The sequence below is a fragment of the Microcaecilia unicolor genome, chromosome 8 (genome assembly GCF_901765095.1).
Source record: "Microcaecilia unicolor chromosome 8, aMicUni1.1, whole genome shotgun sequence".
NCBI classification, from domain to species: Eukaryota; Metazoa; Chordata; class Amphibia; order Gymnophiona; family Siphonopidae; genus Microcaecilia; species Microcaecilia unicolor.
This window is the reverse complement of record NC_044038.1, coordinates 225,964,339-226,103,972: the sequence shown is the minus strand read 5'-3', so window position 1 is coordinate 226,103,972 and position 139,634 is coordinate 225,964,339. Positions and strand designations below refer to the sequence as shown.

Genomic DNA, 139,634 nt, shown 5'->3' with positions numbered 1-139,634 from the left:
ACATATTATATATACAGCTGCTCGATTTTGTCTTAACCATATAAGAAATCTTAATAATTATTGTAAGATCAGCATAAAATTGGATTACATTCAGGCAACTTATTTTAAAGGCCTCATCACCTACTGGGACAAGCTTGGTCCTCTGCACAAACAGGTTTCCACTTTTCTCGTCGCTACTTTTCAGCCCCTACTGACTCTGATTTGGGAGATCTTCTGTGCCTCTTGCACATTAGGCCTGCATCCCACACAGGCTGCCTTTGGTGTGGGATTGGTGAAAAGCATGGCCTGGTTTGGGCCCTCAAGGATTGGAAAGGAGTACCACTTACAAAGTTGTTGTTTTTTTTTTTTTTCTGAGGCAGAAGCTAACTGAATCCCTGATTTATATATATATAAAATGTTGGGGAGGGTTACAGAAAAAAAAAGAAGCTAATAGCAAACAGGAAATGCTGAATTTTGTTTGATTGTGGTTATCAGATATGGACTTATATTTAACTAGTGGAACCATGCCCGTTTCCTCAACAATGAAACGGGCCCTAGGAAGGCTGTCATGTAAGCTTTTTTTTTTCTCTCTCTCTCTCCCCTGTCCTCCCCTTGATAAGGAAGTGGTGTTCTTCAGGGCCTTTGCAACGTTTGCTTTAGGTAGGGTGGTGCAGTGTGCACTTCTGACTTTGTGTCTAGTTTCCCTGCTTACTTTTGCTAAAGGTCCAGGTTAGTGTTAGTGCAGTGTGCACTGGTGACTGTGTGTTTAGCTTTCCTGCTTTTCCCTCTTGGTTTTGGAAGCATTTCTGTGTCTAGGGCTTTGGAAGCTCTGCTGTTTGGTGCTTTAGGAGCACGGTTGGGTCTGGTGCTTTGGTAGCACTTTTTGGATTATGTGTTTAGCTTCCCTGCTTTTTCCTTGTGGCTCCCCTGCTTTCCCTTTTGGTGCTGTGAGGGGCACTCTTGTTTAGTGCCTAGGGGCACTCCTGTTAGTATAGGGCTTAGGAAGTCCTTTTGTTAGTTTACCATTAGGAACACTTCTGCTGGTTTAGGGCTTGGGAGCACTTAGGTCAGTTTAGGATTTTGGAGTACTTCTGCTTCCAGTCCTGGTCCCTGTGTCATCCGGTATCTGGTAAGTCCTGCTGGCCACTCAAACCCAAGGGCTCAACCCTTGGGGGGCAGGGCTAAGTGCAGGTGAAGCTGTACGGACCAGTCCAGTGTGCTCAGGTACGGTGTGTGTTCCAGTCTGGTGCGCTCCAGTCCAGTGTGTTCCGGTCCAGTGTGTGTTGCAGTCCTGTGTCCTCCAGTCCGGGGGATTCCAGTCCAGTGTTGCAGTCCAGTGTCCTCCAGTCCGGGGGATTCCAGTCCGTGTGTTGCGGCTCGCTGGGCGGTGCCTGCAGTCCCTGCCAGTGCCGGTATGCTTGCCCAGCATTGGTTGGTGGGTTTTGCCTGCTGCTGTCGCTCGTCAGCAGCCCAAGGGCTCACGTTTGCTCCAGAGCCCGGCCCCGCGGGCTCTGAACCTGAGAACCTGACACCTCCTGACTTCAGCTCGCCTCCAACGTTCCCTTCCTTCTCACTGTTCCGCCCTCTGACGTCATTATGTATTGACGCGAGAGTGGGACAGTGAGGGGGAATGGATCGCTGGAGGCTGGCTGACGTCAGGAGATGTTACGAACCCAGGCAGCCAGACACGGAACGTTGGAGGTGCAAATTATTATATAGGATATGCGAGTCCTGAATCAATAAGATCCAGTATTTTAAGAACCTTCAGCTTCTTGTCAAATTTCATATTATGCATTGGGATTAGAGAATAACACAGGGACAAAGTTTGTCCCTGTGGACTCTGTCCTCATCTTCACAATCTAATTTTTATTTTTTATTCTGTACAACTATTTATAAATCACAAATAGAAAAAAATAACAAGCAACTGAACTAGCCCTCCCCCCCACCCTCCAACCCCAACAATATCAGACTACTACTCCCAAGGAACCTTAATCCACCCTGTTAAAATGTCCAAGGGACAAAATAAACCCACTCTATATGCCTTATGCAGCACTGTTATGATTTTCTTATCTGTGGATGAATAAGTCATCAACAATCTCAGGATTCAGTCTAATTCATCCATCTTCCACAGTCCTTCCAAAAATAGAAAATGTCTTGTCAAAATATGTGTTGGTAGCAGGAATGCACAGGATCCCCCTGTACATCTTTTGTCAGTTTTGGCTAGCACTTTTTTATTCTCAAAAAAAATCAAAACATTTATGTTCGAGTAATGCAGATAACTGTCCAATTCATTAACAGTAGCCTTCAAAGGAGGCATTGTTCTATAAAAATCACTCCTTAAACTGCTGATACACTTTTTTTTCATTCTTTTGGGGGGGGGGAGGGAGGGCTCTTCCACAGATGTGATATTTTCTGGGAATGTGGATTATGGAGGATCCCGAGCTGTTGATATTAATGGACTCGAGCCTTCCATTTCAATCTGGTTTTAGTACAACCTTCTCAAAAGATGTGGTTGCCTCTGTTTTTACATTATCTGGGAAGATAATTGAATTGTCTTTCAGAAGTGTGTGTCGAAGAAAACCACTGTGTAGTGAATGAACAGAAAAATAAGTATTTAAAGTGTTTGGAAATGCTCCTTGATGTTAGCAGCAATAGATTAATCTGTTGCAGTAATGGTAAGATGCTTGAACAACTGGGCAGGTGATGGAAGGATGTTGCAGATGATAGGAGTGTGAGCAGTCTGCCACATCAATGGCAGATAAGACACATGCTGTCATTTTAAGGTGCTTCATTTAAATCCAAAAGCAGCTTCTGCAGTTGAATTTGGTTGCCAGTTGTCTTCTAAGGTGGATTAAGTTTTTACATATGGATACTAGTATTACCGGTACAGATTGTGTTCCATCTAGTTGGAACAGCCTGATAAAGGTAGTCGTAGGGGTTCCTTTTACTAAGGTGCACTGAACAATGGCTGCACTAGTATAGATGCGTGTTTCGGATGCGCACAGATCCATTTTTCAGTGTGCCTGTAAAAAAAAATTTTTTTTTTTTTTGCCAAAAATGGATGTGCGGCAAAATAAATGGTGTTTTAAGTTTAGGGTTATCAGCCGAGTATTTTATCATGGTTTTAGAACATAATTATTATCGTTTTGCTTTTAATTGTTTTTATTATTTATATTTGTTCTAATTGTTATATAACTGTTTGTTTTGTAGCCCCTGATGCAGCCCAGTTGGGCGAAACACTGTTAGAAATGAAACCTACAGGTTAAGGTTGACAGTTCTATTTTCTATTCTCTCCCTCCCCCCCACCGCCTCACCTGGGACCTTTGCTTCCCTAAACCACTGCCTGGCAAAATGAAGGCCATTTGCAGGCTGGTACATCACCTGTTTCCAAGTCACCTGTAATTTGAATCATATCACCTCTCTCCTTCCCAATAGTACTGCTCAGTTCAGACAGCTTCTGATGAGTGAACTGTCCACTGCCAGCAGAAAGAAGGGAGAGAAACTGGTTCCAAGCAAGAGAACCAGCTGCAATTCAAGTTATGGACTGGGCATGTCTCACTGACCCCCCTTTTTTTTGCTACTTGGCCATGCTGACCCTCATTAACTGGATGTTGCTTTGCTTTTGCTTGCTCTGATGGAAGGATAAAATGGAGCTAATACTGTTTGGGATGCTGCACTTAATGTTACTGTGATGAGTCACTCTCCCATGCTACTACTTTTGGAGGTGAGGAGAGAGTTGGAAAAGGGTTACAGAGGTTCCATGGGAAGAGAGGTAGAGGCTGCAAAGTCTAAGGGTACAGAGAGGCAGCTGCTGAAGTTGGCAAAGGAAGAGACAGGAGGCTGTTGGGTGGAAGATAGGAAAGATGAGATAGGAAGACAGCTGTTGTAGGAAGGCGATTGTTAGGGCTCAGGAGGGGAGAGGAGGACATTGTGCCAGAGCTGTTCTAACAGAGGGGAGAAGGTGCACAAGACTGAACGTCCACCTAATACCCTCAAACTATCATCTAGATCCGAGACTATGCAGGTGACTATATATAGTGGCTCATTTTCAAAGCACTTAGACTTGCAAAGTTCCATAGATTACTATGGAACTTTGTAAGTCTAAGTGCTTCGAAAATACATAAGTTACTTGGTCAGAGCCACCTACAATAGGGTGAATTGTATTTTTTTTAATTATAGTAATAATATATGTAATGGCACATATATGTAAATATCTTTGCACATGCAAATCGTATATGCAAATTCCATGAAAATGTTTGCCATCCACTTTGGAGGCACACGGAGTTGGCTACCTTACTACCATATTCAATGCATTGAACTATCACTAAGCAAATGTATCAGTTCTTCTATTAATGGCTTTTTAACATGTTTTTTTTAATTGATTCCATTGATTTTATCACACACTTGAAAACAGATGCCTTGCTTGATATTTTTATCTAACAAAAACAGTTCTGAAGATAAAGGTTTGTATATGCATTGGTCACTTTGATCATGTATCCTGGGAGGTGGATAATGTCAGATAAACGAAATGATCTGAGCGAGAAATCTGGACAAATTCCCCTGGCCCTCTGCATTCTGTAGTATTTGAGTTGCTGCAGGCTATGAGATGAATCTGTTCTTTCTCTGTCAGATGGCTTCCTTTCTGCTCTTTGCTTTTCTGCTAGGGGGGCTCCAGGTGGAATCTGCTCCAATGGCTGATGAGATTGTTGACCTCCCAGGAATGGACAGGAAGCCGACCTTCCGACAGTATTCGGGATACCTGCATGTATCTGAGAACATTTACTTGCATTACTGGTGAGTAGTATTCTCCTCGCTTATAGTTCTCCGTAGGCTCAGTTGCTAATGACATGGGGGGGGAAACATGATCGCAGACAAAGTACACATTTCACAAGGTGCTGAGTTTACTATTTTCTGACTTTCATCACACATTTTCCCTATCATCAAGCCGATCAATCCATAGACTGGTGGGTTGTGTCCATCTACCAGCAGGTGGAGATAGAGAGCAATCTTTTGCCTCCCTATATGTGGTCATGTGCTGCCGGAAATTCCCCAGTATGTTCTCTATCTCAGCAGGTGTGTGGTCACACAGCAGCAGCTCCGGCTAGGTCTCCAAGCCTAATTGTTTAGGTTTTGTTGAGTACCTGGGGTTGAGGGCTCTTCGTGAGCAAGTGCAAACCTGGTGGTGCCAGGTCCCTCCTTTTCTCCCCCCTCCCGCTGGCTCCGTTAAACAAAAAAAACAAAAAAAAAATTTTAACGTTCAAAAAGGACGTTCATTTGCAGCTGCTCACTGGAACAAGTCGTCGCTGCTCGGAGCAAGAAGCAGGTAATTTTTACCTTTTACTAGCGGGCAGGGGGTTCCCCAAATGGTCTCCACGTGGCTATGACCTCGGATGGCAAGGGCGCGAAAAGATGCTCTCCGGAATGCGTTCGCGCGCCTAGTGGGGAAGCGGGGGGATCGAAGGTAGAGTCGCCCTTTTTGGGCGCCCTTTCGGAACCGGGAGAGTTCACCGGTTTTTCCTCCGGCGCAGTGGCCTTTCCCGCCTTAGGCGCCCATCCCCCGCTGGCCGCCCTCCCGGTCGTGACCGGCCACGCAGCTCGGTCGGCTTCTTCTTGGGCCGCCCTCGAGATGGGAGACGTTAACAACTTGGTCGCCCTGGGATCGGGCGACAGTAAGAAGTCGGCGAAATTAAAACACCCTTCTTCCCGCGCGGCTCCTTCTCGGAGTTTTGCGCCGGACGCCATTTTGAACGTGCAACACGCCTCTCCCCCGCTACTGGGAGCGCAGATGGAGGGCACCTCTAGGGCCGCGGAACGGGCTGCAGAAATACACAGACTGGGGGATTTCTCCCCTGAGTTCATTTTGCTGCTGCATCAAGCCTTTCTTATGCAGAACACTGCCCCTGCCCACCCCTCTGATCGGGGTGATGAGGCCTCTATGCTTAAGCGCCCTCGGGTGGATCTTCCACCCTTGGGGGACTCGGTCTCCTCTGATGTGGATGACGGCAGCATGTCTGAGTTCTCCCAGAGATCCTTAGCGGAATCGATGGAAGAGACTGATCCTCGCTGGGATGGAGCGGACGACCCCTCTGCAGCGCGGCTTTTTCACTCAGAGGATTTGCCCAACCTGCTTGTGCAGGCCATGAGCATTTTGAAGATTGCCTCTCCGGAGGAAGGCTCTCTCTCAGCCTCTACTGGCTCCGCCATTATGCTGGGAATGAAGCGCTCGCCTAGAACCTTCCACGTTCATGAAGCCATGCAGACCTTAATTTCAGCGCAATGGGATGCCCCTGAGGCGAGCCTGAAAGTAGCCAGGGCTATGTCCCATCTGTACCCCTTTCCTGAGGGGGAACGTGAAGCATTTGTCTGGTCCACGGTAGATTCCTTAATCACTGCCGTGACTAAGAAAACGGCGCTGCCGGTGGAAGGTGGCACTGCCCTGAAGGATGCCCAAGACAGGAGAATGGAGGCAGCCTTAAAGTCGTCCTTTGAGGCGGCCGCTCTGAGTTTGCAAGCCTCGGTTTGCGGCTCCTACGTGGCTAGGGCGTGCCTGACTGTTTTGCAGCGGGCTTCCCCCTCGGACCCATCCTGGAGGGCGGAATGGCAGACCCTGGAGTCGGGTTTGGCCTACTTGGCAGACTTGCTGTATGATGTTTTGAGAGCCTCGGCCAAGGGCATGGCTCAGACAGTCTCTGCGCGGCGGTGGCTCTGGCTTAAGCTCTGGTCTGCTGACCATGCCTCTAAATCTCGCCTAGCCAAGTTGCCTTTTAAAGGCAAGCTGCTCTTTGGGGATGAGCTGGACAAGATCGTGACGGAGCTCGGCACGTCCAAGGGCAAGAGGTTGCCGGAGGTCAGGACTCAGGCCGGCAGTGCCCGTCCTGGTTCCTCTAAGGGCCGATTCCAGGAAGCCCGTCGGTATCGCCCGGGCAAGGCGGCCTCTGCCTCCGGTTCCTTCAAACGGAACTTCTCCCCCAAGCAGCATTCCTTTCGTAGGGACCGCCGTCCCGGAGGTTCGTCCTCCGGCCCGCCCAGGGTCGCGTACCCAATGACGGGGACCTGGTCCATGGCCCAGTGCAGATAGGAAGAAGGTTGTCCTCGTTTCTGGGCGAGTGGACCAGGGTAACTTCAGACGCTTGAGTTCTGGAAGTCATCAGAGACAGCTACAAGCTAGAGTTCTGCCGACCCCTAAGAGACGGGTTTGTAAACTCTCCTTGCAAGTCTCAGGTCAAAGCAGCTGCCGTGCAGCAGACTTTGAGCAACCTGATCCACCTGGGCGCGGTGGTCCCGGTGCCAGTAGATCAGCTTGGCAAGGGGCGCTACTCCATTTACTTTGTGGTGCCAAAGAAAGAAGGATCTGCTCGGCCTATTCTCGACCTCAAGGGAGTCAATCAGGCCTTGAAAGTTCGGCACTTCTGGATGGAGACCCTCCGCTCCGTAATAGCTGCGGTGAAAAAGGGAGAATTCCTGGCCTCCCTGGACATCAAGGAAGCTTACCTACATATTCCCATCTGGCCGCCTCATCAGCGCTTTCTGCGCTTTGCAGTGCTGGGCCGACACTTCCAGTTCAGAGCCCTCCCATTCGGGTTGGCTACGGCTCCGCGGACCTTCTCCAAAGTAATGGTGGTCATCGCGGCCTTCCTCCGCAAGGAGGGAGTGCAAGTCCATCCCTATCTGGACGACTGGCTGATCCGAGCCCCTTCCTATGCGGAGTGCGGGAGAGCTACAGACAGAGTCATTGCTCTTCTGAGCTCCCTGGGATGGATCATCAACTGGGAGAAAAGCCAGCTGCGTCCGACTCAGTCCCTGGAGTATCTGGGAGTTCGATTCGACACCCAAGTGGGCAGAGTGTTCCTGCCGGACAACCGGAGCGTCAAGCTTCAGACCCAGGTGGGCCAGTTCCTAGCCTCTTCGGGCTTGGGACTATGTGCAGCTGTTGGGCTCCATGACGGCCACGATGGAGGTAGTGCCCTGGGCCAGGGCTCATATGAGACCACTACAGCACTCTCTTCTGCGGCGGTGGACTCCAGTCTCGGAGGATTACGCCGTATGCCTTCCTTTGGATCCAGCGGTGCGAAGCACTGAGCTGGTGGCTGAGGCCAGGCAAGATGTCCGCAGGAATGCCTCTTATGACCCCGGAGTGGGTTGTCGTCACGATGGACACCTGCTTGACGGGCTGGGGAGCCCACTGCCTGGGACGGACAGCGCAGGGGCTCTGGTCTCCTGCAGAGTCGAAATGGTCCATCAACCTCCTGGAGCTCCGAGCCATTCGGTTGGCGCTTCTAGAGTTTCTCCCGGTACTGATGCTGAGGCCTGTACGGGTCCTGTCGGACAATGCCACGGCTATGGCCTATGTCAATCGCCAGGGAGGTACCAGGAGCGCCCCTCTAGCCAAGGAGGCCATGAAGCTATGCCTGTGGGCGGAAGCGAATCTGGAACAGCTGTCGGCGGCCCACATTGCGGGAGTCATGAATGTCAAGGCGGACTTTCTCAGTCGCCATACCTTGGATCCCAGAGAGTGGCAACTGTCTGCTCGGGCGTTCTTGGACATCACGAAACGCTGGGGCCGGCCGAGCCTGGAACTGATGGCGTCCTCGGCCAATTGCCAAGTGCCGCGTTTTTTCAGCAGAGGACGGGACCCTCGATCTCTGGGAGTCGATGCTCTTCTCCAGCAGTGGCCGGCACAGGAGCTTCTCTACGTGTTCCCGCCCTGGCCCATGATGGGCAGGGTGCTAGGCCAGGTGGCAAAGCATCCGGGCAGGGTGATCCTGGTAGGTCCGGATTGGCCCAGACGTCCCTGGTATGCGGACTTAGTCAGACTCTCGGTGGACGGCCCTCTGCGGCTGCCAGCGGAGCGGGGCCTCTTACATCAGGGTCCCGTGGTGATGGAGGATCCCTCCCCCTTTGGTCTTACGGCCTGGCTCTTGAGCGGAAGTGGCTGAGGAAGAAGGGCTTCTCAGACAAGGTCATCGCCACTATGCTGAGAGCGAGGAAGCGCTCTACTTCCACCACTTACACCAGGGTTTGGCGTACCTTTGCGTCGTGGTGCGAGGCAGGCTCTATATCGCCCTTCACTGCTCCAATATCTTCAGTGTTGGCGTTCCTGCACGAGGGGCTGGAGAAAAGCCTGTCGCTCAGTTCGCTGAAAGTCCAGGTGGCGGCTCTAGCTTGCTTCAGGGGTCGTCTGAAGGGGGCTTCCCTGGCTTCACAGCCAGATGTGGTACGCTTTCTCAAAGGAGTTAATCACCTGCGCCCCCCTCTGCACTCGATAGTGCCTATGTGGAATCTCAATCTGGTACTACGGATCTTGCAGAAGCTGCCCTTCGAGCCTTTGCCAAGGGCATCGCTGAAGGACCTGACATTGAAAGCAGTCTTCCTGGTGGCTATCACTTCAGCCAGAAGAGTTTCCGAGCTCCAGGCGCTCTCGTGTAGAGAACCATTCCTGCGATTCACTGAGGCAGGAGTATCGATTCGCCCAGTGCCTTCCTTCCTGCCCAAGATTGTTTCTCGATTCCATGTGAATCAGCAGCTTTACCTACCCTCCTTTCGTAGGGAGGATTACCCAGAGGAGTACCCTGCGCTCAAATACCTGGATGTTAGACGGGTCATCATCAGATACTTGGAAGTGACCAATGATTTCCGGAAGTCAGATCATCTGTTCGTGCTGTTCGCAGGCCCTCGTAAGGGTCTGCAGGCATCTAAGCCTACAGTGGCACGTTGGGTCAAGGAGACGATCGCGTCACCTTATGTGGCGGCGGGGAAGATTCCGCCTACTCAGCTGAAGGCACACTCTACTAGAGCACAAGCAGCCTCGATGGCGGAGTCCAGATCTGTCTCCTTGGAAGAGATTTGCAGAGCGGCTACTTGGTCGTCGTCTCATACCTTCTCACGACATTACCACTTGGATGTGGCTGCTCGGGCCGAGGCCCAGTTTGGGGCTTCAGTGTTGTGTTCAGGGATTTCCATGTCCCGCCCTGGGTGAGTACTGCTTCGGTACATCCTACCAGTCTATGGATTGATCGGCTTGATGATAGGGAAGGTAAAATTATGTATCATACCTGATAATTTTCTTTCCCTTAATCATAGCCGATCAATCCATAGCCCCTCCCAGATATCTGTATTGTTTGTGTTCTGGTTATATTTCAGGTTCAAGTTCAGTCTTCATTTCCTGTTCACAAGTTGAGATGATTTTGTGTTACAGTGAGCTGCTGCTTCCTCTCCCCCCGTTTCGGCAGTGGCTGGAGTGATAACTAAATTATGCCGGCGCTCCCTCCCGCTTCGGCGGTGTTAGGGTCAGTCAGCTCCTCCCGCGGTTGCGGTTGCAGGATAAGCCAGATCCCCCCGCATCGGCGGGGTGGTGTCCCTCCCCCGCTCCACGGGGATGAGCTGGACGGATTCCCCTCCCCCACTTGTGTGGGGATGAGCTGGGTTAATTCCCCTCCCCCGTTTCGGCGGTGGTGAGCTGGGCAGAGTGTCCCTTTGTGGGTGTAATTCTCTAAGTGCTGAGTCCTGCGGATGGAGCTTTGATATCGACATACTGGGGAATTTCCAGCAGCACTTGACCACATATAGGGAGGCAAAAGATTGCTCTCTATCTCCACCTGCTGGTAGATGGACACAACCCACCAGGCTATGGCTTGATCGGCTATGATTAAGGGAAAGAAAATTATCACGGATGATACATAATTTTACCTTCCTCCTGAAATTTGTTTTGTTTTATCTTTGCTGATGTCATCTGTCTTTTGGCAGTTTGATAGTTATGTTCTTTGGGTCCAGCTCCCACTCACCTGTTTTCCTAGCTGCATAATACACAACTTGGGTGATCGAGGTCTCATAGTCTCAGACTGTCTTCTCTACAACATCCACAACATTCAGAATTAAGAGATTAACCTCATCTATTGTGCTTATACGTCGACTATGTAACTCCTTTATTGACTTCTTAAAGATGGGTTCCAAGCACACACACACAGATTTAAGGACTTCTCCTCATATTCTAATCTAAGGAGCTTTTTGCCTCCTATAATTGTATCACTGTCCTTGATCCTTCATTGTCTGTAGGCTCAGGTTTTACTGTGTAGTAGTTAAAAGGTGATAGGAACCTGTTTTCCATATGATAAGCTTGAAGAGGAGGTTCATTCCAGTTTGGGGAATGTATTTGATGTTCTTCAAACTACAGTTATGACACTGTTAGAGTGATCTATGACACACCCATAGTACCAAGTGTATAGAATTATGCGGGGTTTTTTTTTAATTAAAAAACAAAATCCAAAGAGGGAAACCCAGCAGTTATCATAATCCAGGATCAATATCTATGGAACTATCTTCTTTCTTATTCCACAGTGCATCCAGATGTGAAAAGCCAACAGAGGCCTTTGTTTCATCATTAGGGTTCTTCAGTTGACTTGACATTTTCTTCACAATGGGCAAGAGGTAAAAAACAGATACAGCGGGATCCTCGGGATCTTCCCGGATTCCATCAAAAAACTTTTAAATCTTCATTTTTTTTTAGGCAGTTGTTTACATAGGATCATTTTACATGTATCCTCCGAATTTTTTGTTTTTGTTTTCTCTGTTTATGGTATTAAACGCTGCAGATTACTGATTATTCTCCCTGACCCTCCTATTTGCGCTGAATCTCGTCCACCTTAAAAGGGGCGAGCCCCCGTGCTGGTGTAAATTTGACTGGTTCCTCTCCAGAGGATGGTATCGTGACGTCACAGGGGGCGTGGTAAATTTGACTGGTTCCTCTCCAGAGAAGGGTCGAGCCCCCGTGCTGCCGTATCAATAAAGGGACTGAACGGGAATATTGGTTTCCTTCTCCTCCTGCAGCTATAAATTCTGTTTGTCTCCTTCAGTTTTCTCCTCCCTTTACAAGCAGGAACTTGTATCTAAATGACTAATTTGTACAGCTTTGTAAAGAAATGCTGTAAATAGAATCTGTAACTTTTACTTGTGCATTTGGGCAACTTCATCTAAACAGTCTTATAGTTTTACTAGTAAAAAAGGCCCGTTTCTGGAACGAATGAAACGGGCGCTAGCAAGGTTTTCCTGGGAGTGTGTATGTTTGAGAGAGAGAGCCAGAGTGAATGTGCTGGTGTGTGACAGAGTGAGACTGTCTGTGTGACAGTGTGTATGTGAGAATGAGAGTGCATGATAGGGCCCCCTCCCCTGTTCCTAATGCCCCTCACCCCGTTCCCTCCCCTCCTTTTCCTCCTCCTTCCCACACTTTGGGTTCCTTAAGGCTTTCAAAAGTCTATGTACCCCCGTGGCCCTAACGCCCAGTATCCGGATACCCCACCGCTTTCCTCCTCACCCCTCCCCCAAGATGTAATACTTTCACGTCCTTCATTTTTTTTTAAGTGTCCTCTCTACCCTGTGTACAAATCCCTGGCATTCAGATTGTGTTCCTCTCGTAAATTTTCATTTCTTTAATTCATTCAGAACTTGCCCCCCCCCCCCCCTGAACACTTTTGGTTCCTTCAGTCTTTTAAAACTGTCCTATGTACCCTGTGTGCTAATGGCCAGCATTGAGATTGTTTTCCTGTCCCAAATTTGCATGTCTTTCAGTCATTCACAACACCCCCCCCCCCCCCCCTTCTCCAGTTTAACACTTTCGTTTCCTTCAGTCTTTTAAAACTCTCCTATCTACCCTGTTTCCTAATGGCCAGCATTCAGATTGTTTTCCTTTCCCAAATGTTCATGTCTTTCAGTCGTTCAGAACTCCCCCATTTAACACTTTCGGTTCCTTCAGTCTTTTAAAACTCTCCTATCAACCCTGTGTCCTAATGGCCAGCACTCAGATTGTTTTGCTTTGCCAAATTGTCTGTCACTGAGGTCACTGAGGTCAGTGTGTGCCTGCCTAGCAGACCACTTCCGGCAGGCACGGTCCCAGGCACATCCTGTTGGAGGTGAGAATTATTATATAGGATTACACCATGTAATATATGCAGTACAGAGAAAAGAAGAGTTCAGAATTATTCCTCTTCCTGTTTTGCAAGATAGCTTGAAATTCTTTCCATTCCTGTAAGTTTCTGCATTTCTTTGGTAACACATACCATAGCACAGAGGTTTCTTGAATCAAGAATTGTATAGTAATTCTGGATCTTGAAAGCCCACAGAAGTCTCCCCTTATAGTCAATGGCGTACCAAGGGGGGGGGGGGTGGTCCGCCCCGGGTGCACGCTGCTGGGGGTGTGCCGCGCGCCTCTCGGCTCTTCGTTTTCATGCTCCCTTTGCCCCGGAACAGGTTACTTCCTGTTCCGGGTCAGAGGGAGCATGAAAACGAAGAGCCGGCAGGCGCGCGGCACACCCCCCCCCCCCCAGCAGCGTGCATCCGGGGGGGTTCTTTCATCGGGGGTTCTTTCGCCGGGAGGGGCATCGCGCTGTTCCGGGGGGGCGCTGCACCCGGGGGCCGGAGCGCATCGGCAATCCGCCCCGGGTGTCAGCCCCCCTAGGAACGCCACTGCTTATAGTTATATCCCATCAGCAATTTCTTGCTTCAGTGTTGGAGAAGTTAAGGATGGCTTGCCTTGATTTTGAATACTTTTGACTCAAGGTCTTTCACGAACTGCATACATGGCTGAAAGGAACTTAGCTGATTGATTTTCTGTTCTATGAAGTTTTGGTGAAAGATACCGACCAAAAATGACAGATATGGAATGGAAGAATGACATGGGAGACCTGTGTAGTGTGAGTCATATGTCTGATAGATCTCCAAGGACAGTATTGTGTATCTGCAGTGTTGCACTGGGTACTATACATGAGTTGTGGTCTCATTGTAAGCCACATTGAGCCTGCAAATAGGTGGGAAAATGTGGGATACAAATGCAATAAATAAATAATGCTTTCTCTCCATTTACACAGGAGCTACACTTCTAATAATTTTGCTTCCCCCTTCCCCCAATAAAGTACTTTTGTGTGGTTACGTGGGATACAGTGTGTGTTGGGTCTGGGATGGAGTGTGTGTGGTGGGGGCAGGAGCACATCAGTAAATTCTTTTGCTGTGGTTTACCATGGCAAGATTTTGTGTTTTCTGCATTGTGACCTTTAGGTGGACTTTTGCTTGTTTTGTTGCAGTATTTGACATTTAAAAAGAATCATGAAAAAAAAAATATATATATATATGTGTGTGTGTGTGTCTGTGTTTAAAATTCCTGTTTCCTCAATAATTATGGAGTGCTGGATATAGGGCTGCAAGGACAGACTCAACTGACTGGGTTTAATTCTGTATGCAGATGGGATAAGAGAAAAAGCCAATGCAGACTCGGTCGTGCTCTGTGGTTGGTAAAATCCTTAGTAGCCTCTCCTCCTGCCCTCCCTCCTTTCCCCCTGATACACACATATCTCTGCCATGCTACACCAGACACCAGAAGCAGTCCTGAATCTATGGGCCAGGTCTGCCACCTTCTGCAGAACTAGAGGACAAAATAATATAGGCAGCAAAAAAAAAAAAAAAAAGTAATGGTTCACACATACAGTCTGTTTGAAAGAGAATGAAGGAGGCCTTAAAAAACCCACACACACGCACTGGCACCGCTAACGTAATAACAGTGTTGAAAATTTCATGCTGTTAGTATTATACTAACTTCTTTCTGACCATGCTTAATAAGAGCAATCAATTTAGCTTAAAATATGAAATGGAATTTTGAAACCAGGGGTGAGAAACTTTCTCAGTTTTGCTCCAGCACATAAAGATCTTCTTGGTTTTGCTCTGTTGCATTTCTTATTGCAAACACTGGAATGAGCTGCTGCTAACACTTCCCTACTGCTAGGCTGATGACTAGGACCTCCACATGTAGCTAACTACAGCCCCACGGTCACAAACTATTTCACAGAAAATAATTCAGCAACTCTGGCTTTTACTGTTTTCTGTGGTTTTTTTTCTGGGCTCATTAGGTGTCACAACAGAATTAAATCAATCTACACAAAACACATCGGGCAATTCTAGAACTGGGCATCAAAGTTAGGGGCCTAGACCGACGCAGCACACTGAGCACAAATTCTCCAATGGCATCTGGGTGCCCAGATTCCTTTATTGAAGTGATTCCCAACCTGGCCCTGGAGACAGATTTTCAGGATATCCACAATGATTATTCATGAGAGAGATTTGCATACACTGCTTCAACTGCATGCAAATCTCTCTCATGAATAATCATTGTGGATTTTCTGAAAACCCGACCCACTTATTCCATGTCAATGCACATTTTAGAGCTTTTCCTACATAAGCACACAACTCTGGAACACATTACTAAAAGCCTTGAAAATGACGCACGGTCTGGAACACATTACCAAAAGCCTTGAAAATGACGCACAAACTTCTGGAAATCAGTAAAAACTAGCCTATTCAAAAAGGCGTACCCTGCCGATCCAACCTAATGCCTGATCTCTGTGACACAACAAAATTCAACTACGTAATGGACATAACTCAATTCCTCCGCTGCACGTTTCCCTAAATGTGACTTTGCTACATGAACTTTATCCTGCCATAATATCACTTTGTATTTGTTCTCTCCGGAGCCGGCAAACGCCTTCTGGTACTATGTAAGCCACATTGAGCTTACAAATATGTTGGAAAATGTGGAATACAAATGCAACAAATAAATAAATAAATAACTTACAGCATTTTCTAAGTTATATGTGTAAATGGGAACCCCATCTATATAACCTTCATCTAACCTCCAGCTTCTATATAAGTGGCCAAAAGTTAGGCGCCAAATATTGAGAATGAATCCCAGATCCACATGCAAAATTAATAATTGAGCTGCAATTATTTAATAATTGGAGTTAACAAACACTTAATTGGCACTAATTATGATTTGTGTGTGTATCTGGCTGTGTGCTATCCTATATGACGACACAAAGTTATTCAAAGTTGTTAAATCACAAGAGGATTGTGAAAAATTACAAGAGGACCTTACGAGACTGGGTGCCTAAATGGCAGATGATGTTTAACGTGAGCAAGTGCAAAGTGATGCATGTGGGAAAGAGGAACCCGACCTATAGCTAAGTAATGCAAGGTTAAACGTTAGGAGTCACCGACCAAGAAAGGGATCTCGGCGTCGTTGTTGATGATACATTGAAATCCTCTGCTCAGTGTGCTGCAGCAGCTAAGAAAGCAAATAGAATGTTAGGTATTCTTAGGAAAGGAATGGAAAAGAAAAGTGAGGACGTTATAATGCCTTTGTATCGGTCCATGGTGTAATTGACTGGAGTGGATATGAGCCTATCTAGTCCTTTGGTAAGTCCCCCTCCTAAATCAGCCAAGCAACTGGAAATACATGCAAAACGGTAAGCTTTGAGCACTGGCCCCTGAATTCCCTGGAGGGGCACAGTCCCACAATCTCAAATAAGCTTTTGGTGGTTACATGCAGAAAGTAACACAGGGCAGGGTTCAACAGGTGGGGGGGGGGGGGGGAAGAGGGGTTGGTGGTTGGGAGGTGAGGATAGTGGAGGGCAGACTTATACGGTCTGTGCCAGAGCCGGTGATGGGAAGCGGGAAGTACTGCTGGGCAGACTTGTACGGTCTGTGCCCTGAATAAGGCAGGTACAAATCAAGGTAAGGTATACACATATGTTTGTCTTGTTGGGCAGACTGGATGGACCGTACAGGTCTTTTTCTGACGTCATCTACTATGTTAGCACTGTTGGCGTGTCTTCCAGCACGTGGATTTAGGCAAGAGGTTAAAAATGGATACAGCGGGTTCCTCGGGGTCTTCCCAGATTTCATAAAAAAACTTTTAAAACTTCATTTTTTTTGGCAGTCCTTTAGATATGGGCATTTTACATCTGTTCGCCGAATTTTTTTTTGTTTTCTCTGTTGATTGTAGTTAACGCTGGAGATTATTGATTATCCACCCTGACCCTCCCATCCCATTTGCGCACAATCTCGTCCACCTTAAAAGGGGCGAGCCCCCGTAAATTTGACTGGTTCCTCTCCAGAGGACGGTAACGTCACGTCACAGGGGGCGTGACATAGCAGGATCTGTTTTCTCGGGGGTTGGATAAAAAAAGGGGTGAGCCCACCTGCTGCCGTGAATTTTACTGGTTCCTCTCTGCAGGAAGGTAATGTCACGTCACAGAGGGCGGGACTTAGCAGGATCTGTTTTTCTCTGAGGTTGAATAAAGCCAGTAGGCGAAGCTTGCCTAGACTACACTGAGCATGCTGCCGTTTTAGTTCACCAAAACAATAGCAATTGACAACAGTAGCAAAAGATTATTAGAAATAATGGACTGGTTATGCTTATGCGTGGTCCATCTGTATAAACCTAATCCAGTTGGATACAGATGGCCAAATTTCATAGAGCTCCTGTTTCCTGATTGGTTCATCTTAATTGTTGTTGGAATCTGCCTTGGGAAGCCTGGTGTTATAAAGATGGAATAAAATACTCTCCTTTAATTGGGGCACATGGAATCACATCTTCATCTCATCTGTCATGTAGATGTTGACATTTTAGATATACGAATGGATTATTCTATTTTAAGGCATATTTCAGGGACAAGTGGTTTTATAACTCAAAAGAAAAATCAATATTTTATTTCATGCAGATCTCTTTTGCTTAAATATAACTAAATGAGCTAGAAGCCCCTAATGCACTCCATAGGTTTTCTTATGTTCTGTTCTTGTCATGACTTATACTGTGCCAAAACAGAAATCTCTTATCTCTATCTGTTCGATAATTGTGAACAGTATTCACCCTAAAAGGTTGTTATGTGGCTGTACAGGAGGAATTGTGATATTGAATAAAGCGAAAGATACATACCTGTAGCAGGTATTCTCCAAGGACAGTAGGCTGATTGTTCTCACATGTGGGTGACGTCCACGGCAGCCCCCTCCAACCGGAAGAGTTTCCCTAGCAAACTTCAAAAGTCTTGCGGGAGGTCCCGCATGCGGGGCACGCCCACTGCGCATGCGCGGCCGTCTTCCCGCCTGTGCGTGACCGCTCCCACTCAGTTGAGTGAATAGCAAAATTAGAGGAAGAAGTACAACTCCAAAGGGGAGGAGGGAGGGTTGGTGAGAACAATCAGCCTGCTGTCCTTGGAGAATACCTGCTACAGGTATGTATCTTTCGCTTTCTCCGAGGACAAGCAGGCTGCTTGTTCTCACATGTGGGGTATGCCTAGCACCCAGGCTCACTCAAAACAACAAACATGGTCAACTGGGCCTCGCAACAGCAAGGACATAACAATAATTGACTTACGAAGAACAACTAACTGAGAGTGCAGCCTGAACAGGATAAAACAGAGCCTAGGAGGGTGGAGTTGGCTTCTAAACCCCCGAACAGATTCTGCCCAAACCGACTGTCGCGTCTGGTATCCTGCTGGAGGCAGTAATGAGATGTGAATGCCGGCCCTCTGATCCCAAATACACCAGGGTCCAGCTCTATTTCGCCTTCCTGAGCCAAATTATCAAGGATCCAGGTAGATGTGGCTCTTCAGGTCGAAAATACACCTGGATCCTGCAGTTTGCGGCCCTTCTGATCAAAAATAGACCTGGATCTAGCTGAATGCCGGCCTTCTGCTCCCAAATACAGCAGGATCCAGCTCTATTTCACCCTTCTGAGAGAAATAAACAAGGATCCAGGTGTTTGTGGCCCTTGAGGTGGAAAATAGAGCTGGATCCTGCAGTAAGCGACCCTGGACATCAAAATTAGACCTGGATCTAGCTGAATGCCGGCCTTCTGGTCCCAAGTACAGCAGGATCCAGCTCTATTTCGCCCTTCTGAGTGAAATAAACAAGGATCCCAGTGATTGTGGCCCTTGAGGTTGGAAATAGAGCTGGATCCTGCAGTAAGCGACCATGGACATCAAAAATAGACCTGGATCTAGCTGAATGCCGGCCTTCTGGTCCCAAATACAGCAGGATCCAGCTCTATTTCGCCCTTCTGAGTGAAATAAACAAGGATCCAGGTGTTTGTGGCCCTTGAGGTCGAAAATAGAGCTGGATCCTGCAGTAAGTGACCCTGGACATCAAAATTAGACCTGGATCTAGCTGAATGCCGGCCTTCTGGTCCCAAATACAGCAGGATCCAGCTCTATTTCACCCTTCTGAGCGAAATAAACAAGGATCCAAGTGTTTGTGGCCCTTGAGGTGGAAAATAGAGCTGGATCTTGCAGATTGCGGCCCTTCTGATCAAAAATAGACCTGGATCGAGCTGAATGCCGGCCTTCTGGTCCCACATACAGCAGGATCCAGCTCTATTTCGCCCTTCTGAGTGAAATAAACAAGGATCCAGGTGTTTGTGGCCCTTGAGGTAGAAAATAGAGCTGGATCCTGCAGTAAGTGACCCTGGACATCAAAATTAGACCTGGACCTAGCTGAATGCCGGCCTTCTGGTCCCAAATACAGCAGGATCCAGCTCTATTTCACCCTTCTGAGTGAAATAAACAAGGATCCAAGTGTTTGTGGCCCTTGAGGTGGAAAATAGAGCTGGATCCTGCAGTTTGTGGCCCTTCTGATCAAAAATAGACCTGGATCGAGCTGAATGCCAGCCTTCTGGTCCCAAATACAGCAGGATCCAGCTTTATTTCGCCCTTCTGAGCGAAATAAACAAGGATCCCAGTGATTGTGGCCCTTGAGGTTGAAAATAGAGCTGGATCCTGCAGTAAGCGACCCTGGACATCAAAAATAGACCTGGATCTAGCTGAATACCGGCCTTCTGATCCCAAATACAGCAGGATCCAGCTCTATTTCACCCTTCTGAGTGAAATAAACAAGGATCCAGGTGTTTGTGGCCCTTGAGGTCGAAAATAGAGCTGGATCCTGCAGTAAGCGACCCTGGACATCAAAAATAGACCTGGATCTAGCTGAATGCCGGCCTTCTGGTCCCAAATACAGCAGGATCCAGCTCTATTTCACCCTTCTGAGTGAAATAAACAAGGATCCAGGTGTTTGTGGCCCTTGAGGTGGAAAATAGAGCTGGATCCTGCAGATTGCGGCCCTTCTGATCAAAAATAGACCTGGATCGAGCTGAATGCCGGCCTTCTGGTCCTAAATACAGCAGGATCCAGCTCTATTTCGCCCTTCTGAGTGAAATAAACAAGGATCCAGGTGTTTGTGGCCCTTGAGGTAGAAAATAGAGCTGGATCCTGCAGTAAGTGACCCTGGACATCAAAATTAGACCTGGACCTAGCTGAATGCCGGCCTTCTGGTCCCAAATACAGCAGGATCCAGCTCTATTTCACCCTTCTGAGCGAAATAAACAAGGATCCAAGTGTTTGTGGCCCTTGAGGTGGAAAATAGAGCTGGATCCTGCAGTTTGCGACCCTTCTGATCAAAAATAGACCTGGATCGAGCTGAATGCCAGCCTTCTGGTCCCAAATACAGCAGGATCCAGCTCTATTTTGCCCTTCTGAGCGAAATAAACAAGGATCCCAGTGATTGTGGCCCTTGAGGTTGAAAATAGAGCTGGATCCTGCAGTAAGCGACCCTGGACATCAAAAATAGACCTGGATCTAGCTGAATACCGGCCTTCTGGTCCCAAATACAGCAGGATCCAGCTCTATTTCACCCTTCTGAGTGAAATAAACAAGGATCCAGGTGTTTGTGGCCCTTGAGGTGGAACATAGAGCTGGATCCTGCAGTAAGCGACCCTGGACATCAAAAATAGACCTGGATCTAGCTGAATGCCGGCCTTCTGGTCCCAAATACAGCAGGATCCAGCTCTATTTCACCCTTCTGATGAGAAACAGAGCTGAGTCTAGGTGTATGCTGCCCCTCAGACAATGAATACAGCTGGATTTAGGTGTGAGCAGCCCTTCCAGAAAATTTACACATATGCAAACAGAGTATCTGCTGTGTCTAGCAGGTACAGTAGTTTTTAATGCTGTTTTGCTGATTTAAAAATTTTATGTTATATGTTCATAGGAGAAGCTTTAAAATAAAATACAATTTTGTCAAATTTAAAAAAATGACACACATAGGCATTAAATCTTTTGCAAGTATTTTTATAGAGCACTCTCTTTATTGTCATCATAAAGAAAAAGGCAGGCATAGCCGCATTGAGCCTGCCATGAGTGGGAAAGCGCGGGGTACAAATGTAACAAAAAATAAAAATTAAAAAATTAAAAAATCTAGCGCTACAATGTAAACCACAATGCAGCACTGGAAATAACAAAGCAGCTTCTGCAGTACTGACAAATATATTTTAAAAATAACCCTCCCCCCTTCACAGACCCTTGAAAATTCCACCAGCCCCCTACAACTCCTCTTAGATCTTCTTCCCTCCCCCTCCCCATCCCCTTACAGGAGAGAAGGCAAATCTACTTTGCTATTGTTTTTGACAAATGGAGGTGGCTGCTGCAGGGGAACCGGCTTCAACTTCATAGTCATACCGTCTCATGTGGACCTTATAGAACCTCAAGGAGATAGCCATAAGAGTTTTAATTTTGGCCCAGTATAAGTCATCATAAGAACAAAATATAACCAAAGGATTGCATAAGGAGCTTATAGCCCATGTGGTTATGCTAGATCCAGGTCTATTTTCCACCTCAAGGGCCACAAACACCTGGATCCTTGCCTATTTTTGTCAGAAGGGCGAAAGAGAGCATGATCCTGCTGTATTTGTGATCAGAGAGCCGGCATTCAGCTAGATCCTGGTGTATTTTTGATGTCCAGGGTCGCATACTGCAGGATCCAGCTCTATTTTCCACCTCAAGGGCCACAAACACCTGGATCCTTGTTTATTTCACTCAGAAGGGTGAAATAGAGCTGGATCCTGCTGTATTTGGGACCAGAAGGCTGGCATTCAGCTCGATGCAGGTCTATTTTTGATCAGAAGGGCCGCAAACTGCAGGATCCAGCTCTATTTTCGACCTCAAGGGCCACAATCACTGGGATCCTTGTTTATTTCACTCAGAAAGGTGAAATAGAACTGGATCCTGCTGTATTTGGGACCAGAAGACCAGCATTCAGCTAGATCCAGGTCTATTTTTGATGTCCAGGGTCGCTTACTGCAGGATCCAGCTCTATTTTCCACCTCAAGGGCCACAATCACTGGGATCCTTGTTTATTTTGCTCAGAAGGGCGAAATAGAGCTGGATCCTGCTGTATTTGGGACCAGAAGGCCAGTATTCAGCTAGATCCAGGTCTATTTTTGATGTCCAGGGTCGCTTACTGCAGGATCCAGCTCTATTTTTTACTTCAAGGGCCACAATCACTGGGATCCTTGTTTATTTCGCTCAGAAGGGCAAAATAGAGCTGGATCCTGCTGTATTTGGGACCAGAAGGCCAGCATTCAGCTAGATCCAGGTCTATTTTTGATGTCCAGGGTCGCTTACTGCAGGATCCAGCTCTATTTTCGACCTCAAGGGCCACAATCACTGGGATCCTTGTTTATTTCGCTCAGAAGGGCAAAATAGAGCTGGATCCTGCTGTATTTGGGACCAGAAGGCCGGCATTCAGCTTGATCCAGGTCTATTTTTGATGTCCAGGGTCGCTTACTGCAGGATCCAGCTCTATTTTCGACCTCAAGGGCCACAAACACCTGGATCCTTGTTTATTTCGCTCAGAAGGGTAGTGTGGTAGCCGTGTTAGTCCACTCTTAAGGTTATCAATAGAAATCAAACAAAATAAAACATGGAAAAGAAAATAAGATGATACCTTTTTTATTGGACATAACTTAATACATTTCTTGATTAGCTTTCGAAGGTTGCCCTTCTTCGTCAGATCGGAAATAAGCAAACGTGCTAGTTGACAATCCTGCTGTATTTGGGACCAGAAGGCCGGCATTCAGCTAGATCCAGGTCTATTTTTGATGTCCAGGGTCGCTTACTGCAGGATCCCGCTCTATTTTCGACCTCAAGGGCCACAATCACTGGGATCCTTGTTTATTTTGCTCAGAAGGGCGAAATAGAGCTGGATCCTGCTGTATTTGGGACCAGAAGGCTGGCAATTCTGCTTGATCCAGGTCTATTTTTGATCAGAAGGGCCGCAAACTGAAGAATCCAGCTCTATTTTTGATCTCAAGGGCCACAAACACTGGGATCCTTGTTTATTTGGCTCAGGAGGTCATACGTGGATCCGGGAAGATCCTGAGGATCGCGCAGATCTGGCTTTTACCCCGTCCCAAGTTTCTGCTGTTTCTACCAGGTACAGTAATTTTTAATGCTGTTTTGCTGATTTAAAAATGTTATGTTATATGTTCATAGGAGAAGCTTTAAAATAAAATACAATTTTGTCAAATTTAAAAAAATGACACACATAGGCATTAAATCTTTTGCAAGTATTTTTATAGAGCACTCTCTTTATTGTCATCATAAAGAAAAAGGCAGGCATAGCTGCATTGAGCCTGCCATGAGTGGGAAAGCGCGGGGTACAAATGTAACAAAAAATAAAAATTAAAAAATCTAGCGCTGCAATGTAAACCACAATGCAGCACTGGAAATAACAAAGCAGCTTCTGCAGTACTGACAAATATATTTTAAAAATAACCCTCCCCCCTTCACAGACCCTTGAAAATTCCACCAGCCCCCTACAACTCCTCTTAGATCTTCTTCCCTCCCCTCCCCATCCCCTTACAGGAGAGAAGGCAAATCTACTTTGCTATTGTTTTTGACAAATGGAGATGGCTGCTGCAGGGGGACCGGCTTCAACTTCATAGTCATACCGTCTCATGTGGACCAGATAAACTCATCCCATGTCCCCTTATAGAACCTCAAGGAGATAGCCATAAGAGTTTTAATTTTGGCCCAGTATAAGTCATCATAAGAACAAAATATAAGAAAACCAAAGGATTGCATAAGGAGCTTATAGCCCATGTGGTTATGCTAGATCCAGGTCTATTTTCCACCTCAAGGGCCACAAACACCTGGATCCTTGCCTATTTTTGTCAGAAGGGCGAAAGAGAGCATGATCCTGCTGTATTTGTGATCAGAGAGCCGGCATTCAGCTAGATCCTGGTGTATTTTTGATGTCCAGGGTCGCATACTGCAGGATCCAGCTCTATTTTCCACCTCAAGGGCCACAAACACCTGGATCCTTGTTTATTTCACTCAGAAGGGCGAAACAGAGCTGGATCCTGCTGTATTTGGGACCAGAAGGTAAAATTATGTATCATACCTGATAATTTTCTTTCCATTAATCATAGCTGATCAATCCATAGACTGGTGGGTTTTGTCCATCTACCAGCAGGTGGAGATAGAGAGCAAACTTTTGCCTACCTATATGTGGTCATGTGCTGCCGGAAACTCCTCAGTATGTCGATATCAAAGCTCCATCCGCAGGACTCAGCACTTAGAGAATTACACCCACAAAGGGACACTCTGCCCAGCTCACCACCGCCGAAACGGGGGAGGGGAATTAACCCAGCTCATCCCCACACAAGTGGGGGAGGGGAATCCGTCCAGCTCATCCCCGCGGATCTGGCTTATCCTGCAACCGCAACCGCAGGAGGAGCTGACTGACCCTAACACCGCCGAAGCGGGAGGGGTACAAAGCTGCCCTACAGCCGCACGAAGCGGGAGGGAGCGCCGGCAGAATTTATGTCTCAATCCAGCCCCGTAAAACGGAGGGGAGAGGAATGCAGCAGCTCACTGTAACACAAACTCGTCTCAACTCTTGAAGAATCCAATTGAAAAAACTTGAACACGAAGTCCTCCTGAACAGGAACTGAAGACTAAACTTGAACCTGAAATGCAACCAGAATATAAACAGTACAGATATCTGGGAGGGGCTATGGATTGATCAGCTATGATTAATGGAAAGAAAATTATCAGGTATGATACATAATTTTACCTTCCATATCATCATGCTGATCAATCCATAGACTGGTGGGATGTACCGAAGCAGTACTCACCCAGGGCGGGACATTGAAATCCCTGACCGCAACACCGAAGCTCCAAACCGGGCCTCCGCCCGAGCAGCCACAGTCAAGCGGTAATGCCTGGAGAAGGTATGGGCCGATGCCCAAGTTGCCGCCTTGCATATCTCTTCCAAGGAGACGGACCCGGCCTCTGCCATCGAGGCCGCCTGAGCTCTAGTGGAGTGAGCCTTCAGCTGAATAGGCGGCACCTTCCCCGCGGCCACATAAGCCGCTGCAATGGCTTCCTTGACCCATCTTGCCACTGTAGGCTTAGCAGCCTGCAGACCCTTACGAGGACCTGCAAACAGGACAAACAGATGATCCGATTTCCGGAAATCATTGGTCACTTCCAAGTATCTGATGATGACTCGTCTCACATCCAGAAATTTGAGAGCAGAGTATTCCTCTGGGTAGTCCTCCCTACGAAAGGAAGGGAGACAGAGCTGCTGATTCACATGGAAGCGAGAAACAATCTTGGGCAGGAAGGAAGGCACTGTGCGAATAGTCACTCCTGCCTCAGTGAACTGCAGAAAAGGCTCTCGACATGAGAGTGCCTGGAGCTCGGAAACTCTTCTGGCTGAAGTGATAGCCACCAAAAAGACTGCTTTCAACGTCAGGTCTTTCAGAGATGCCCTCGACAAGGGTTCAAAAGGCGGCATCTGCAAGGCTCTTAGCACCAGGTTGAGATTCCACGCAGGCACCACTGAGTGCAGAGGAGGGCGCAGGTGATTAACTCCCTTGAGAAAACGTACCACATCTGGCTGCGAAGCCAGGGACGCACCCTTCAGGCGGCCCCTGAAGCAAGCCAGAGCCGCTACCTGGACTTTAAGGGAACTGAGCGACAGGCCTTTCTCCAGACCTTTTTGCAGGAACGCCAGCACTGAAGAAATTGGAGCAGTGAAGGGAGAAAGTGAGCCTGCTTCGCACCACGCTGCAAAGGTACGCCAAACCCTGGCGTAAGCAGTAGAAGTAGAGCGCTTCCTCGCTCTCAGCATAGTGGCGATGACCTTGTCTGAGAAGCCCTTCTTCTTCAGATGCTGCCGCTCAATAGCCAGGCCGTAAGACCAAAGGGGGAGGGATCCTCCATCACCACGGGACCCTGATGCAACAGGCCCTGCTCCACTGGCAGCCACAGAGGGTCGTCCACTGAGAGCCTGATCAAGTCCGCATACCAGGGACGTCTGGGCCAGTCCGGACCCACCAGGATTATTCGGCCCGGATACTTTGCCACCCGGTCTAGTACCCTGCCCAACATGGGCCAGGGCGGGAACACATAGAGAAGCTCCTGTGTCGGCCACTGTTGGAGAAGAGCATCTACTCCCAGAGATCGAGGGTCCCGTCCTCTGCTGAAAAAGCGCGGCACTTGGCAATTGGCCGATGACGCCATCAGATCTAGGCTCGGCTGGCCCCAGCGCTTCGTGATGTCCAAGAACGCCTGAGCCGATAACTGCCACTCTCCAGGATCCAAGGTATGGCAACTGAGAAAGTCCGCCTTGACATTCATGACTCCGGCAATGTGGGCCGCTGACAGCTGTTCCAGGTTCGCTTCCGCCCACTGGCATAGATTCATGGCTTCCTTGGCTAGAGGGGCGCTCTTGGTACCTCCCTGGCGGTTGACATAGGCCACAGCCGTGGCATTGTCCGACAGGACCCGTACTGGCTTCAACGCCAGTACCGGGAGGAACTCCAAAAGCGCCAACCGAATGGCTCTGAGTTCCAGGAGGTTGATAGACCACTTTGCCTCTGCAGGAGACCAGAGCCCCTGCGCTGTCCTTCCCAAGCAGTGGGCTCCCCAGCCCATCAAGGAGGCGTCCGTCGTGACGACAATCCACTCCGGGGTCACAAGAGGCATCCCTGCAGACAACTTGTCCAGCTCAGCGCCTTGCGCACTGCTGGGTCCAAGGGAAGGCGCACAGCATAATCCTCCGACACTGGAGTCCAGCGCTGCAGCAGAGAGTGTTGTAGTGGTCTCATATGAGCCCTGGCCCAGGGCACTACTTCCATCGTGGCCGTCATAGAGGCCAACCGCTGCACATAGTCCCAAGCCCGAAGAGGAGAGGCTACTAGGAACTGGTCCACCTGAGCCTGAAGTTTGACAATCCGATTGTCCGGCAGGAACACTCTGCCCACTTGGGTGTCGAATCGAACTCCCAGATACTCCAGGGACTGAGTCGGGCGCAGCTGGCTTTTCTCCCAGTTGATGATCCACCCCAGGGAGCTCAAAAGAGCAATCACCCGGTCCACAGCTTTGCCGCACTCTGCATAAGAGGGGGCTCGGATCAACCAGTCGTCCAGATAAGGATGGACTTGTACTCCTTCCTTTCGCAGGAAGGCCACGATGACCACCATTACTTTGGAGAAGGTCCGCGGAGCAGTAGCCAACCCGAACGGGAGGGCTCTGAACTGGAAGTGTCGGCCCAGGACTGCAAAACGCAGAAAGCGTTGATGAGGAGGCCAGATGGGAATATGCAAGTACGCTTCCTTGATGTCCAAGGATGCCAGGAACTCCCCTGCCTTCACTGCCGCTATAACAGAGCGGAGAGTCTCCATGCGAAAGTGCCGAACTTTCAAGGCCCGATTGACCCCTTTGAGGTCGAGGATAGGCCGTACAGAACCTCCTTTCTTTGGTACCACAAAGTAAATGGAGTAACGTCCCTTGCCAAGCTGATTTTCTGGCACCGGAATGACCGCACCCAGGCGGATCAGATTGTCCAAGGTCTGCTGCACTGCCACAGCTTTGACCGGAGACTTGCAGGGAGAGAGTACAAACCCGTCTCTTAAGGGTCGGCAGAACTGTAGCTTGTAGCCGTCTCTGATGACTTCCAGCACCCAAGCGTCTGAAGTTACCCTGGTCCACTCACCCAGAAACGAGGACAGGCGTCCTCCAATCTGCACTGGGCCATGGACCAGGACCCCGTCATTGGGTACGAGACCCTGGGGGAGGACTGGAGGGTGCACCTCCGGGACGGCGGTCTCTGCAAAAGGAATGCTGCTTGGGGGAGAAGTTCCTCTTGAAGGAAGAGGGGGCAGAGGAGCCCGACTTGCCCGGGCGGTACCGACGGGCTTCCTGAAACCGTCCTCTGGAGATATCGGGGCGAGCACTGGCCCGAGCCCTGACCTCTGGTAACCTCTTGCCCTTAGACGTGCCGAGATCGGTCACAATTTTGTCCAGCTTGACCCCAAAGAGCAGCTTGCCTTTAAAAGGCAACTTAGCCAGGCGGGACTTAGAGGCGTGGTCCGCAGACCAATGTTTCAGCCAAAGCCACCGCCGCGCAGAGACTGTCTGAGCCATACCTTTAGCCGAGGCTCTCAAGACATCATACAGTAAGTCTGCCAAATAAGCCAAGCCCGATTCCAGGGCCGGCCAATCAGCCCTCAAGGAAGGATCCGAGGGGGAAGCCCGCTGCACAATCGTCAGGCACGCCCTGGCCACATAGGAGTCGCAAACTGAGGCCTTCAAACTTAAGGCAGCCGCCTTGAAGGACGACCTTAAGGCCGCCTCCAATCTTCTGTCTTGGGCGTCCTTTAGGGCCGTGCCACCTTCCACCGGCAACGCCGTTTTCTTAGTCACTGCAGTGATTAAAGAATCCACGGTAGGCCAAAGAAAGGCCTCACGTTCACTTTCAGGCAAAGGATAGAGGCGGGACATAGCCCTAGCCACTTTAAGGCTCGCTTCCGGGACATCCCATTGAGCCGAAATTAAGGTGTGCATGGCATCATGCACGTGGAAGGTTCTAGGCGGGCGGTTCGTCCCCAGCATAATGGCGGAGCCAACAGGGGCTGAGGGAGAGACGTCCTCTGGAGAGGAAATCTTCAAAATGCTCATGGCCTGCACTAACAGGTTGGGCAAATCCTCTGAGCGAAAGATCCGCGCTGCAGAGGGGTCATCCGCTCCATCCGAGTGGGAATCCGTCTCCTCCAAGGAATCCCCAAAGAACCGTTGGGAGAACTCAGATACGCTGCCCTCATCTACATCAGAGGAAATAGAGTCCTCTAAAGCCTGGGAATCCACCCGAGGGCGTTTACTTCTGGGGGCCTCAACCCCTTTATCGGACAAGGGAGAAGGGGCAGCGTTTTGGATAAGGAAGGCCTGATGCAGCAGCAAAATAAACTCAGGGGAGAAACCCCCCAGACTGTGCACTTCAGCCGCCTGGGCCACAGCCCTAGACGCACCCTCAACCGGCGCTCGCAAGAGCGGGGGAGAAACATGCTGCGCATCCAAGATGGCGTCCGGCGCGACACTCTGCGAAGGAGCCGCGCGGGAAGAACGCCGCTTAACTTTAGCTGCTTTTTTGCCGTCGCCCAAATCAAGGGTGGCCATGGCATTAATGTCTCCCAGCTCAAGGGCGGCCCAAGAAGAAGCCGTCCGAGCAGAGTGGCCGGCCAAGATGGCGGAGGCGAGCAGCGGGGGATGGGCGTTTATGGCGGGAAAAACCGCCACACCGGAGGAAGACCCGGGACACTGACCGGCCTCCGAACTGACACCCAACAAGGGCGAATCAGACTTTACCCCCGCATCCCCGCTAGAAGCGCACACACGGTCCGGGGAGCGATTCTTCGCGCTCTCGCCCTCCGACGCCATAGGCCACGTGGAGATCGATCGGGGAACCCCCTGCCCGCTATAAAAAGTTAAAAATTACCTGCTTCTCGCTCCGAGCTGTAACGACCTGGTGTCCCAGTGAGTAGCTGCAATAAACGTTTAAATAAATGTCGAAATAAACACCCTTAAGGACGTCCACAATTTTTTTTTTTTTTAACGGAGCCAGCGGGAGGGGGGAGAAAAGGAGGGACCTGGCGCCACCAGGTTTGCACTTGCTCAAGAAGAGCCCTCAACCCCAGGTACTCAACTAAACCTAAAAATTAGGCTTGGAGACCTACCCAGAGCTGCTGCTGTGTGTGACCACCACCTGCTGAGATAGAGAACATACTGAGGAGTTTCCGGCAGCACATGACCACATATAGGGAGGCAAAAGGATTGCTCTCTATCTCCACCTGCTGGTAGATGGACACAACCCACTAGTCTATGGATTGATCAGCATGATGATATGGAAGGCCGGCATTCAGCTAGATCCAGGTCTATTTTTGATGTCCAGGGTCGCTTACTGCAGGATCCAGCTCTATTTTCGACCTCAAGGGCCACAATCACTGGGATCCTTGTTTATTTCGCTCAGAAGGGCGAAATAGAGCTGGATCCTTCTGTATTTGGGACCAGAAGGCTGGCATTCAGCTCGATCCAGGTCTATTTTTGATCAGAAGGGCCGCAAACTGCAGGATCCAGCTCTATTTTCGATCTCAAGGGCCACAAACACTGGGATCCTTGTTTATTTGGCTCAGGAGGTCATACGTGGATCCGGGAAGATCCTGAGGATCCCGCAGATCTGGCTTTTACCCCATCCCGAGTTTCTGTTTTTTCTACCAGGTGCTTTAATTTTTAATGCTGTTTTACTGATTTCAAAGTTTATGTATTATGATCATATTGGAAGTTTTCAAATACATTAAATTTCTGTCATGGAATACAATATTTCACACCCATAGGCATAAACATTTGCAAGTATTTTTAAAGAGAACTATCTTTATTGTCATCATAAATAAAAAAAAAATAAAAAAAACAGGCATCTAGGCTCCAATAAAAACCGCAATACAGCATTGGAAATAACAAAACAGCTTCTGGAGCACTGACAAATACATTTTGAAAAAGCCCTACCCCCTTCACAGACCCTCAAAAATTCCACCAGCCCCCACCGCTCCTCTTAGATCTTCTCCCCCCCCCCCCCCCCCATCCCCTATCAAGAGATAATGCAAATCTACTTTGCTATTGTTTTTGAGAAACAGAGATAAGTGCTTCAGGGGGAATGGTCTTCAACTCTATTGTCATACCTCATACCGTCTCCTGTGAACTAAGATAAACTCATGCCATGTCCCTTCATTTACTACTACTACTACTTATCATTGCTATAGCGCTACTAGACGTATGCAGCGCTGTACAGTTGAGCATGAAGAGACAGTCCCTGCTCGACATATCTTGCAAGCTAATCACCTCAAGAAGGATAAAAGTTTTCAGTTTTGGCATAGTATAAATCACCACAAGAACTAAATATAAGAAAATCGATGGACTGCATTAGGGGCTGGTTTATAGCCCACATAGTTAAGTAAAAAAAAAAAAAAATAGAGCTGCAGGAAAAAAAAATTATTTTGACTTATAAAACCACTTGACCCTGAAACATGTTGAAAAACAGAATAATTCATTTGTTTATCTAAAAGGTAAACGTCTACAAAACAGATGAACATGTGATTGCACGTGCCCCAATGAAAGGAAAGTTTAATTCTACTTCACAAGATATCCTCACTGAAATCTGGTCATCTGTATTGTATAGGACAGTGAAGAAAAATGACTACAAACCAGGAGCGTATCTGGACTTCGGTGGAAGGGGGGGCCAGAGCCAGAGTGAGGGGGCACATTTTAGCCCCCCCCCCCCGGCGCCACCGACCCTCCCCCCCGCCGATGACTCTCTCCACCCCCTCCCGCCGCCGACCCTCCCCCGCCGCCGTTGCCTACCTTTGCTGGCGGGGGACCCTAACCCCCGCCAGCCGAGGTCCTTCCGTTGCAATGCTGGCGGGGGAACCCAACCCCCACCAGCCGAGGTCCTTCCGTTGCAAAGCTGGCGGGGAAACCCAACCCCCACCAGCCGAGGTCCTTCTGTTGCAAAGCTGGCAGGGGACCCCACCAGCCGAGGTCCCCTCTTCCGTTGCAGCAAAGCCTCCTTCAGTTTCAAATTCTGAGTCTGACATCCTGCACGTTGTATGTGCAGGACGTCAGACTCAGAACAGGAAGCTTTGCTGCAACGGAAGAGAGGACCTCGGCTGGCGGGGGTTGGGGTCCCCCGCCAGCAAAGATAGGCGACTGCGGATTGGCGGCGGGAGGGGGGGTGGAGAGGGTCATCGGCAGGGGGGTCCAGGGCCAAATCTATGGGGGCCCAGGCCCCCGTGGCCCCACACAGATACGCCCCTGCTACAAACTACAGAGTTTATAATTTCTGATTCTACCAGTTGCAATAATTTTGGAAGCTTTTTACTGATGATATGCAATTATGTATTTTCTCCTCCACCTTGTTAGGCTTACCTATCCAACTGAAACTGCTTTAGCCTTGTTACAGTCAGTTGGACCAACAATAAAGGACGACAACGTGGATCCAGCAACTCATTGGTTTCCTTGATTTGAGTGTATGGGAATGACAGCGCAGGGGAGTGGAAACAGAGATTAACCAAATGGCTTACAGTGGACTAGGCTCACTTCCCCTCCAGTCTATTAAACTCCTTGTATAGTGTTGACAAAGAAACAAGGAGAACCCGGAAAGAGAGGAAATAGAGAAACGCAGCAATGGGTTACGACTGGTGATCGCTGCATACAATAAGAAGCAGGCGGCCGTCAAAACAAAGAAGCGCCCCACTCTTAAGGTAGTACTTAATAGATCCGGAAGATCCCGAGGATCCCGCAGATCTGGCTTTGACACCGTCCCTTCACAATGGTAACTATTGCTGACACGGTGTAAAAACCGGATACAGCGGGATCCTCGGGATCTTCCCGGATTCGATCACAAACCTTTTAAAAGTTCATTTTTTTTGGCAGTCGTTTAGATACGGACGTTTTACATGTATTCGACGACTTTCCCCGCAGATCTGGCTTTTACACCGTCCCACTATTGCTGCAGTCATTCTCTCCACAGGGTTCTCACATCTGATTGCACAGTGGAATATGAAAAAAGAACATTTTCTAAGATCAGATTTTGTTATAAAAAGTTTGCAATTTGTCCTTGAAATATAAATATATATTTAAAAATAAGATTTTGAAGAGTTTTTTTTAGACCTAAAGTCTGTAATGACCTGTTCCTTGCCAAATCCAGAGGCCACTACTCCATCCTCATCCTCCTTGATCTATCCGCCGCTTTTGACACTGTGAATCATGACTTACTTCTTGCCACACTGTCCTCATTTGGGTTCCAGGGCTCTGTCCTCTCCTGGTTCTCCTCCTATCTCTCCCACCGCACCTTCAGAGTTCACTCTCATGGATCTTCCTCCACCCCTATCCCCCTATCTGTTGGTGTTCCCCAGGGATCGGTCCTTGGACCCCTTCTCTTCTCAATCTACACCTCTTCCCTGGGCGCCCTGATCTCATCTCATGGTTTCCAGTATCATCTCTATGCTGATGACACCCAGCTATATCTGTCCACACCAGACATCACCGCAGAGATCCAGGCAAAGGTATCAGCCTGCCTATCCGACATTGCTGCCTGGATGTCCAACCGCCACCTGAAACTGAACATGTCCAAGACCGAGCTCATCGTCTTTCCACCAAACCCACGTCTCCTCTTCCTCCACTTTCTATCTCAGTTGATAACACCCTCATCCTCCCCGTCTCATCTGCCCGCAACCTCGGAGTCGTCTTTGACTCCTCCCTCTCCTTCTCTGCGCATATCCAGCAGACGGCCAAGACCTGCCGCTTCTTCCTCTTTAACGTCAGCAAAATTCGCCCTTTCCTCTCTGACACACCACCCGAACTCTCGTCCATGCTCTCATTACCTCTCTCCTTGACTACTGCAACTTACTCCTCACTGGCCTCCCACTTAGCCATCTATCCCCCCTTCAATCTGTCCAGAACTCTGTGGCACGTCTCATATTCCGCCAAAACCGATTTACTCATATCACCCCTCTCCTCAGGTCACTTCACTGGCTTCCAATCAGATACCGCATTCAATTCAAGCTTCTCCTTCTTACCTACAAATGCACTCAGTCTGTTGCCCCTCACTACCCCTCCTCCCTCATCTCCCCCTATGTTCCTGCCCGTAACCTCCGTTCACAGGACAAATCCCTCCTCTCTGTACCCTTCTCCAACACTAGGCTCCGCTCATTCTGCCTCGCCTCACCCTATGCTTGGAACAACCTTCCTGAGCCCAAGTCTTTGCTTAAAACCCACCTCTTCAATGCTGCATTCTGCACCTAACTCTTCCGTTCACTAAACCCAGACTGCCCCAATTTGTACAGCACTGCGTAACCCTAGTAGCGCTTTAGAAATGTTAAGTAGTAGTAGTAGTAGTATTTGGTGGTGCTTTCTGAGATCGAGCACGCGCGCTATAGTACTAACCAAAGAGGTTTGATTGCGAACGGGAGGCGGCATGACATCAAAGCGTTGAAGCAACTTAGGTCCGTCTGTTCTTTCCCGTCTCTTCAGTCCAGACCTCTTTCGGGCCACGCCACAACGGCGCCATCAAGCACGCGCACTATAGTACAGTACACCAAAGTGGTTTGATTGCGAACGGGAGGCGGCATGATGTCAATGCGTTGAAGCCACTTAGGTCCATCTGTTCTTTCCCGTCTCTTCAGTCCAGACCTCTTTCAGGCCACGCCACAACGGCGCCATCGAGCACGCGCGCTATAGTACAGTACACCAAAGTGGTTTGATTGCGAACGGGAGGCGGCATGACGTCAATGCGTTGAAGCCACTTAGGTCCGTCTGTTCTCTCCCGTCTTCAGTCCAGACCTCTTTCGGGCCACGCCACAACGGCGCCATCGAGCACGCGCGCTATAGTACAACAGTACACCAAAGAGGTTTGATTGCGAACGGGAGGCGGCATGACATCAAAGCGTTGAAGCAACTTAGGTCCGTCTGTTCTTTCCCGTCTCTTCAGTCCAGACCTCTTTCGGGCCACGCCACAACGGCGCCATCGAGCACGCGCGCTATAGTACAGTACACCAAAGTGGTTTGATTGCGAACAGGAGGCGGCATGACGTCAATGCGTTGAAGCCACTTAGGTCCGTCTGTTCTTTCCCGTCTCTTCAGTCCAGACCTCTTTCGGGCCACGCCACAACGGCGCCATCGAGCACGCGCGCTATAGTACAGTACACCAAAGTGGTTTGATTGCGAACGGGAGGCGGCATGACGTCAATGCGTTGAAGCCACTTAGGTCCGTCTGTTCTTTCCCGTCTCTTCAGTCCAGACTAGAGAGTTGCACGGGGACAGAAATCCTACCCATCCCTGCCCGTCCCTGCTGGAATCTTACCCGTCCCCACCCATCCCCGCTGGAATCTTACCCGTCCCCACCCATCCCCGCAAAAATTTAAACCATCCCAACCTGTCCCCGCAAGAATTTAACCCATCCCCACCCATCCCCGTAAGAATTTAATAGTACATAAAAGAAAGTTCCAGTCAGCTCCCTTTCTGGATTTGAGCCACAACACTGTAGGCAAGGACGGACCGGAAGTTGAAACTTGGAACACTCTGGTGCGCACATGTAAGATTTGTCTCTGATTCATTGGGATTGTGTGCTGAGAGGCCGCCACATGCACGCGCCAGTAGGTCAGGTGACATCTGATTCTCGTGCCTGTGTCAGAGCTGAGGTCTGTGCACCAGCCTGGGAGCAAAGAGGATTAATAGTAACATAGTAAGTGACAGCAAATAGACCTGAACGGTCCATCCACTCTGCCCAATAGTCACACTCATGATCAATTCATCATTAAATCAACGAGTGTGATATTATATACTTGATTATGGTCTTTCTTTCGTGTTTCTAGAACAAAGACCACAGGATTCTATCTGGCCCCATCCTTATGTTCCAACTGCTGGAGTTGCCATTGAAGCCCACTCCAGCCTATTCATGTTCTCATTTGTGGGACACAGACCGTAAAAGTCTGTCCAGCACTGTCCTCATGTTCCAGCCACTGAAGTTGCTGTCTAAGCCCTTTCCAGCCCATCCTACACCAGATTGCCATGTATGAGACACAGAACATACAAGTCTGCCAGGTATCAGCTCTAGTTCATCACAGCCAGAGTCGCCATCTAAGTGTCACTTGACATATCCACACACATGCAGCCATTTAAGGTTAGCTTTTATATAACTTCCATTTTCTAATTAGAGATCCTCTGTGTTCATCCCACGCCTTTTTGAATTCCGTCATCATTTGTGACTCTACCACCTCCTTAATGGAAGACTTTCCACATTTATGCTGTTAAATCAAGGAAGAAGAGGAGGAGGAGACAGCACTCAAATAAATTGGTATTCGGTAGATGAGAGGCTGGTGCAGGTGCAGCTTACACTTCCACGGGAAGCCCACAGAACTGGTTCCATCCCCGCGGGAACTGCCTCCGTCCCCGCGGGAACCCCGCAGAACTGCTTCCATCCCCGCGGGAACCCTGCAGGAACTGCCTCCGCGAAGCCGTGCAGCTCTCTAGTCCAGACCTCTTTCAGGCCACGCCACAACGGCGCCATCGAGCACGCGCGCTATAGTACAGTACACCAAAGTGGTTTGATTGCGAACGGGAGGCGGCATGACGTCAATGCGTTGAAGCCACTTAGGTCCGTCTGTTCTCTCCCGTCTTCAGTCCAGACCTCTTTCGGGCCACGCCACAACGGCGCCATCGAGCACGCGCGCTATAGTACAACAGTACACCAAAGAGGTTTGATTGCGAACGGGAGGCGGCATGACGTCAATGCGTTGAAGCCACTTAGGTTCGTTTGTTTTCCCCTTCCCCGCGCAGCCGCCGTTCTGCCTAGTGCGTACTACACTCAAAACAAACCTATGAGCTCAGCTGGTGCATCCACGTTGTCGTTCCTGTTGGTAGCATTTTTTATTTAATCTCACTTAGATTTTCAAACATGCCGGTTTGTGCAGCATATGGATGTACGCAGAGGAAGTATAATAACGGAATAACTTTTTGGACGTACGTACAGTAGTAATTTGTTATTAATCCTAACCAGTGTGTTATTTGGAGGGGCTGGTTATAGGGACACCCTAGTACGTGTTATATTGGTGAAGAAACATTGTTTTGTGGAACGCAGTGGTATATTATAAAAATGCACTTAATATTATTACTTGTTTGTACAAAAATGAGCACAAAATAATAGCCTTTATTACTGCTGCTTCCACCAACTACAGTAATTTTTGAAGCCGTTTTAGTGATACTCAGTTTTGAGTTCATGTAATTTAGGTTTACATATGGGTCGCTTTCAAATAAGTAAAAATTTAAAAAAAAATTGTCCTTCATCGTTGAAGGCACTGCCTGTCCAACTATGGAACAGCTTTGGACCTTTTACAGATGGATATATCAGTGTTGCTTTCAATAGCGTTTCCTAGTGTGACTGTCAGCAAGCTAAGCTTACTACTGCCTTCAACCCATATAAGGAGCTGCATAACCTTCTCCGCTTCTCAGTCTAACCTCCTTGGCCGTTCGTTTTTGGATGCGCATGCGCAATCCTTGTGAAACACATTCACCCTCCTTTGTGCTTTTGTAATGACGAGAAAAGGTGGGGCGGGGCCTCGTTCCTTAGACCTTGACTTTTTTTTGTAAGAAGTCATGTGATAAATTGTCGTTGTGTCGCGCGGTGGGTCATGTGAGTCGCTTGCTGAAGACAAGAAGAAGCTGTTGGAATTGGAATTGGAAAAGTGATAAGAGGTTAGTGTGTGTTGGGTGATTATAATCAAGGGTGTCGGTGGCTGTTACTTGCATGTGTTTTTCACAGTGTTGGATTGGGTGGGGTGAAAATAGATGCAAACTACAGGGATAGGGTAAGATGAGACCAAGATATGAGTTTCGGACCTGGGGGGGGGGGGGGGGGCAACAGGGTTTGATTCTCACTGCTGCCTGATGGGCGGTAGTGGGTTGAGATCCTGGGGAACCGGATTTCAGTTCTCTCTGCAGCTCCGTGTGACCCTGGACAAGTCACTTAACCCCTGCGTTGCTCCAGTTACAACAGTAGTACAATCTACTACTTAGATTGTGAGCTCACTAGGGGCAAATTCATTACCTCTAAAATAAAGCTGTAAATCTGCTTAGGTCTAAGATACTTTCAAATGAATGGCATTTGAATGAATGAAGGATAGAGAGGCTTTGGATCTTAGATCTTCAATATCTGCTTCTTAGTAATAAAGATAATAGGGCTATTGGTGTATGGATTGTGTGGGAGTAAATAAAACTGTGCTGCAAGAATTTCCCTGTCGATTAAAAAAACAAACAAACAATACTTAGTAGAGGGATAAGAGCTCATATTAGTTTTGCATTTATCCATGGAATTCTTCTCCAGCAGATTAAGAGGGGAAAACACAGATTTACTAAAAGGTCTTCTCTTATCCAGAGCAGTTTCTTCCTGCTCCTATGGACTACAGAGTTGAAATCTGGTGTCTCATAGGGTGAGCTTTTATTAGTAATTACCGCAGGGTTTTCCAGTTGTATATGCCCCTTTCTACTACTTTAGTCCAGACTTTGTAATGGCAGTTCTTCACCAAGTTTTATGCATTAGGGCTTCTTCTAGTACCCTAAAATCATGGGCTGTGTATTTGGTCATATGTGTTGTTATTGTTCAGTAACTAGGACCTCCTCCTAGGGCTGGGAGTCCTGCTTCTACTACTACTACTATTAAACATTTCTATAGCGCTACTAGACTTACGCAGCGCTGTACAAATTAACATGAAAAGACAGTTCCTGCTCAACAGAGCTTACAATCTAAATTGGACAGACGAACAGACAGCTAGGGCTGGGGAAATTGCAGTGGTAGGGGTGATAAGTGAGGGTGTTGCGTAAGAGAGTCATGGTTAGGAGTCGAAAGCAGTAGCAAAGAGGTGGGCTTTAAGCCTAGACTTGAAGACAGCCAGAGACTGAGCCTGATGTACAGGCTCAGGGAGTCTTCTGCATCATTCTCAACCCTGGCCAGCAAGGGATTAGGACAGTGCCCCTGGTCATCTACTGGAGGCATACCAGGGTCATGGGATAGGAGGAAAAGTCCTATTGTGGATTAAAAACTGGTTGACGCTAGCGGGGATAACCCTACTACTAGCGGGGATAACCCTACTTGATACCTTTAAGAAATACCTAATAGAAATTCTTCATTTCTCTCCTGAGGGTATACCCCCGCTAAACAAAATATATTATATTCCTAAGAACAGAGAAGGAATGCAAGGTCCTGAAGAAGGTAACTTGAACTTACAAAATATTTCTGATATTTTGGAACAATCTACAGAAATTATAACCAACAGAGTCACAGTGATTATATCCCTGGTATTTGAGCAAGATTACAACGCCATTTTAAAGTTTTACTTCAGAAATATGAATGCTCATTTTCATGGTTCCAAAATATGGATTTACCCAGATATCACCAAAGCTACACAACAAAAAAGGAAATTATTTCTGACGTTAAAACAAAAGACTATAGATATAGGAGCTTCCTTTTTCCTTGCTTACCCATGCAAATGTGTGGTGAAATTGGGACAAACTAAATACATCTTTTTTACACCGGAACAACTGAAATTGTTTGTAGAGACGAAACAAGTGAAATGAAAATAACTGGAGGATATGTAGCCTGAATTCCTATATTTTTATTTCGTAAATTGCTTATATAATCTTCTCTAATTCTTTTTTTTTCTCCCCCTTTTGCCTTAATTGAGGTCTAAGAAAGGTTATAATTTTCATAATTCTACATTTTATAATTTTCTTAATTATTCCATTTTTGTTAAATATTCTTAATGAAAATTAGGATAATGTGAAATTTTCTGGGATAATATGATATTGATTTCTACCTGAATTTCTGTACAAGGTTTATCCTTGAATGTATAAAAATTTAAAATTATAAATAAAGAAATAAAAAAAAAAAAAAAAAACTGGTTGACGGATAGGAAACAGAGAGTGGGGTTAAATGGGCAGTATTCACAATGGAGAAGGGTAGTTAGTGGGGTTCCTCAGGGGTCTGTGCTAGGACCGCTGCTTTTTAATATATTTATAAATGATTTAGAGATGGGAGTAACTAGCGAGGTAATTAAATTTGCTGATGACACAAAGTTATTCAAAGTTGTTAACTCGCCACAGGTTTGTGAAAAATTACAGAAGGACCTTACGAGGCTGGGCGGCTAGATGGCAGATGACGTTTAATGTGAGCAAGTGCAAGGTGATGCATGTGGGAAAAAAGAACCCGAATTATAGCTACGTCATGCAAGGTTCCACGTTAGGAGTTACGGACCAAGAAAGGGATCTGGGTGTCGTCGTCGATAATACACTGAAACCTTCTGCTCAGAGTGCTGCTGCGGCTAGGAAAGCGAATAGAATGTTGGGTATTACTAGTGAAGAAAAGGATGCTGCCACTTTTGTAGAGAAGGCTAGACGAATTTCATATTTAATATAAACAGTGTATTTACAATTTTTCTGCATAGCTCAAAGGGCTATTGCAGGAAGCATTTTTTGATAAGCAAATATACAAGCCAGAATGAATGATTAAAACAAAGCAATGTAAAGCAAAGAAATCAGAATGCTATATGCAGAGAGAGAAATCTATATACAGACAAAGACAAATTCAAAATGCTTGCTACCTCTTTGTTCCAATCTGATTTTATATCGTTCTTCTTTGGCATCTGACCAATTCTCTCATACAACATTCCTGTGCAAGTCTCTGAATACCACAAACTGTTAATCATGGGCAGAACATATGCTGCATCTGGTTCCCATTATTCCACAGACTTTCTGGAGCCTGCCTTTGGCTGATGTGGGCCTCATCATGTCCCAGGAGATTTTAGTGTTGAAACAGCTAGCTCTGCATGTTCTTTTGAAGCATTCCACTCCAATTTTTTATGCTTTTATTCAACATTTTTATGCTTTTATTCAACATCCTCCCTTTGAGGACTGATATTCCAGGCCTCAACACATCTGTTTCAGCTCCAGTCTGTTTTCTTACCTCCTTTCTAAATCTCCTACCCCCTTGTTTGTGGCATTCAGTTTCTGCACGCTTTTTCAATATTTTTGGCTGACATATTAAAGTTCTATTTATTCTGAATTTCAGTTATCATTGTTATTTTAAAAACATCCTGGCACATCTTTGCAAACATGCTAATACATGTTGCATTAAACAGATTCAATTGTACTAGGGTACAAAATTTATATCTCTTGAGGTATATAATTTATAGGACAGTGAGCTTCATTAAAGGGAAGTGCACTGTCATTCATTCTTACTTTTCATTAGCTGATGTGGCATTAAAAATTACACAAATTAAAAGCATAACATTCATTGAATCAGTTGTTACAACATTCTGCGTGTAAGTGCACTTTATCAGGGGAATGTGTTCAGTTGTCATACTATTAATCAGACACCAACATGATGTCTGTGGGTACTTGTCCATAAGCAAGGCTTGCTTATAAATAGTCTCATTTGTCCAATGAAGGTTTTCATCATCTCTTACACAGGTATTATTGGGATCACAGTCATGGTTTTATCATTGTAGTCCCATATATCATAGCTGGCAAGGACAAGGATGATGTCAGTCAGTGGGCACATATGATACAATCAGTCAAATTCAACATCTTGGCCACTGTAACAAGTCTATTCTCATATGTGTTCATTGTCCATTAACAAACAACAACAGTCCAATACCATCATGTTTATTCTTTGTCCATTTCAGTATTATTGATTCGTCGAATATCTGATAAATGTATCCAGGAAGTATGACCTTCCAGACGGGCAGCAGTCTGAGTAAGGGCCGTGATAGCAAAAGGCCCTACATACACAGGATCTTTCCATGTTTTATGTGTAAAGTTCTTTCGCAGTACTAGATCACCTACTTTAAAAGCACAAACATCATTAGTAGTCCCTGCCTGTGATGCTACATTTGTTCGGATCATATCACTTGTCAGGTTCAACATAGGTTGTAGCTTTTGCCAGTACTGAGCTGTGCTATCAGTACTTGCTGTCTGCATCGGGAAGAAATGACGTCCTGTCTGAATTTGGAATGGGGACAATTTTGTACGCCCATTAGGTTGGGCCCGTATTGTCATTAATGCTAATGGCAATACATCAAGCCATGTATATAATTTTCCCACCATTTCTTTATTGAGAGATTTTAATAAGACGCACAATCTGTTGAATCAGGTTATCAATTTTTAAAGTCCAAAATCTTTGCTCAAATTGTTGCCTCATTGTTTCCTTATTCCAATGCATGGTTGCATGCCACTCAGCCAATACCTTAATCGCCTGGCTCATTGGCATGCAAGGTAATCCTTCTTCTGCATTAAACCATTCACTTCCCAATTTCATACATCCTCTCTTCAACCATTTTTCACTTTCCTGTCCCTCTGGCTGCCACATTTCAATCTTATCTACATTCGTAAGTGGCCCTTCCTGTGTCTGTCTAGTATTATACAAAATCTTTTCACTTTGCTTAACCACCTCCGTTGCTGCTGCATCAGCCATTGCATTACCTAGTGCCTCAAAGGTTGGCTTTTCAGTGTGGGCCGGGGTCCACACAACTGCAGTTTTTCTACCTTTACGTTCCCTTCTTGCCAAAATTTCAAACAGCAATTTCCAATATGTGTAATGTTGTAAATTTTTACCTGCACTGGTTATCATCCCCCTACGCTGCCATTTTAATATATGATACTGTAGTGAACTTGCAACGTAACCACTATCAGTATATATAGTGACATTTTGAGTCATATCAGTGTGTTGTAAGGCCGTAATAACGGCTAAAAGTTCAGCATGCTGTGCAGTATGGTCAGGAGGGGTTTTATATTGTACTTGCATTATCTTTCTTAGATTCTCATCTACCTGCACGCAGGCAAAGCCTGCAACAGTCCTTTCACAAGCTCCATCTGTAAACCATATTAACCCATCAGATAAGGGTTCAAAAGTAAGACAGTGAAATGTAGGGATTTCTATAGTATCGATCTCACCCTCTTGATCGACAGGAAAAAGCAGATCTATCTTATTTCTCTGTTCTTTAGTTAATGGTATTATTCTTATATCTTGTCCTAAAAGTACTGCTTGATATTTTCCAAATCTAGTGGCTGTCAATGCTGTTTGGCTAGGGCTCAACAGCGTTTTAATCGTGTGGTTGGTATGTATTACAATAGGAACAAAAGGCATTTGTGCTCTCCATTTGCCTATTGCTGCCACAATAGCTGTCAGTAACTTTGGTATTTCTTTCATTCCCTTCTCCACATGATTAAAAGAGCCTGACAAAAAAGCTACTGGTGCATTTACTTCATTGTTTTGATTAATCATAGCTGCCCAACTATTTCCCATGTCTTTTACCCATAGATGCACAGGTGATTGGATATCTATTACTGCTAACGGTCCTGGAGATAACAAATCCCTCACAATCTTAGCCAATACCATCTTATCCTGTTCTTCCAATACAATTAGTGTATTCTTTGGTGTGGCTGCGGGCAGTTTCAAATGTTTATACAGTCTCATTACTTTTTGTGTATAATTTGGTATCCATTGTCTGCAGTAATTTAACATTCCCAAAACAGCATGTAACTGGGTAACTGTTTGCGGTACCGGAGTCTCATTTAAAATAGATATAACCTCCGGTATAATGACCTTATGTTCTGCTGAAACATTTTGTCCTAAAAAGGTGACAGTAGACTGAGCTATAACACATTTTTCCCTGTTACATTTATATCCTAACTCTCCTAATAACAAAAATAATTTTGTAGTCCAATCTAGGCATTCTGCTTCAGTCTCAGCAGACAGTAGAATATCATCTACATAGACAAACAATGACACCGTGTCAGGCAAGTGACTCCTGAAATCCTTTAAATCCATCATTAGTTGTTTTGAGAATACCGATGGACTATCAGTAAAGCCTTGAGGCATCCTAGTCCACCTGTATGCCTCATTCTGTACTATAAATGACGTCAAATCCCTAGACTCTGGATGAAGAGGTATTGAAAAGAATGCATTAGACAAGTCAATAACAGTGTTATATGCATATATATTCTGGGTATGCAAAAGTGTAGCAGGATTTGCACAAATCGGAAATTGATTTTTTGTAACCTCATTTAGCTCTCTTAAATCATGTACTATCCTTACATTGTTTTCCCCTTTCGGGACAGGAAACAATGAGGTATTATACGGGGATACTGAAGGTTCAATAATACCACATTTCAATAATTTACCAATGTGTTCTAGGGTTTTGGATACTAATTTAGGTCGTATGGGGTAAGGGTCTTGCTTCGGCCCCTTTGCCCCTTCTATTAATTCTATCTTATGGGGTTTTGCATTTATGGCTAGTCCATATGGTGAATCACTTGTACTCCAAATATGTTGTGGTAATTCTTCCATAACCCTTACTTTATTTTCATTATTCAACTGTTGAACCATGGTGAGCAAACTTGGTATTTCTTTATTTCCAAAATCTAAACACAATCCTAATTGAGACAATAAGTCTCTACCACACAAATTTACTGGGCAATCAGGTGCCACTAAAAAGGGTACCACAGCCTCCCTTGAACCGTGCGGTTGGCATTCCAAGCGCACCAGAGTCGGTTCCGTTAGCCTTTTTCTTTGTTCTATCCCCGTAAATCCCACTGTTGTTCTATACTGATTTGAAAGCTTAACTCCCAGTGGTTTTGCACACAACACAGAGGTACTCGCCCCTGTATCTATCAAAAATCTCACAGGAGTTCCATATTTGCCAATTGTCAATGTAATAAAGGGTTCCCTTGTGTCTAACCTGAAAATCATTCCCTCTTCCTGACACGGGTTTGCTTCCAGTCAATAGCATTGGTCTGGAATATTCTGCCAAGTTGGAAAAGCATTTACAGTGCCTTGTCTCTGTACTGTAGCCCCTGGTCCCTGTGATTGCATCGCCGGCTGCTGTATTGCAGTCTGCGGGGCACTCACAGGCATCCCTACTACTTGTGGCATCAATCCTTGCTGCGTCTGCATTTGTACTTGGGGCATTCCTGCATTCTGATAACATTCTGAAGCATAGTGACCAAATTGCTGACAAATCATATTGTTCAGATGTTATTAAAGATTTTAAATCACCTCTTCTATTAAACCTACACACAGAACTAGCTAGGACTGTGACTAATTCAAGACAGATGATCTCTTAACACTGCAGGAATCTCACTTAAAAAAGAGTCAAACAAAGTTAAATTGCAAAGACATTCCACATAGAGAACTAGAAACAGAATAACACATATTTTAAAATAAACAGTGATCAGAATTCCCTATAAGACAAAGAACTTATTTAAATCTAATCTAAAACAATCTTTTAAAAGGAACAAAAAAAAATTTCAGTTCTTTCAGACCTTTCTAACCGTTAGCTTAGCAACAGCCAGACACCGAGAAATCAAAAACAGATGACATTCCTCAACCTTCAGGCTGAACAAAAGGTTGCTTTTCCCGCTCTTGCTGTATTTTTTCAAACGATCCATACTGAGACCAGCTCAAAAAAGAATCTTTTGCATCATACCATTTCTCATGTATTTTTTCAATCTGTTTTTTTTCTAATGGGAATAATTCTATGACATGCTGCAAAGGGGAGCATTTTTTTGAACTATCTAAATCTAAATACATAGCATATACAGGAGGCTTTTCTTTCTTATCTGCCCCTTTCCCTTTCATTGTATTCTGACTATTACAATTTCTCCTATAAAGCCACAATCTACAAAAATATACTACTGCACCTAAACCAAGAAAATATACAAAACAGAAAACTACAAAGCTAAACAAATATACATAAGTCCACAATGTAAGCTTACTCACGCGTCTTCTTATTTCTCTTTAGCAAGCTCAGGAGTCGTAGCCTGTATGTTCACGTCAGTAGGTTGATCACGTCCACTTCAGTGGTACACAGTAATCAGGCGTAAACAACGCTTGCTCTCTCAAAATCCTGTAAAAAACTTCATTAACAACACACACTTAATTTGTTCTTCGTCTCGCCTTCTCTTTTCCGTTTGCGGCCTACTCCTGGCTGGCTCGCCACTTTGAAGAAAAGGATGCCGCCACTTTTGTAGAGAAGGCTAGACGAATTTCATATTTAATATAAACAGTGTATTTACAATTTTTCTGCATAGCTCAAAGGGCTATTGCAGGAAGCATTTTTTGATAAGCAATATACAAGCCAGAATGAATGATTAAAACAAAGCAATGTAAAGCAAAGAAATCAGAATGCTATATGCAGAGAGAGAAATCTATATACAGACAAAGACAAATTCAAAATGCTTGCTACCTCTTTGTTCCAATCTGATTTTATATCGTTCTTCTTTGGCATCTGACCAATTCTCTCATACAACATTCCTGTGCAAGTCTCTGAATACCACAAACTGTTAATCATGGGCAGAACATATGCTGCATCTGGTTCCCATTATTCCACAGACTTTCTGGAGCCTGCCTTTGGCTGATGTGGGCCTCATCATGTCCCAGGAGATTTTAGTGTTGAAACAGCTAGCTCTGCATGTTCTTTTGAAGCATTCCACTCCAATTTTTTATGCTTTTATTCAACATTTTTATGCTTTTATTCAACACTAGGAAAGGTATGGAAAACAGGTGTGAGGATGTTATAATGCCGTTATATCGCTCCATGGTGCGACCGCACCTTGAGTATTGTGTTCAATTCTGGTCGCTGCATCTCAAGAAAGATATAGTGGAATTGGAAAAGGTGCAGCAAAGGGCGACTAAAATGATAGCGGGGATGGGACGACTTCCCTATGAAGAAAGACTAAGGAGGCTAGGGCTTTTCAGCTTGGAGAAGAAACGGCTGAGGGGAGACATGATAGAGGTATTTAAAATAATGAGTGGAGTGGAACAGGTGGATGTGAAGCGTCTGTTCACACTTTCCAAAAATACTAGGACTAGGGGGCATGCGATGAAACTACAGTGTAGTAAATTTAAAACAAATCAGAGAAAATGTTTCTTCACCCAATGCGTAATTAAACTCTGGAATTTGTTGCCGGAGAACGTGGTGAAGGCGGTTAGCTTGGCAGAGTTTAAAAAGGGGTTAGACGGTTTCCTAAAGGACAAGTCCATAAACCGCTACTAAATGGACTTGGGAAAAATCCACAGTTCCAGGAATAACGTGTATAGAATGTTTGTACGTTTGGGAAGCTTGCCAGGTGCCCTTGGCTTGGATTAGGCGCTGTCGTGGACAGGATGCTGGGCTCGATGGACCCTTGGTCTTTTCCCAGTGTGGCATTACTTATGTACCTTGCCAGTTATGAGTATGTAGAAGATAGTGTATGGGCATCTCTAGTGCTTATTTATTAGGGATATCCTGAAAACCCAGATAGATAGGTTTACCTTCAGCCAATTATTAGGAAACAATGATGAAGAGCTGACCTGAGAGCTAAACCCGGGGGGGGGGGGGGGAAGCCCTACAATAATGTCATGTTAAGTCTGGTCTTTATGTATAGAAAAGTCCTGCATTAGAATTCACTAAGCCCAGATTTTACCGCATCTTTAAAAGAGCCCCTTATTTTGTAAGGTTGACCTAATTTCTTTTGAAGGGGGGGGGGGGGCTACACTTCCTCATCCAGTCTGCATTGTTTGTGGGATCATTTGTATTCATGTCTTATTTTCTGATCCTTTTGAAATGTTTTCACACTATTACTTGGATCCTTGGGACTGAGGGGTCTAACTAAAGAGCATGTGCCTTCACCCATGTTTTCCCTCGATAGTGCAACAACAAAATATAGCATTTTTGGAATACGTTCCAAACACTGTGGGAATAAAGGTCACTAAACATTTGCAGTTTGCTGATAGGAAATCACAGCACTATACAGAGGAGATGATCCCTTCTCCTTGGATTTTATCTAGTTGCGACACAGAAGAGACTAATAGTAGTCAATTGTAAATTTACGACACGAGTGAGAGCAGCATCTTTAGTGACTAAAACCTGGCTAGTATTTTAGAACAGTTCACGTTTTCGAGTACATTGTGGCCAATGTCATATGGTTGTTCTATTAAACAGGTCTACTGAGCTGATGCTATTACTGTACACCTTTTTAAGCCATACACAGCTTCTTCTTTTTTTGCAATCATTCTAGCACAACAACATTTTGGAAATAAATTCAACATGGAGGTTAAACAATGTCTCTTTACAAATAGAATCACTTTTCAGATACTGATTAGAGTGGTATCAAATTTAGCTTGGAGGAAAACCAGTGAAAATAACAGTTTGAATATGGGCTAAATTTGGATTGGTGGTGTTAAGATCCTGGAGACGTGGCCCAATGCCCTGTGGGAGAGGCATGTAGTGTCCTAGATTTCATAACTATTAGTAGGAAATCATTCCACGGATGTGCTGTACATGCATTCCTCCTCCCCTTGGACCTGTTGGGCTCACTCTTGTTGATGGCAATGTGAAATCAAGTCATGTGAGTTTCTTAATGACTATGTACAGCAATACAATGCCTAGTATCTGAACTGTGTAGTTTGCTACTGGTTGCTATGTGTACTGCCACCTTATGGTGGAGCAAAGTAATACATGTTGTCTTGGGTGGCACCCTGTGGCTTTAATTTTTAATATCATACTTTTTATATCTAACTTTTGGATGTTACTTGTCGAATTTGTATTTTAGTTTACAGTTCTGTTCACGTGCCATGCTCTGCATGCTTCCCCACTTATTCCTCCGCTCACAGCTGAAATTGGGTGGCGGAGCAGGTTGGGGGGGGAAGAGGGGTTGGTGGTTGGGAGGCTAGGATAGGGGAGGGCAGACTTATACGGTCTGTACCAGAGCCGGTGATGGGAGACGGGACTGGTGGTTGGGAGGCGGGAAATACTACTGGGCAGACTTATACGGTCTGTGCCCTGAAAAAGACAGGTACAAATTCAAGATATGAGTTTATCTTGGGCAGACTAGATGGACCATGCAGGTCTTTTTCTGCCGTCATCTACTATGTTACTATGTTATGTTACGCCAAGCCCCCTCCCTACCCATCTTCAAATCCTTGCTCAAAGCCCACCTCTTCAATGTTGCTTTCGGCACCTAACCTTTATACCTTTCAGGACTGCCCCTATTTGACTGACTGTACATTTCGTCCTTTAGATTGTAAGCTCCTTTGAGCAGGGACTGTCCTTCTATGTTAAATTGTACAGCGCCTCATAACCCTAGTAGCGCTTTAGAAATGTCAAGTAGTAGTAGTTCTTTGGTTCTGCATGCAGTGTCTTAGATTTCTTAGCTATTAGTAGGAATGTCAGAACAAATTACATAACCACGACAAATTAAGAGTCCAAGATGGCTGCCATGGTTGAAGACGTGTGACCTCTCTCTGCGTTTTAGACTTTACATTATTTTTAAAACACCATGGGAGTCACTCCGCCCAACCTGCTCATACAGCTAAGCAGATATAGATAACGCAGTTTATGACTAATCCCTACTTTCCCTTTCAGATGGTCTCCTTGCTCTTCTGTGCCCTTCTGTTGGGCGGGCTCCAGGTGGAGTCTGCCCCTAGTGCAGATGAGATTCTCTTCCTGCCCGGACTGACCAAGCAGCCCATGTTCCACCAGTACTCTGGGTATTTGAATGTATCAGAGCACAAACACTTGCATTACTGGTCAGTGATTTTCTTCTTTTCATGAACATGCTTTTTAATGAAGTGGGGATTTAATCGGGATAATTGGGGTGCATTTTCACAGGTATGCATTTAAGTTGCATTATTTAAGATGATGGCATTTCCCTTGCCGGGATGCTTTTAGTGGCTTCCTATTTTATGTAAGAAATGTTTCCTTCTGACCTTGTAGAACTTGAGATTTTGAAACTAAATATGAAATGTATAAAGAGAGCACGATTAGATTGCTCTGGCAAAATGCAAGGCCAGACTGATCATCAGCATCTGGCATACTGTAACAGGCAATGGTGCGTTGAAGAGTAACTTTAGAACTGACTGCATGTAGTCTGTACTTGTTTCCGTGTAAAGTTCTCAGTAGTTCACTGGGCAGTTAGGTAATTCTGCCTATCTAGAGTGTCACTGTATATCCTGGTTTCATTGCATGCAAGTGGTACTTTCAGGGTTAACTTTTGCAACCTCCTAGGTGTTGGCTGGAAGAGATTTGTTATGTGTGGGACTGGGGGTCATACTCTTAGCTGCTTCCATTGGGCAAAGTCTTGATATTGGTAACGTTGGCAGTAATTCTTTGCAAGCTCTGATGGTATTCTCCTTTCGTTGCACTTCCGTTGTGCTGAAACACACATGGTGGTGTACTGCCTTTTCACTTTCCAGAGTGTGCGTAAGTCAGACCTCTTTGTGGTGCTTAACCAACACGCCAAATGAGACTGACAAGTGGGAGTCTTTCCTGACTCTTCATTGCTAAGGGAGAAGGCCAGTGGAGTTCTATTACTCTGCTAGATCGTGTGAATATTCGAATAGAATGCATGCTTTGGTTTAATAGCAGGATAACTGGGTTATTCTATTGTGATGAAAGAGGTGGTGTATATTTGAGGGTGGAATATCATTTTTAAATGTTTCTGTGGTTTGCACAGTTTATGTATTCAGCCAGATCAATATTTTTACAAGTTGGAGAAAATATTTATTCACACAGTGTGTAATTAAAACTCTGGATTTTGTTGCCAGAGAATGTGGTAAAAGCAGTTAGCTTAGCGGGGTTTAAAAAAGGTTTGGATAACTTCCTAAAAGAAAAGTCTATAAGCCGTTATTAGGATGGCATTGGGGAAAATCAACTGCTTATTTCTGGGATAAGCAGCATAAAAAATGTATCGTACTGTTTAGGGATCTTGCCATGTACTTGTAACCTGGATTGGTCACTATTGGAAACAGGATGCTGGGCTTGATGGACTTTGGTCTGTCCCAGTACGTCAACTCTTATGTCCTTATAATGTGGAAGGATCACACCAACCCTTCATGATACAGAACAATGTGTCGTGAGGGTCCAGGAGGTTGTTTTGTGACTTTTAGGAGATGAGGCTAACCAGGAACTAAGGGGTCCTTCTACTAAGCTGTAGTAAAAAGTGGCAGCTTTTCCTGTGGTGCTAAGGCCATTTTTATTGCAGCCGTAAAAATGGCCTTTTTCTGTGTTAATGGCCATGTGCTAAATGTTGCCATTAGCACGCAACCAAATTAGCTTTTTCTGCACTTACCACCACCCGTTTTGTAGGGCTTTCACACTATTCCTGCACTAACCGTTTAGCACCTGGTAATATAGCTGTGCTAGCTGATTTACACTGGAATGCCCAGTCTGCACCCCCTCCCCCAACACACTCCCTCAGAATTAAAAATAGTTAGTGCCTGCGTGTTGAGCACTTACCACAGGATGCCTGAGTGCGTCCCGTGGTTACACGTGCATTTAGTGCCTAATGCAGCTTAGTGAAAGGACCCCCCAAGAGCTTTAAATGCCTTAAATAAGGACCCAGATGCCTGATGAAATGTATTCTGACTGGCTGTTGAAAGTAATCACAAGCACATGGTACTTTTAACCCTGTTACTATTGTAAACCACTTAGCTATTTTACTTGAAACTTTAATCTCTCCAGCGTGGCTCCCTTCCACATGCTTTCCATTGTAACCATTGCAGTCTCTGGCTCCTGTTCTGTTTCTGTGCAGGAGTGGTAAGTGGCAGGTCTGGTTCTAGTAGTTAGAAATGATGACTAGTACAGAATGTTTCACCCCCTTCTTCTTTCTTCAGGTTTGTGGAGTCTCAAGTTGATCCTAGCACTTCCCCTGTGGTTCTGTGGCTGAACGGGGGACCTGGCTGCAGCTCCTTAGATGGTCTTCTGACAGAGCATGGCCCTTTCTTGGTGAGGAATTCTTCATGCCCGACTTCCAGTCTAAGCTGCTCTGCAGTGTCCTGAAATGCTGTTTTCTTGTCATCAAGCAGATAAAGCCATTACGTATGGGTTGTGTCCATCAACCAGCAGGGGGAGATAGAGAGCACTCAACTTTTCACAGTGCCTCATGGCCAGCCAGCTCCACTGCCTCTTCAGTATTCTCTATCTCCCCAAGCAGGGTGGCTGCAGCTTCTTCGAGCTCCATCAAAAATCTGCCTGGGGGTGGCTCCTGGCTTGCCAGTTGTTAGCCGGGGTGTTAGAGGCTATAGCAGCTTCACTTTGAAGGCACATAGGTCAGCCCTTTCCCTGCCTTACCCATGCCCCCGTGGATGTGGACATATTAGCTTGCTTTTCCCTGTCCTTTCCCACTCAGTGGATGCAGGCACATTGGTTCGCCTTTCCCTGCCTTTCCCACTCATCTGAGCCTCCGGAGTTCTTATTACCTCTGCTTTCCTCACAGCGTTTAAAAAAAAAAAAAAATGGAACAGAGGTTTTCCTTTGATTCTACTATGGGACTGGAGCTGTGATACTCAGTCCGGTGAGGTAAGGGTGTTTTCTAACTCCGGGGTGGGCCCCCGATCGGGGCGTTTTTGGTGCGAAACCGCCATTTTGAATTTTCCCGCCGTTTTCGGCAGTGGCTGCAGAGAATGTAAAGCGCTGTTCCCGGTGTGGCAAGCGCAAATCAGCAGCGGGACTCTGTAAATCATGCTGTACAAGTATAAGAGCCGCCCCGAGCATGGCGAGCGATGATTCTTCCCGCTCAGAGCTGACGCCATTTTGAATTCTCCGCATGACATGGCCTCCGTAGAGACGGAGAGCCCTGAGCCCGGGGGGGGGGGGGGGGGGGGGGGGGGGGACCTTGAATTGAGGCTATTCAGGGAACGGCTAGCCCCGGACGGGATCTGGGTGCCCAGGGCGAGTTTTTCTCCCCTGATTTTGTGTTGTTATTGCATAAAGCATACATGCTGAAAGAGCTCTCCCTCAAGGGTCGTCTGAGGCCTCTTCTATTGTCCCCCTCCCCCCCCCCCCCCCCCCCCCCCCCGGTGGATTCTGGCCTGGGACTTGCCCGCTTAGGCTATTTTCCCTGATAATTGGCATAAAGAAAAGCGTAGAAGGGCTAATTCCCCTTCAGATTGTGATGCACCTTCTTCTCCCCCCCCCCCCCCCCGTGGTCGGGCTGTGATGATTCGGAGAGTTCTGGCAGGCCTTCGTGGTCTGAGGAGCCAGAGTCAGGTGCAGAATTACCACAGGATCTGGATGATCCCTCCGCGGCGAGAAGTTTCCACCGTGATGAGCTGCCAGCGCTTATTTCAGATGCCCAACAGGTCCTTTCTGTTGAAGAGCCTGAGAGTGGCACGGCCTCCTCTGTGAATCCTAGGATGGCTAGTACCAAAAAGCCTGCTCGAGCCTTTCCTTTGCATGACTCCATCCAAGAGCTTAATTCCGCTCAGTGGGCTGACCCCGAGGGACCTTTGAAAGTTTCCAGGGCTATAGGGCAATTATACCCTCTGCGTGAGGAGCATTTGGCTCGCTTTGCAAGGCCTAAAGTAGATGCCATAGTCACTGCGGTGACAAAGAGAACTACCCTCCCTGTGGAAGGAGGAGTTGCCCTGAAGGATATACAAGACCGTAGGCTGGAAGCAGCACTTAAACGGTCCTTTGAAATTGCAGGTCTTACAGTTCGGGCGTCTGCATGCAGTTGTTATGCTGCTAGAGCCTGCCTGGCGTGGTTGCAACAGGCAGTGGAACAGCCCGGAGATGGAGCGGAGCCCTTCTCGAATGTGGCTCCGCGGCTGGAGTCGGCCTTGTCCTTTTTGGCTGATGCCCTTTATGATATTGTCAGAGCTTCGGCTAAACAAATGTCAGTAGCAGTGGCGGCTCGCCATCTTATTTGGCTACGACATTGGGCAGCGGACATGGCCTCTAAGCAAAGGTTGGTGAAGTTGCCCTTTCAAGGCCTTCTCCTATTTGGTGAGGAGTTGGAAAAAAAAATTGTTAAAGGCCTGGGAGATCCTAAACCCCAGCGCTTGCCCGAAGATAGGCCAAGGCCTTCCTCCAAGGGCCAGGCGGTCCACTCCTCTTATAGACCTCGCTTCCGTGAAGCTTGAAGGTACCGCCCGGGGCGTTCTGCTGGGTTCACTTCTCGTGCCCGTTTTTCAGCAGAGGAGCTCCTTTCGCTCGGACAAGCGTTCCGCAGCCACCGGCTCTAGGCCTGGAGTTCAGGGGCGACCCTCTCAATGATGGTGCGCCGGCCCCCTCCTCGCTTCCTATCATCGGAGGACATCTTTCCCTCTTTGCCGAGGAGTGGGCCAATATTTCCTCAGATCAGTGGGTTCTGGACCTGATCAGAGATGGCTACAGAATAGAATTCAACGCCCAGTAAGAGACGTGTTTGTGGAGTCCCAATGCGGTTCTGCCGCCAAACGGGCGGCGGTAGCAGAGACTTTGCAAGGTCTGATTCAGTTAGGGGCCGTGTCCCCGGTACCTCCCGCCGAACACGGCTACGGCCGATACGCCATCTACTTTGTGGTGCTGCGAAAAGGTGGGTCTTTTCGCCCTATTCTGGACTTAAAAGAATTAAACAAGTCCCTGAGAGTGCGGCATTTCCACATGGAAACCCTGCGCTCCGTCATTGCTGGGGTACAGCCAGGAGAGTTTCTCACGTCTCTAGACCTGAAAGAAGCTTACTTGCACATACCAATTGGCCCCCACACCAGAAGTTTCTGAGGTTTGCGTTGTTGGGAAAACATTTCCAGGTCCGGGCCTTGCCTTTTTGGCCTCGCCACAGCTCCCCGAACCTTTTCGAAGGTAATGATGGTAGTAGCTGCTTTGCTCAGGCGAGAAGGTATCAGGGTTCACCCATACCTAGACGACTGGCTCATCAGAGCAGACTCTGTAACAGAGAGCTATCAAGCTACAGCCATAGTGGTCTCAGTACTTCAATCTCTAGGCTGGGTCGTTAATATGGCCAAAAGTCACCTGACCCCCCTCACAATCTCTAGAATATTTGGGGGCCAGGTTCGACACCGACTCGGGCTATGTATACCTACCCGAGCTAAGGCGGTGCAAGCTTCAGAATCAGGTCCGTCTGCTCCTGAGGATGCCCCGCTCGCGAGCTTGGGACATTGTCCAGCTGCTGGGATGGATGACAGCCACATTGGACGTGGTGCCCTGGGCGAGAGTGCATCTGAGACCTCTACAGTATTCCCTACTTCAAAGATGGTCTCCAGTTTCTCAGGATTATCAATGCAGATTTTCTTGGCTCCCTGCGGCCCGACTCAGCATGGAGTGGCGGCTCTCAGACAGCATGCTGCGGCGAGGAATGCCACTGGTGCTCCCCGATTGGTGTCTAGTAGTGACAGATGCCAGCTTGAAGGGCTGGGGCACACATTGCAAGGGGAAGCATGCCCAGGGTCTATGGACACCCGAGGAGTCGGAGTGGTCCATCAACCGCCTGGAGTTGAAAGCGGTGTTTCAGGCGCTTCAGGCCTTTCAAGTGACCCTGGAAGGATTGACTGTCAGAGTGATGTCGGACAACACGACAGCAGTGGCCTACATAAATCGACAAGACGGCACTCAATGCAGAGCACTGGCTGCGCAGGCCGAACAGATTTGCCACTGGGCCGAGCTGCATCTTCAGTTTCTGTGGGCAGCTTACATTGCAGGTCAGAGCAACGTGCAAGCCGATTATCTAAGCAGGCATCAGATCGATCCAGCAGAATGGGAACTAGCAGACGAAGTATTCCTGCAGATATGTGCCAAATGGGGCAGGCCCGTGATGGATCTTATGGCGACAAGTTCAAATGCCAAAGTCCCGTGCTTCTTCAGCAGACGGAGAGATCTTCGCTCGGAAGGGTTGGATGCCTTGACTCAGCCCTGGCCTCCGGGCCTACTATATGTGTTCACTCCGTGGCCCTTGATAGGGTGCGTGCTCCTGCGGATTCGGCTGCACCCAGGAGAAGTGGTCCTCATCACCCCAGATTGGCCCAGGAGGCCTTGGTATGCGGACCTCCGACAGATGCTAGTGGAGGCTCCCCTTCCTTTACCTCTGGTATCGAACCTGTTGTCACAGGGCCCGGTAGCCATGGAGGACGCTTGCTGCTTTGGTCTTATGGCATGGCGATTGAGAGGGCGCAATTGAGGGACAAAGGCTATTCAAACACAGTCATTTCCACTCTCCTGCAGGCCCGCAAGCGTTCCACTTCCGTGGCTTATGCCAGGATTTGGCGCCAGTTTGAGTCTTGGTGTGCTTCAAAAGCGATCACACCCATGCGGGCTCCTGTCTCGCCGATTCTGGACTTTTTGCAGGATGGTGTACACAAAGGCTTGGCCTATAATTCCCTGCGGGTGCAAGTGGCAGCGTTGGCCTCCCTTCGTGGTAAGGTTGAAGGCGTGTCTTTAGCTGATCATCCAGATGTGACATGGTTTCTTAGTGGGGTGCTTCAGCTCCAGCCTTCCGTGCGAGCACCCTGTCCAGCTTGGAACCTGGGGCTAGTTTTGAAGGCCCTGCAGGCGTCTCCTTTTGAGCCGCTTCGGCGAGCATCGGAGAAAGATTTGACACTAAAGGCTGTTTTTCTTGTGGCCATTACTTCGGCGAGACTGGTGTCAGAGCTCCAGGCGCTGTCCTGTAGAGACCCATTTCTGCAATTCTCAGAGTCCGGGGTCCCGGTTCGGACCGTGCCTTCCTTCATACCTAAGGTGGTTTCAGCGTTTCACCTAAACCAGCCTATTTTCTTGCCCTCCTTTGATAAGGAGGAGTTTCCAGAATCTTTTGGGCAGTTGCACCTGTTGGATGTGCGCAGGACTCTGCTGCAGTATCTGTGAGTTAGTATCTCTTTCAGGATCTATGATCATCTGTTTGTTTTTGCTATCAGGTCCTTGCAGAGGGTCTCCAGCGTCTAAAGCCACTATTGCCCGCTGGCTCAAAGAAACTATCTTTTCAGCTTATCTGCTTGCCAGCCGGCCTCCGCCTGTAGCCTTTAAGGCGCATTCTACCAGAGCGATTTCTTCCTCTTGGGCTGAAACTGGAGCACTCTCTCGTCAAGAGATATGCAGTGCAGCAACATGGGCTTCTAAGCTCTCTTTTGCCTGACATTACAGGCTGGATGTGGCTGCTAGGAGGGATGCGCGTTTTGGAGCACAAGTGCTAGCGCGTGGTGTGACTTGTTCCCACCCTATATAGGGATTGCTTTGTTACATCCCATACGTAATGGCTTCATCTGCTTGATGACAAGGAAGGGAAAATTAGGTTCTTACCTTGGTAATTTTCTTTCCTTTAGTCATAGCAGATGAAGCCATGAGCCCTCCCTGTATGATTGTCTGTATACTGTGAATCTGTTTCAGGTTCTGTTCTTGTTTCCTGAAGTTCCTTCCTTGGGAGAAAGTTGGAAAATAGTCTTCAGGATTCATGTTCACTTATAGGAGGATGAGTCCATTTCCTCCAGTTTGTTTTGGAGGATTAATTTATTCCCTCCAGGAGATTGCGTGTATCCCCTCCAGTTATACAATAAGGAGGACGAGTTTATTCCCTCCAGGAGGATGTGTTCATTCTCTCCTTTGAGTTCATGCCCTTGTTAAGGGGCCATTGTTCACTGTGAGGAAAGTTCATGTTATTCCCATTGCGGTTTGCCATACTGCTTTGGAAGCTTCAAATACTGAAGAGGCAGTGGAGCTGGCTGGCCATGAGGCACTGTGAAAAGTGGAGTGCTCTCTATCTCCCCCTGCTGGTTGATGGACACAACCCATACGTAATGGCTTCATCTTCTATGACTAAAGGAAAGAAAATTACCAAGGTAAGAACCTAATTTTCCCTTCTGTAAGGTTCTTACGGAGACAGGCCGTCATTGCCATCTCGTCCAAGAGATGGAAGGGAAATGGCCAAGCACTCACCTTTCATCGATCCCGTGATAGCATGTGTGTTTGAATACTGTTTTGGCCCTATAGGTTGAAAGGATTTTGAAATCCCGTATAGGATATGTTCTGTATGAACAGTGTTGTGCCACTTAAAGAATTTTCCACCCTGAATCTTTTTCAGTTTTTTAACGTGACTATAACCGTGACTCTCTTCACTTCCAGATTCAGCCAGATGGTAGCTCTCTGGAGTACAATCCCTATTCCTGGAACATGGTACGTCAAGATCTCGTCTTCCTTCCCTCCCTTACCGAACATGTGGGAATGATATAAAGACGGAGGAGGAGTAGGCTAGTGGTTAGTTCAGCGGACTTTGATCCTAGGGAACTGGGTTCGATTCCCACTGCAACTCCTTGTGACTGTGGGCAAGTCACTTAACCCTCCATTGCCCCAGGTACAAAATAAGTACCTGACCATATGTAAACCGCTTTGAATATAGTTGCAAAATACCACAGAAGTCCCATTTCCCTTTCTTCACTGTGCCATATTTTATTTACAAAATCATATATCCCCATATCCTGTGTGGTGAACAATGAAACAAACATGATTGAAACCCGTCCAGTTTGTTTTTCCCCTGCCCCCTCTTTCCTATTCATTTTGTAGTTCCGCTTAACCCATTTGTTTCCGGTTAGTGCCATTTGTCTTCCCCCAGTTTGTACGTCACCCAGATGGTATGTTCTGTTGGGCAGGATAGAAAGTCTTGAATAAACTTGAAACTTAAGGGCCTGTTTACTAAGATGCACTAGTGTTTTTAGCGCGTGCCAATGCGAGAGAAACCCATGTGGGTGTCCCTAGCATTAGCGCACACTAAAAACAGCTTGCCTACAGCATGGCTTAGTAAACAGGGCACAAACATCGGACAAAGTAACAAGTCATAAAATAAAGAAAATATTAGGGGAGGCTGTTGTAGGTTACTTTCCTGTGTTGCTTAGTATCTTTGTGGCATCTGGAAATGTTTTACTTTTCTGTCCACAGGTTGCAAATGTTCTTTATCTGGAGTCTCCTGCAGGGGTTGGATTTTCCTACTCGGATGACAAGAACTATGTGACTAATGATACAGAGGTCAGATGATCAGTACTAACACTGAATACAGCTAAAAGTCATCTTTTTGAGACAGTTATGGGAAGACTAAAGTTTGGGGCTATATTCTGATTTACAAGGAATCTTTCATGCAGATAGGGTCCTGATATGGTGGGACATCTGCAGTAGACATTCTAAATACATTAATTAGTAAAATGGTAAATTAATGGGAGCAGAGTGGTTCTCCAGTCTAGACTCTCTGGGGCCCTTTTACCGTAAGCGCCCAACACGTGCCAAAATGGAGTTACCGCCCAGTTACTGTGTGGCGGTAATTTCATTTTTGGCACATGGCTGAAAAATAATTTTTATTTTCGGATGCACATCAAGTGGCATTTGACGCACGTAGGTCATTACTGCCTGGATACCGCGTGAGACTTTACCGCTAGGTCAATGGCTGGCGATAAGGTCGAAGACCCAAAATGGACTTGTGGCAATTTTGATTTGTCCACACGTCCATTTTTGGCAAAAATACAAGGCCTTTTTTTACAGGCGCGCTGGAAAACGGGTTGGTGTGCACCCAAAACCTGCACCTACAGTACCACAAGCCATTTTTCAACTCACCTTAGTAAAAGAACCCCTCTGTTTTTCTGTCACTTGAGTACATGTAGCTATAAGTTTCCCATGCTTTAAAAACACTAAAGTCTGCCTCCATTTTTTGAGGACACAACCTAGATCCTGTCGGTGCTTTCAGATCTGTTCCAAGCCTGTCCAAATTTAATGTTGGCGTAAAGAAAAACCTGAACTACTAGGCAATTTCATGTCTTGCCTGTGATTTCCAAGACAAGCTCTCTTCCATGTGTCTATCCGTACAGCTGATTGATTCTTTCCTATTTTTAATGGAGTTCCTTTCTTAAATTTGTGTGTTGTTTTATTGTAAACTGCTTTGACCTTCTTTTAGCTAAGCAGTATATCAAGCTTTTAAATAAATTTAAGAAAGGAGCTCCTTTTAAAAATAGGGGAGAATCAATCTTGCAATCCACAGAGCACATGAGACAAGAGGAGGGAGGGATAACCAAGATGTAGAACCAATTCAAAATGTTTATTCTTGCCCATATCTTACAATTCGTGATGGTCTAGGGATGTAGTTGAGGGTAGGAGCGATGCCCCTAATTATAGCAGCCATTTTGAGAGTGGTCCTGAATACACCACTAGGGATAGTGGGGTGGGAGGGGGGGGGGGGGCAAATAATGCAGTTGTGTGCAAGATCATAACATTTTATATGGTAAATTGATTGCTCCAAATAAGAACTGTTGATGCAAAAATTTTAGCAGGAGTTCAGTCTAAATTTGGGATGATAAATTCATTAGGAATCAGCTGTCAATCCCCAGTGTGGTGCAGAGTCAGCCATGTAAAAGCACCTTCGCTTTCAGTTTGCTTTCATTAGCTGTGGTCTGTGCGTGGAGGCTATTTTTTGCTTGGTGGTAAGATACGGTCTTTCATCATTTTTAAATTATATTTTGACTTTGGGTACTGTGGGTTTAGCAGAGGGATGCAGATTGCAAGCTCTGACAGTTCCCAGTGGCTCTCACTGGAGGTTTTGGCTTTGGACAAAAGCTTTCAGACCAGTGGCGTAGCCAGAAGGCAATTTTTGGGTGGGCCAACAGGTTGGATGGGTGGGCACTAGAGTTGCCAACTTTTTTGAAAAAGAAAAAAACAACAAACCTGATGCACCCATGCTCTGTCCCTACCCCACTCCCCATAACTTCAATGAGGGTTGCAGTGCAGGCTTCAGTGGCTGCAGGCCAATTTAGCTAAGGGAAGTACAATAGACTGCACTATTCAGCCCCACTGAGCCATGGTCCTCCAACACATATATGGTATTGAAGACAAACACATTCTGCATCCAGAGAACCTCCTGGCCCTCCACCAACAATGGATACAGAGCACAGCAAGGACAATTCTCCATAAAACTCATCATATAAAGAAATTTTGTTTTCTAGTGTAATCTCAATTACAGACATATTATAAATTAACTTTAAAAAAATCTATAAAACAAAAGTCACTCAGAACCTAGAGCAAATCTACCATGCCAACACTAACTTCCAAAAACAAAGATCCTACCTATGAAAAAGAAGTGCCCTAAATATTATAGTAGGGCCCTACAATACAAATACATTTATCAGGAAAGCTGAACAAGCCAAATTACTACAGAATGCTACATGGAAACTTCATGCTAACAGAATACCTCAGTCACACAACCAAGACACAAATGCCAAATACAGAATAAGTGACCACAAACTCTAGAAATATAAATTAAATGGAAACTCCAAGAAACTAGACCTTGCATGTAGTACAACACCAGAGAAACAAGAAAGAAAGGCACTTGCTCCTGTGCAAAATATAAAGATGGCACATGCCAGGGATGGTGTTAGGGGTTGGTTCCTTGGCCAGAGAAAGCCTGCATGCTGGAAGCTGAAGGCGCAGCCTGGTAATGGACTTTGGGGTCCTTTCCTAGATTTCTGTCCTGGACCCCAGCCATGTTTACCATCAACTTTGGCAAGATGTACATTCCAAATCCAACATATTATATTCACAACATTGAAAATAAAATATTTTTTTTATACCTTTTTGTTGTCTGGTCATTTTTTCTCAAATCATATTGGTCCCAGTCTCTGGTTTCTGCTTCCCTCTGTCTTCTCTTAACTCACTTGCCAGGGTCTCCTATTTGACATTTCTTCTTTCTTCATGTCCATCATCCATCTCCCATCTCTGTTTTCCTATATTTCCTTGTCCAGTATCTCCCCTGTGTTCATATCCCCTCATCCATCATCATTCCTCTGTGCACCTATGCACCCCATGCCCAGCATATCCCTTCTGCGTTCCTATTCTCCCCCTTGTCTGGTATCTCTCCCCCCCCTCTATGTCCATATACCCCCCTCTCCAGTGTCCAGCATTTTATCTCTATTCCATACCCTGTCCCCTTCCCCCCCTTGGTCAGGCATTACCCCTCCGTGCCCATGTGCTATCCCCATACAGCATCTCACATTTGTGTCCCTGTCCCCATGCTCCCACCTAATGCCCATCATCTCCCTTCTGTATCTGTATACTTCCCTATGTCCCCTTTCTCCCTCCTCCACACCAATGTGTCCCTCTCCTCTCTGATCCCACCCCCCCAACCAGCTTCTCTTCCTCTCTTTCCTTCCCCTTATGCATCTGGCTCTTTCTCCCTGCATCTCTCTCCCTTCCCTCTGCATATCATCATCTGCATATCCAGCACCTCTCCTTCCGCTCCCCCCCCCCCCCCCCCCCCCCACATGTCCAGCATCTCTCTCCCTTTCATCCAGCCCCATACATGTCCAGAACCTCTCCCCTTCACTTCAACCCTCTGCATATCCAGCACTTCTCCCCTTTCCCTCCACCCCCTGCATATCCAGCACCTCTCCCCTTCCTTCCACCCCCCCTATATATCCAAAACCTCTCCCCTTCCCTCCAAACTCCCCTCTGCAAATTCCAAAACCTCTCCCCTTCCTTCCAACTTCCCCTCTGCAAATCCAAAACCTCTTCCCTTCCCTCCAACCTCCCCTCTCCAAATCCCAAAACCTCTCCCCTTCCTTCCAACCTCCCCTCTGCAAATCCAAAATCTCTCCCCTTCCCTCCAACCTCCCCTCTGCAAATCCCCAAACCTCTCTCCCTTCCCTCCAACCCTCTGCCCCTGGCAAGTCCAGCACCCTTCTGTTCCCTCCCCTCCCTGCCTCCCCTTACTTCTGGGCCAGCACGCAGCACCCCACTGACTTCCTCACCCCTCTCCCACCCTTGCCGCAGAGCTTCATTTAATGTTGTCGGCGCTGCCATTACAGTTTCCCACCCCCGCGGCGGCGCTTTACACTTTACCTAACAGCCAACGCTACAGATGCAGCGCTGACGTCCGAGTCCGACGTCCTGCTCCGGGGCCTTCCACGCTGATGTAACTTCCTGTTACGGAGGCGAGACGCGGAAGGCCCCGGAGCAGGACGTCGGACTCGGACGTCAGCGCTGCATCTGTAGCGTTGGCTGTTAGGTAAAGTGTAAAGCGCCACCGCGGGGGTGGGAAACTGTAACAGCAGCGCCGACAACATTAAATGAAGCGCTGCGGCAGGGGCGAGAGACGGTCAAGATAAGGATCTGCTTCTGGGCGGGCGGGCCTGAGGCTAAACTGGGTGGGCCTGGGCCCATCCAGGCCCACCCGTAGCTACGCCCCTGTTTCAGACAGTTTTGGTCAGCCTCTAATTACTTCCACCCTCTTAATAACAATTTTGAATGCGAGGCATCCCAAACTGAACCATGGCTTTGTGATGCTCACCTGTCTGTCCATCAGGAGGCCTAGTACATTTAATGGTTTTATTTATTCTCCCAGGTTGCCTTGAATAATTACCTGGCCTTGAAGGAATTCTTTCGCCTCTTCCCAGAATACAGCAAGAATGACTTTTTCATCACTGGCGAGAGCTATGGAGGGGTCTACGTCCCGACCCTTGCTGAAATAGTGATTCAGGATTCCAGCATCAACTTAAAGGTAAGAGTTCACCACAGGATCCAGGAAGGTGCAGTAAAGATCCTATAGGAAATCTGTAGTAGAGTAAAAAGCTCCTCCCCCCCCCTCCTCCCCCATTCTCCCATGGACCTTCTTAACTTAGCTGATGGTGTCCAAAGATGTTTTCTGTGGTGTCACTGGGAAATTGGATGTTGAATTTCAGGGAATCGCTGTTGGAAATGGCTTGGCAAGCTATGAAGGCAATCAGAATTCCTTGATATACTTTGCTTACTACCATGGACTCCTGGGGGTCAGGTAAGTGCACATTAATAGGAATATTAGACTGGTAGTGTGCTTTATACAGTTCCTGCTAGGAAACGAATTGGCAATATGGTATGAATTTGTGAAGACAAATTCTAAACAGCAGGTGGTATACCTGTGTTTAACTTTGTTGAAACCCATCAGAAGGATGAGGACTTCACAGCACTAATTTGTCTCTCTCACTTTGCCTGTGTTTTTGGCCTTTTCTGCCTGAGGCAAAGCATACTAAATGCCTTGGCATGAAGTGAAAATCTACATTGCGTTGATTTCAGGTTCCCCAGAAGGGTGTCATGCTCTTCAATCCACAAGCATAATTTGAACTTGGCTAACTGAGTTCTTTGTTTACTTCTATGGGGCCCATGTGTTCTTTTTGTCTGTGTACTTTTCTTGCCATTTAGATTTTCTGCCTTTTTTTTTTTTTCCCCCTTCAAGGCTTTGGTCAAATCTGCAAACTTTCTGTTGTCCCAAAGGACAGTGCAGCTTCTATGACAATCCCAATGTGAACTGCACAGAGAGTGTGAGTATGATTACCCAGAATGTCTGCTGGCTTCTCCTACATCCCTGTGCAGGCCTCTGCAGTCTAGAAAAGTAGTAGAAAATCTCTATCCTGCTCTTCTCGTGTCCTCCGTGCACTATACCCCCCCACTCAAGGATAGTATCCCATAAAGATTCTTAGCAACCCAGAAATCTATCTGATTTGCTTTTGGTTCATCTCTTCCCCCTTTTCCCTCCCTCCACGGCAGACTTGAGAATCTTCCTAATGTGTTGCTAGGTTAGGAACAGGGTTAAGGGTCAACCCATTAGATGACAGTGTATAGTTCTGCCAGAAGGACAGTATGTAACATTGGTTTTCCGTGGATACTAGGTTAAGACACTCTAGATTAGCTCTCCTAGAGCCCAGGCTTTCCAGAAGGACAGTATGTAACACTAGGAAAAAATGCCCGTTTCTGAGGGCAATGAAACGGGCGCTAGCAAGGGGCCCCCTCCCTCCGTCCCTCCGAGCTACTTGCCTTGTTAGTTCGCTGTGGCGTTTCGGTTTCGGGCCTCGAGTGTCATAGCTCCGCCCTCGAAGTCATGACGTTTTGACGCGAGGGCGGTGCAGACACTCCAGGGCACACCGGATATCTCGGGCACCTCAACTTCCGTGGAGGCTTCAGAACGTTGGGGTTGCCTTTTATATAGAGAGATTGGTTTTCCGTGGATACTAGGTTAAGACACTCTAGATTAGCTCTCCTAGAGCCCAGGCTTTCCAGATCTTTCTGAGCATGTGCTAGCTACCCCACCACCACAGTGCCCATCCCATTCCGCTTCGGTGCAGTCTACAGATGGCTCCATCTGAGAAGAGGTGGAGAGGTTTATGTGGCTGAATTACCTTACTCTCCACAGAAGACCCTGAGTTCAGGTAAGTAACCTCATTTCCTCCATGGACAAGCAAGATGAGTTAACCATGCACTGGTGACTCCCCAGCAGAAGGCACTGGAGGAGTTGTGTGTTTGCCCTTTACAACCCATGTAGTATTGTGGTAGGATGAAGCTGCATAGCAGAGGTAAATTTCAGGGATACTTGAGGCCTGTGATGGGGACCTTAAGGTGGCTAGATAGCATATTAAGGCATTGCTTGGGACAAGGAAAGCAACACAGCACAATCCACCACAGTAACATTCAGAAAGGATCCATGTTAATCAGGCTACTGAGATCAAAGTGTGCAGAGTAATTGCAACATGGAAGGAGCAGATTGTGAGGTCGCAGGATGAAGGACCATGTGGTCCAGAGGGGCTGTTGGTCTGGCAGGCGGAGAGGGATTGTACTGTACAGTCAATAAGGGTAGTAGTGACAGTCAATGGCCTGGGCATGTGGCCTTTGTACATGGAGAATCCTGATGTGTTGGGCTTGTTTCAGGAATTCTGTTAATATTTATTTATTTACTAGTAAAAAAGGCCCATTTCTGTCAGAAATGAAATGGGTGCTAGCAAGGTTTTCCTCGGAATGTGTTTGAGAGAGAGAGAGTGTGTGTGTGTGAGAGATGTAGAGTGTGATAGAGAGTGTGTCAGAGACAGTGTATGTAATAGACAGTGAGTGTGTGCCCCTTCCTTTATGGTATGAGGCCACCCATGTCCAGCGACCCTGCTCTCTCACCTGCTCCTCCTTCATCCACCCAGGTTGTGTAACGAAATCTTCGGGGCAGGCAGGAAAGATCCACGTTCCTGCCTGCCCGCTGCTGGCGCAGACGCTCCCCCGTTGCCAGATCACTGTTGAAAATGGCCGCCGAGACTTATGCTTAAGTCTTGGAGGCCACCCTTGTAAGTATCGGCAGCCATTTTGAACAGCTATCCGGCAGCGGGCAGGCAGGACCGGGGATCTTTCCTGCCTGCCCGAAGAATTCGTTACTCAACATGGGTGGATGAAGGATGGGCAGGTGAGAGAGCAGGTTCGCTGGACATGGGTGGCTGGGGGGGGGGGAGGGGGGGAGGGTCGCTGGACATAGGTGGCTGCAGAGGGAGAGGAGGGTCGCCGCTGGACATGGGTGGCTGCAGGGGGGCAGGGGAGAGGAGGGTCGTTGTTTGATGCTCACACTTGCTCCACTCCCTGCCACTTGGAATCGGCTGTTAGTGACGTCAGCCTGGCTACGGAGCCTAGCTCAAGAAGGAGGCACGGACACAGGCAGTTCCCGATTAGAACGTTGGTGGTGAGAATTATTATATAGGATTTGTGACATTTGCATCCCACATTTTCTCACTTATTTGTAGGCTCAATGTGGCTTACATAGTACCGGAGAGGCGTTTGCAGACTCTGGTGTGAACAAATAACAAAGTGATGTTGTGGTAAGATAAAATTCATGTGGCACAGCCACATTAGGGCATCGTATAACGGAAGAGTTGTGTTATGTCCATTACATACTTTAGTTTGGTTGTGTTGCAGATATCAGGCATTTATGTTGGATCGACAGGGTATGCCATTTTAAACAGGTTAGTTTTTAATGTTTTCTGGAAGTTTAGGTGGTCGTACGTGGTTTTCAAGGCTCTTAGTAATGCGTTCCACAGTTGTGTGCTAATGTAGGAAAAACTGGATGCGTAGGTTGATTTGTATTTCAGTCCTTTGCAGCTTGGGTAGTGCAGATTTAGGTACGTTCGTGTTGATTCGGATGTGTTTTTCTAGTTGGTAGGTCGATCAAGTCTGTCATGTATCCCAGGAGTGAAGAGAAGGACATAGATATTAAAAAGGGAAGAGGAGAGAAAAAGAAAACACAGTAAATAGTAACTAGTTGCTGTGTGTCACCAGCTCACACTGGACGGAGCTGATCTGAGAATACAAGGCTAAATGAGTTTGGAGGGCAGCTTTGAATTTTTCAAGCTGACTTTGCATAAAGGGATGGCGGCAGTGTATTCCATAACAATGCAGAATGTTGTGTAGTTATATTCTGAGCTTATGGGGGGGGGGGGGGGGCTGATCACGGGTGGACACTGGCGCTGAGTAAGGTGCTGTCCAAGGAGTAGCTGCTAAAAGGCTCAACAAGAGTCTTTAACTCCACTGAGCATCCAAGGTGAATATGGCCCTCTTTGGAAAAGTGGTTCTGGGTTTCATTGACCCGGTTGTGTTTGGGGAGTACTGGTGCCACCAGGTAGAATGGTGCTCAGCTGATCCAGGTGCTTTGGATCCTATTTTGTCGATCGGCACAGGCAAGCAGCAGTGTAGGGTACTGGCCTAACACAGTGTGGAGGAATTTGCAAGGCAGATAAATGGAGCCTTCAGTACATGGAATGATGGAGGATAGCTGGATTGAACAGGGCCGTGACTCTCGCCATACAAGTTGGCGTCAATTATTCCCGATATTGTTTGTAGGCAATTGCACTACACTTGGCCTTCTAACCGTTATCGCAACGATATATTAAATGCAGAAATTTCCTAAGGCTCAGCATTCTTCATTTCTAGCTTAGCGCATTTAGTGTGCTGGTGACACCCACCCAACAGTTCTGCCATGCCCAGTCATTGAAGGCGTTAACTCTGTAGAGTCTACTCCCACTTCTCAGGCTGGGAAAAGTGCAGGGGTAGGTAGTACAGTTCCTATAGGGAGCCCAGCCATTGGGCAAAAGCAACACTTACTAGCCAAGCACGTATTAGGATCTGAAGGAAACTGGAATGTATTGCTATTAGCCAAAGGGCTGTCGATGTAGTGACTAGGCCAGTGCTTTTCCTACCTCTCCTGGAAACATAGCTATCTGGTGAAATTTTCAGGATTATCACAATTATACATATTTCCATACAGTGATCACCAATATTTGTAAATCTCATGTATATTGTGGTAATCCTGAGAATTTGACCTGATAGGTGACTCCAGGAGAGAGGTATGAAAAGCACCAGACAGGGCTATAAAGGGTCAGATTAGTGCTTAAAGTTGGGTTTTTGTTTTTTTTTTTTTGTTTTTTTGGGGGGCGAAGAGGGGTTGTTTTGCTTTTTTAATATAGTTGACTGTATGCTGCATGTGTCTGTGAATCCTTTTTGTTTGTGATGTGTGGTTTTTCTTGGAAGACCACACAGAGGTGGAAGAATTTTTCAATTCTAACTTTTTTTTTTTCTTGGTTCTGTCTCTTCCTCCCCCCCCCCCCCCCCCCCCCCCCCCGCCTTCTCCAAATCAGGTCACTGAAGCAATGAATATTATATATAACTTGGGACTAAATATTTACAATTTGTATGCTCCATGCGCAGGAGGAGCACCTGGAGAGATCTGGTAGGTAACTAAATGGTGCAGTGCGAGTGCTGAGGCATTTTTACTAGCAGTAAATCTGAGGTGGTTGGTTTTTAGTCATGGCGTGCACAAAAGAAACGCGCTTGGGCAGACTTACCCAAGTATGATCTGTGCCCTCGCTGGCATGATCAAGGCCAGCAGTGCCAATTTTCTATTTGGCCCACACAACCAGTTGAGCATAAGGCAAGTACTACTACTACTATTTAGCATTTCTATAGCGCTACAAGGCATACGCAGCGCTGCACAAACATAGAAGAAAGACAGTCCCTGCTCAAAGAGCTTACAATCTAATAGACAAAAAATAAATAAAGTAAGCAAATCAATTAATGTGAACGGGAAGGAAGAGAGGAGGGTAGGTGGAGGCGAGTGGTTACGAGTCAAAAGCAATGTTAAAGAGGTGGGCTTTCAGTCTAGATTTAAAGGTGGCCAAGGATTGGGCAAGACGTAGGCCAAGTAGCAGCTCTTAAGAGCTTATAGCATATTTTATTTCTAAAAACTTGCTTCTCCATCTTGCTCTGAAATCGACACCTAAGCTGTTAAAACAATTAAACTTTAGCCATCCCATAGATTTGAGCCAAAATAAGAAGTGATGACCAGACCTTCTCTCTTGCAGTAAACTGTGGGTTCAGTTATTAATTCCTGAGATACACCAGTAGGGCAGTGATAGTTTTGTGGAGTGTGCACACGTATGGGTGCTTTCTGAGAAAAAAAAATGTCACAAAACCGTAGTGAAACAGGAACAAGTTCCTAAACTGAGAAATGGAAACAACTTGAGCCTTAGTGTCTGACTCCTCTTGTGGCCTTTTAAAAGGAGCTATGCAAGAAAATGCAATTTCAAATTTGAGCCTGCAATTAGTCTGTAATTGTAAATCTCTTTTTTTTTTTTTTACATTTTAGGTATGAAGAAGAGCAGACTGTCATCCATCACTTTGGAATCCCTTTCCCCAAGCTCCCGACCCATATCCAGTGGGGAAAGGTATGCACTCGAGTTGCCTTTTTCATGTGGGCCCTGCGTAGCAAACTTCTGTGCTGGCTATTGCAATGCCCTAATTTGCAAAACAAGCACTGACTTTCCCTTTCCACAAGTCTAGGGGATTTGGATTTAGGTCAGTAGTTTTAAATTACATTCAGATATATAGGCTTTTCTCTGTCATCGCGGCCCCCCCCCCCCCCCACCCCCAAAGTCTCAGTCTTGGGTAAATCACTTAACCCTCTATTGCCTGAAGCTCACAAGGAGGGGTAGTGGGACTTTGAACCCTCATTTCCCTGGTTCTCAGTCCACTAATTGAACTAGGTTGCTGCACTTGATTACGCTAAAACCTGGGACTTTCTTTCCATTTTAACACAGCGTTGGGCAAGAAGCTGCACCAAGTTGCACAGTCGGTTTTTTGTAACACTTCTGCAGTATCACTAACTGTCCAAGACTTTTAACATCTTTCTAAATGATACTGATTTAATGGAGGATGAAGTATTTTGTGTGACACATGTGCAAGATCATGGCACTTCCATTAGAGAATAATTAATGTGATCCGTGAGCTATCCTGCCTCCATTTTGAGATGGTTCAGATCTGAAGCTGTCGCTATAACCTCGACAGTAGTGTAAATGTGTGTAGTATGTGTGTGTATTCAAATCGTAAGCACGGGAGAGGCTGACTAAGATCCACAAATAAAAGGTATGCAAAACTGTGTAGATCGCACACAGATAATTTTTATTTATTTTATTTTATTGCATTTGTATCCCACATTTTCCCACCTATTTGCGGGCTCAGTGTGGCTTACAATACATTGTAATGATGGAAGTACAATTTGTTACAACACAATTATGGTTACATTTTGAGGAGTTAAGTTAGAACAAGGTCCAGGTATCGTTAAGGGGAGTAAAACAATGGAGAAAAACGATTGAACACTAAAGGGCAACAGAACATATTGCCTGACGTAACCACATTTCACCCAACCCTGGTCTGCAACTGGGGTAAAACTAACACATTAAAATCAACACGTGTATCAACAAACTGTTTTTCTATTAAAAGAAGAAACATAATTTTATTTAAAAAAATTATTAAACACAAGTGGAATAATACATAATTTTTTTTTTTTATTTGTACCCCGCACTTTTTCCCACTCATGGCAGGCTCAATGCGGCAGGCAATGGAGGGTGTTCCCCAGGACCAAAGTCCACCACCCTAACCACTAGGCCACTCCTCCACTTTGTGTTTAATTTTTTAAATGTTATGTTTCTCTTAATACATATCTCTTGTTGATACACACATTGCTTTTCATTTGTTAGCTTTACTCCTGTTGCAGCCCAGGGTTGGGTGAAATGTGGCCACGTCGGGCAATAAAGACTTGGAAAGTGGTGTAGGCCTTAATGGTTAGAGCAGTGTCCTGAGGAACCAGGTTTGATTTCCCACTGCATCTCCTTGAGACTCTGCTCAAATCACTTAGCCCTCCATTGCCTCAGGTACAAAATAAGTACCTGTATTTTCTACGTAAACCCCTTTGATTGTAACCACAGAAAAGGGGCTATATCGAATCCCATCCCCTTTTGTGTACTATTATCTTGTGTGTGATTTACACACTTTTCTAATGCATATTCAAAGTTCATTCGCATGGGAGGTGATAGTGTGAGATGCACATGTTCTTGGCATTACTTTTCACCACCCACAGAAGCTGCTGCATCTGGTAAAAACCCAGAAGAAAGTGCGACTGGATCCACCTTGCATTAACAGCACAGCCTCAAGAATCTTCTTGAATAACCCTTATGTGAGGAAAGCCTTGAATATACCTCCTGAGGTCCCAGAGTGGGAGATCTGCAGGTAAGGGCTGTTGAAAGAGGGCAAGAGAACTCTTTGGTGCTGTGTCCAGATGAATTTTGATAGCTACCCAAGTTATCCCAGCCCAGTCAGCAGAGTAAGGTTATTAACTGTTCAGTTTTGGTCAGGCTCAAGTTTTTGAGAAACTGATGGATGAGAGTTTTTTTTTTTTTATATAAACATGGTCTTCCAGATGGTTCCTTGTTATCTGGTCTTGAGGTTGCAAATGTAAGGAAACAGTATGTTGTCCATCCCTGCTCTGTGTATTTTTACTTAGTGGAGATTGGGTGGCAACATCGGTAATTGGGAAGCAAAGCCAATGCTGGGCAGACTTCTATGGTCTGTGACCTGAAAATGGCAAGGACAAATCAAGGTCAAGTATACATATAAAGTTATCACATACCAAGTGTATTATGTTGTTGGGCAGACTGGATGGACCATACAAGTCTTTATATGCCATCATCTACTATGTTACTACGTCACTATGAGGCGTATTTTCAAAGCACTTAGACTTACAAAGTTCCATGGAGGCATATTTTCAAAAGTACTTAGCCTCCCAAAGTTCCATAGAAACCTATGGAACTTAGCCTCCCAAAGTGCTTTGAAAATATGCCTCTATGTCTTTTTGGGGCTAGGTAAGGCAGTTCTTCATTTCGGAACAGAAACCGATTGAGTGCAGATCTCCAGTGGGGCCTGCCAACATAGTAAATGACGGCAGGTAAAGACTGCATGGTCTGTCCAACAGTCACATTCGCATGTCAACCTATAAAACTAGATATAAAACTTTTTTCACAGTTCTGAAGTGTACGAACATTACGGACGTGTAGTGACAGACGTGACCAAACAGTATCTGAAGCTGCTGAGCGCCTTGGTGAGTTCCCAGTAGGATTATAACTGGTTGAAGGAGAAGGTTAACAGCTGACTGGCTTTTCACACTGGAAACCTCCCCCCCCACTCCCCCCCCTGTGAAGGTCATGTTGGCACGTTAGATAATATCTAAAACACGGGGGGGGGGGGGGGGGATATGTATAGATATATACACACACACCTGATGGGAGGTGCTGTTTTTCCTCTAAAGATTTCACACTTCTGAAGCTCCAGATTATCTTCCATTACTAGATCTGTTTAGATATGTCGTCACTTTTTTATTCTCTGGAGCCAGAAACTTTGAATGTACTAACCATCTTTGGGAGAAGAGTGATCAACATTTTATTTTCCTGCTGACAAATCTCTCTTGTTTGTTTGGATTTTGCTCACACCTTTTTCAGTAGTAGCTCAAGGTGATTTACATTCAGGTACACTAACTCCATCCACTGAGTTACAGCAAGAACAGCAGTTTAAATTGGGACAAGCAAACCTGGCTCACACTGACATGTGCAGGTCATTGGGAAACTGTCAGCTTCTGTTTACTGGTGGAGACTTGGGGCTAGGTTAAGTGTGCTAATGCTATTAACACATCCCATTAAAGAGGATCCCTTGTAGAAAATGGGACCTGTGAGAACAAAGGATAACCAGATGAGAAGTGGGAACTGAGGGGGGTGTTTTTAGCGCGCGTTAAAAATAGGCAAACGCTAAAGACGCCAATGCATTCCTACGGAGCGTCTTTAACATTTAGCGCGTGCCTATTTTTAACGCACGCTAAAAACGCCAGCGCGCCCAAGTAAAAGACCCCCTGAATTAAGCTATTCAAAACTGACCAAGGACTCTCAATATTTATTTATTTAATACATTTATACCCCACATTTTCCCACTAGTTGCAGGCTCAATGTGGCTACAGTACAGAAAAGTACAATTAAACAATGTAAGAGTAAGGCAATGGACAAATAGGTATCATTTAAACAACAAAGATATCAAAGGATAATACAAGGTAATAGAGGCCATGAATCTTGCTGAAATCAGGGATAAGTAGGTTATGTTGAGTCTGGAGAGTAGGCCTTCTTCAACAGGATGGTCTTCTTTGTGGGTGGAGAGTTAGAGGCAGGGCCGGTCAAACCCGGTAAGCGGGGTAAGCGCCGCAGGGAGGCGTCAGCCTTCAAGGGCGCCGTGCTGCCATACCGCGCCGCCCTTGGTGCTTTAAATCTTTAATTTACCTCCGTTCCAGCAGCCGCGTCATTTGAAAGTCCTGCCCCGTCTCTAGCCTTCCCTCCCTTCGTGAGTTCGTTCCGCAGTCCCGCCTTCTGACGTCATTTCCTCGAGGGCGGGACTGCGGAACAAACTCACGAAGGGAGGGGAGACGGGGCAAGGCTTTCAAATGACGCGGCTGCTGGAACGGAGGTAAATTAAAGATTTAAAGCACCAAGGGCGGCGGGGGATGGGGGCGAAGGAGAATCGCTGGACAGGGGCAGGGTGGGAGAAGAGAAGGAGATGCTGGGGGGGCAGGGGCGCGCGGGTGACAACTCATAGTCTGCAGGGGAGCGCCAGAGACCCTAGGACCGGCCCTGGTTAGAGGAGTAGGGAGGGGTGAGTGGGAAGGATTGAGTGGGGGAAGGTGGGAGGGAGGGTTCTATAACTAACAAAAACTTAAAACTGTTTAAAAATTTGTAGGTTTCATGGATACTTGTTGCGGCATTGACTATTGTATTGCTGGATTTTTGCTTATGATGATCCAGAGGGTTGGTATATGTTTAGCACTATTTTATGCTTTATTTATGTTGATGTTTGGATTGATATGTATTTATGTTAATACTCAATAAAGACCTTTATAAATTAAAAAAAAACCAGGATCGTCTTCAATAATTTTCTAAAATTTAGATAGTTCTGAGTTGATTTTATGGATGTGGGTAGAGCATTCCAAAGTTGTGTGCCTATGAAGGAGAAGTTGGAGGCGTAGGTAGATTTGTATTTAAGGCCACTACAGTCTGGATAATGTAAATTTAGGTAGGTTCGGGTGACACTGGAACTATTTCTGAGTGGTAAGTCAACCAGATCTAGCATGTATTCGGGAACTTCACCATAAATGATCCTGTGAATCAAGGTATAAACCTTGAATATAATGCGTTCTTTGATGGGAAGCCAATGTAATTTTTCTCGAAGGGGCTTGGCAGATTCAAATTTAGATTTTCCAAAGATCAATCTCGCCGCTGTGTTCTGGGCCGTCTGAAGTTTCTTGACCTAGATGATCTTTGCAACCTGCATGGAATCCGTTACAATAGTCCAAATGGCTCAATACCATTGATTGTATGAAGTTGCGGGAAACATCTCGAGGGGAAAAAAAAGGTTTTATGCGTTTTAAGTCTCCACATCAAGTAAAACATTTTTTTTGTGGTGGAGTTTATTTGGGTTTCCAGGGTTAGGTGCCGATCAATTGTAACTCCCAGAAGTTTTAAGCTGTCCAAAATGGGTAAGGAATAGTTGGGAGCTTTTTAAAGTGGTAGGGTGCAGTTAAAACTTTTTTTTATTTGACGGTGACTTGACACGGTACCGTGTTTCGGCATGGGAGTGTTTGTTAAAATATTTGTCGTACACAAACTTTTTCTCAGATCTTAGTGGCGTCCATAAGCGACACAATTCTTTTTATCCATCAACGATCTTTTATCAAGACCAGCAAAGCTCCTGTTTTAAAGACACACCATTGAAAATACTTGTGTCTATTGAATATTTTTTATCAAGACTTTCTATGCTCCTATTTTAAAGACAAATTATTGAAAACATTTGCATACGATGAATATTTTAACAAAGACTTCTGAGACAGGCAGGCATGTGCCGAAACATAGTACCGTGTCGAGTCACTTTCAAATAAAAGTTTCAGCTGCTTATTGTGAGTTCTTGGTCTGTTTTGAACAGCCTGATTCAGTTCCCACTTGTCTGGTTGTGATTTATCATGTGGGACTTCGTTGTTCTTTCCTCTTTTGTGGTTTCTCTGTAACAAAGGATAAAACATTTTGCATGACAACACGTGCAAAATCATGGTATTTCAATTAGAGAAATGTTAAGTAGTAGAGGGAAACGGAGTCGGACTGATCATAAAGCTGTCAATATAATAAACATATGGACTCATTTTCAAAGCACTTGGGCTTATGAAGTTCCATAGGTTTCTGTGGGGCTCATTTTCAAAGTACTTTGTAAATCTAAGTACTACTACTACTACTATTTAGCATTTCTATAGCGCTACAAGGCATACGCAGCGCTGCACAAACATAGAAGAAAGACAGTCCCTGCTCAAAGAGCTTACAATCTAATAGACAAAAAATAAATAAAGTAAGCAAATCAAATCAATTAATGTGGACGGGAAGGAAGAGAGGAGGGTAGGTGGAGGTGAGTGGTTACGAGTCAAAAGCAATGTTAAAGAGGTGGGCTTTCAGTCTAGATTTAAAGGTGGCCAAGGATGGGGCAAGACGTAGGGGCTCAGGAAGTTTATTCCAGGCGTAGGGTGCAGCGAGACAGAAGGCGCGAAGTCTGGAGTTGGCAGTAGTGGAGAAGGGAACAGATGATAAGGATTTATCCATGGAGCGGAGTGCACGGGAAGGGGTGTAGGGAAGGACGAGTGTGGAGAGATACTGGGGAGCAGCAGAGTGAGTACTTTGAAAATACACCTCACAGTGTGTATGGTAGTATACTCTTAACAAATCCAGCCCTTAATTTGAATAGGAGCTGAATTAACTGATTGACAAGAGCAGGCCATCTTTTTTGTCTGCAACAGCAATGGGGTTTGTTCAGGTAGATTTATCTGAAGTCTGCACTGAGCCTGCTGTGCTTAATGCTCTGACCTGTAGAAATAGACTAAGCTACCTGTTTAGTCCCAATCTCGCCCTTGCATAAAATGAGATTGGAGGGAATAAGGAGCAGTAGAGGACACCGTAGTATGACTTCAATCAGTCGTCACTAGATTAAGTGACCAGGAAGGTAAATGTAAAGAGAGCATAAGACAGTCCTGGGCTGGAAAAATGGAGAGCTGCTTAAGGCCTTGGGTAATTGTACAGCGCTGCGTAACCCTAGTAGCGCTTTAGAAATGTTAAGTAGTAGTAGTAGTAGTACCTCTTGGTCACTCAAAGTATTTCTTGAGTTGTAGGCTTGAATAAGTGGTGAGGTTTTGTTTTTGGTCTGTGGTGTTCAGTATTCATAATATCAGAATGGCTACTACACTATTTCAGTTTATTAATCACACCAAGTAATTTCTCTTGGTTTTTTTTTTTTTTGGGGGGGGGGGGGCTTTTTCAGCAGGCTTCTGGGACTTGTTTTGGGTCGGGTGGGATGGCATCCTGTATTAAATACAGTACAACGCCAATTATCCGGACTACCCTCTGCAGGGGGTGGTCTGGATAATCATAAATCCGGATCGTTGGAAAAAACTTTGGAATATTAAAGTAGCTCACCAGAAGGATATGGCACTGTCTGGAGCTGGATAGAAAGACGGCCCGGCGAAGCTCCACTGAGCAGCTCAATCCTCATATTGATGCCACACATGGCAAGCAGGCAGTGGGCTTCTTTCTATCCACCTCCAGACGGTTCTGCATCCTTCTGGTGAGCAATTTTAATTTTTCAACTATCTGTGGGAAATGGAGACTAGTGGGTGGTGCTGATCTGGATGATCGGCATTCAGGTAATCGGGTGTTTTTACTGTGCTCTTGTATGTATGAGTGAATTTTCTTCCCTATCATAGTATTATAGTTCCTTTCCTTGCCATATTAGTCTGTAAACTGCTTGGTCCTACATGTCAGGTGGCATAGCAAATCCTGAATAAATAAATGAGATGTTAAACAATCTGCCCCTTGGGGGGTTGTCTTTCTCCTCAGACATACCGAATCTTGGTATATAATGGAGATGTGGACATGGCCTGTAACTTTCTTGGAGATCAGTGGTTTGTAGATGCATTACAGCAGAAGGTAAGAAGGATTCAGACTTTGAAATGTGCTGTTTTTTTCATCTGCCCAGTTATTTTGGGTTTTAAGTGAATTGCAGGAACTGTGGGTTTTTTTTTTTTTTAAACTTTTTTTTCATATAATAAACAGGTATAAGGAAATGCCTTCAAAGAACAACCATCCAATAACACAGTCCCACAGCCAGTTCATGTCACACCTTTACCTGGTTGTACCTCCAGTAGGGCACCTTTATTGACTGATACTTATATCCCACATAATCCAAATTCCAATTATTCAGTTCTATATGGCTTACGATAACAAGATAATAATATCATACAATATATTATTTCCAGCAAAATGAAGAACAGTATCAATATAGGAACTTTACAGATTAATGAGTTTAAGTGTGGAGGAGTGGCCTAGTGGTTAGGGTGGTGGACTTTGGTCCTGGGGAACTGAGGAACTGAGTTTGATTCCCACTTCAGGCACAGGCAGCTCCTTGTGACTCTGGGCAAGTCACTTAACCCTCCATTGCCCCATGTAAGCCGCATTGAGCCTGCCATGAGTGGGAAAGCGCAGGGTACAAATGTACCAAAAATAAAATAGATACTATTGGAGATTCTACATGGAATGTTGCTACTATTGGAGATTCTACATGGAATGTTGCTACTATTGGAGATTCTGCATGGAATGTTGCTACTATTGGAGATTCTACATGGAATGTTGCTATTCCACTAGCAACATTCCATGTAGAAGGCTGCGTAGGCTTCTGTTTCTGTGAGTCTGACGTCCTGCACATACGTGCAGGACGTCAGACTCACAGAAGCAGAAGCCTGCGCGGCCACATTGGTGATCTGCAAGGGCCGACTTCTACATGGAATGTTGCTAGTGGAATAGCATCTCAAATAGTAGCAACAGTGAAGGAGTGGCCTAGTGGTTAGGTTGGTGGACTTTGGTCCTGGGGAACTGAGGAACTGAGTTCGATTCCCGGCACAGGCAGCTCCTTGTGACTCTGGGCAAGTCACTTAACCCTCCATTGCCCCATGTAAGCCGCATTGAGCCTGCCATGAGTGGGAAAGCGCGGGATACAAATGTAACAAAAATAAAATAAATATAGGAACTTTACAGATTGAGTTTAAGTAGATCATAATGTTTTTCTATTCAGTGAGTTGTACAATTAGTGCAAGAAGTTTTGAAAAAGGAAGCCCTTTAGAAAATTTAAGGAATTGGTAAAGCACCTTTATCTCATTTGGCATGGAATTCCACCATTTTGAACCTAAGTGAGGAAAAATGCCTGTACAATGAGTCAGGGTCTTGAAATCCCTGTAACTGGTTCCTATTTCTGCTTCCCCACTACCCCCAATAATAACTGCTGCCTCCAGCCCCAACTGAAAATGTTGCAGGTCCGCTGTCCATAGATTGCAGAGTGAAGCAACACAAAAACCTGCAAATCAGCTACAGTGTCTGGCAGTGGAGGGATTTTGTGTTGCTGAGGTGACACTAGAATTTGAATATATATTTGTTTTGTTTGGCAAGTGAGATACCTGGGACTGATGTGTTGCATACAACTTTTTGATATGGGATAGGTAAATTCATACTAAACTTACAATTGAAAAATTTAAATATTTAGACTTGCTTGTTCAGCTGTGAATTTTAGTGTTCGGTGTGTCACATGCAGGAGTGTTGTCTGTCAGGTGTGTCACATCAGAAGAAAGGTTGAGAACTACTGACCTAGACAGATAAGTGTAACGAGTTAGAAAATAAAGGGACTAATTTTAGAGTTTTTGTGTACAAGTCAACAGTACGCAAATAGACTCAGCTAGGGTAGGAGTGAATAATTCCTCCAGGATACTCGCTAGGGCCTCACAAACAACACCTTTATTAATTATTACATTTGTCCCCCGCGCTTTCTCACTCTAAGCAGGTTCAATACGGCTTATATAGGAATAGGGATTACAGAGTATTTATTTGTTGCATTTGTATCCCACATTGATGGTGAAAATATAAGTTAAGTATAGCAGAATAACCAAAGAGATAAGTAGGTAGAGAAGGGCAAGGGTAAAGGGAGTAGGAGGGATATAAGCAAGGGTAGGTAAGCGTTGGAGGAGGGGGGTGGGATACGGGATAAGCATAAAGAATTTAGGTGGGGGGAGAAGTAGTGTAGGTCATTGTCTCCTGGATATGTGTTGGGTAATAGAGTTCATAGGATTAGTTTGGGCCATTAGCATAGGCTTGCTTGAACAGATGGGTGTTTAGTGATTTCCGGAAGGGTAGATAATCACTGGATGGGTCTGGGGAGGGCATTCCAGAGTTAGCTACCTAAGAAAGAGAAATTGGATCCATAATAGGATCCTGTTATGACCTATTAAAGTGGCTAATTTATTTATTTATTTATTACATTTGTACCCCGCGCTTTCCCACTCATCGCAGGCTCAATGCGGCTTACATAGTAACAAGAGAATACAATCAATAGTAACAGAATCAACAAAGGGGTATGTGATAGGACAAATGAACAAGGAGTAAATGGGATAGAAGAGATATGAGAGAAAGGATAGGGATAGGTAAGGCGGTGGAGCGATTAAGGAGAGGATGGGAAGAGCATGGAGGGTAAGAAGGTTGAACCTTTTCAGACGGCCCTTTTTAAATCAAGGCTTCTGTGTTGTCTTCTGATCCAGCTGCAGGTGACCCGCAGAGCTTGGCTCTACAATGATGGGAACAGTGAACAGGTTGGAGGGTTTGTGAAGGAATTCTCCAATATTGCTTTCCTGACCATCAAGGTAAGTGTTTATATGCTTTTTCTTTTTTTTCTTTTTTGCCAGTGTGGTCTGGAGCGATTCGTTCTACAAACTAAACTACTCTCTTCTAACATCTTTTGTGAGAAGATACCAGTCTCAACTATCTGACCTTCGCTAATTCAACCATCCTGCATATCTGACAGTCTCCCCCCCCCCCCCCCCCCCCCCCCGGTGATGTCATCGCATTGCCGTTAAGAAGTGCGCAGGTTCTCTTCCCGTTTTCCGGCTTCACACGCTACAGGGAAGCCATGTTTGATCGATTGCTGGTTAGTGTTAATAAACAATATTTTAACTACAGATACCCTAGGCCTGTTCTCTATGCATAAAGTTTAATAGTTTATAAGATTTGATCCTACCACCTTTCTCACAAAATCAAAGTGGTTTACAGTAAAATTTAAAAGAATAGAGAAAAAGTGCCATAAAATGATAGAGCGTCCGCTACTAGACCGAACATTCAGCCTCTTGGAAAAGACAGAAGTCTATCGGTAATGCCCATATTGCATTCTTTCCCTTAAACCAGTCCAAGTACTCATAAAAGCTTTCTGAAAAGAATTTTCAATTTCCCCTTGAATCCTTTCAACGAAGTCTCCAAGCGCAATTCCTCAGGCAAAAGATTCCATTGAACAGGCGTCTGCCAAAAAAAGCCCTACTCCTAGTAACCGTCTGGCGTGCACATATGTTATTTAGAATTGTGAGCTGATTAGCCACCCCCGACCTCAACACCCAACTGTAACAAAGACTTCAACAAGGGGGGAAATCCCCTCGTATAAGACCTGATGCACAAATGTTAAAATCGTATACGTTGCCCCATATTCAACTGGCAACCAATGGAATTGTTTATATAATGGAGTCGCATGTTCTCTACAACCCCCACCCCATCCCTTATAGCACAGTTTTGCAGTGTCCTCAATTGCTGTAACAAATATTGAGGCAATCCATAGTCCAATCTAGATAGTACAAACGAACGCAATAAAACATGCAAGGAGACTGGATCAAAAAAATACCCTTGATGCTCTAAGCGTTCACAAGGTAGCAAACACAAAAGCTGGGGGACAATAAAGCCACATTAAAAAAAAAAAACCGTGGCCCATTAACCCTAACCACTAATATTTCTGTGTATGCTTAAAGGGCATGTTTGTTTGTTTTTTTTACCTTTTTAAACCTGATTGAAATATAACTGCCAAGCCCCCCCCCCCCCCCCCCCCTTACCTCTGCTCCCTCTGCGAGTCTCAGCATTTTTTAAGGGGTTACCATTGTTTTCCATATTATCCGACAACAGCTCGGTCCCATTTATGTCGGATAACCAAGACTGTTCAGTAGATGTAAAGAATGTTGCAGTAGTTTTCCAGGATAATACAGATCTTTGGTTTATTATGACAAATGAAACACTTAAGTTTTTATTTTATTTTATTTATCATTTTACTTAATTACATTCACATTTATCACATAAATGTAAGGAAATACAGAAATATAAAAAGGAAAACATTTTCTCCCAACAATATATATTTACATAATTGTCCACAATTGGAAGATCCAAGATCAGGAAAACAATCTTAAAGAAAATAAGAAACTCAAAATGGTTACACTTCACATTTTCCGAGGGAGGAAGGTTAATCGGTTATTGCAGCCGGTACAGTGGTAACTGAAGGAAGTTGCTGCAGAGGATTCTTCATCTGTTTCCACAAACTCTTATAATTTCTTAGGTTCAAACAAATAAGTAATAAGGAAATAAAACACTTACAAGGGAATCGCGCTAGGAAGGTCCCACCTAGGGCAATGATTCCTGGCTTAAAAGCCAAGACCTCACACCTCCCAGTCTGCGATTCCCTTGATGTGTCAGGAAATATATGCATCTTTGAACCCAAAAAACTATCAACCATGTATCGGAAATACAATTTCAAAACATTGTTCCTATCTAAATCAAAGACGAAAGTCACTAATAATATAACTCTATCGATAACTTCTGAATTTTCCAAAATGTCGGTTAAACTTACATCTCTTTTCTCTGATAAAGAAGATTTTAAAGGAAATATTTTAGTCACCAAAAGGTGGCTATCAGAAGGTATTAGCAAAGTATCAGAGAAATATTTCTTCAAGAATTCAGTAGCTAATATATAGGATATTATAGGTAAATTTATCATTCTCAAGTTATTTTCCCTTAATTGGTTCTCCAGAAATTCCAATTTTTACAAGAAAGATAACTATTCTTCATTACCAAATTGTCTGATTTTCATAGAGAAGCCATAAAGTCTCTATTTTTATATCTTGGACTTCCACTTTGTTAGATAAGTATTAATATAAATTCTTTAACTTAGTGAAAAATTTTAAACATCTGAAGAAGAGAGTTATTCACATTCTGCTGCAGTTCCTATAGTACGTCCATTATGACATTATTGGCTTCACCAAATCCAATTTCTCCACAGACACCACTCCAGACTCACAGAAACAGAAGCCTGCGCAGCCTTCTACATGGAATAGCAACATTCCATGTAGAATCTCCAATAGTAGCAACATTCCATGTAGAATCTCCAATAGTAACAACAGAATCTCAATAGTAGCAACATTCCATGTAGAATCGCCAATAGTATCTATTTTATTTTTGTTACATTTGTACCCTGCGCTTTCCCACTCATGGCAGGCTCAATGCGGCTTACATGGGGCAATGGAGGGTTAAGTGACTTGCCCAGAGTCACAAATATTTATTTTGTAGTTCTTATTGGTTTATTGTACATTGTTCTGATTTTTGTTTGAAGAGTGGTGATACCAAGTTTTTATTAAACTAAACTAACTCTCCTTTCACAGGGAGCTGGTCACATGGTACCAACTGATAATCCCAGAGCTGCCTTGACCATGTTCACCCGTTTCCTGAAGAAGCAGCCATTCTAAAGAGCGTAGATGCTGAGACAGTGCTGGAGACCATGATTACCAGGCTGCCTCTCCAGTTCTGCTTAAATTTCATCTCCTCTTCAGCTTGTTGGGGGTCACTCAACTCACCACCTGCAGTCTGAGAAGTGTACTTCCAACAGAGGTCCAATACAGCCATGCTGTGTAAAACAGAATGAGACAAGATTGTCGAAACACTGGTCAAGGCCGAGGAACCTTTAACCCTATTTACATTTTTCATCATTTTTGATGGAGGTATACAGAATTCGTAACAGAGTGGATTGGTTTCAGCTGCTACACTGTACTGTATTCATGATGCTTCTGCAGGGGAATACACGATGCAGCTGTTACTCAGTCTGAATTAAAATACGGGTACCAAAATAGAAAAAAAAGAGATGCCAGGCTTCATTTGAAGTGGAAGCAGGGACCTCTGAGCTGAGAACGCACATGCTGAAGTCTGGGGTTGTTGTCTGTATAAACATATCTGATTTTAGGAATACAATATAGTGAAGAGAACTTTAATGATAGTTTGGGCCTAAATGGAATTCAGAAGCCATGACTCTAGGTGGGTTAAGGATGTAGTAGTATCTGTGTAGGTCAGGGGATGGAGGATTAAGGGGGCTTGTGGGAAAGGGATCCTAGTTGGGAATTGTTGGGATAGAATCTTCAGCCCTCATTTGCTTTCCTGAACAGTTAAACAGGCCATCGCTTTAACTAACATACAGAAATGCAGTGCATTTAAAATGTTGTGTGTGGCTCACTCCAATCTTGAAATACAAAGGAGGCAATTTTCCTCTTGAAGTGTTTTACTGCATGCTTGCTTTGAGGTGTAGCTTCCTGCTAGGCACTTCAACTGCATGTTCAAGTGAAATGAATAACCCGAGCTCCATGATCTGTGTGACACTGTTTCTAACCTTGAACTTACAGAGGGCACACACACACCAATGCTTGCATCCAGGATGCTGAGTGCACAAGCGATATAAAAATAACCTTTTGCTGCTGAGCTCTGCTTCCATGAAGGAAGATTGAAACAGGCTTCTGCTTTTTATTTTGAGCAGGGAAAAATAATTTGCCTTGAATGGTGAAATTTCTTTAATTTTAAAAATTACGGGATCTCAATAAAAGAGGTGCAAAATCAATTTGTGGCTTTTGGTTTTTATTTTTTTTGCTCTGTGACTGCAGTTTTATTGACCTGCCTCTAGTATCAGGACTTCCTTTCCACCATCTTGAATACAGTGGTCAGACAGCATGGGATTCCTCTGTCCAGTTCAACTGTCTTTGGGATCCAGAACTGCTGTATATGGATAGTAGCTGTAGCCAGGATGCTCATTGCAGCATTATGCTGCTTAATTTGTTAAAATCCTTTATTTTTATGGAACTTATTTTTTTTTAATGGAGGCCTCCTGGTGCAGTCAGTTCGCTTGCCTGCTGTGCACATACCCTGGGATTTCTGTCAAGTAACCAGCCTCTGGCCACCTCGGCCATCTGTTCACTTTTGGTTGGTAAAGAGTACCCAGCCTTAGCTGGAGGCTAAAGATATTTGGAGAAACCACCCTGCTAAGTCTGCCAAGAGACCAGTCACACAAGTGGCAGTCCCCTCTAAGTTATTTTCAACTTGCTTACAGCCACTTGTACTAAGGTAGACATCTAGGAGGAAAAGATTGTAGAGCTAAGCAGTTGGTGTGGATGGGAATGTTGAACGTTGAGTCATGCGTTTGATATACTGCCTTCTGTGGTACAACCAACGCTGTTTACGTATTATTATATACTAGTAAAAAAGGCCCGTTTCCGAAACCAATGAAACGGGCGCTAGCATGTGGTTTTTTTTGTGTGTGTGGGTTGTGGCCCTCAAGGATTGGAAAGGAAGTAGCACTAACTGAATTTTTTATCAGACCTGATAGACCTACCACCCAGGAATGCCAAAAGATCATCCCGCACATTCCTTAACCTGCACTTTCCTAACTGCTAAGGTCTATAATACAAACTAATGCACGCGTCAAACTTTACCTACTTGAGCGCACAGTTATGGAACGCATTGCCGCGCAACTTAAAAACGATCTACGAACTAACGGACTTCCGCAAACTACTGAAGACCCATCTCTTTAACATGGCATACCACAGAAATCAACCAATGTGAATATACCCAACTCCCCCACATATAGACAGAACTACATAACTACCGCGGGAGGTGGTGGAGATGAAAACGGTAAAGGAATTCAAACGTGTGGGATATGCATAAAGGAATTCTATGCAGTAGGAATGGATCCTCAGAAGCTTAGCTGAAATTGGGTGGCGGAGCAAGTGGGGGAAGAGAGGTTGGTGGTTGGGAGGCGAGGAAAGTGGAGGGCAGACTTATACGGTCTGTGCCAGAGCCAGTGCTGGGAGGCGGGACTGGTGGTTGGGAGGCGGGAAATACTGCTGGGCAGACTTGTACTGTCTGTGCCCTGAAAAAGGCAGGTACAAATCAAGGTAAGGTATACACATATGTTTGTCTTGTTGGGCAGACTGGATGGACTGTACAGGTCTTTTTCTGCCGTCATCTACTATGTTAACACTGTCGGCATGTCTTCCAGCACTTGGATTTAGGCAAGAGGTTAAAAATGGATACAGCGGGATCTTCCTGGATTTCATAAAAAAACTTTTAAAACTTCATTTTTTTTGGCAGTCCTTTAGATATGGGCATTTACATCTGTTCGCCAAAATTTTTTTTGTTTTCTCTGTTGATTGTAGTTAACGCTGGAGATTATTGATTATCCGCCCTGACCCTCCCATTTGCGCACAATCTCGTCCACCTTAAAAGGGGTGAGCCCCCATACTGCCGTAAAAAGACAGGTACAAATCAAGGTAAGGTATACATAAAAAGTAGCACATATGAGTTTATCTTGTTGGGCAGACTGGATGGACCGTGCAGGTCTTTTTCTGCCGTCATCATCTACTATCTCCTTGATGCTAGCAGCAATAGATTAATCTGTTGCAGTAATGGTAAGATGCTTGAACAACTGGGCAGGTGATGGAAGGATGTTGCAGATGATAGGAGTGTGAGCAGTCTGCCACATCAATGGCAGATAAGACACATGCTGTCATTTTAAGGTGCTTCATTTAAATCCAAAAGCAGCTTCTGCAGTTGAATTTGGTTGCCAGTTGTCTTCTAAGGTGGGTTAAGTTTTTACATATGGATACTAGTATTACCGGTACAGATTGTGTTCCATCTAGTTGGAACAGCCTGATAAAGGTAGTCGTAGGGGTTCCTTTTACTAAGGTGCACTGAACAATGGCTGCACTAGTATAGATGCGTGTTTCGGATGCGCACGGATCCATTTTTCAGTGTGCCTGTAACAATGTTTTGGGGGTTTTTTTTTTGCCAAAAATGGATGTGCGACAAAATAAAAATTAGCACGCATTCATTTTGGGTTTGATAACTTACCGCCACCCATTCACTTAGCGATAAGGTCTCACGCATTAACTGCACGGTAATCGTCTACACTTGTACAATGCTGATTACTGCCCAGTTAGTGCTGTGCGCCGGAAAATAAAACCTCTTTTCTGGTGCGTGTAAAAAAAAAAAATGAAATTACCACCTGGGCCACACAGTAGCCGGGCGGCAGTTTCAAATTGACGCACATTGTGCGGGCGCCCCTTAAGCTTTTTAGAGAATGACACAGGTGGCAAAGTTTGTCCCTGTGTGCCCACATCCCCATGTGATTCTCTAATTAGGAGATCTCTCTTTTTTTTTTTTTTTTCCTGCCTCATGAACTTAAGTACATAAGCACCGCCATACTGGGAAAAGACCAAGGGTCCATCGAGCCCAGCATCCTGTCTCCGACAGCGGCCAATCCAGGCTTCAAGAACCCGGCAACCCCCCCCCCCCCCCCCCCAAAAAAAAAAAAAAAAAAAAATTAATAATGTTCAATGGCCTTTTCCCTCAGGAATCTGTCCAAACCCCCTTTAAATTCCGTAAGGCCAGCTGCTGTCACTACATTCTCCGGCAACGAGTTCCAGCTCTAATTACACGGTAAGAAAAACTTTCTCCGATTAGTTTTAAATCTACCATATTCTAGCTTCATCTTGTATCCCCTGGTTTTGTTGTTGTTTGAAAGTGTAAACAAACGCTTCACATCTGTCCGCTCGAATCCGCTCATTCTATCTAACTTTAAAATGATACAAACCAAAAGGCTAGTGCTCATTGTTGCTTATAAATATGTTAGATTCCTGCATCAGCTTCAATGTTCTTTAGGTTCCCGCTTCTGACGTGCTTAGTAATTAAAAATTGGCAGCTATGCCTGTAGTGATGGTAATGTTTCTTTAGCGACTTAGAAAACTTTAAACAGTTTATTTGCAGATGATATAGTTTCCCTTGTAAATTAAACTTTATTGGCCCTTCACTATAAACAAATGCAGCAATCTAAATGTTCTGTAAGAAATCCTTGTCTTTAAAGTATTAGTAATTGCTGGCGTAATAACCAGGAAAAAGAGATGGCTTGCTATCTTTTTCTCTTCTCCTCTTACCTCTCCAAGACAAGAGAGGTGTGGTAGCCGTGTTAGTCCACTCTTAAAGGTTATCAATAGAAATCAAACAAAATAAAACATGGAAAAGAAAATAAGATGATACCTTTTTTATTGGACATAATACATTTCTTGATTAGCTTTCGAAGGTTGCCCTTCTTCGTCAGATCGGAAATAAGCAAATGTGGTAGCAGATAGTATATATAAGAGAATATTTTGACACACAACAAACAGGACTTAATAAGGATCTGGGTTTTCTAACTCATTATAAACCATAAAGCTGTATTTCTCTGTTTATTACCCTCCTCTCACCTACCAACACCCATCCTGTTAGAATATCAATGAAATGCTTTGATGTCCCCATGCATACCCCCACCCTCCCACTCTGTCAGACTGTCAAAGTAATGCTTGAATGTTTTCACTTATATACACTGTCAGCTAGCACATTTGCTTATTTCCGATCTGACGAAGAAGGGCAACCTTCGAAAGCTAATCAAGAAATGTATTAAGTTATGTCCAATAAAAAAGGTATCATCTTATTTTCTTTTCCGTGTTTTATTTTGTTTGATTTCTATAGATTCTACATGGAATGTTGCTATTCCACTAGCAACATTCCATGTAGAATCTCCAATAGTAGCAACATTCCATGTAGAATCTCCAATAGTATCTATTTTACTGTCATAGTAATGCTTGAATGTTTTCACTTATATACACTGTCAGCTAGCACATTTGCTTATTTCCGATCTGACGAAGAAGGGCAACCTTCGAAAGCTAATCAAGAAATGTATTTATTATTTAACATTATTTAAACAAGCATTTCACTTGCAATAGGAAAAATTCTGCTATATGATCTTATACAAAAAGAAGAAGAATTATAAGAAATTATTTCTATAGCTTCATAAAAGTCCACTAATGGAGTTCAAAAGTCCTATTCTGGAGAAAATAAAGAAATGTATTAAGTTATGTCCAATAAAAAAGGTATCATCTTATTTTCTTTTTCATGTTTTATTTTGTTTGATTTCTATTGATAACCCTCCAAGACAGAATTCCATATTCTTGTGTAAATGTATATGCGTGTTTTGAACCAACTTGCTGTCACAGACTCACCATTTTTACAGCTGCTTCCACCCTAGTACTGTCCATCAGTCTAGTGTGACCAGCTTTAGTTTTCCCAAGACTTGGAGTTTCAAAAGCGAAGGGCCCCAGTCTGAGAAAAACCACAGACTGCATTGTAAGCTTTACAGATTTCACCAAAAGTTCATGTGAGAAAGGAGTTGCACTAATTTCAGAATTAATGCTTGTGCTGAAGGAGGCGTGATGTCACTTAGACCTGTCTTCTGCCACAAAGTTGATTTATTGTGACTTTATGAAGAGATTTGCGACAAGGTGCTATATAGTTGAACATTTTGGCCTTTTGTTTAGGATGAGAGACCCATGTGGCATAGCAGAAATCTTAACATTCACTCAGTCCTTGAACTTCAAATGCATGTGTTTGTTCAATGAAAGGAGCAATCAGGAAAGCATAGATCATAAAATGCCCCCAAACTGCAATTAAAATTTTTTTTAATTAATATTTACAATACACAAAACACATAGAAAAGCTTCCAAATCAGGAGTGGAGGAGTGGCCTAGTGGTTAGGGTGGTGGACTTTGGTCCTGGGGAACTGAGTTCGATTCCCACTTCAGGCACAGGCAGCTCCTTGTGACTCTGGGCAAGTCACTTAACCCTCCACTGCCCCGTGTAAGAGCTGCATTGAGCCTGCAATGAGTGGGAAAGCGCGCGGTACAAATGTAACAAAAATAAAATAGATACCATTGGAGATTCTACATGGAATGTTGCTATTCCACTAGCAACATTCCACGTAGAAGCCTGCGCGGCCACATTGGTGATCTGCAGGGGCCGACTTCTACATGGAATGTTGCTAGTGGAATAGCAACATTCCATGTAGAATCTCAAATAGTAGCAACAGTGGAGGAGTGGCCTAGTGGTTAGGGTGGTGGACTTTGGTCCTGAGGAACTGAGTTCGATTCCCACTTCCGGCACGGGCAGCTCCTTGTGACTTTGGGCAAGTCACTTAACCCTCCATTGCCCCATGGAAGCCTCATTTGGGAAAGCGCAGGGTACAAATGTAACAAAAAAAAAATCATATGCTATAATTGGGTTGTTGTAGAAATAAGAACAGTGCTTCTATACAACCAACTGACTGTTTACTATCTGTCCCTCGTCATTAATCTTATTATCTCTCCAGTGGCTTCTAATCACTGGAAATTCTTCAACAGACATGAGTTTAGTCCAAATCAGATTCTTAGATTATTAAATTCAGTTGGCTTCAGGAAGTGTCATTTGCTTATCTAGCAGTGGTTGCATGTTTTCCCTGAATGAAACCTGTTTTAAGAAAATAAGGTTTGACTTGCTTGAAATATCGCTGCCAAAGTTAAGTAGCCTTATTGTGCATCTCAAAAGCAAAAAGGATTTTTATATAAAACAAGTAAAAGTAAAAAATGATTTATATAGAAAATATAATCGTCAATTACGGGTAGATCAATGAAGATTTGTTCAGCGCCATTAGCATAGGGGACGCTGCTCCCAAATGGTTATGCTGACAGTTACTCTGAAGATCCCCGTTAGGAAGGAAATGAAGTAAAAGTGAAGATTCAGTTGCAAATGGTGGTTGGACTGTGTACATGTTATGTGGAGGGGCATAATCGAATGCGAACGCCTATCTTCATGGGCGTCTGTCCGAAAACGGGTACGTGAATAGGCGGGACAGACCGTATTTTTGAAAAAATGGACGTTTTTGAGCTGGACGTTTGTTTTTTTTTAGCGATAATGGAAAAAAAAAACGACCAGATCAAAAACGTCCTAATCCGAGCCATTTGGTCATGGGAGGGGCCAGGATTCGTAGTACACTGCCCCCCCTGATATGCCAGGACACCAACTGGGCACCCTAGAGGTCAGTGTGGTGGACTTCAGAAATAGTTCCCACATGCATAGCTCCCTTACCACGGGTGCTGAGCCCCCAACCCCAAAACCCACTACCCACAAATGTACAACACTACCATAGCTCTTAGGGGTGAAGGGGGCACCTACATGGGGGTACAATGGGTTTTGGAGACCTCCCATTTACCAGCACAAGTGTTATAAGTAGGAGGGGATGGGCCTGGGTCCACCTGGCTGAAGTGCACTGCGGTACCCACTAAAAGTGCACCAGGGACCTGCATACACGCAGGCCTCTAGGACTTGTTGCTGCTATATAACCTTGGCACACCAGTTGACACCTGAAGACTAAGCTCTCCGAAAACGTCCTTTATTGGAATAAGCACATTTACTCACAGTTAACTGCAGATCACAGGTTGTGCCCCACTGGCAAAGAGTCTTCCTGGTACTGAGATGAGCAGTAGGTCAGAGCTGGCAGAATGGTGTACAATGCCCTCTTTCAGCCACATTCAAGGTAAGAACTAAGTTCTGTAACGTGGCTAACATGTGAAAGGGAGCTAAAACTGGCTTACAAAAATGGCCACTACCTCATGGACTACCGGAAACAAAACAGGGCACACTCTGACCCAGTAAGCAGGGGGGGAAAACATCATGGGAGTAGAGCCTACCAACATCGTGAGCATTTGCCACAAGCTAGTGGAATCACGGAGCCCAATACCCTACCCCCACCACAATGCATTGCTGATGTGACTCTGCAGTGCGCATACCAGAAAAGGTGTCCCACTCACCCGAGAGCCACATCAGAACCAGGGAAAGGCTGTCACAGGATCGAACACATTCTGCTGTCATGGAGGTGGGTACGGCATTTGAGGCTGGCATACAGGCTGGAAAAAAAGTTTTTAAAGTGGGGGGGGGGGGGTTTGTGGGAGGGGGTTAGTGACCACTGGGGGAGTCCAGGGAGGTCATCCCCGATTCCCTCCAGTGGTCATCTGGTCAGTTGGGGCACTTTTTTGGGACTTGTTCGTGAAAAATAAGGGTCCAAAAAAGTGACCCAAAATCACGGTAAAAACGCCTCTTTTTTTCAATTATCAGCTAAAGATGCCCATCTCTCCTTGGCTGCTAACCACGCCCCAGTCCTGCCTCCGACACGCCCCCATCAACTTTATTCGTTTACGCGACGGAGTGCAGTTGGAAACGCCCAAAATCAGCTTTCGATTATACCAATTTGGGCGCCTTTGCGAGAAAAACGCCCATCTCCCGATTTGGGTCGAAATATAGGCGTTTTTCTCTTTCGATTATAAGCTGGAGAGTGTGATGATTGGGACAAGAGTAAATGACTTAAGAAAATAGTCGCCATCGGAAGTCCGTTTGGGGGAGCGGCTGCTCCCCTGGCGACCCACCTAGCTATGCCTCTCTGTTGGATTGCAACTCATGCAATGAGTTCATCTTATTAGGTAGACTGGATGGACCATGCAGATTGGTGGGAGGCGGGGCTGGTGGTTGGGAGGCGGGGATAGTGCTGGGCACAGATCGGGGTAGGGTGTACACGGAAAGTAGTACATATGAGTTGGTCTTGTTGGGCAGACTGGATGGACCGTGCAGGTCTTTTTCTGCCGTCATCTACTATGTTACTTAAGAAAATGATAAGCATTATCAACATGTTGGTTCAGTTTGATATCCTTATTCATTTCTGTGGCCCATTTGTCATTGCTATGATAGATCCCATGACACAGACCCAGTGAACAGTGCATATTCTAAGCATTGATCCACTTCATTTTGTGTTCACTTGCTCTTTAAAAGTATTGGTGCCGGTTCAGTGACCCAAACTGATGCTTTTTATCTGGGTATATGACAATAATTGTTCTTAAGGATGAAGTACACAAGTGTAGGAATGAGTCACCACCCTTACCTTTGATGGAATGAAATGATGAATTGGAGGAAAATCCTGTGACAGCTTTGAGACATGATGTCCCAGGACAAGCAGGGAGGGTAGGATGTAGCCCTATCATAAGATCAGGTGATCTGCTAGCATCCTCGGTCTCCCAAACAGCCAGGAGCTGAACTTGGTTTCTGAAGTGCCAGAAATTAGGTGGATCTTGTGAAGTCCAATATTGCATAATACACTTCCAAGCCACCAGGCACAGTTCCTGTTTGCATTGTTATACACCATAGTCCAATCATTGCAGTGATGGTTCCAAACCAGGAGCCACACATCAGGGCTTCTTCTAAGACACAACAATTTGCTCTAAGACTATTTGATAGGTGTCACCATTGTGCAATGACTAACGGAGACCCCAGCAAGAACCATGAGTGCTGCCTCCATAGGATCACAAGCTCTGATCAACCCAAGGGGTGGAAGACCCTGACCTAGAAATGAAACCTACATCTTCCAGATAGGGTGGCCAGGTGTCCAGGTTAAGGTTGACAGTTCTGTTTTCTATTCTCTCCCTCCCCCCACCGCCTCACCTGGGACCTTTGCTTCCCTAAACCACTGCCTGGCAAAATGAAGGCCATTTGCAGGCTGGTACATCACCTGTTTTCAAGTCACCTGTAATTTGAATCATATCACCTCTCTCCTTCCCAATAGTACTGCTCAGTTCAGACAGCTTCTGATGAGTGAACTGTCCACTGCCAGCAGAAAGAAGGGAGAGATGCTGGTTCCAAGCAAGAGAACCAGCTGCAATTCAAGTTATGGACTGGGCATGTCTCACTGACCCCCCTTTTTTGCTTCTTGACCATGCTGACCCTCATTAACTGGATGTTGCTCAAGCTCTTATGGAAGGATAAAATGGAGCTAATACTGTTTGGGATGCTGCACTTAATGTTACTGTGATGAGTCACTCCCCCATGCTACTACTTTTGGAGGTGAGGAGAGAGTTGGAAAAGGGTTACAGAGGTTCCATGGGAAGAGAGGTAGAGGCTGCAAAGTCTAAGGGTACAGAGAGGCAGCTGCTGAAGTTGGCAAAGGAAGAGACAGGAGGCTGTTGGGTGGAAGATAGGAAAGATGAGATAGGAAGACAGCTGTTGTAGGAAGGCGATTGTTAGGGCTCAGGAGGGGAGAGGAGGACATTGTGCCAGAGCTGTTCTAACAGAGGGGAGAAGGTGCACAAGACTGAATGTCCACCTAATACCCTCAAACCACCATCTAGATCGGAGACTATGCAGGTGACTATATATAGTGGCTCATTTTCAAAGTTACTATGGAACTTTGTAAGTCTAAGTGCTTTGAAAATACATAAGTTATTATTTATTATTTTATTTATTGCATTTGTATCCCACATTATCCCACCTATTTGCAGGCTCAATGTGGCTTACAGAATTTTGTTATAACATAGTCATTCCAGGATGTCAAATACACTTAGAGGGGCATAATCGAACAGAAACGCCTATCTCCATGGGCGTTTATCTCCGAGAACGGGTCCGTGAAGGGGCGGACTGAATCGTATTTTCGAAAAAACATGGACGTTTATCTTTTTTTGAGCTGGGCGTTTTTGTTTTTCAGCGATAATGGAAACCGAAAACGCCCAGCTCAAAAACGAATAACTCCAAGACATTTATTCATGGGAGGGGCCAGGATTCGTACTGCACCGGTCCACCTCACATGCCAGGACACCAACCGGGCACCCTAGGGGGCACTTTTACAAAAAAAAAAAAAAAAAGGTAAAACAGCTCCCAGGTGCATAGCACCCTTCCCTTGGGTGTTGAGCCCCCAAAATCCCCCTCAAAACCCACTGCCCACAAGTCTACACCATTACTATAGCCCTAAGGGGTGAAGGGGGGCACCTACACGTGGGTACAGTGGGTTTGGGGGGCGGTTTGGAGGGCTCCCATTTACCAGCACAAGTGTAACAGGTGGGGGGGGGGGATGAGCCTGGGTCCACCTGCCTGAAGTCCACTGCTCCAGTGACCTGCATACTGCTGCCAGGGAGGTGGGTATGACATTTGAGGGTGAAAATAAAAAGTTGTGAAACGGCATATTTTGTGGTGGGAGGGGGTTCGTGACCACTGGGGGAGTCAGGGGAGGTCATCCCCGATTCCTTCCAGTGGTCATCTGGTCATTTAGGGCACTTTTTGGGGCCTTATTCGTGGAAAAACAGGGTCCAGGAAAAGTGCCCTAAATTCTCGCTAAAAACGCATATTTTTTTCCATTATCGGCGAAAGGCGCCCATCTCTGATCGGCAGATAACCACGCCCCAGTTCCGCCTTCACCACGCCTTCGACACGCCCCCATCAACGTTGTCCGCATCCGCAACGGAGTGCAGTTGAAAACGTCCAAATTCGGCTTTTGATTATACCGCTTTATTCGTTTTTGGGAGATAAACGTCTATCTCCCGATTTGGGTCACAATATAGGCGTTTTTCTCTTTCGATTATAAGCAGGAGAGTAATGTAAAAAGATTAAGTAAGGGAATAGAGAAGGAAGGTGTTAAGCAGGACAGTATAGAAGGTGGACTTTAATACCTGGGTGGGTTGGTGAGGTAGTTTTGTTCAGTTATGTGTTCTCTTTGTATGCCTTGTTGAAGAGGTACAATCAATGGTGCTAAGTCACCTTGACTACTGCAATGCACTCTATGCTGGCTGCAAAGAACAAATCATCAAAAAACTTCAAACAGCCCAGAACACTGCAGCCAGACTCATATTTGGAAAAACAAAATACGAAAGTGCAAAACCCCTAAGAGAAAAGCTACACTGGCTGCCACTTAAGGAACGTATCACGTTCAAGATCTGCACATTAGTTCATAAAATCATTCACGGAGATGCCCCGGCCTACATGCTAGACCTTGTTGACTTACCACCCAGGATTGCTAAACGGTCAGCCCGCACATTCCTTAATCTACACTTCCCAAGCTGTAAAAAAAACTGAAATACAGACTAAAACATGCATCTACATACATGAGTGCACAGATGTGGAATGCACTACCATGTAATTTAAAAACAATCTATGAACTAACTAACTTTCGTAAATCTCTGAAGACATATCTCTTCAACAAGGCATACCATAACGTTCAACAATTGTGAGTGTAACACATCACCACCACTTCAAAGATTTGCGAAAATTAATTGTTTCGTCGATAGTTTTCAAGGTTGTAGGTAGTGCATTCCACAACTGGGTGCTCATGTACGAGAAGGTGGTGGCGTGCATCAGCTTGTACTTTAGTCCTTTACAGCTGGGGAAGTGTAGATCAAGAAATGTGCGGGATGTTCTTCTGGCGTTTCTGGGGGGCAAGTCCACGAGGTTTAGCATATAGATATACTTGATCAGAGCCACCTACAATAGGGTGAATTGTATTTTTTTTAATTATAGTAAAAATATATGTAATGGCACATATATGTAAATATCTTTGCATATGCAAATTCCATGAAAAGTTTTGCCATCCACATTGGAGGCACACGGAGTTGGCTACCCTACTACCATATTCAATGCATTGAACTATCACTAAGCAAATGTATCAGTTCTTCTATTAATGGCTTTTTAACATTTTTTTAATCAGTTCTTCTATTAATGGCTTTTTAACATGTTTTTTTTCATTGATTCCATTGATTTTATCACACACTTGAAAACAGATGCCTTGCTTGATATTTTTATCTAACAAAAACAGTTCTGAAGATAAAGGTTTGTATATGCATTGGTCACTTTGATAATGTATCCTGGGAGGTGGATAATGCCAGATAAATGAAATGATCTGAGCGAGAAATCTGGACAAATTCCCCTGGCCCTCTGCATTCTGTAGTATTTGAGTTGCTGTAGGCTATGAGATGAATCAGTTCTTTCTCTGTCAGATGGCTTCCTTTCTGCTCTTTGCTTTTCTGCTAGGGGGGCTCCAGGTGGAATCTGCTCCAATGGCTGATCAGATTATTGACCTCCCAGGAATGGACAGGAAGCCGACCTTCCGACAGTACTCTGGATACCTGCATGTATCTGAGAACATTTACTTGCATTACTGGTGAGTAGTATTCTCCTCGCTTATAGTTCTCAGTAGACTCAGTTGCTAATGGCTTGGGGGAAAACATGATCGCAGACAAAGTACACATTTCACAAGGTGCCGAGTTTACTATTTTCTGACTTTCATCACACATCTTCCTCCTGAAATTTGTTTGTTTTTATCTTTGCTGATGTCATCTGTCTTTTGGCAGTTTGATAGTTATGTTCTTTGGGTCCAGCTCCCACTCACCTGTTTTCCTAGCTGCATAATACACAACTTGGGTGATCAAGGTCTCATAGTCTCAGACTGTCTTCTCTACAACATCCACAACATTCAGAATTAAGTGATTAACCTCATCTATTGTGCTTATACGTCGGAATATGTAACTCCTTTATTGACTTCTTAAAGATGGGTTCCAAGCACACACACACAGATTTAAGGACTTCTCCTCATATTCTAATCTAAGGAGCTTTTTGCCTCCTATAATTGTATCACTGTCCTTGATCCTTCATTGTCTGCAGGCTCAGGTTTTACTGTGTAGTAGTTAAAAGGTGATAGGAACCTGTTTTCCATATGATAAGCTTGAAGAGGAGGTTCATTCCAGTTTGGGGAAAGTATTTGATGTTCTTCAAACTACAGTTATGATACTGTTAGAGTGATCTATGACACACCCATAGTACCAAGTGTGTAGAATTATGAGGGTTTTTTTAATTGTAAAACTCCAAAGAGGGAAACCCAGCAGTTATCATAATCCAGGATCAATATCTATGGAACTATCTTCTTTCGTATTCCACAGTGCATCCAGATGTGAAAAGCCAACAGAGGCCTTTGTTTCATCATTAGGGTTCTTCAGTTGACTTGACATTTTCTTCACAATGGTAACTATTGCTGCGGTCATTCTCTCCACATGGTTCTCACATCTGATTGCACAGTGGAATATGAAAAAAAGAACATTTTCTAAGATCAGATTTTGTTATAAAAAGTTTGCAATTTCTCCTTGAAATATAAATATATATTTAAATATAAGATTTTGAAAAGTTTTTTAGACCTAAACTTCAGTTGGTTACATTTGGTGGTGCTTTCTGAGATTGTTTGTGCCTTATTTTTTTTTTAAATAATCTCATGTTATGCATGTGAGTGAACACTGCTCTGGGAGGCATTATTTACTGTGCCATAGGGTTCCACTGGAGAGGCAGGTATGTTGCACTGTCTGTGCTGAAATGGCTGTGGGTGTTCCATCTGTACGTGGACCATGTACAGATCTATTTCTCCTTGGGTCCGATATAGTGGAGTGGGTGAAGGCAGTTAACCATTTTCTGTAAATGACTGAACAGGCCTCTTGTACTCCAGATCCAGATGTGCCTTTGAATCAAACTGACTCCTGGTGACCACAAAATGAGGTGGCATGATACAGAAGTAGTTTGCCGTTGCCTTCTTCCGAGGCAAGGAGGGTTTAACGTCTTGCCCAAGGACTCAAAGAGCTGGTGATACACAGTAAAACAAGTTAACATGGGTTAATAACCATTATTTAACACAAGCCCCATTCTTCTCAATGGGATCTATTTATCTGAAGGGTAATTCTATAACTGTGCTAATATGTACATAAGTTATAGATTAATAGCACTTATGCGCATGATTGGAGACACTTGGGAGGGGCAGGTTAGGTTAAGGGATGGTGGACACCTGGGATAAGGGAAATGCTGGACATGGTGAGGGAAGGGAAGAGAAAGACTGTTAGGAGGTGCATAGCTGAAGGTTTGCTAAGACCTTTGACCTCCACTACCACAACACGCTTGAACATACTTCATCCCACATTAAGTACATGTTGACACTTAACACAGTTTAGGAAAAGGGCCCTTTAATTTGGAAGCTTGCAAATTTTTGGTACTACAAAGAAAGGAGTTGATTCGACCTGGACAAACAGAGCAAAAGTTGAGAGCTGGCAAAAGTTAACAAAAGAAGCATTGGATGAGATATCGCCATTAAAATTAAGAAGTACTCATCCAACAGAGAAAGTGGTATGCAGAGGACATGAGTTTGTGGTTAAGGATGCAGAAATTAGACAATAAATTGAGATGGAAGAAAGAAGCTAATTTTTATTGGGTACATATATCAACATCAATAATTATCTCCATTTCAAGAAAAAACTACAAACACATCCTTTCAAGAAATGTTATTGGGTAACCAATCACCCGTATCAAATGTTCTTAGTCTGACTGTAGGTGTTTAATGTCAAAGTGGAGGAGTGGCCTAGTGGTTAGGTTGGTGGACTTTGGTCCTGAGGAACTAAGGAACTGAGTTCAATTCCCACTTCAGGCACAGGCAGCTCCTTGTGACTCTGGGCAAGTCACTTAACCCTCCATTGCCCCATGTAAGCTGCATTGAGCCTGCCATGAGTGGGAACGCGCGGGGTACAAATGTAACTAAAATAAAAAATGTAATCCATTCTGACTGATGAATGTAAAGCCACATTGAATTGAAACTTGTTTTTGGATAATTGTGGGATATAAGAATGAATGAAGAAAGAAAGAACATTAAGAAAACAAATTGTTTTTCGTCTGACAATGTTTTTTTTTTGTAGAGAAAGTGCATGATTTGAAGGGGGAAGAAAACGGTCTACCCCTGAAAAGTAAATGATCTAGGACCCACCCCTCCTAGAGAATGAAAATGGTAGAAACTCACTTGAAAATGAAACCAGAATGGAAGCTAAGGCTGATGAACTGGACTGAAGAATTTGATTAAATCACTTATTTATTTCTAGATCTGGTCCCACTAAAATTGTTTAAATCATGATCAGATGGTATGTTGGGCTGAATCCTCAGTTTGATTAATACCTTTATTATTGCAGGGAGTGATGCCCTACTCATTTGAAAGAAGCCGTGATAACACCTATTTTGAAGAAGGAAGGATTGGATATGAAAGATTGTATTGATTTTAGATGTACTTCATATCTCTAGATGTTGGCTAAATTAATAGAAAAGGCCATGGTAGATCAATTAGGAGGGTCTTAGAAGACGACAGTTTACTGAATTACACGCAAACAGGTTTTCATATTGGAAATGGTAGAGAGACATTATTGATGGTGATGCTGGATCAAATATAATTTCATTTGGATAAGGAAGATTGCTCGCTCTGCAGTACCAAAGTGGAATTAGCCATGGTGATGTAAGGAAGAAATGATCTCTAGTTGAGGGAGAAGGAATGCAGATGGCAATATTGAGACAGTGCACAGCTGGACCTCACCGTATATGTGCCTTTTTAGGTTTGTAGAGTCCCAGAATGATCCCAGTAACTGCCCCGTGGTCTTGTGGCTTAATGGAGGACCTGGCTGCAGTTCGTTGGAAGGTCTTCTCACAGAGCATGGCCCTTTCCAGGTCAGTCACTTCACATTTGGAGCTCTCAGGGGCCAGAGTTTTCTACACAAGAAATGGATTGGCACAAGTTTGTCTTTCCCTCCTTTTTCCTGCATTTCTTCCTCTCTGTCTTATGAATATATCGGTGCTCTGAACCAGCACACTTCCAGCTGTGTCATTTTTAGAAGTAGACTGTAGACTCCCATATGGATTACATAGTAGGGAAGTCCCAACCTAAGGGGTCCTTTTACTAAGGCGTGCTGAAAAATAGCCCGCATGTTTTGGACGCGCGCAGATCCATTTTTCAGCATGCCTGTGAAAAAGGCCTTTTCTTTTTTTTTTTGTGGCAGAAAATGGATGTGCGGCAAAATAGAAAATTGGCGCGCGTCCATTTGGGCCCGAGCCCTTACTGCCACCCATTCGCTTAGAGGCGAGGTCTCGCGCATTAACCAGGCAGCAATTGTCAGCGCGCATGCAATGCCGATTACCGCCACACCGGAAAATACAATATATTTTCCGGTGCGCATAGTGGACGCATGTGAAAAATGGACCACGCGGTAGTAGGTGGTAGTTCGAAATTGGCATGGGTTGGGCGCACTTAGGTGCCTACGCGGCTTAGTAAAAGGGCCCCTAAGCCTGTCTACTAAGGTGAGAAGACTCTTCTTCTTCATACCCTTCCTGAGGATGACCACCGCTTTCTCTCTTCTTTGGTTCTAATGATCTCTCTTCCTTTGTTTTAGATCCACACAGATGGCAAAACTCTGAAGCATAACCCCTATTCCTGGAATTTGGTATGTCCTCTGTTGCTAGAGCATGTTATGTTGCATGATAGGTAGTATTTCGGGTAATAAATATCTTATTCTGGACATTTCATTTGCTAAAACTGGATAGATTGGAAGAGGACCCCAAGTTGATATGTATTGATATTTGATATACTGCTCAGTCTAGCGTACAAGTCCGAGCAATGTACAATAAAAAAAAACAAACAACAAATAAAAGAAGAAAGGAACACCAGTGACAGGGCAAGGCTGGAGACAGGGCAGGACAGGGCTAGCTAAAGACAGGGCAAGGGAGTGGAGGAGTGGCCTAGTGGTTAGAGCACTGGTCTTGCAAACCAGAGGTGGCCAGGTCAACTCCCACTGCTGCTGCTCCTTGTGATCTTGGGCAAGTCACTTAACCCTCCATTGCCTCAGGTACCAACTTAGATTGTGAGCCCTCCTGGGACAGAGAAATATCCAGAGTACCTGAATGTAACTCACCTTGAGCTACTACTGAAAAAGGTGTGAGCAAAATCCAAATAAATTATTTGAGATCTGTTGCTATTATCTGAGATTTTACATGGAATGTTGCTACTATTTGAGATTCTATATGGAATGTTGATATTATCTGAGATTCTACATGGAGTGTTGGTCTACATGGACTGTTGCTATAGTGGAGGAGTGGCCTAGTGGTTAGAGTACCGGTCTTGCAATCCAGAGGTGGCTGGTTCAAATCCCACTGCTGCTCCTTGTGATCGTGGGCAAGTCACTTAACTCTCCATTGCCTCAGGTACAGACTTGTGAGCCCTCCTGGGACAGAGAAATATCCAGAGTACCTGAATGTAACTCACCTTGAGCTACTACTGAAAAAGGTGTGAGCAAAATCCAAATAAATTATTTGAGATCTGTTGCTATTATCTGAGATTTTACATGGAATGTTGCTACTATTTCAGATTCTATATGGAATGTTGATATTATCTGAGATTCTACATGGAGTGTTGGTCTACATGGACTGTTGCTACTATTTGAGATTCTACATGGAATGTTGCTATAGTGGAGGAGTGGCCTAGTGGTTAGAGCACCGGTCTTGCAATCCAGAGGTGGCTGGTTCAAATCCCACTGCTGCTCCTTGTGATCGTGGGCAAGTCACTTAACTCTCCATTGCCTCAGGTACAGACTTAGATTGTGAGCCCTCCTGGGACAGAGAAATATCCAGTGTACCTGAATGTAACTCACCTTGAGCTACCACTGAAAAAGGTGTGAGCAAAATCTAAATAAATAAACCAAATGATAGAAAACAGTATCCACTTACACACCTCATACAGTATATAGATTGATTAAAGATAACCAAGCTAATTGAGAAGGTCTGCTCCAGAGTGTCCAATCTTCAGCACCACCATCTATTATCCTGTGAGCTGGGGGCCAAAAGATAACTCAATTGCAATAGATTTTAAGTTAAAACTTACCATATAAATGAAGGTTCATTATGGAGGAGTGGTGGGAAACCACTCCAGAGTTTAGGGGTAGTGAAGAAAAAAAAAAGCTGAATTTCTGGTGGATTCATAGTGGGCTTGTCTAGGAGGAGGAAGAACCAGATGGTGAGCCAAGATAACGGGAGGGTTTGTAAGGAACTGTCAAGGTCGACAGACTTATTTATTTATTAGGATTTATTTACCTCCTTTTTGAAGGGAATTCATTCAAGACGGTGTACAGTAAGAATAGATCAAACATGAGCAATAGGCAATTACAGCAGTAAAAATATTCAAATAACGCAAAATATGGCATAGTACACTACTTACAATGTCAACTTCAATACATAATAGAACATTTTAATTGATAGTGAAGGGTAAGATGGAGTGGAGGAGTGGCCTAGTGGTTAGAGTGGTGGGCTTTGGTCCTGGGGAACTGAGGAACTGAGTTTGATTCCCACTTCAGGCACAGGCAGCTCCTTGTGACTCTGGGCAAGTCACTTAACCCTCTATTGCCCCATGTAAGCCGCATTGAGCCTGCCATGAGTGGGAAAGTGCAGGGTACAAATGTAACAAAAATAAAATAGATACTATTGGAGATTCTACATGGAATGTTGCTATTCCACTAGCTCTTCACTAGTCCAAAGATAAGAACTAAGCATATGCACACAGCAATTATACAAATACCTCTATGAATATGTGTTAATAAATGTGCAGGTTTCACGTGTTTTCTATGTTTATTGGGAACCCTCGGACGATACCACTTAACGGCAATTTCATTAGTTTTTTGCCTAGTGGCTAGGTCTCTCTTCATAGGGCAATCCCTTTTATTAAACCATAAATAATTGCAGTTGCAAACACTTTCCACTAGTGCCCAAAAGTATACGTGCTCAAAATATAATAATTCAAAAAGAAAAAATAGAAAAAACTTATCTTGAACATTACTGCATGTCTCTCTGTCGAAGTCCACTTTGGCTTCCCCTAAATTACGCCCGACGCCGCGGGTTTCAATATTTTCATCAGGGACTCGGGTTAATCTTGCCCGCCTTGAATCCTCAACAGTCCGTGCACGTAGACTCTCGCTGTGCACTGAATTGTTCTTCCTTGGCGCTATTTAATGACAGTGAAGTACTGACGCTTCACTAAGACGTCACTGTGGGAACAAAATCTGAAGTTGGTTAAACGCCCCCCTGTCACCGTTGTTTGTTACAAAGTACCAAAGATATGTTTTCCATGATACATTTAATACTTGAAATTTATGCTTATAGCATTTCACTGGTCCAACTTACTAAAACAAAATAAATATTTTGAAAAAATATATATATATATGTGTATTTAAACTGACATATTAAGATAAAATTAAATCATGGAATTCCATTCAACCGATTCATTCAATCCATGAGGACTGACTGTGTGTAACCTATGTATCCACCATTGTTCTCTTCGTGTCAAAACTGTAGCTCGATCCCGTCCCACGATGGTCTCTGGGACTTGCTCTATAATAAACCATTTTAAATCCGCAAAAGTGTGATGGTACTGTAAACAGTGTGGTACCAGAGGAGCTGTCAACGTTTTTGTTTTTAATTTACTTTTGTGTTCTATGAGTCTTATTCTCATAGTCCTTATAGTACGACCAACGTACTGCAAGGAGCAAGGACAATGTATAATGTACACCACATACGATGATAAACAGGTGGTTTGTTGTTCCATATTGTATGTGCGTTGGGTGTTGACATGAGTCCACTGAGACATAGTGCTTGTTTGAGCACAAAATTGGCACTGACCACATGGCTGATGACCTCCTGCTATAACAGTAGAAGATTCTGAAAGAAGATGAGTATGAACTAATTGATCTTTTAGTTCATACTCATCTTCTTTCAGAATCTTCTACTGTTATAGCAGGAGGTCATCAGCCATGTGGTCAGTGCCAATTTTGTGCTCAAACAAGCACTATGTCTCAGTGGACTCATGTCAACACCCAACGCACATACAATATGGAACAACAAACCACCTGTTTATCATCGTATGTGGTGTACATTATACATTGTCCTTGCTCCTTGCAGTACGTTGGTCGTACTATAAGGACTATGAGAATAAGACTCATAGAACACAAAAGTAAATTAAAAACAAAAACGTTGACAGCTCCTCTGGTACCACACTGTTTACAGTACCATCACACTTTTGCGGATTTAAAATGGTTTATTATAGAGCAAGTCCCAGAGACCATCGTGGGACGGGATCGAGCTACAGTTTTGACACGAAGAGAACAATGGTGGATACATAGGTTACACACAGTCAGTCCTCATGGATTGAATGAATCGGTTGAATGGAATTCCATGATTTAATTTTATCTTAATATGTCAGTTTAAATACACATATATATATATATTTTTTCAAAATATTTATTTTGTTTTAGTAAGTTGGACCAGTGAAATGCTATAAGCATAAATTTCAAGTATTAAATGTATCATGGAAAACATATCTTTGGTACTTTGTAACAAACAACGGTGACAGGGGGGCGTTTAACCAACTTCAGATTTTGTTCCCACAGTGACGTCTTAGTGAAGCGTCAGTACTTCACTGTCATTAAATAGCGCCAAGGAAGAACAATTCAGTGCACAGCGAGAGTCTACGTGCACGGACTGTTGAGGATTCAAGGCGGGCAAGATTAACCCGAGTCCCTGATGAAAATATTGAAACCCGCGGCGTCGGGCGTAATTTAGGGGAAGCCAAAGTGGACTTCGACAGAGAGACATGCAGTAATGTTCAAGATAAGTTTTTTCTATTTTTTCTTTTTGAATTATTAAATTTTGAGCACGTATACTTTTGGGCACTAGTGGAAAGTGTTTGCAACTGCAATTATTTATGGTTTAATAAAAGGGATTGCCCTATGAAGAGAGACCTAGCCACTAGGCAAAAAACTAATGAAATTGCCGTTAAGTGGTATCGTCCGAGGGTTCCCAATAAACATAGAAAACACGTGAAACCTGCACATTTATTAACACATATTCATAGAGGTATTTGTATAATTGCTGTGTGCATACGCTTAGTTCTTATCTTTGGACTAGTGAAGAGCGAGATAGCAGTTTCCAAAGATTCGTGGTATTGGAGATATTAGTGGTTTCAGCTATTCCACTAGCAACATTCCATGTAGAAGGCTGCGCAGGCTTCCGTTTCTGTGAGTCTGACGTCCTGCATGTACATGCAGGACGTCAGACTCACAGAAGCAGAAGCCTGCGCGGCCACATTGGTGATCTGCAAGGGCCGACTTCTACATGGAATGTTGCTAGTGGAATAGCAACATTCCATGTAGAATCTCAAATAATAGCAACAGTGGAGGAGTGGCCTAGTGGTTAGGGTGGTGGACTTTGGTCTTGAGGAACTGAGTTCGATTCCCACTTCAGGCACAGGCAGCTCCTTGTGACTCTGGACAAGTCACTTAACCCTCCATTGCCACATGTAAGCTGCATTGAGCCTGCCATGAGTGGGAAAGCGTGGGGTACAAATGTAACAAATAAATGTCCAAATAATAGGCCTTGTGATCCAAAAAGAGTATCTGGAACCAGATATGAATTAAACAGGAAGCCAATGCAAGTCACTCAACGTCTACGAGCACCACAAAGGACACGAGCTGCCATATTCTGCAACATGGGCTTCCGTAAATTCCTAAAACTTTTTCTTTTCACCAAATTCCTTTATTAGATGGCTACACCGGATGTTTGTACAATTGACTTTCTCCTGTTACAATATTTTCAACTGTGTTCTGTAATTTTACAGTTATCTAACATGTATCTATGAATGTTTTCATACTGTTTTATTATTCATGTATGTCACATAGAACTGAATAATTGAATTCGGATTTTGTGGGATATAAGTATCAAATAAATAAATGTCTTTCTATTTGTTTTACGGAACTTTCTGTATTGATGTCTACATACAACCTTTATAGCCTCAGTGTTGTCTGAAATCTGAAGTTAAGAAGCTCTCGTTTTTTTTATTATCTGCAGCTTGCCAATGTGCTTTACCTGGAGTCTCCAGCAGGGGTTGGGTTTTCCTACTCAAAGAACAAGGAGGACTATAGGACTAGCGACTCAAAGGTGAGATTTAATCATACCAATCAAACATATAAACGGCGAGTGACCGAACTCACTCGCAAATGCGTAGTAAAGACCCTCTCTGCCCCGCCCCCGTGTCAATACGTGATGACGAGGGCAGAATAGAGAGGGTCTCTACTGCGCATTTGTGAGGGACACTGCTGTCGCTAACGCTCTCCCCACCCAGAGTCACCGCCGCCGCCGCCACCCACCTTCCACCTGGTTGGGCCCTCGCTCCGCTATTGAAACAGCGAGGGCACGCAGCACACAGCTCTGCTGAGCTGCCGTCGGCCTTCCTTCTTCTTCTCTGCCTGTGTCCCGCCCTCGACGACGTTACGTCACACGAGGGTGGGACACAGGCAGAGAAGCAGGAAGGCCATGGCAGCTCAGCAGTAGAGCTGTGTGCTGCGTGCCCTCGCTGTTTCAATAGCGGAGCGAGGGCCCGACCGGGTGGAAGGTGGGTGGCGACGGCTCCGGGGTGGGGGATGAACTCGGAGGGGGAGCAGCAGCGGCGGGGTGGGGGGCCTTTCAACCCCCCCCCCCCCCTTCTATACTAGCCCGTTTTTACGGGCTGAACGGCTAGTCAAACATATAAACGGCGAGTGACCAAACTCACTTTCAAAATGCGCAATAAAGACCCTCTCTGTCCCGCCCCCGCGTCAATACGTGATGACGGGGCGGGACAGAGAGGGTCTCTACTGCGCAAGGGGAGGGATGCAACTGCCGTCGCTACTGCTTCCCCCCCCCCAAGGTCACCGCCACCACTCCCCCCACCCGGAGTCGCCGCCGCCACCCACCCTTCACCCGGGCCGGGCCCTCGCTCTGCTATAGAAACAGCGCGGGAACGCAGCACACAGCTCAGCTGAGCTGCCGTCGGCCTTCCTTCCCTGCCTGTGTCCCGCCCTCGCCCACGAGGGCGGGACAGGCAGAGAAGAAGGATGGCAGCTCAGCTGAGCTGTGTGCTGCGTTCCCGCGCTGTTTCTATAGCGGAGCGAGGGCCCGGCCCGGGTGGAGGGGTGGCGGCGACTCCGGGGGGGGGCCGTAGCGGTGACCTCGGAGGGGCAACGGCGAGCTCGGCGGCAGGGGGGCCTTGCAGCGCCGAGGAGAAGGGGTCTTTCAACCCCCTCCCCCCCGTCCTATACTAGCCCGTTTTTACGGGCTCAACGGCTAGTCTATTACAGAAGAAATCCTTACTTAATGAGGAACGCTTTTGAGGGCTTTACAAAGCATAGATCCCTCTGCTTATATTTATTCAATGCATGTCACTGTAGTCTGGTGGAGGTCTGAAGTTGCCTGTGAAGGATTAAAAAAAATGTAGGATAAAAACAGAGTTGCTTTAGGAAGGGCCTCGGTGGAGGGAAGGGAATAACTCCTCACACAACTGATCATATGACAGCAGCCTCCCGAACTCTCATCCACTCTCTCATTACCTCTCGCCTTGACTACTGCAACCTACTTCTCACTGGCCTCCCACTTAACCATCTATCCCCCCTTCAATCCATCCAGAACTCTCCCGCTCGTCTTATCTTCCGCATGGACCGATATACTCACAACACCCCTCTCCTCAAGTCACTTCACTGGCTCCCGATCAGATTCCGCATACAGTTCAAGCTTCTCCTACTAACCTACAAATGCACTCGATCGGCAGCCCCTCATTACCTCTCTACCCTCATCTCCCCGTACGTTCCTACCCGTAATCTCCGCTCACAGGACAAATCCCTCCTATCAGTACCCTTCTCCACCCCCGCCAACTCCAGGCTCCGCCCTTTCTGCCTCGCCTCACCCTATGCTTGGAATAAACTTCCTGAGCCCATACGCCAGGCCCCCTCCCTGCCCATCTTCAAAGCCTTGCTCAAATACCACCTCTTCACTGTAGCTTTCGGCACATAACCATTTACCTCTACTCAGGAAACCTAGACTGCCCCATTTGATTGATTGATTGATTGACTGCATACTTGTCCATTAGATTGTAAGCTCCTTTGAGCAGGGACTGTCCTTCTCTGTTAAAATTGTACAGCGCTGCGTGACCCTAGTAGCGCTTTAGAAATGTTAAGTAGTAGTAGATATATTCCTATGCAGATGTCTGGGACTGGCCATATCCAGTGCCTGGTCCTCTGGGTGCTCTAGGAGGGAGAGGGGTGCAAGCAGCAAGTTTCCAAGTTTATTAAATATTTGCTACCCTGCCCTCAGGGCGGTTTACTACTACTACTACTTGACATTTCTAAAGCGCTACTAGGGTTACGCAGCGCTGTACAATTTAACATACAAGGACAGTACCTGCTCAAAGGAGCTTACAATCTAAAGGACAAATGTACAGTCAGTCAAATAGGGGCAGTCTAGATTTCCTGAAAGGTATAAAGGTTAGGTGCCGAAAGCAACATTGAAGAGGTGGGCTTTGAGCAAAGATTTGAAGATGGATAGGGAGGGGGCTTGGCTTAAGGGCTCAGGAAGTTTATTCCAAGCATAGGGTGAGGCGAGGCAGAATGAGCGGAACCTGGAGTTGGCGGTGGTGGAGAAGGGTACTGAGAGGAGGGATTTGTCATGTGAGCGGAGGTTTCGGGCGGGAACGTAAGGGGAGATGAGGGTGGAGAGGTAATGAGGGGCTGCAGACTGAGTGCATTTCTAGGTAAGAAGGAGAAGCTTGAACTGTATGCGGTATCTGATCGGAAGCCAGTGAAGTGACCTGAGGAGAGGGGTGATATGAGTATATCGGTTCAGGCGGAATATAAGACCTGCAGCAGAGTTCTGAACGGATTGAAGGGGGGATAGATGGTTAAGTGGGAGGCCAGTGAGAAGTAGGTTGCAGTAGTCAAGGCGAGAGGTAATGAGAGCGTGGACGAGAGTACGGGTGGTGTGCTCTGAGAGGAAAGGGCGAATTTACAATCTAATATAGTAAGAAAAGAAGAGACAAGAAGAAAAAGTGAAACATAGGCTAAAAGACATGACACAATAAAGGCAGCAGGAGCAGAAGTACAATCATATCTCCTCTCTTTTGCTTCTTGCTGGTTTTCTCTCAGGTTGCGCGGAATAATTACCTGGCCCTGATCGACTTCTTTCGCCTCTTCCCAGAGTACAGCAAGAATGAACTCTTTCTCACTGGAGAAAGTTACGGAGGTTTTTATATCCCAGCCCTCGCCGAACTGGTAATGAAGAATGCAAGCATGAACCTTAAGGTAGGAGGAGTCCACCATGGGACTGAGGAACGGGGTGGGGGGGGGGGGGGGGTCTTTTCATTTTAGGTACTGGTGATATCCAGCAGGGTGTCCTTCCGTGTTTTCACTGTACTTTTAAATGTGGGTTGAACTTTTGCTACTCTTTTCATTAGCAGTCTCTTTGGAGGCAATATTCAAAACATGCATAAAAAGGCCTTTTGAAAATTAGCCCCTTCTCAACCTCCCAGTGTGGGTGCAAGTAGGGTTACCATATGGCTCCAGAAAAAGGAGGACGGATTGAGCCAGCCGGGTTTTACTTCCATTGCTTTCCATTGAAAGCAATGGAAGTAAAACCCGGCTGGCGCAATTGCTTTCCATTGAAAGCAATGGAAGTAAAACCCGGCTGGCTCAATCCGTCCTCCTTTTTCTGGAGCCATATGGTAACCCTAGGTGCAAGTCCGTGGTCTACACACTGTTTCAGAGCAACTGTGCTTTTACTCACAAGAAAAGAATGTTGGATTTAGCCTGAATTGTAAGCTCTTTGAGCAGGGACTGTCTCTTTATGTCAAACGTTCAGCGCTGCGTGCGTCTGGTAGCGCTATACAAATGCTATTAGTAGTAGTAGTAGGTGTGAAAATATGTGGAGATTTCATTTCAATTTGCTGTGCGGACTTCCTGGTGCATACTTTATATTTGTATCAATACAGTTACAAAAAAGGGCACTTCTTTTAACCGGATACCAGATGGGAACCTTTTACCAAACTGTGAATTTCAATCAGTCTGGGGAAGGTGAGGAAGCAGACAATTGCGAAACCAGATGGGCAGGTTTCGGGCCTGTGGACTGTTTGTACCTGTGAATTTTCAAAGGAAAACTCCCCATTCTATGTCCCTTTAGGAAAGGCAGATGGGACACACAGCTGTGCCTTCGGGGCCAAGTCTGTAACATAGGCGCTAACATTTACAAGCGTGTTATGCGTGTAAATGTTTAGAATGCTAATATGTACGTGTGTATGTGCGCATATATAAATGCACCTGTCAGTCTTTTGCCTAAGCGCTAGTCTGTAAATTAAGCGTGTATCAAGCAAACGTGTATTTGCCAGTGGCATAGCCACAGGTGGGCCTTGGTGAGCCAGGGCCCACCCATTTAGGGCTCAGGCCCACCCAACAGTAGCACACGTTTAGTGGTAGCTGGTGGGGATCCCAAGCTCGGACAGCTGAAGACTTCCCCCTGATGGTAACGAAAACGCTACTCTCCATGATACTGGCACCTGAGCATGCTCATTTTTCAGCGCATACTTGCTGCAGACTGCCAAGGTGGAAAGAAGCGTTTTCCCGCCAGCTGAGATATTTTTTTGGTGGTGGTTGGGGGGGGGGGGGGGGAGGGAAGAACACTTGGTGCCCACCCACTTCTTGCCTAGGCCCACCCAAAATCTGTTGTCTGGCTACGCCCCTAGTATTTGCAAGAGTCTGGATGAGGCATGGGTGAGACGCACATGTTCACATGTGCTTTTTAGAATACTATAAGATACAGATGTATCTCCAGCCCTCGGTCGTGATCATTTACACCTGCTCTCTGGATGGGGTAACTAATTGCACTTAAGCACATGCGCTCGCATCTAACTTGTTATGATAATATTCTACATAGCTAATTAGGTGCCTATTTTCCTTTATAGAATAGGTTCCTATCAGGTATCCAGTTATGGAAGTGCCCTTTTTGTGCCTGTATTGATATAAAGTATGCACATGGGCGTAGCTTGACAGTTTAATTTGGGGGGTGGGGCATGTCTCTCTCGATCTCCTTTGAGCCTGCTGCCACCACATCACTGGAGTCTTCCAGTGGCACTCAGTATCACCCTCTCCCGTCTTCTAATACCTCAAGCTGTCGACAGCCTCAGTGAAAGCAGCACGCATGCTGCTTTACACCTGCCCCGGAGGCCCTACTCTCTCCTACAGCTTCCCGCCTACGCGGGAACAGGAAGTTGAAGGAGAAAGAAAGGCTTCCGGGGGAGGTCTAAAGCAGTGTCCGTGCTGCTTTCTCGCTGAGGCTGCTGGCAGCTTGGGGGATTGCAGGATGGGGTGGCAGCTTGTTTTTTTGGGGGGGGCACTGTTCCCCCTCCCCCCCACAACTATGCCCAAGAGTATGCACCAGGAAGTCCGCGCAGCAAATTGAAATGAAATCTCCACATATTTTCACACCTCAGGCTAAATCCGACATTCTTTTCTTGTGAGTAAAAGCACAGTTGCTCTGAAACAGTGTGTAGACCACGGGCTTGCGTCCACACTGGGAGGTTGAGAAGGGGCTAATTTTCGAAAGGCCTTTTTATGCATGTTTTGAATATTGCCTCCAAAGAGACTGCTAATGAAAAGCTTTATTAGAAACTGAGAGTTGTGAAGGGGAGTAGCGAAAGAAAGAATGGTTCAGCCATATATCTTCAGGTCTCCTTATAGCTGCTCACGCTTGAAGGATAAATTTAGACATGAAAACACATCTGTGCTGATCTCTGCAAGAGAAGCACAGAGCTGCTAAAAGGCCTCATTTTGTTTCCCATCTCTCTCTCTCGGTTAGTTTCTCACGCGTACTTACATGCATACATAGAATGATTTTCAGTTCTCTGTACGAGGTTCTACGTCAGTCAGTATCTTTTTTTTTTATATTCCAATTGCTCGAATTGTTTGCAAGCTTTAATAACTCACATCTTTTTTTCTTGTCTTGATCATACTGGACTGCATCTATGGAAGTTTTTCCAAGCACTGTCTGTTTCAATTAAGTGACATTTTACAGGAAATAAGTTGCTTAAGAAGCATGTAGTGCTCTGTCTTTCAAAAGATTCTTCAAAAATATACTTCACTGGATATCCAGACTATGCCAACACCTAGGGTCCTTCCCTAAGTAGGGTGGCTTTTTCTGGGACTGCTAGTCTTTCCAGTTTATCCATGATCTTCCATGAGAGAATAAAGACAAGGAAAGAGGGGAGGGGCACAGAGAGTTCAGACTTGGAGACTGGAAGAACACAAGGATTTTGAGGTTGGGTGGGAGGAGAGCAGGGATGGAGATCAGGATTTAACTGAGTGCTTCTTTGTTGCAGGGACTCGCTATTGGGAATGGAATAACCAGTTACGAATACGATACTAATTCCTTGATGTATTTTTCTTATTACCATGGACTCTTTGGAGCCAAGTAAGCACACACGATAAGAAGGGGCTTATTTGCTTATGAACATAGTAGATGACGGCAGAAAAAGACCTTCACGGTCCATCCAGTCTGCCCAACAAGATAACTCATATTTGCTGCTTTTTGTATATACCCTACTTTGATTTGTACCTGTGCTCTTCAGGGCACAGACCGTACAAGTCTGCCCAGCACCATCCCCACCTCCCAACCCCAGCCCCTCCTCCCAACCACCGGCTCTGGCACAGACTGTATAAGTCTGCCCAGCACTATCCTCACCTCCCAACCACCAGCCCTGCCTCCCAACCACCGGCTCTGGCACAGACCGTACAAGTCTGTCCAGCACTATCCCCGCCTCCCAACCACCAGTCCCGCTGCCCACCACCGGCTCTGGCACAGACCGTACCAGTCTGTCCAGCACTATCCCACCTCCCAACCACCAGCCTCGCCTCCCGATCTTGACTAAGCTCCTGAGGATCCATTCTTTCGGCACAGGATTCCTTTATGCTTATCCCACGCATGTTTGAATTCCGTTACCGTTTTCATTTCCACCACCTCCCGCGGGAGGGCATTCCAAGCATCCACTACTCTCTCCGTGAAAAAATACTTCCTGACATTTTTCTAGACATCTGAAATTGATGGAAGATATAGACCTTAAACACAGATTCTAACTATGGCCACAAAACACTTATTGTGATGTGGAAGTGGTAGTTGTGTTTCACCTAAATGGTGAAAGCTTATTTACTCTTAGACATGGCAGGCTATGAGGCAATATGGAGCTAGACACAAGTCAACAGGGTCTTCTGTTTGAGAAGAGGAAGACAGAGAAGGAGTAAAGCAGGGGCGTAGCCAGACAGCAGATTTTGGGTGGGCCTAGGCAAGAAGTGGGTGGGCACCAAATGTTCTCTCCCCCACCCCCACATCAAAAAAATATCTCAGCTGGTGGGAAAATCCTTCTCTCCAGTCTCCACCTTGGTAGTCTGCAGCAGGCATGTGCTGAAAACTGAGCATGCGAAGGTGCCAGTATTGTGGAGAGCAGCATTTTCATTACCATGTGCTACTGTTGGATGGGCCTGAGCCATAAGTGGGTGGGCCCCGGCCCACCTGTGGCTACGCCACTGGAGTGAAGCCCAGAGTAATTTGCTGATTTTTGGTGGTGGTGATGGTGGGGGAAGGGGGCAAGTAGGGTTGGTATTAGATGCAGAGGGGCCCCAGTGATGTCACTACGCTTTGCCATGGGATCCCCTTGTGCACTGGGAACTCAAGCAACAGCCCTGTGCCCACTCCAAGCAAAATGTCCTGGGGTGGGACCTCTTTCAGTATGAAACTTCAAGCAGTTACCCTTAGACAAAATGTCCCATTATAGTCCAAACAAACCACCATAAATGAGAAGACAATATCATTAAGATCCTCTAACTGCCAACTCCTTTATCTAAAGTATCTTCCTAGCATCAGTTGTGTGTAGATGTGGAATTTGGGCTGCAGATTCTGTATACAGGGTACTCTAGAACGGGTGTTCTCTGTACTCTCATCATGGACACATGACACACTCCGCAGCCTCTTCTGATGAGCGGCAGAGAACTGGTAGCCTCGGTATCATTAAATCCGCTCATCAACTGAAGGGATTTTACAGCCATTTAACACCTTTTTAGGTGTTAGCAGAAATATTGGAATTAATTGGTGTTAAAAATCATTGTTTACTGTATCTTTGAGGGGAAATATTGCAATTAAAATGCACTTTAGAACATACAAGCTCTGCAGCCTCCCATCGCTTTACCATAGTTTTTAGTTCTCAGTGTGGATATCCTCGTACTTCTGACCCCACAGAAAACATCCTTGAGACGCGCACAGTGCCCAGTGGAATGAAATGTGTCTGTGTTAAGGGACAGTGCATCTGGTTTCCAGGTGACTCTCTATACCGCAGATTTACAGGGGCGTAGCCAGACACCCACATTTGGGTGGGCCTGGGCCCAAGATGGGTGGGCAGAAGGACTCCGCCCTGTCCCACAAGTGATTTGGTCTCTCACTCTCTTGCCTGCATGCCATATGGTCTCTCAAACATCCCCCCCTACCCCGCATACCTTTTAATTAGCAGATTTTCACTGGCAGCGAGCAGCAACTAATACACACTGCTCATGTTGGCCCCACAGTCTTCCCTCTGATGCAACTTCCTGTTTCCGCATAGGCGGGAATACATCAGAGGGAAGGCTGATATGCAGTTGTTGGGAGTTTTCGACTGGTGGGGCTTGGGGATCCCTGCCAGACATATCATAGGTGTGCTGCTACTGGGTGGGCCTGAGCCCAAAGTAGGTGGTATTCAGGCCCACCCTTGGCTATGCCACTGCCATGTAGAAGGCTGCGCAGGCTTCTGTTTCTGTGAGTCTGACGTCCTGCACAGAAGCAGAAGCCTGCGTGGCCACATTGGTGATCTGCAAGAGCCGACTTCTACATGGAATGTTGCTAGTGGAATAGCAACATTCCATGTAGAATCTCAAATCGTAGCAACAGTGGACGAGTAGCCTAGTGGTTAGGGTGGTGGGCTTTGGTCCTGAGGAACTGAGTTTGATTCCCGGCACAGGCAGCAACTTGTGACTCTGGGCAAGTCACTTAACCCTCCATTGCCCACCGCATTGAGCCTGCCATGAGTGGGAAAGTGTGGGGTACAAATGAAACAAAAATAAAATCCATGTTAACTGCTATTCCTAACACCTTTAGAAAACATACCCCATAGTCTTGCTTTCAGTGGGAAAATCTGAACTACATTTCCATGCATGCAACAAGATAATAAGACTGAGCCTTGAGAAAGCCGCCCTGAAACAGTGCAGCCAGTGGTGAGCGGTAGTGCCCCATAATTTTGTGGGCTATATAAATTCTGATCTTTTCTGTGTGCTAAATGTTACCCCACTGATGTTCTTGCAGCATCTGGACAGCCCTTCAGGAAAATTGCTGTGAGAATGGAAAGTGCAACTTCTTCGAAAGTACAAATCTATTCTGCATTATAAATGTGAGTTGATCCACAGGAGGACTAGGAGATGAAGAAAAGGGAATGTGAGGGTGATGATGTTGAGTCAGAATGATGTGGGAGTGATATGAGTAGAAGGAAGGGTGATATTGTAGGTGGACAATGATTTGGAGAAGGGGTGCTGGAGATGTTGACTGTTGTCATTGCCCAGAGTTCATAGGATCATGCATAAGTTATGATAACACATGTTAAATTAGGAACTTAAGACCTACATGCATTACTTACATGGAGAACCTTTAGCCTATTAGTAAAATATAGACTAGTGACTATCATTTACTGGTATAATGCCTCCTTCTCTAACCTTTAAGAAAAGGGAACTCTGGGAAGAGAGGGAAGTTCAATATTTGGCCTCCTTCTCTAACCTTTAAGAAAAGGGAACTCTGGGAAGGGAGGGGAGTTAAATATTTGGCCTCTTTCTCTAATCGTTTACAGAAGGGAACTCTGAGAAGGGAGGTTAGATATTTTGTGGTAGGAACTGGAAAATGGTATTTTAGACCCACAGCTGCACATACAGGGATGGTGTTATCTGCAAATTTGATCGCTTCACTCATTATTCCCATTTCCAGATCATTTATAAATATGTTAAAAAGCAGTGGTCCTAGCACACATCCCTGAGGAACCTCACTATTTACCCTTCTCCTTTGTTTTCTATCTTTTAACCAGTTCTTAAGTCACCATTTAACCAGTTCTTAATCCACAATAGGACACATTCATAAGATACACTTTATTCATCCCTTCAAAGAAATGTAGTAGACTGGTGAGACAAGATTTCCCTTGACTAAATCCATGATGGCTTTATCTCATTAATCCATGCTTATGTATATGCTCAGTAATTTTCTTCTTTATAATAGTCTCTACCATTTTGCCTGGCACTGACATAAGGTTCAATGGTCTATAATTTCCAGGGTCACTTCTGGAACCCTTTTTTTTAAATTGGTGTTACATAAGTACATATATAAGTACATAAGTAATGCCACACTGGGAAAAGACCAAGGGTCCATCGAGCCCAGCATCCTGTCCACGACAGCAGCCAATCCAGGCCAAGGGCACCTGGCAAGCTTCCCAAACGTACAAACATTCTATACATGTTATTCCTGGAATTGTGGATTTTTCCCAAGTCCATTTAGTAGTGGTTTATGGACTTGTTCTTTAGGAAACCGTCTAACCCCTTTTTAAACTCTGCTAAGCTAACCGCCTTCACCACGTTCTCCGGCAACGAATTCCAGAGTTTAATTATGCGTTGGGTGAAGAAATATTTTCTCCGATTTGTTTTAAATTTACTACACTGTAGTTTCATCGCATGCCCCCTAGTCCTAGTATTTTTGGAAAGCGTGAACAGACGCTTCACATCCACCTACATAGTAACATAGTAAGTGACGGCAGATAAAGACCTGAATGGTCCATCCAGTCTGCCCAACAGTCGCATTCATTATCAACAATGACAGTGATATTATATACACGATCATGGTTTTTCTTTGGTGTTTCTGTGACATGGACCGTAGAAGTCTGCCTGGCTCAGTCCTTATGTTCTAACTACTGGAGTTGCCATCATAACCCACTCCAGCCTATCCAAATCCATTTTGTCATTTGCGGGACACAGACTGTAAAAGTCTGCCTGGCGCCGTCCTCATGTTCCAAGTTCCTGGAGTTTCCGTTGAAGCTCTCTCCAGTCCGTCCTAAACCAGATTGCTATATGTGGGACTTGCACCATACAAGCCAGCCCAGCACCGGCCTTAGTTGATAGAGCCAGAGTTGCCATCTAAGCACCACTTGATATGCAAAAACATATGCAACCCTTTAAGTTTTGTTTTTATACCATTCCTTTTCTAATTAGAGATCCTCTGTGTTGAGCCTGCGCTTTAGGACAGAGGAGAGGGATTCTATGAAAAACTAACACCAATAACATCTGGGGTTTTTTTTTCCTGAGGCTCCTGCTCTTCAGACTTGGAGTTGGTGCTAAAGCAAAGCCCACAATCCTGTGAGTCTAGTGAAAGCATGGCAGGTCCAGTGAACACAGGTTGATAGAGCAGGCACGTAACCAGACCTCAGATTTTGGGGGAGCACAAAATTTTTCCCAGATTCAGATCCATATCCACATACCTGAGTTGGCGGGGGTCCCCAAGCCTTGCCAGCAGAAGCCCCCCCTCCTCCTCCACTGTTCCCTCTAAGCTGAGCACGAGTCCTCCAACTACATTGCTGCAATGGGGGGATGATGCTTCAATGTTGTGTTTTCATTCTCTAGGGACAGGAGACAGGTTCCCTGGAATCCAGCACAGCAGAGTTTGCTTGTCCCTCACTATTGAAAATGTGATAGTGAAACAGCGCCACCCACTGGCAGGACTGCAGGTGGAGGACTGCCACTCAGCTTAGGGGGAAACGGGATCCTCCTCACGAAGTTGGTGGCATTTTTTTCTGAGCCAGTCAAGCACCCACCCTCTGCCTGTGCACATGGCTTGGCTTTTTGTGAAACTGAGGGTGGCCCTCCCTGCTGGTGCAGCGGCCCCCCAAAAAGTGCCACTAACTGCCTGGCTTCTGCTGGTGGGGCTTGAGGACCCCTGCCAGCCAAAGCAGCAGACTGCACCTCAATTTTAGGGGGCCCAAGCCCCCCCCCCCCCCCAAGTGTGTACACCACTGTGATAGTCAGAGGAGAAGAACTGTGCAGCACATCATTTAGTCAATTTTGTAGTCCACAAATTAATAAATAAATAAAAAAAACAAGCACTTGCCAGGGTGGTTCAATAGACTGTGAAAGAGGCTATATTAAAGCTAAAAAGGTATCCTGGAAAAAATGAAAATCAGGATCAAATGAGAAAACACTGGCAAATCAGATGTAAAACATCAATAAAGCAGACTGATGAGGCAAAAGTCATTATAAAAAACCCTTCAAATACCTTAAATATTCTGTGGGATCTTCTGGGACCTGCTAATGACTCAGAGTGGCCACTGTGGGACTCCGGATGCTGAGCTTGATGGGAATTTCATCTGTCCCAGCATCCATTTTCTCTGTTTTTATCATGTGAAACCAGGTACTTCTGCTAATCATTTTCTTATTTTGTCATTAGATCTATAGAGCAAATAAAGCTGTGCGTGATTCAAAGCTGAACATATACAACCTTTATGGCCTTTGTGAAGATGAAACACGTGAAGAGATCAGGTAGGAACGGGGTCAGGGCATAAGTACATAAGTACATAAGTAGTGCCATACTGGGAAAGACCAAAGGTCCATCTAGCCCAGCATCCTGTCACCGACAGTGGCCAATCCAGGTCAAGGGCACCTGGCACGCTCCCCAAACGTAAAAACATTCCAGACAAGTTATACCTAAAAATGCGGAATTTTTCCAAGTCCATTTAATAGCGGTCTATGGACTTGTCCTTTAGGAATCTATCTAACCCCTTTTTAAAACTCCGTCAAGCTAACCGCCCGTACCACGTTCTCCGGCAACGAATTCCAGAGTCTAATTACACGTTGGGTGAAGAAAAATTTTCTCCGATTCGTTTTAAATTTACCACACTGTAGCTTCAACTCATGCCCTCTAGTCCTATTATTTTTGGATAGCGTGAACAGTCGCTTCACATCCACCCGATCCATTCCACTCATTATTTTATACACTTCTATCATATCTCCCCTCAGCCGTCTCTTCTCCAAGCTGAAAAGCCCTAGCCTTCTCAGCCTCTCTTCATAGGAAAGTCGTCCCATCCCCACTATCATTTTCGTCGCCCTTCGCTGTACCTTTTCCAATTCTACTATATCTTTTTTGAGATACGGAGACCAGTACTGAACACAATACTCCAGGTGCGGTCGCACCATGGAGCGATACAACGGCATTATAACATCCGCACACCTGGACTCCATACCCTTCCTAATAACACCCTACAATCACAGAGAGATGGAGATCGGGGGGAAATCCCGATCTCATTCTTACCCTCAAACCTCTGTTCAGTCCTTGCTCAAATTCAGATCAAACTTGAGCCTGTGTTTCATTTCCTCAGCCCCTGTCCTGGTGCTGACGCCATGCATGTGGCAGTGTATAAGAAGCTAGATTCACACTCCTGCATACAAGGCAATCTGGACCGTAACCCTGGGCTGTGTAAGCATCAAGTCTCAGTTCTTATGCAGGACCTGTTTGTTTTCCATTTCAGGTACATGAGAAAATTGACTGCCACTAACCGTTTGAAAAAATATTCATTCAAGATCCCAGAGCAGAATGGAAGGACTGCTCCGGTGAGTACCAATCTGTCACATGGACCGGCGCCCTGAGATTTTACTCCTAGAGGAATTCTGTGCAGGCACCAGCACTGGCAGCTCTTTTCTAGTCCTCCTCCATCCCCCCCCCCCCCCCCCCCCCCGATAGTGAAGCCACAGGTAGGCCTGGGTGGGCCGGGGCTCACCCGCTTAGGGCTCAGGCCCACCCAACAGAGGGACACCCTTAGCAGCAGCTGGTGGGGATCCCAAGCTCTGCCAGCTGAAGACCTTCCCCCTGTTGGTGCTGAAAACGCCTTCTCCACTTCAGCTTACTTTGTTCAGACTTAGGGTTACCTAAGGAGGAGTGGCCTAGTGGTTAGGGTGGTGGACTTGGGAACTGCGGAACTGAGTTCAATTCTCACTTCAGGCACAGGCAGCTCCTTGTGACTCTGGGCAAGTCACTTAACCCTCTATTGCCCCATGTAAGCTGCATTGAGTCTGCCATGAGTGGGAAAGCGTGGGGTACAAATGTAACAAAAAATAAAATAGATACTATTGGAGATTCTACATGGAATGTTGCTATTCCACTAGCAGGCTGCGCAGGCTTCTGTTTCTGTGAGTCTGACGTCCTGCATGTACCATATTAGGCCTCGTAAAAAGCAGGCCTATCTTTGGCCGCTATAAACTTAACCAACCAGCCAGCTCTGAATGTTAGTTTAGCTGGTTAAGATTATAGTGGTCAAAAAAAACACCGGATATTCAATGTTGGTCACTGGAAAGGGCACAGAATATCCGGGCTCAGGGCCTCCCAAGGTCTGAATATCAGTCCCCTGGGCTTAAAAAAAAAAAAAAAATGTTACAGACCTTCTAGTAATTAATTTGTGGATTTGCAGATTCTTATCGATTTGGATGATTAATTTTAGCATTTGTTTGTGTAACTGAATTGTAAATTTGTTATTTTATAATGTTCCATTTTGGGTTTTCTAAAATTGTGAACTGCTTTAAAACCCTGGCTGTATTATGCAGTATATAAAGTAAATAAAACAAATCAAACCAATAAAAATTACAAATTTAGGTTTCCTTTTACAAAGTGGCGCTACTAATTAGCGGCACACTGAATGCGAAGAAGCCCATTTAATTCCCATTCAGCGCACGCTAATCAGTAGCGCTGCTTTGTAAAGGAGCCCATAGTATGCAGAATTTAAAGTATTGTGCACGGAATTTTCAAATTTTTTCTGCAGAATTTTTAAATTTTCTGCATAGAATTCCTCCAGTACAGATTGTAAGGGCTGTGAGAGAAGGGGTTAAGGAGAGAGGAACCTGTGTTTATTCTGCTTGTAGAAATCTGAATCTCACAAGGAAAATAAAATGGTTTCTCTCTCTCTGAGGAATTACCAAGTGACACCTTTGTCTGTCTGACACATTAAAATATGGAACCGAACTCTGGTTGGTCCGGGGAACGGATTTGAGAGAGTGTGCGTTCCGGGTGCTTCGTCAGGCCTATTTCACCCAAGTGCAGAAGCGTAAGGCAGGAAGCTTGGCCTCTCCAATGTGTGCTGGGTGCAAGATAATACATTTTTATCATGTAATGTGGTCAGCCATTCCCTTATATGTGAACACTTTGCTGCATACTCATATTTCTTTTACAGAGGAATTGGTAATATTTGATTTACTGGAGGGGCTGGGTGGCTTGGGCGGGCCTCAGAGGACACTGCTTTGAAAGTTTATTGTAGTAGGGAAAAAATGCATTTTGGGTTCCTGGGTGTCCCCAGAGTCTCCATCTAGTTGGTCCTGGTGGGCTGGGGGTTAATCTCCTGGCATTACGGGAGGGGAAGAGATGCTGCACTTTCAGCTAAAAGAGAGCACAATTATCTATCTGTATTGGACAGTGGCTCACAGATTTTGAATCTGTATACATCTAGCAGAGGACAGTAGAGTTTACAGAAGCTTTTTTTCATTTCCATTTAATCTGTTTGCTGTATTTCTTTGGGTTTTGGGAGGGAGGGAAGGGTTTTAGGGGGGGGAGTACGGGTAGATGGTTTGATTGGAGGAATGACTGTAATTGATTTGATCATGACAGAGGGCTACAAGAACCCAAGCCGTTTGCATTATAGTTTGTGTTATTTTGCTTCTTTTGATTAGGCCTCGGTTATTCTTTCAATAAACAGATTTTGAACTAAAAGATGAAACCTGTTCCACACTAAATCTCTTTTATTCTTTGTACACAGAATCGACTCCGTGCAGCAAACTTCCAGAACCCCAACTACAAGGGTGTCCCATGTCTTAATAGCACAGCTACCACAACCTTCCTGAATAACCCTCGCGTGAGGAAAGCCCTGCATATCCCTGAAGATCTCCCACAGTGGGAGGTTTGCAAGTAAGAAGAGTCTGCACAGTGCCAAAAAAACGTACCTTAGAGCAATCTTTCACAAAGGGATGCCGAGGGACTGAGCCAGGCCCGGGGCAAGGCCATCACTGCTGCCCCCCCCCCCCCAGGACCACCGCATAACCAGACTACAAAAATTGGGGGGTCTGAACCCAAAGTGGGGGAGGGCACATTTTTCCCCACCTTTCTTGCTGTCACTCATCTTCGGAAAACCTAAATACGAAAGTGCAAAACCCTTACGGGAGAAACTACACTGGCTACCACTCAAGGAACGCATCACTTTCAAAGTATGCACCTTAGTCCACAAAATCATTCACGGTGAAGCCCCTGCATACATGTCCGACCTAATTGACCTGCCACCCAGAAACGCTAAAAGATCATCTCAAACCTTCCTCAATCTCCATTTCCCTAAGTGCAAAGGCATAAAATACAAAGTACTGCACGGATCGACTTTCACATACATGAGCACACAATTCTGGAATACACTACCACGCAGCCTGAAAACGACCTACAAACTGACCGACTTCCGCAAACTACTAAAGACTTATCTCTTTGAGAAAATCTACGGCAAGGATCAAAACACATGAAGCCCATACAATCTCATAGACACGCACCAATACACTCTCTGAAATCTCTTCTCCCGCGCTCTCACCACTCTTTAACCCTACCCACAGATAAATTGTCAGACCTCCCTGTTTCCTCGATACTGCTTTGTCCCCCTCTCAACTCACCACTGTTATATTCCACTGTTCCATCCCCTAATAATATCCTGTATTTACTCTGTCTTATATAACTCTTCACAATGTAACCCATAATTGTACTGCAACCAATTGCACTTCCATCATTTACAATGTATTGTAAGCCACACTGAGCCCGCAAATAGGTGGGGAAAATGTGGGATACAAATGCAAATAAATAAAAAATAAATAAATAAATAAATAAAACTAGAACAAGTTTTTTTTTTTTTTTTTTGTATGGTGAGTTCTATGGAGAAACGGCCTTGTTCTCCGCATGGGTCAGCCCTGAGCATGGTTGTGATGTTTTTAACCACTAAAAAGTTAGCCGTTTAAGACAATATGTAATATCACATCATTCCTTATTCTGTGAGTTTTTATCTTGTTGGGCAGACTGGTTGGACCATACAGGTCTTTATCTGCCGTCATCTACTATGTTACTATCCTGCTTATTTTCGAAAGCGATCGCCGGCCATCTCCCAATACAAATCGGGAGATGGCCGGCCATCTCCTGAAGCCGGCCAAATCGGTATAATGGAAAGCCGATTTTGGCCGGCTCCAACTGCTTTCCGTCGCAGAGCCGGCCAAAGTTAAAGGGGCGGTTCGGAAGGGTATGGAAGGCGGGATGGGGGCGTGGTTATGAGATGGCCGGCTCTGACGAGCATTTGGCCGGCTTCACTTGGTCCATTTATTTTTAGGACCAAGCCTCAAAAAAGTGCCCCAATTGACCAGATGACCCCCAGAGGGAATCGGGGATCCCTTACTCCCCCAGTGGTCACCAACCCCCTCCCAAAAAATTTTTAAACATTTTTTGCCAGCCTGAAATGTCATACCCAGCTCCCTGACAGCAGTATGCAGGTCCCTGGAGCAGTTTTTAGTGGGTGCAGTGCACGTCAGGCAGGTGGACCCAGGCCCATCCCCCCCTACCTGTTACACTTGTGGTAAATGTTGAGCCTTCCAAACTCCCCAAAACCCACTGTACCCACATGTAGGTGCCCCCCTTCATCCCTAAGGGCTATGGTAGTGGTGTACAGTTGTAAGGAGTGGGTGTTGGGGAGGATTTGGGGGCTCAGCACCCAAGGTAAGGGAGCTATGCACCTGGGACCAATTTTTGAAGTCCACTGCAGTGCCCCCTAGGGTGCCCGGTTGGTGTCCTGGCATGTGAGGGGGACCAGTGCACTACAAACGCTGGCTCCTCCCATGACCAAATGCCTTGGATTTGGCTGGGTTTGAGATGGCCAGCCTCGGTTTCCATTATCGGCGAAAACCGATGCCGGCCATCTCAAACCCGGTCATCTCTGACATTTGGCCGGCCCCAACTGTATTATCGAAACGGAAGATGGCCGGCCATCTTTTTCAATAATACGGTTCAGGACCGCCCTTTGTGGCGCCGGTCATATAGATGGCCGGCACCATTCGATTATGCCCCTCCATGTTACTGTCTCTCAAGTCTAGTGTAAGTTGTAGCCCATGCTAAATTGATAGTGCTCAGTGCTTGTGTGGGTTCATGCTAACACTTTGTGCTTTTTGTGAATTGGCCTCTAGGTGTCCCTGTATGTAAGTCCTGCTGGAAAGAACATCTTACAGTGCATACAGTTCTGGATATCCAACTTCTGAGCAGTGGCGTAGCTAGGGGGCCTGGGCCCCCTCAAGCTGGCTCCAGGGCCTCCGGCTTGGCTGGCGGGGGTCCCCAATGCCCGCCAGCTAAGGTGTCTTGTCCCGCGCTGGTCTTACATTGTTGGCGCCCTGTCCTGTTTTTCAGCGCCGTGCACAGTTTCATTAAAACGAGTGTGCCTGGTGCTGAAAGCAGGACATGGCGCCAGCAATGTAAGACCAGCGCGGGACAAATGGTTTAGCTGGCGGGGGTTGGGGACCTCCGCCAGCCAAGGTACCCACCAGCGGCGGGGTAGGGGGGAGCGGTGGCGAAGAGGCAGAAGTGGCGGTGGCAGCGGGAGGGCGGCAGCAGGGAGGTGGGCCAAATGTGCCCCCCCCACCTTGAGCACTGGCCCCCCCCCCTGCCCGTCGAGGTCTGGCTACGCCCCTGCTTCCGAGGTGGGAGAAAGTGGTATCCACAGATCCCGTCGTGTCGGTGATTCTAACTATTGTTTATTTTTTTGCAGTGAGGAGGTGTTCCGGAACTTTGACAGGGAGATTAGCAGTATAGCAGAGCAGTATCTGAAACTGCTAAGCACGAAGGTAAGCGCTAGATTATCAACAGCCCAAGGAAGAATGGTGCAAGTGGTTCTTTCCAGGCATAGGTGGTCTTTGTAGAATTTTGTACCTTCTCTTGATAATTTAGGTCAGGGGTAGGCAACTCCGGTCCTCGAGAGCTACAGGCAGGACAGGTTTTCTGGATATCCACAATGAATATGCAGGAGATAGATTTGCAAGCACTGCCTCCATGGTATGCAAATCTAGCTCCTGCATATTCACTGTGGATATCCTGAAACCCTGACCTCCCTGCGGCTTTCGAGGACCGGAGTTGCCTACCCCTGATTTAGGTCTTAAGTAATGGACTTGCCTCTAAGGCAGGGGTTCTCATCCCAGTCCTCGGGACACACTTAGCCAGTCAGGTTTTCAGGATACTCACAATGAATATGCATGAGATAAATTTGCATACAATGAAGGTAGTGCATGCAGATCACTCATGCATTTTCATGGTGGATATCCAGAAAACCTGACCGGCTTGGTGCGTCCTGAGAACTGGGTTGAGAACCCCTGCTGTAAGGTGAGGGGTGGGTTTCTAGTCATTCTGATCTGGGAGGAGGTGAGGGAGAAAGGCTCAGTCTGTTCGCTGCCAGATATCTTCAGCACAGGTTCAGAGGGTTTTCCAGAAAAGGGCTTTGATCCTGGGGGACCTCTTAGTTTTCGTAGAGATGGCGTGTGGCTGGGCTAAGGATGCTCATTTTCATCTTCATTATCTTTTTTGTAATATGCAATTGGAAGGGGAGGAAAAGTAGAAGTGTTATAGCAGGTTTTTGATGTACCAGCTGGCTTGTAACTGTAACTTTTATCAACATTCAAATAAAATTATATATATGTATATATATATATATATATATATGGCGTAGCCAGACTTCGGCGAGAGGGGGGTCCAGAGCCCGAGGTGAGGGCCCCCCTCCTGCCGCCAACCCACTGTCACCTACCTTTGCTGGCGGGGGACCCCCAACCCCCGCCAGCCGAGGTCCTCTTCTTCTCACTGATCTGCAAGGCTTCGTTCTGTGAGTCTGACATCCTGGATGTTGTTCGTGCAGGACGTCAGAAACAGAAGGAAGCCCTTTGTGAGAAGAAGAGGACCGAGGCTGGCGGGCAAAGGCAGGCGACGGCAGGGGGGGGGGGGGTCAAGAGGGTGGTCGGCAGGGAGATCCAGGGCCAAATCCACAGGGGTCCAGGCCCCCCGTAGCTACGCCACTGATATATATATATATATATATATATATATATAATAAAGCAGTACTAGCCCATTCAGAATGAAATGGCCACCTAAATGGCATTGGCCGGCTATCTGGCACTATTCAGGGATGGTAGTCAGCTTTCCCCTATTGAATATCACCGGTTAGTGGCTAAAGGGTAGCCGGTTATATGATATTAACTTTTCTGCCCCATGCAGAGGGGAGCCAACCCTTCTGTGCCACCTCAGACCTGGTGATAATTTGCTCAGTTTGTGCAGGTATTGTGCTCTGAAGGGCACAGTGCAAGCTAACTCTCAACCTCCCCCCCCCCCACACCCATTCCTGTATAGCTCCAGGGGCGTAGCAGACCTTGAGGTGGGAGGGGGCCAGAGCCCAAGGTGGGGGGGTACATTTTGGTCACCTTCCCCCCTCCGCCACCCACTGCCGCCACTGTAACATCTTGGCTGGCGGGGGTCCCCAACCCCCACCAGCTGAAGACTTCGTCCAGCGCTGGTCTCCGGTGCCGCCGCTGCATTGCCTGCCTTGCTCTCTCTTCCCCTCACGTCCAGCACGCTGCTTTTAGTGAAACTGAAATTTCACTAAACGGAGCGTGCCCAACATGAAGGGAAGAGAGAGCAGGCAGGCAATGTGGTAGCCGTGCCGCAGACCAGCGCTGGATGAAGTCTTCAGTTGGCGGGGGTTGGGGACCCACCTAGCTACGCCACTGTTAGTGCACACCTAGTGGTAAACACAGCATGCTGCTTCCCAGGGTACTTTTCTGCATCAGCTCCTGAGAGGCTTATCTGTGAAACTGTCAGGGGCGTTACTAAGAATTTCAGGTACTGGGGGCAGACAAAGCATAGCACTGAGGCCTGCTCTGCTGTTAAAGGTGTGTTTCTGTTTGTGTGTCTCCATTTCTCTGTTTAGAAATACCGGATCCTGTTGTATAATGGAGATGTGGACATGGCCTGTAACTTCTTGGGAATTGAGTGGTTTGTGGACTCTTTGCAGCAGGAGGTAAAGGTGGAAACTGGTGGGATGGGGGCAAGGCTTGTTTTAGTTAGTGGATAAAGGATGGGAGGGAGAATTGATAGAAATATAGGTTCCAAACCTAATACGATTTCCATTGTACTGGACACACTGAAGGAGCTGGCTGAATATTGGGGTGCTCAGCACGCACTGAGCTAGGTCCTATGGATAGAAGTAGGTGCCTCAGAATGCAAGGAGGGAAAAGTGATGCTGCCAAGTACCAGGCAGGGTGTGGTGGAGGAATATGTTCTGTAAGAGTATAAATAGGGGGAGGGAATAGATAGACAGATGTGCTGAGAGTGTATATACTGTATGGAAGCAGATGCTGGGGAGGGGGGAAGAGGTAGATGTGTGCTGTAAGAATGGAAGCAATGCAATGCCATGGGTGAGGGGGGCAGGGGAAGAGGGAGGGAGATGGTTTGCTGTGAAAGTACAGGTGGGAGCCAGTGCCGGGGAGATAGAGGTGCACGAGCATTAAAGAAGGTAGTACAAGACAGGTGTAGGTATTTTGCTTTGGCACTGAATCTCTGCTCTTCGATAGCTGCAGGGCAAACGCAGAGCCTGGACCTACAAGGAAAGGAACAGCACCCAGATTGGAGGCTATGTGAAGGAATTTGCCAACATGACAGTCCTGACGGTGAAGGTAAACGTGCTCTGTTGAGATTCTGAGAGGAGGGATACGAACCCAAGTCTTTTTCCCACAGCTATATCCTAAGTTTGACAGCTAAGGCCTCAGGGTAGAGTGAGGGTTTCACCTTTGCCACTCCTGGACCAGGGAGCACAGTCCTGGGCAGAAGAGTTGTCCGTTAATATCTGTTGCCAACCTTAAATGGAAAGGAGAGCCTCAAAGAGTGCCAATAATGTAAATGTCATGGTAAAATGTGAAGCATATTACGTACTTATTTAAAATATTTATATTCCACAAATTTATTATTTCCTAAGTGGATTATATTTTATTAATGTTAAACAACTATAAGTTGAGTAGACACACACTCTGGTTTTATCCATTTCTGCTGGTTACCTCTTCTGATTTCTCTGTGGGTAGGTGACTATTGGGCTCATTTTCGAAAGAGAAGGGCGCCCATCTTTCGACACAAATCGGGAGATGGGCGTCCTTCTCCCAGGGTCACCCAAATCAGCATAATCGAAAGTCGATTTTGGGCGTCCTCAACTGCTTTCCATCGTTGGGATGACCAAAGTTCACGGGGGCGTGTCGGATGCATAGTGAAGGCGGGACTGGGGCGTGCTTAACACATGGGCGTTCTCGACCAATAATGGAGAAAAGAAGGGCATCCCTGACGAACACTTGGCCGACTTTACTTGGTCCTTTTTTTTTTTTACCACCAAGCCACAAAAATGTGCCCTAAATGACCAGATGACCACTGGAGGGAATCGGGGATGACCTACTCCCCCAGTGGTCACTAACCCCCCCTCCCACCCCCCAAAAAATGTTAAAATATTTTTGCCAGCCTCAAATATCATACCCAGCTCCATGACAGCAGTATGCAGGTCCCTGGAGCAGTTTTAGTGGGTACTGCAGTGCACTTCAGGCAGGCGGACCTAGGCCCATCCCCCCCCCCCACCTGTTAAACTTGTGGTGGTAAATGTGAGCCCTCCAAAACCCACCAGAAACCCACTGTACCCACATGTAGGCGCCCCCCCTTCATCCATAAGGGCTATGGTAGTGGTGTACAGTTGTGGGGAGTGGGTTTTGGGGGGAGGTTTGGGGGGCTCAGCACACAAGGTAAGGGAGCTATGCACCTGGGAGCTTTTTCTGAAGTCCACTGCAGTGCCCCCTAGGGTGCCCAGTTGGTGTCCTGGCATGTCAGGGGGACCTGTGCACTATGAATGCTGGCTCCTCCCATGACCAAAGGGCTTGGATTTGGTCGTTTCTGAGATGGGCGTCCTCGGGTTCCATTATCGCTGAAAATCGGGGACGACCATCTCTAAGGTTGACATAAATGTGGAGATTTGGGCGTCTCCAACCGTATTATCGAAACGAAAGATGGACGCCCATCTTGTTTTGATAATACGGGTTTCCCCACCCCTTCACGGGGGACATCCTGCGAGGACGCCCTTAAGAAAACTTGGATGCCCTGTTCAATTATGCCCCTCCATGTAAACTTTGCTATTTCCTTTCTTTTGCAGGGTTCTGGCCACATGGTGCCAACTGACAATCCCAAACTGGCCTTCATTATTTTTCACAATTTCCTTGAAAATCAGCCCTACTAGAGGATGCGACAGCTTCGGCTGCTCTGGAGAAACAACTCCACACCTGCTTACCGGTCCTCTTCTGATAGGCTTCTGCTGATTCCTTGAAACTTAATTCTGGCACCTTTTTGGTTCATATCACTCCTGACACTTATTCACAACTGGGACAAAAATGAAACCCTGTTCTAGGCAGGGCCAGTGCAAGGATATTGGGCACCCTATGCAGGCCTTCCCCTGCTCTGTTCCCGCATACTCACCAGCAAGTTACATGCATCCATTCTGCAGCCCCCCATTACCTCTCCACTCTCATCTCTCCCTACATTCCTTTCCGTGACCTCCGCTCGCTGGGCAAATCTCTCTTGTTCTCCCCCTTCTCCTCCACTGCTAACTCCAGGCTTTGTTCCTTTTCTCTCGCAGCACCTTATGCCTGGAATAAACTTCCTGAGCCTGTACGTCTAGCTCCATCTCTACTTGTCTTCAAATCTATGCTGAAAACCCACCTTTTCACTGCTGCTTTTGACTCCTAGCCACTACTCATTTGCCTCCCCCCACCCCTTGTTCCTTCTCACCCAGTACTTCCCTCGCCCTTAATTGTCTTGTCTGTCTGTATTATTTAGATTATAAGCTCTTTTGAGCAGGGACTGTCTCTCTATGTCAGGTGTTCAGCACTGCGTGCGTCTGGTAGCGCTATACAAATGCTAATAATAATAATAATAATAAATTCTGGGGTGGCAAAAAGGCAGGAGACTGGAAGTTTATATTCCCTCCCTCCTCCTGGAAGTCCTACCCCAGCATTTCGCCTGGGCTATGAGTCCCGGTACCGAGGAGGAAGGATACTTAGCAGTGCATCAATTTCCTTACAGGACCAGACTTGCAGTAGAGGAGTAGTCTAACAGCACAGCAGACTAAGAACTGGGAAACTAGGTTCAATTCCCAATGTGTCTCCTTGTGACCCTGGACCAGTCCCTTAATCCTCCATTCCCCCAGATACAAAACTTAGATTGTGAACCCACTAGAGAAAGTAAAACTGCTTTGGTTGTACTACAGAAAGGTGGAATATCAAGAATCTAATAATAGCATGTGCCACAAGGTTACGGAATGTCACAGCTAATGAGAAGGCAGGGCTGATTTCTTACACTTTAAGTTCATGCTGGCCTCCTTCCAATCTGCTCTTTTACGCGCCAAACAAGATTATTATTTCCAACTGACCAACTCTCTTGGCTCTAACCCTTGACTTCTCTTCACCACATTGAACTCTCTCCTCAAGGTGCCCCCTCCCCCAACTCCCCCTTCATTATCTCCTCAGACCCTTGCTGAATTCTTTCACAACAAGGTTCAAAAGATAAACCTTGAATTCTCTACCTCGCCACCTCTCCCTCCACTAGTCCGTTCCCCTCTCTCTCCTTCCTCTCATTCCTTTTCCTCCTTTCCTGAAGTTACTATAGAAGAAACTACACTTCTCCTTTCTTCCTCAAAATGTACCACCTGTTCCTCTGATCCCATTCCCACCTTCTTAATGCCATCTCACCTGCTCTTATTCCTTTTATCTGTCACATTCTCAACCTCTCACTTTCCACTGCAACTGTCCCTACTGCCTTTAAACATGCTGTGGTCACACCTCTCCTTAAGAAGCCTTCACTCGACCCTACTTGTCCCTCTAATTACCGACCCATCTCCCTCCTCCCTTTCTCTCCAAATTACTTGAGCGTGCTGTTCACCATCGCTGCCTTGATTTTCTCTCCTCACATGCTATTCTTGACCCACTACAATCTGGTTTTCGCCCTCTCCACTCAACCGAAACTGCGCTTACTAAAGTCTCCAATGACCTATTACTGGCTAAATCCAGAGGTCAATATTCCATCCTCATTCTTCTTGATCTTTCCGCTGCTTTTGACACTGTCGATCACAGCATACTTCTCGATACCCTGTCCTCACTTGGATTCCAGGGCTCTGTCCTTTCCTGGTTCTCTTCCTACCTCTCCCTCCGCACCTTCAGTGTTCACTCTGGTGGATCCTCTTCTACTTCTATCCCTGTGCCTGTCGGCGTACCTCAGGGTTCTGTTCTTGGTCCCCTCCTCTTTTCTATCTACACTTCTTCCCTTGGTTCATTAATCTCATCCCATGGCTTTTCCTACCATCTCTATGCTGATGACTCTCAAATCTACCTTTCTACCCCTGATATCTCACCTTGCATCCAAACCAAAGTTTCAGCGTGCTTGTCTGACATTGCTGTCTGGATGTCTCAACGCTACCTGAAATTAAACATGACCAAAACCGAGCTTCTCATTTTCCCCCCCAAACCCACCTCCCCACTCCCCCCGTTTTCTATTTCTGTTGATGGCTCTCTCATTCTCCCTGTCTCCTCAGCTCGAAACCTTGGGGTCATCTTTGACTCTTCTCTCTCCTTCTCTGATCATATCCAGCAGATCGCCAAGACCTGTCGTTTCTTTCTTTACAACATTCGTAAAATCTGCCCCTTTCTTTCCGAGCACTCTACCAAAACCCTCATCCACACCCTTGTCACCTCTCGTTTAGACTACTGCAATCTGCTTCTTGCTGGCCTACCACTTAGTCACCTCTCCCCTCTCCAATTGGTTCAAAACTCTGCTACCCATCTTGTCTTTCCGCCAGGGTCGCTTTACTCATACTACCCCTCTCCTCAAGTCGCTTCACTGGCTCCCTATCCGTTTTCGCATCCTGTTCAAACTTCTTCTACTAACCTATAAATGTATTCACTCTGCTGCTCCCCAGTATCTCTCCACACTCGTCCTTCCCTACACCCCTTCCCGTGCACTCTGCTCCATGGATAAATCCTTCTTATCTGTTCCCTTCTCCACTACTGCCAACTCCAGACTTCGCGCCTTCTGTCTCGCTGCACCCTACGCCTGGAATAAACTTCCTGAGCCCCTACGTCTTGCCCCATCCTTGGCCACCTTTAAATCTAGACTGAAAGCCCACCTCTTTAACATTGCTTTTGACTCGTAACCACTTGTAACCACTCGCCTCCACCTACCCTCCTCTCCTCCTTCCTGTACACATTATTTGATTTGATTACTTTATTTTTGTCTATTAGATTGTAAGCTCTTTGAGCAGGGACTGTCTTTCTTCTATGTTTGTGCAGCGCTGCGTATGCCTTGTAGCGGTATAGAAATCCTAAATAGTAGTAGTAGTAGTAAGGCAGTGCCTTTCTTTCCTGCTAAACCTTAGGACTAAGCCACTGGAAGAAGACTTGAGTAGGGTCTCAGGGAGAGGGATGAATTTTTAAATCCCTGTCTACTGCTTTTTTTTTTTTTTGCTACCCCTAGAATCTAGGCAATCAACTACTTTGCTAACAGAAGCATCATCATTCTTGTATGGGCTGGTTATGAGTGTCTTCTAGCACTGAGGAGAGCTGCAGATTGAGAAGCATCATCTCTCAAACTCAGCCCTCTGAAGTTTTTTGCAAGATGAATGAGCAGGGCCCAGGTTCTCACTCTTCGAACTAGACCATTGCTGGTCTTCGCTCAGATCTGGAGGATGTGCATTTCTGCAGCCCCTAGCCTTCCCGAGACCTCTCTTGCTGTTTATTATGAGCCTTGGCCTCAACTGGCTCACAATGTGTAATCCATTTCCTCCAGATGTGCAGCGACTAACAGCTGGAGGGCAAAGAGACAGCAGCTGGTTTCCACTCTGAGATATGTGGGTTGTAAAACCAGTACATTAAAGTTGAATGAAAGAAACGATGCTCTGGGTACTGTGACTAAAGGTCACATATTTAGCATTTACAGATTTATATCATTTTTATCACATGCTCTTGTCAGATCACAACCTTGTGTTCCCCATAGACTGAGAAATATGGTTGCTTCTTCAAGGTCCATTTTCAAAGGCTCAAGCTGGTATCCTTGTTTTCTTATCCCACTTCTCTAAGCATTATTCTGCTCCCTCAATCTGGAATTTCAATTGTTAATTTGAGAGAACTGATACACTTCATTGGTTCTTGCTCTGTACATAAGTAATCACTGCTTGTTTCTTCTCATTAGTGAGTAACACTCGCTTATGCATGAGAGTAAACATCACCATTGTCGTACTATGGGTAGGGAGACTGCGTAAATAATGGTGGGTCAAGAGAAAGCAGGCAGTGGAATTGGTGACCAAAGTCTGCTGTTGTTCGTTCCCTGGGTTTGGGTTCCAGCTTTGGTAGGTAAGATTAATGTCTGCTGAGATGTTGTCCTCAGTGTTTGTTTACCTTCATGGAAATGGAAGGATGAGCACCATGGACAACTGGCGATAAGCAAGACTTTAGCGCTTGTTGGTCTACGAGAAATCTAATTTCTGCTACTTCATCGCCTCATGGTTTGTTTTGAAGAATATTACCTAAAACAAACTTGGGGATTGTCTTTATGTTCTAAAGTAATGGCTATGTTCCCTGCTGTTATAATAAAAGAATGTTTCATTCTGCCAAAAGCCTGAATTATTTTTAGATTGGCTTCTTCTCACTGGCCTTCTCAGTCTTAGCAGCAGTTGAAGTGTAAACCAAACTGTACAGGAGTGAGAAAGATGGAAGTTTTGAGAAGGGCATCCCCTTAAAGTGTGTAGCAGCACTCTGATATTTTAAGAAAACCATTTCACAATTGGTGAACTATCATGGTTGCAGATAACCCACGCCAAGCAATAAAGGGACCAGTGAATCACAGTATCGATGGAATGCATTATGGCAGTGGTGTACGAAGGGGGGGGGGGGAACGGTTTGCCCCGGGGGCACACCGCTGGGGGGGTGCCATGCGCCTGTCGGCTCCACTCGGTCCGTGCTTCCTCTGCCCAGAACAGGTTCCTTCCTGTTCCGGGGCAGAGGGAGCATGGAACGAGCGAAGCCAATAGGCACGCGGCATCCCCCCAGCAGGTAAAAATGCACCCTGGGGGGTGTGTGTGTCGCACTGTACCCTGGGGGGGGGGGGCGCATCAGCGATCCGCCCCAGGTGTCAGCCACCCTAGGAACGCCACTGCATTATGTGATAAACATTCTAGCATTGTAAACACAATAATGAGCTTGTTTGGCTTTTATGATGTAGGAAAAAGGCATCGGGCCACAGTACTTTAACAAGAGTGGCCCAGTGTTCTCGTAGTGGTCAAAAGACTACTAGAGTTTTGGGAATCATGTAGGATTGAGTCCTGGAAAAAAAAAAATGATCGAACTTCTGAAAGACCAACAAAAGATGTAATGCATGAAACTGTTGAGGCCTCTTAAGCCTCTTCAAATGAATGAAAATACTACTTCTCACACAGGGTTAACCTTTGAAACTCATCGGCACAGGCTGCTGTAAAAGTAAATTAATGGGTGTCCAAAAAGAGATCAGACATATTTAGGGAAGATAGATCCAAGTGCAGACTATTCAGCTGTATTAAATAGAAATAAAAGAAAGCAAGATATGTGCAATCGGATACGGGCTTGTTTTTTACCACATGGCATGCACAGATTTCTGGGAGGAAAACCAAAACTGGAGTATTGTGTTCAGTACTGGTCTCCGTATCTCAAAAAAGATATAGTAGAATTGGAAAAGGTACAGCGAAGGGCGACGAAAATGATAGTGGGGATGGGACGACTTTCCTATGAAGAGAGGCTGAGAAGGCTAGGGCTTTTCAGCTTGGAGAAGAGACGGCTGAGGGGAGATATGATAGAAGTGTATAAAATAATGAGTGGAATGGATCGGGTGGATGTGAAGCGACTGTTCACGCTATCCAAAAATACTAGGACTAGAGGGCATGAGTTGAAGCTACAGTGTGGTAAATTTAAAACGAATCGGAGAAAATTTTTCTTCACCCAACGTGTAATTAGACTCTGGAATTCGTTGCCGGAGAACGTGGTACGGGCGGTTAGCTTGACGGAGTTTAAAAAGGGGTTAGATAGATTCCTAAAGGACAAGTCCATAGACCGCTATTAAATGGACTTGGAAAAATTCCGCATTTTTAGGTATAACTTGTCTGGAATGTTTTTACGTTTGGGGAGCGTGCCAGGTGCCCTTGACCTGGATTGGCCACTGTCGGTGACAGGATGCTGGGCTAGATGGACCTTTGGTCTTTCCCAGTATGGCACTACTTATGTACTTATCTTTGTTATTGACTAACTTAGGGACCCTTTTAGTAAGCTACAGTAGATGCTAATGCACACTTAACGTGGCTTACTGCCAGGGGTGTAGCCAGACACCCAATTTTGGGTGGGCCTGGGCCCAAAATGGGTGGGCAGAAGAACTCCACCTTGTCACACAAGTGATTTGGTCTCTCCCTCTCTCGCCTGTATACCATATGGTCTCTCAAACATCCCCCCCCCCCCCCGCGCATATCTTTTAAATAGCAGATTTTCACCGGCAGCCAGCAGCATCTAATCCACACTGCTCATGTTGGCCCCACAACATATATCAGTCACTGCTCGCTGCAGGCAAAGATCTGCTATTTACAAGGTATGCAGGAGGGAGTTTCGGGGAGTTTTCAGCTGGTAGGGCTTGGGAATCCCTGCCAGCCACATCATAGGTGTGCTGCTACTGGATGGGCCTTGGCCTGGGCCCACCCTTGGTTACGCCACTGATTTACTGCGGAACGCACTCAGGAATCCTGCGGCAGATGCCATTTAGGCAGGTGAAAGTTTTTTGGAAGGGGTGTGTCAGGGAGCAGATAGTAGGCGTTCCGCCACTACGCAGTTAGTGCAGCTACATTACCGTATGGTAACTGGTTAGCACAGGGTTACCAAATGAGCCCTTGTTGTCTACAAAATGGGTGGTGGTATGTGCTCGCATGGTAATTTTTATTAGTGGCAGAGTGCTAATGGAGTGGAGGAGTGGCCTAGTGGTTAGAGCACCGGTGGCAGGTTCAAATCCCACTGCTGCTCCTTGTGATCTTGGGCAAGTCCCTTAACCCTCTATTGCCTCAGGTACAAACTTAGATTGTGAGCCCTCCTGGGACAGAGCAATATCCAGAGTACCTGAATGTAACTCACCTTGAGCTAGTACTGCAGAGTGGAGGAGTGGCCTAGTGGTTAGGGTGGTGGACTTTGGTCCTGGGGAACTGAGTTCAATTCCCACTTCAGGCACAGGCAGCTCCTTGTGACTCTGGGCAAGTCACTTAACCCTCCATTGCACCATGAAAGCCGCATTGAGCCTGCCATGAGTGGGAAAGCACGGGGTACAAATGTAACAAAATAAAATCCAGAGGTGGCCGGTTCAAATCCCACTGCTGCTCCTTGTGATCTTGGGAAAGTCACTTAACCCTCCATTGCCTCAGGTACAAACTTAGATTGTGAGCCCTCCTGGGACAGAGAAATATCCAGTGTACCTGAATGTAACTCACCTTGAGCTACTACTGAAAAAGGTGTGAGCAAAATCTAAAGAAAAAAAAATAAATAAATTTGCACATGAATAATCTTCTTTCCCAAAACAGTGGATATATAAAGTACAACCTTTCTCAAGTCAAATGTAAGGATCCTCAGTTGGGCCACAGTTATAGACCTCCTTCAGTGATCAACATTGGCGCAAAAATATTTGCCAAGCTTCTTGCCACACAACTACACTCTATATGACCGAAAACTGGTTAATGACCAGAATGGCTTCATGCACAGTCACTCGTCCTCTGACACACCACCAGACTGTTTGTGAATGTGCTCAATTCCACAACTACTTCAGCAACTCCCACAGCTGCCATTGGATTGGACCTGAAAAGGCCTTCAACCGTGTCGCAAAAAAGGAAAAATCAGTTAAGCTTACAAAAGCTAGAAAAGCAATAAACTGCATATTCACCACAAGTAAATTTCAAAGACACCATATTATCAAGATTTATTTGTTACATTTGTATCCCACATTTTCCCACCTATTTGCAGGCTCAATGTGGCTTACATAGTACCGGAGAGGCATTCGCCGACTCCGGTATGAACAAATACAAAGCGATGTTGTGGTAAAATAAGGTTCATGTGGAACAGACACATTAGGGAATCGTAGAGTGGAAGAGTTATGTCCATTACGTGCTTTGGTTTTGCTGTGTTGCAGAGTTCAGACATTTAAGTTGGAGCAGTAGAGTATGCCTTTTTAAACAATTAGTTTATTTATTTATTTATTTTATTGCACTTGTATCCCACATTATCCCACCTATTTGCAGGGTCAATGTGGCTTACAGAGTTTTGTTAACATTGTCATTCCAAGGTGACATATACATTTAATGTTGTGTAGAGGTTAAATTAGGGTAGAAGAAGAAGGAGAGGAGTGATTTAGGTAGTTATAGTAGATGCGTTATCTTAATTGAGTGGATTGACGTGTGGATTATTGTGGCTATTAGTTCTCATTGTACGCCTTACTGAAGAGATGTGTCTTAAGAGATTTGCGGAAGATAGTTGTTTCGCTGATTGTTCTCAGGTCCGTAGGTAGTGCATTCCACACTTGCGTGCCCAGGTACGAGAATGTGGTCGCATGCAATGCATTTTAGAGATTTCCGGAAGTTTAAGTGGTCATACGTTCTTTTCACGGCTTTTGGTAGTGTGTTCCACAGTTGTGTGCTTATGTAGGAAAAACTGGATGCATGTGTTGATTTATATTTAAGTCCTTTGCAACTTGGGTAGTGGAGATTTATTTAGTTACATTTGTACCCCGCGCTTTCCCACTCATGGCAGGCTCAATGCGGCTTACATGGGGCAATGGAGGGTTAAGTGACTTGCCCAGAGTCACAAGGAGCTGCCTGTGCCTGAAGTGGGAATCGAACTCAGTTCCCCAGGACCAAAGTCCACCACCCTAACCACTAGGCCACTCCTCCACTAAGATACCCTGTTTCCCCGAAAGTAAGACATCCCCCGAAAGTAAGACCTAGTAGAGGTTTTCCTGAATTGATAGATATAAGGCCTCCCCCGAAAGTAAGACCTAGCAAATTTTTGTTTGAAAGCAGGGCCGCCAAGAGCCGGACAAAGCCGCCCCCCCCCCCCCCCCACCTGAGGTTGCCAGGCCCCCCCTCCACCCACCCTCCGTCGCTCCCGTAACTAACCTTAAACGCCTCCTTTCACCTTCGCTGCAAGCAGCAGCAGGGCAGACCTCTCCTTCCTTCCATGCCCCGCCCTCGCAGACGTTACATCAGGCAAGGGCGGGATACGGAAGGAAGTAATGGCCTGCCCTGCTGCTGCTTGCTGCAAAGGTGAAAGTAGGCGTTTAAGGTTAGTTCTGGGAGCGACGGAGGGCGGGTGGGCCAACCCCGATGTTTCCCCGAAAAATAAGACAGCCCCTGAAAATAAGACCTAGCGCATTTTTGGGGGCAAAAATTAATATAAGACAGTGTCTTATTTTCGGGGAAACACGGTATGTTCGTGTTGATCTGGATGTGTTTCTGGTTGGTAGGTCTATGAGGTTTGTCATGTATCCTGGCGCTTCGCCGTAGATAATTTTATGAACCAGGGTGCAGATTTTGAAAGCAATACGTTCTTTAATTGGGAGCCAGTGCAGTTTTTCACGGAGGGGTTTTGCACTTTCAAATCGCGTTTTTCCAAATATAAGCCTGGCTGCTGTGTTTTGAGCGGTCTGAAGTTTCTTTAAGGTTTGTTCTTTGCATCCTGCATAAATTCCAAACTTGGAATGGTATCACAGTGCTGGACGCTCTTTTCAGAGCCAGAAAAATTTAAGTAGTTCAGGCATGAAAAAAAGCATTTCACCCCTAAATACTGTATAATATATTTACATGGATAGACCAATAGAAATGTTGCAGCCAGTGTCTTAACTTCTTCCCTTAAGGCCAGGAAACACTTCCTTCAATCCCGAGGGGTGGCTTTAGCAACATCTGGAAACAACCACAATTTTTGTCCATAAAATATTTGCTGTGCATTCTTGAAATACATTCTCATGACTGCGTTGAGATCTTGCTCGATACAAACGAAACCAATAATGTAAAATCAAAATCAAAGAAAAAGATGTTAAATCCTTGATTTCTTCCCCTTGGACTTGTGCACGTTTCAGGGTCCACCCCAGGTAACTTCTTTACAGGTAAATAATATATCTTATTTATAGGAGGACTAAGTTCTGAAGAAAATTTTACATTTTTGATAAGATATCTTTTAAACAATTCGATGGGGAGAATTCCAGCAGGTCTAGGAAAGTTCAAAATTCTCAAATTCAAACATCTATTATGATTTTCAATCTGATCAATTTTACAATGTATTATTAAATTATATTTCATAAGTGTTGTTACATTATCTTTCAAAGCAATAAAATCAGCTTGTAATTTCTGTACCTGTTCAGCAAAATCGTGCTACAACTTATCCACTGATTAAGAAAGCTGTCCCACTGTGGCAACTAAGTTCACAGTTTCTTGAGCTGATTTTGTGATAGTATTATTCAACTTCTCAATAGCCCTCCAGAGGTCATCCAGCATCACCACCGCTGGGGGGAGGGGGGGGATCAGCTTCAATTCCTCCCGAGCTCTCAAATCTTCCATTGCGGCTCCAGTGGGAGAGATGCCACCACCACGTGTTCCATCACCAGCGACTTCCGCAGGTCCGAAGCTCATCCACCTAATGGTGGATCCATGGTAACCGGAGGTGACAATGAAATGTCATGCTCCAGTGGCCCGGCAGCTCCTCCCACCCAGCTGTGGGCGCTAGGTAGCAAAGTGGTTGAGTTTGCTGCATTGGAGAGGATGCCAAAGTCGGCAGCTTGAAGTCTCTAACAATCCCCTTCTGCTTGGTATGGGGCATAGTAGTTCTGGCTAAACAACCAAACAGCAGAATTCAGAAGACCAGCTCGCAAACTTTCAGCATGCCGTCGCCATCTCAGCCACTCCCCCTTACCTCCTACAATAACAACCTCCACACATAAAAGGAGCCATTTCTAAATGGTACAATACAATGTCAAAAATAGCCACCTCTTGTTGGCACTATGAAAGTTTGGGAAAAAGATTTACAAACTACCTTAACTGATAAATAATGGCCGTACATATGGCTTTCCAACATGAAAACTTGCGTTCAGTCTCTAATCACTCAATCTATATATTTCATCATACACACAGCAATTTGGACTGCCTATAAACTCTCCAAATTCAAGTCCTCTGATCTTTGTTGGTCTTGCAACTCATATGTTGGCACCTTACCACATCTATTGCTCACAACTGTGCTTTTTGGCATAAGGTTTGGTGCACTATTATTTCGATACTGAACCTCTCTCTTATAACACTGTCATATTGGGCAGTCATGGCTTAACCCAACCTCTAGCCGATACACAAGCACCATTCA

At 45.6% G+C, this 139,634-nt stretch overlaps 2 protein-coding genes across 2 annotated transcripts; both read left to right on the top strand.

Annotated features, from left to right (window-relative positions):
• Nucleotides 1-37,081: 37,081 nt before the first annotated feature.
• LOC115475945 (lysosomal protective protein-like) lies at nt 37,082-83,236 on the top strand. The gene is made up of 15 exons (XM_030212026.1): nt 37,082-37,214; nt 48,917-49,080; nt 51,166-51,277; nt 57,383-57,433; nt 58,193-58,279; nt 62,631-62,786; nt 62,968-63,059; nt 63,498-63,582; nt 67,699-67,790; nt 68,706-68,784; nt 70,476-70,624; nt 71,417-71,492; nt 76,354-76,443; nt 79,095-79,196; nt 82,017-83,236. Exons 2-15 carry the CDS (start codon nt 48,917-48,919, stop codon nt 82,098-82,100), a joined length of 1,419 nt encoding a protein of 472 aa, XP_030067886.1. The 5' UTR covers nt 37,082-37,214; the 3' UTR covers nt 82,101-83,236.
• A 12,028-nt stretch (nt 83,237-95,264) lies between these two features.
• On the top strand, nt 95,265-128,711 carry LOC115475938 (lysosomal protective protein-like). Its single transcript, XM_030212018.1, has 14 exons — nt 95,265-95,482; nt 98,724-98,835; nt 99,555-99,605; nt 105,049-105,138; nt 108,153-108,308; nt 111,374-111,465; nt 114,376-114,460; nt 117,541-117,632; nt 118,619-118,700; nt 120,890-121,038; nt 123,902-123,977; nt 126,101-126,190; nt 126,744-126,845; nt 128,351-128,711. The coding sequence occupies exons 1-14, from the start codon at nt 95,295-95,297 to the stop codon at nt 128,432-128,434; spliced, it is 1,449 nt and encodes a 482-aa protein (XP_030067878.1). The 5' UTR covers nt 95,265-95,294; the 3' UTR covers nt 128,435-128,711.
• Nucleotides 128,712-139,634: the final 10,923 nt, after the last annotated feature.

What these genes read in the sequence shown, in the direction of transcription:
- LOC115475938 (XM_030212018.1), top strand. Translation starts at nt 95,295, where the DNA reads ATGAATCAGTTCTTTCTCTGTCAGATGGCTTCCTTTCTGCTCTTTGCT. An exon ending in ATCTATTCTGCATTATAAAT is followed by an intron (nt 114,461 to 117,540) that starts GTGAGTTGATCC and finishes TTTTGTCATTAG; the next exon opens with ATCTATAGAGCAAATAAAGC. An exon ending in TGAAACTGCTAAGCACGAAG is followed by an intron (nt 123,978 to 126,100) that starts GTAAGCGCTAGA and finishes TTCTCTGTTTAG; the next exon opens with AAATACCGGATCCTGTTGTA.
- LOC115475945 (XM_030212026.1), top strand. Translation starts at nt 48,917, where the DNA reads ATGGTCTCCTTGCTCTTCTGTGCCCTTCTGTTGGGCGGGCTCCAGGTG. An exon ending in CACAAACACTTGCATTACTG is followed by an intron (nt 49,081 to 51,165) that starts GTCAGTGATTTT and finishes TTCTTTCTTCAG; the next exon opens with GTTTGTGGAGTCTCAAGTTG. An exon ending in TAGATGCATTACAGCAGAAG is followed by an intron (nt 76,444 to 79,094) that starts GTAAGAAGGATT and finishes CTTCTGATCCAG; the next exon opens with CTGCAGGTGACCCGCAGAGC.